The sequence below is a fragment of the Xyrauchen texanus genome, chromosome 9, assembly GCF_025860055.1.
Source record: "Xyrauchen texanus isolate HMW12.3.18 chromosome 9, RBS_HiC_50CHRs, whole genome shotgun sequence".
Classification (NCBI taxonomy): Eukaryota; Metazoa; Chordata; class Actinopteri; order Cypriniformes; family Catostomidae; genus Xyrauchen; species Xyrauchen texanus.
Genome location: NC_068284.1, coordinates 34481032 through 34608077, shown reverse-complemented (window position 1 = coordinate 34608077; position 127046 = coordinate 34481032). Strand labels below are relative to the sequence as shown.

General features: G+C 38.3%; 5 protein-coding genes across 6 annotated transcripts in view; 4 read left to right on the top strand and 1 right to left on the bottom strand.

The window, feature by feature from the left end:
- Positions 1 to 6571: 6571 nt before the first annotated feature.
- Positions 6572 to 31367, top strand: LOC127649003 (laminin subunit gamma-2-like). Its single transcript, XM_052133887.1, has 22 exons — positions 6572 to 6763; positions 12854 to 13030; positions 13332 to 13455; positions 14661 to 14803; positions 15213 to 15344; positions 15459 to 15648; positions 17097 to 17209; positions 17295 to 17510; positions 17602 to 17778; positions 19500 to 19733; positions 19825 to 19961; positions 20562 to 20718; positions 21629 to 21834; positions 22155 to 22234; positions 22369 to 22506; positions 22611 to 22755; positions 23373 to 23522; positions 25009 to 25123; positions 29334 to 29530; positions 29772 to 29930; positions 30032 to 30131; positions 30729 to 31367. Exons 1-22 carry the CDS (start codon positions 6688 to 6690, stop codon positions 30980 to 30982), a joined length of 3420 nt encoding a protein of 1139 aa, XP_051989847.1. The 5' UTR covers positions 6572 to 6687; the 3' UTR covers positions 30983 to 31367.
- Positions 31368 to 31502: 135 nt separating this feature from the next.
- LOC127649009 (nicotinamide/nicotinic acid mononucleotide adenylyltransferase 2-like) lies at positions 31503 to 50841 on the bottom strand. Its single transcript, XM_052133893.1, has 11 exons — positions 50654 to 50841; positions 45636 to 45724; positions 41674 to 41741; positions 41488 to 41566; positions 41264 to 41381; positions 41089 to 41169; positions 39561 to 39605; positions 39120 to 39196; positions 37449 to 37550; positions 35367 to 35434; positions 31503 to 35280 (listed from the first exon to the last, which is right to left on the bottom strand). The coding sequence occupies exons 1-11, from the start codon at positions 50736 to 50738 to the stop codon at positions 35178 to 35180; spliced, it is 915 nt and encodes a 304-aa protein (XP_051989853.1). The 5' UTR covers positions 50739 to 50841; the 3' UTR covers positions 31503 to 35177.
- Positions 50842 to 53500: 2659 nt separating this feature from the next.
- On the top strand, positions 53501 to 87132 carry LOC127649002 (nonsense-mediated mRNA decay factor SMG7). 2 transcript variants are annotated; one of them, XM_052133885.1, is made up of 23 exons: positions 53501 to 53619; positions 64581 to 64612; positions 65037 to 65154; positions 65339 to 65471; positions 65616 to 65787; positions 67374 to 67445; positions 67551 to 67701; positions 67940 to 68075; positions 68236 to 68398; positions 69294 to 69450; positions 69957 to 70027; positions 70143 to 70203; positions 70332 to 70451; positions 72834 to 73251; positions 73339 to 73480; positions 73761 to 74113; positions 80270 to 80614; positions 82125 to 82274; positions 82533 to 82610; positions 83252 to 83405; positions 84146 to 84316; positions 84431 to 84585; positions 85186 to 87132. In XM_052133885.1, the coding sequence occupies exons 1-23, from the start codon at positions 53594 to 53596 to the stop codon at positions 85297 to 85299; spliced, it is 3492 nt and encodes a 1163-aa protein (XP_051989845.1). In that variant the 5' UTR covers positions 53501 to 53593; the 3' UTR covers positions 85300 to 87132. The 2 variants fall into 2 exon arrangements, with proteins under 2 accessions (XP_051989845.1, XP_051989846.1); XM_052133886.1 differs by lacking the exon at positions 82125 to 82274.
- Positions 87133 to 101125: 13993 nt separating this feature from the next.
- LOC127649010 (inhibitor of growth protein 5-like) lies at positions 101126 to 103365 on the top strand. The gene is made up of 8 exons (XM_052133894.1): positions 101126 to 101235; positions 101601 to 101672; positions 101858 to 102024; positions 102103 to 102214; positions 102348 to 102441; positions 102637 to 102772; positions 102914 to 102975; positions 103078 to 103365. Exons 1-8 carry the CDS (start codon positions 101199 to 101201, stop codon positions 103115 to 103117), a joined length of 720 nt encoding a protein of 239 aa, XP_051989854.1. The 5' UTR covers positions 101126 to 101198; the 3' UTR covers positions 103118 to 103365.
- Positions 103366 to 119501: 16136 nt separating this feature from the next.
- The window catches only part of LOC127649005 (serine/threonine-protein kinase PAK 2-like), a 14133-nt gene continuing 6588 nt past the window's right edge, over positions 119502 to 127046 (top strand). Inside the window, exons 1-5 of the mRNA XM_052133890.1 lie at positions 119502 to 119641; positions 123299 to 123531; positions 125833 to 125936; positions 126222 to 126366; positions 126452 to 126573. Of these exons, the coding sequence (XP_051989850.1) occupies positions 123345 to 123531; positions 125833 to 125936; positions 126222 to 126366; positions 126452 to 126573 (558 nt within the window). The 5' untranslated portion in view covers positions 119502 to 119641; positions 123299 to 123344. The remainder of the gene's footprint in view (positions 119642 to 123298; positions 123532 to 125832; positions 125937 to 126221; positions 126367 to 126451; positions 126574 to 127046) is intronic.

The following is a 127046-nucleotide window of genomic DNA, read 5'->3' as shown; positions in this document are numbered from 1 at the left end:
GTTTTTAATTTTAAAATGTTTTACAATTTTCAATGTTATTGACAAATATATCATAAATTAAAAATGTTGTAAGAATCTCTTACACATTAGTCATGGGTGAAATACATTTTATAAGATGGTACAGAGGAGAAAAGAGAGACATCCCAAGAATTTGGCAGGGGCCCACTGACAACTCAGGCAACTGCTACTTCTGCATGATGGACCCTTCCATACATCAGACTGGCAAGAATGCACCTGCTATCATGTATCCGGACATGCCTTCATCCATCGCCCCAGTGCCACACTGCCATGAGCTCCCCGTACCCACTCCTCCGGAGAGAGAGCAGCCATCTTTAGAAGAGAGCAGCAAGTCAGAGAGCGAGGAAGATGTTGTAGATCCAGATGACAATTTCAGAGGTGGAGCTGAGGAGAGAAACCCATACTACCCCAACTAATAAGACCTCAACGACTTGATTACTAAGTCCAATGCCAAGCTTTTGACGTCTAGGCTCAAGCAGTGGAACATGTTGGACGAAAGTGTGCAAGTCACAGATCAGAGGAAGCGTCACCAACCTTTTGCCAGCTTCTTCACCTGTCAAGATGTGCTCTGCTTCTGCCACAATGTTACCAGTCTGTTCGAGGCAATCGGAATCGCCTGTAACCAGAATGAGTGGCGCCTCTTCATTGACAGCTCATACAGGAGCCTCAAAGCCATGCTGCTCCATAATGGTAACAAGTACCCGTCTATTTCCCTGGCTCACTCAGTGCACCTCAAAGGGGATTACAATAGCATCAAGACCATGCTGGATGCCTTGAAGTATGATGAGTATGGCTGGGAGGTCACAGGAGACTTCAAAATGGTGGCATACCTGAGGGGTCGCCAAGGCAGTTTTACCAAGTGTCCCTACTATCATTGCCTTTGGGACAGCAGGAACACCATGGTGCACCACCACAGGTGGGACTGGCCACAGCGGACTGAGTTCTCTGTGGGGAGGAACAATGTCAAGAGGGAGCCACTGGTGGACCCCTGGAAGGTGCACATCAAGACTTCTTCCCTAAGCTCACTAGTAAGGAGAAAGCAGCTTGGAACAGCTTTGTCGCAGTGATTCGGGGCTTCATGGGCAATCAAGGCCGAAAACTCTGTACATTTACATACATTACATTTGGCGGACACTTTTCTCCAAAATGACTTATAGTGCCCTTATTACAGGGACAATCCCCCCGGAGCAACCTAGAGTTAAGTGCCTTGCTCAAGGACACAATGGTGGTGGCTGTGGGGATCAAACAGTCAACCTTTTGCTTACCAGTTCTGTGCTTTAGCCCACTATGCCACCACACTGTAGGATGTACCTTAAAGTCCATATCCTTGATGCTCATCTTGATAAATTCTAGGAGAACATGGGAACGTACTCGGAGGAGCAAGGTGAGTGCTTCCACCAGGATATACTGGACTTTGAATGTCGCTACCAAGGACTGTATAACGAGAACATAATGGGAGACTACATTTGGGGGCTGATTCATGAAAGTTATTTACAGTATAATCATAAATCTCGGAAAACTACTCGCTTCTAAATCTACTGTAGTCATTTTTGTATTGCTTTAGTATAAATACATGTTAATTTGGATTCATATGTTGTTTTTTTCTGAATTTATGTGAACGAAAAAACACAAATCCACCCATTTTCTCATTGCAAATAGGTACATTTCAAAATATCACTGTCCTTGTCACAAAAGCAAAGTTGGTGGGGAATTAGGAAATAACATTTACTACCTAGGTACAAAAATTGTGTTACATAGTGATAAACCTTGAAGAAAATGCCCACACTTTTTCACAGAAATAAAAGAGAAACTGCATGACAGTTCCCCTTGTGTCTCAAGTCTTGTGACATTCAAAGTAAATATTTATCAAATTTATCTCCTTGTAGACCTAAAATTTGCTTTACGTGTCCCTAATTTTGGAGTCCAATTCAAGTCAATTGTCTACAAGACCAAGTTGAGTCTCATGTCAATATTTTGCAGCATAAGTGTGACTTAAATCACAGTTTTGGACTGTTTACAATTATAATGTCATTGTAACGAATTGGTGTCATATGACCACATAAAAAGAATATATCTATGACATGGTTCAAAATTATAGTGATTCATTGCCAAATTTAGGTTATCATTGACTGGACATTAAATGTTTTTCCTGAACAAATATTATTAATAAAATTGTGTCAAGAAAGGTGAATGGTTTCAGTTTTGAAAATAAATATTCAGGCCGTCTTCACCTATTCAGTATTCCTTAAGTTCACATTTGTTGCCGCTGATATATTAAATATTTTTCCAGGGTGTTTCCCATTGTTCTTCTTTAGCACCTTGCATGTGTCCAAACTTGAAACAGACAATGCTATCTCATTGTGGATCTGGAATATTTGCGGGCTGAATGATGTGCCTGTAGATGATTGTGTGGTAAAGAAAACTACGCTTTCAGGCTTCTAAGAACTGTTTTAGTTTACTACATTTCTATGTTTTTTTTTTGGTGGTTTGGCCTTCAGTTTGGGTGTGGTTCTTTGGCATGGCTCTTACCATTATGATGTTGTGGTGTAAACTTTTACAACTTCAGTGTCTTCCTTAAAAATGGGTAACACTTTATAATAAAGTTGTATTAGTTTGTTTCATTATTTAACATTAACTAAAAATGAACAATAATGTATAATACTTACAGCACTTACTAAAGGAATATTCCAGTTTTAATACATGTTAAGCTCAATCGACAGCATTTGTGGCATAATGTTGATTACAACAAAAATGTATTTAGATTTGTCCCTTCCTTTCTTTAAAGAAAGATCGACAGTGAGGCATTTACAATGGAAGTGAATGGGCCAATTTAAAAACATTATGTGTGTTATTATGATTTTAATGTGATGAAATCGCTTACAAGCCTATTCTGTGTAAAGTTTTAGCAAATATTACAACTTGACATGATGATGTAATGTCAACAAACCCTAAAATGACTGTAAAAATGACCATTTAAACTATTTTACAGCTCAAATAAGACACACGTTTTAACAGAAGAATGAATGAAAGTTGTTTTATAAAATTACAAGCTTCACATTCTGCCTTTAAACCCTCCAAAAATGGGCCCCATTCATAAGTAAGTGCTTCACTTTCACCTTGGTTTTTGTAAAGATAAGCAGGGATTAGACGAAATACATTTTTCATTGTGCCACAAATGCTTTCGATCAAGCTAAACTCACTTAATATTCCTTTAATCTTGGTTAATTTCAACATACTAACAGGATACAAAGGGGCTAAAGGCATCGTGGGGTATATAATTTTATTTTGTCCCAAAACATTTAAAAACAACAAAAAAATACTACAGCACTTTACTAAACACCTGTTTGTCACTATGCACAGCCAAATTGTTTGTTCAAGGTCATAAAATCAAATGTTTTTTATAAACTGTCCAATAAGTGAAAGGATGGTATTTGGGGTAAAAAATAAAAATAAAAAAAAAGACCCCCTGTTGCAGGGGCTAAAGGCTCCAAGTGGGGAGAATACATTTGTTCAGAAAAATGTTCATAGTGGGCTCACATTGAATGCTCCAGTCACAATGAAGATTAATTTGTAAAATGCCAAATGTGCTTGAAATTAACAGGTAATGATTCACCCATTTCTGAAGTAGTTATTTTCAGTAAGCATTATCTTAATTTGTTACTCAAAAAATCATCTTGCTTCCAGACCAGTCCTGTTTTGTTTATGTCAAGTCTTTAGTCGAGCCATTTAAAGTCTAGTCTAGAAATTCATGGTTATGTATTGTTTTGATTCACATTTTTAGTCAGGGTTTTTGGACATCACTTTTTGGAAATAAACTGCACTTGGGTTCATCACTTTACCATTGTCTCTTCGTCTGCCTGTCATTGCCTGCAGCATCTTTACAGAATACCAGACCGCCCATAATGAACCCAGCAGTTCGGCTCCTGCGCTGAACTACTGCTCTCTGGCCAGCGAGGTTGGCTTTAATGAGGTCGCCCTCAAAGACTGTTTCCATTTTGGATTGAGTGAGCCAGTCACATCTTTGATGCCTGGCAGTCGCAGTCCCCTCAATCTGGCTCAATATATCGACCTCGCCCTGCAGATAATTAGTTCCACGTTCATTGTGGGGGTGGCGGATGCTAAGCCAGAGTTCCATGACATGGCCACCGAGCCAGAGTTTCACGTCATGACTGCCAAGCCATAGTTTCACGTCATGGCCGCCGAGCAAGAGTCCCACATCATGGCTACCTAGCCAAGTCCACAGAGGTTGTTTCCAAGTCTCTGCCCATGTACATGACCATGGAGGTTGTTTCCAAGCCTCTGTCCTTGTTCACGACCACAGAGGTTGTTTCCAAGTCTCTGCCCATGTACACGACCAAGGAGGTAGTTTCCAAGTCTCTGCCCATGTATACAACCATGGAGGTCGTTTCCAAGTCTCTGTCTACGTCCCAGAGTTCATTCCCAAAACTCTGTTCATGTTCAAAACCACTGAGGTCTTTTCCCAGTCATATAGGACTCTTAGTTTTGAGCCTCCCACGGCTCCGCCTTCCACGACTTTGCCCCAAGTCATGGCAGCCACACCAGGGTCAGCTGCAGGCCATGTCACTGCCACGCCAGAGTCAGCTCCAGGCCATGTCACCGCCACGCCTCAGCCTGCTCTCTCCCATGTCTCAGCCGAACCCCAGACTGCTCCATGCCATGTCACAGCCGAACCCAAGACTGCTGCATGCCATGTCACAGCAGAACCTCAGTCTGCTCCATGCCATGTCACACCCGAACCTCAGACTGCTCCATGCCATGTCAAAGCCAAGTCTCAGTCTGCTCCATGTCACAGCCAAGTCCCAAACTGCTCCATGCCTTGTCACAAGCAAGCCTTTGCTCCACGGTCCAGGCCCCCCTCTGCTCCACGGTCCAGGCCCCCTCTGCTCTCACAGTCCAGGCCCACCTCTGCTCCACAGTCCAGGCCTGCCTCTGCTCCACGGTCCAGGCCTGCCTCTGCTCCACCGGAGACCTCCATCCCTACGGCTCTGCCTTGGTCCTCAGCCCCATCGGCTATGCCCTCTCTTGCCAGGCCATGCCCCACGCCATGTCTTGTCAGGCCACGTCTCAAGGTTGTTTTTGGGTGTTGGGAGCCATCCCTAGAGGGGGGATATGTCATGTGTATTCTGTTGGTTCATGTTTTTTATGTCTTTTATTTTGAAAATCTAGTTCCTGTTATCATGTTATTTACTGTTCCCTCATGTGACCTTGTCATGTGTTTCCCCTTTTCATGTGTATGGTTTTCATTGGTTCATTGTTTGATTACATTGTTATTAGTATTTTCTTTTCATTGGTTTCAGTTCATTTATTCTTGTTAAATTGTTTATGGTTTGTCTTGTCATTGGTCATTTTTGTCATGTGTTCTCCCATGTCCAAGCATTTAAGCCCTCATGTTTTCCATTGTCCTTCATCAGGTATTCTGTATGTAACTTTGTTGTATCTTGTGTAGTCAAGCCAAGTCATGTTCTTTTATGTCAAGTCTTTAGTCAGGTCATTTCAAGTCTAGTCTAGTTATTCATGGTTATGTTTTGTTTTGATTCACATTTTTAGTCAGGGTTTTTGGTCATCACGTTTTGGAAATAAACTGCACTTGGGTTCATCACTTTACCATCGTCTCTTTGTCTGCCTGTCATAGCCTGCCAGCATCGTTACAAGGTGTGCCTTTAGCCCTGGTTGTACCCTACATTTTTACATACATTTTACAGTATTAGTTGATACATTATGAATGAACATAAACAAACAATGAAAAATGGTAATTTTGTTAATTCACATTAACTAAAACTGCATGCTGTAATTATTGTTCCTTGTTAGTTCAATATGTCTAAAGCTTTTACTAATGTATTAACAATTAAAAAATGACTTACAGAAAATCTTAATACTTAAGTTTTGGACTGACTTTATATAACCAATTATTAGCATTAGGGTAAAAGAGTTTTGAAAAATCAAAATGTTGATGATGAGAATATCAATTCTTAACTCAATTTGTTTTTGGTGTAACCTAATGTAGTCAGGTTGTCAATTTGGCTTGAATAAAACCAGTTAATTTGGATGTTACCACCACAAAATTCACATTTTCTAGATTACCTGACAAACGTTCTTATTGTGACACTATTTGGCCTTGTCATTTGTATCTTTACTTACTAAAGAATTTTGAAACAAAATATAAATGGATGTTCTTATAAATGACTTAATTACTGCAAAGGCAAAACAATTAATGTAGAAGTTTGGCCATCTTGGAAATACGATTAAAATAAATCTAGACCCTAGATGCAATAGCCTAAAAATATGCACTTTCAGATACATAACTTTATCGAAATGCATAGAAGAACAAAGCATTCCATTGTTTTTGATTTGTATCCTGGTTGTTATAGGCATTTGATCAAACACGTCTTTATGTGAGGAATGGCATGATCCATTTCCTTTGAGTTGTATGCTTTCTGATTCACGCGTGAGTAAATGAAGAGTTGAGATTGCACTGAGTTTGACGTGCCCGCGCTTGTCAAGAGGGAAGTTTTTAAATGCGTGCACAGAGGGATCAGCTGGCACAACCGTCAGGTGGCCGTTTCATCGCATTTCAACGGACCCTGTATATCTCTTTATATCGACAGACATTAGAAGAGAGAAAACTCGGAGATACAACTTTCGCCGTGAATGTGGAAAATGAAGAACAGTTGGATCTTTCTGTGCGCAGTTTGCTTTTGGTCCCCAATTCAAGGAACATTTCGATGTAAGTGTAGTTCTGACTGATTTTGTGCGTAATTAGTCTATTTAATTAAATACTATAGAAATGTAGGCTATTGGAGATAGATTGATTTTAATCAACGACAGGTGAGATTTTTAATTTTTTTTTTAATGTTTAGCTTATGCAGATAAAAACAGATCTACAGGTTATTCGTAAATAATAATAATAATCATCATCATCATCATAATAATAATAATAAAACACTATTGGTAAGAAGCTGTAGCCTGATTTTATAATGCATCATAAAGGTCTTTGTAATCTATTATAATACACATCGTGATCCATTATATCTGTCCATTAAATGGCAGTTTTAAAACATCATAATAGTATTCATAATTAATTTTCATAACCGTTATAATAATATTCAATATTATTCATAATTACACAGTTAAAGAATGCAATACATTATAACACATGATACAAAACATGACATTTTGTTTTGTTGTAATAGTTAGGCTAACTATTAGGATGCATTTAATACGTAATGTGCGTCAATTATTTAGTAGAACATACTATTTATTTTATGGTGTATTATTATTCATTTTAGACTACTTGTATTGGTATAATATACATTGATTAATGATTTGTGACTTTATTTTTGACAGAAATTATTTTCTGTAGTTTTCATAGTAGAGGATTAGGGCCAAGCAATAATAAAAAAATAAAACCATCTCGAGAATAAAGTCATTATAATGCGAGATTAAACTCGTTAAATTTCGAGAAAAAAGTCGAAATACAATCTTTAGAATAAACTCATTAAATATCGAGATTAAACTCGTTAAATTTCGAGAAAAAAGTCGAAATACAATCTTGAGAATAAACTCATTATAATGCGAGATTAAATTTAACGAGTTTTTTCTCGAAACACAACAACTTTATTCTCGATATTTAATGAGATTATTCTCAAGATTGTATTTCGACTATTTTCTCGAAATTTAACGAGTTTAATCTCGCATTATAATGACTTTAATCTCGAGATGGCTTTATTATTTTTTTTTATTATTGCTTGGCCCTAATCCTCTTCCGTATAATAGAAATGCAAAGGGATTTCCAAATTAATTTCAGTCAGAAAAGTGCTTTAATTAGTTCATAATTACAGTGTTTAGTGTATAATTACAGGCACACAGAGACATTGCCTCATTCATCACATAACACTCAGATAATAATAATCATAACCACAATAATCCTAGTCATAATAATCTGCATAATAATAAATCTGGTTGCCAGATGGGAAAATGTTAGCATGATTTGATTTCGAATTGTTGACTTTGAAGATATAAACATGCATTATGCATGTATTAATGTAGAACCAAAATGTGGAAACCGAATAATTGCATTCATAATTATTTATTTTTATTCCAAGACAACATCTGAACAAACAGAAGGACTTTTGTATCACAGCTGAGAAAGTGTAGGCCATTTATCATGATGTCACAGTGCAGTCCATTAAGATTGAGAGTCTGTTGTTGCTCACATGTGAAAGAGTACTGATGTTAGGTTGAGTTAGGTTGAGGTTAAGTCAATAAAACAAATTTTTTAACCCCTCCACAAATTTAATATTAGCAAACTATAGTTTTGGCAAGTCATTTAGGACATCTACTTTGTGCATGACACAAGTAAGTTTTTGAACAATTGTTTACAGACAGAATGATTAACTTTCAATTAACTATATCACAATTCCAGTGTGTCAGAAGTTAACTGTGCCATTAAGCAGCTTGGAAAATTTCAGAAAATTATGTCAAGCTTTTAGACAATTAGCCAATTAGCTTCTGATAGGAGGTGTACTGAATTGGAGGTGTACCTGTGGATGTATTTTAAATCCTACCTTCAAACTCAGTGACTCTTTGCCATTCCATCTCATTGGTAAATCAAAAGAAATCAGCCAAGACCTCAGAAAGTCTGGTTCATCCTTGGGAGCAATTTCCAAATGGCTGAAGGTACCACGTTCATCTGTACAAACAATAGTACGCAAGTATAAACACCATGGGATCATGCAGCCAGCATACCGGTCAGAAAGGGGAAGCATTCCATCTCCTAGTGATGAACGTAGATTGGTGTTAAAAGTGCAAATCAATCCTAGAACAACAGCAAAGGACCTTGTGAGGATGCTGGAGGAAACAGGTAGACAAGTATCTATATCCACAGTAAAACCAGCCCTATATTGGCATTACCTGAAAGGCTGCTCTGCAAGGAAGAATCCACTGCTCCAAAACCACCATAAAAAAGCCAGACTACAGTTTGCAAGTGCATCTTGCAAACTGTAGTCTGGCTTTTTTATGGTGGTTTTGGAGCAGTGGCTTCTTCCTTGCAGAGCAAGGGGGACAAAGATCTTACTTTTTGGAGAAATGTCCACAATGAAACAAAAAATGTATCTGTTTGGCCATAATGACCATCATTATGCTATGGAGGAAAAAGGGTGATGCTTGCAAGCCAAACAACACCATCCCAACTGTGAAGCATGGGTGTGGCAGCATCATGTTGTAGAGGTGCTTTGCTGCAGGAGGGACTGGTGCAATTCACAAAATAGATAGCATCATGAGGAAGGAAAATGTTGTGGATGTACTGAAGCAAAATCTCAAGACATCAGCCAGGAAGTTAAAGCTTGGTCGCAATTGAGTCTTCCAAATGGACTATTACCCCAAGCAAACCTCCAAAGTTGTGGCAAAATGGCTTAAGGACAACAAATTCAAGGTATTGGAGTGGACATCACAAAGTCCTAACCTCAATACGATAGAAGATTTGTGGGCAGAAATGAAAAAGCTTGTGCAAGCAAGGAGGCCTACAAACTTGACTCAGTTACACCAGTTCTGTCTGGAGGAATGGGCCAAAATTCCAGCAACTAATTGTGAGAAGCTTGATGAAGGCTACCCAAAATGTTTGACCCAAGTTAAACAATTTAAAGGCACCGCCACCAAATACTAACAAATTGTATTTTAACTTCTGACCCAGTGTGAATGTGATGAAAGAAATAAAAGCTGAAATAAATAATTATCTGTACCATTATTCTGACATTTCACATTCTTAAAATAAAGTAGTGATCCTAACTGACCTAAGACAGGGAATGTTTTCTATGATTAAATGTCAGGAATTGTGAAAAACTGAGTTTAAATGTATTTGGCTAATGTATTTGTCTAATGTTCTTTTCTGAGTGGATGAGGGTTGCGTGTCCATTCATTACATCAGTTATAAATTACCTACAAGAGTGAACTTGTCCTGCACACAATGTGACTGCCTAATATACAACATCCATTATAGATTAACATACAGTAGGCCTGACTGAACGTTGACTAGGTTGTTTTATTACATATAATCCTGCATGATCTAATGTGGACACAGCTGTGGACATTTAATTTCCTTTCTTTTTTAAGTTGTCAGCCCCTTAATGTCTTTCAGATGTTTGCTGATCTTCAGACATTTGTGGTTTTGTCATTTTATACTCCAGTAGATAATGGTTTGTGGGTGTGAATAATAGTCAATATACTATAGCATTACTTATATGCTGAAGAATGTGTGAATATACCTGAGGGTGTGGGGATCATTTAATGCGTCTGCGGCAATGGTTAGAGGTTACTTTTCCATGCTCACGGGACCACTAAAATCTGGCTGGCGCCAGTGTACTTTGACAGTGAGATAACCAAATTAAATTTCAAAGACTGCAAAAATTCCACATATTCAGCAAATTCCTAACCTGCAAACGTTTTACATTTTGTCTTCACAGATTTCGCCTTCCTAAATACAAAATTGTATCAAAAGTTATGTTTTTATTACGTGTCTGTTAGCTTTGATATAGCACTATAGTAGCACTATATACACTCACCTAAAGGATTATTAGGAACACCATACTAATACTGTGTTTGACCCCCTTTCGCCTTCAGAACTGCCTTAATTCTACGTGGCATTGATTCAACAAGGTGCTGAAAGCATTCTTTAGAAATGTTGGCCCATATTGATAGGATAGCATCTTGCAGTTGATGGAGAATTGTGGGATGCACATCCAGGGCACGAAGCTCCCGTTCCACCACATCCCAAAGATGCTCTATTGGGTTGAGATCTGGTGACTGTGGGGGCCATTTTAGTACAGTGAACGCATTGTCATGTTCAAGAAACCAATTTGAAATGATTCGAGCTTTGTGACATGGTGCATTATCCTGCTGGAAGTAGCCATCAGAGGATGGGTACATGGTGGTCATAAAGGGATGGACATGGTCAGAAACAATGCTCAGGTAGGCCGTGGCATTTAAACGATGCCCAATTGGCACTAAGGGGCCTAAAGTGTGCCAAGAAAACATCCCCCACACCATTACACCACCACCACCAGCCTGCACAGTGGTAACAAGGCATGATGGATCCATGTTCTCATTCTGTTTACGCCAAATTCTGACTCTACCATCTGAATGTCTCAACAGAAATCGAGACTCATCAGACCAGGCAACATTTTTCCAGTCTTCAACTGTCCAATTTTGGTGAGCTCTTGCAACTTGTAGCCTCTTTTTCCTATTTGTAGTGGAGATGAGTGGTACCCGGTGGGGTCTTCTGCTGTTGTAGCCCATCCGCCTCAAGGTTGTGCGTGTTGTGGCTTCACAAATGCTTTGCTGCATACCTCGGTTGTAACGAGTGGTTATTTCAGGCAAAGTTGCTCTTCTATCAGCTTGAATCAGTCGGCCCATTCTCCTCTGACCTCTAGCATCAACAAGGCATTTTCAGCCCACAGGACTGCCGCATACTGGATGTTTTTCCCTTTTCACACCATTCTTTGTAAACCCTAGAAATGGTTGTGCGTGAAAATCCCAGTAACTGAGCAGATTGTGAAATACTCAGACCGGCCCGTCTGGCACAAACAACCATGCCATGCTCAAAATGGCTTAAATCACCTTTCTTTCCCATTCTGACATTCAGTTTGGAGTTCAGGAGATTGTCTTGACCAGGACCACACCCCTAAATGCATTGAAGCAACTGCCATGTGATTGGTTGATTAGATAATGGCATTAATGAGAAATTGAACAGGTGTTCCTAATAATCCTTTAGGTGAGTGTATATGTGTGCTATTAACCGATGACAAAATCCACTTTTAGCAAATATATGCCTTTAAAATATACTGCCCTTCTCATCTTATGAAAACAGAACAAAAAATATTGATGACTCATGGTGCACTATACAAGTTTTTTGTCAAATCAAATTCTCAATAGAATGAGAAAGTCCCTCCTCTTAAAGGGATTGTTTAACCAAAAATGAAAATGCTCTCGTCATTTATTCAGCGTCGTGCCATTCCAGATGTGTATGACTTTCTTTCTTCTGCAGAACACAAATAAAGCTCTGTATGTCCTTACAATGCAAGTGAATGGTGATCAGACCTTTGAAGCTCCAATAAGCACATAAAGACAGCATAAAAGTAATCCATGTGACTCCAGTTGTTTAATATATGTCTTCTGAAGCAATGCAATCACTTTGGGTGAGAAACAGATCAATATTTCTATCTTTATGATTATAAATCTCCACTTTCGCAGTCACTTTAGTGAAAATGAAAGTGAAGATTTAAATGGGAAAAGGGAATTAAATATTGATCTGTTTCTCACCCACACCTATTATATCGCTTCTAGATAGAACCACTGGAGTCGTATGGATTGCATTTATGCTGTCTTTGTTTGATTTTTGGAGCCTAAATTACACTTGCATTGTATGGACCTAAATAGCTGAAATATTCTTCAATAAATCTTCATTTGAGTTCTGCAGAAGAATGAAAGTCATACACATCTGGGATAGCATGAGGATGAGTAAATGATGAGAGAATTTTCAGTTTTAGGTGAAATTTTCCTTTAATACCACCTGCAAATAACAAGCAACACATTTTGGTTCATGGCTGTGATGTAACTAAAGCTTGTTGGCTATTTAAAAACAAAAGTGAAGAGCCTTTCAATAGGCTATATGCCGCCTAAACTTCTTGTTTCAATGGTAAATACGTCAACACAGGACAGAAACTGTGCTCGTCAAGTGATTTTTATGGTGTCTTTAACAGTTAAATGTTCCTGCCTAGTATCACACAGCCAAAGTCACCGATCTTGGTGTGCTTTCTTGCAGCCTCCTCTTCCTGTCAATGTTATGGTAAAGCACAGTACTGCAAATTGGATCATCTTGGACTGCACTGTGTAAACTGCCAGGGGAACACAGAAGGGCGGCAATGTGAAAGCTGCAAGGAAGGATATTACCACCAGAGGGCAGAAGACAGCTGTTTGCCCTGCAACTGCAACACTGCAGGTGAGTCTTCACAACTGTCTGGAAAATTACTAAAAAACATTAGTCAATCTTTCATTAACATTAATATTTTTTTTATCTAATGCAATGACAGGGACAGTTCACCTAAAAATGACAGCCTCAGTCACCTTCATTATCATTGCATATTTTGTCTGAACAATGAAAGTGGATGGTGACTGGAACGGTATGAGGGTGAGCAACTGATGACTGAATTTAAATTTTTTGGCGATCTTATCCTTTAAGTGTCCATATACCTTTGGGGCCACTGTATGAACAAACTGCATATATAAATTTTTTGAATTAGGTTCTCAAGGACCAGTCTGCAACAAGGATGGACGGTGTATGTGCAAACAGGGTATTCATGGGGACAAGTGTGACTGGTGCCATGATGGGTCTCCAGTCGCAGTCAATGGATGTGAACCTTTGAGGTGAGAACAGGGAGACCTATGTTTCCATATTTAAAGGTGAAATGTGTAATTTTTTTAATACTTTGCCTATCCCTATTTATCCCAGTAGTTACAACAAGAAGGAAGCCATTTGTATGTTGATTCCCCTGAAAAGTATAAACAATGTGTCGCTATAAAAACATTGCTCTATTTGTTAGAGTATCCTGCCCAACCTTGTGTTTAGGGTGGGACTATTTGTTTGTCTGACAAATGCCATGCGGGGGGAGTGTTTAGGAAACCTGTATTTAAAGAATGTTCCAGGTTCATTACATGTTAAGCTCAATCAACAGCATTTGTGACAATGTTGATTACCACAAAAATCAATTTAGACTCCTTTTCTTTAAATAAGCATAATTCAAGGTGTAAGGGGGTTAAGATGGGCAAGGAGGAGATGAGAACCGTCAAAATAAATAATAATTTAATGAAAACACACAAACATAAACACACACATGACGGACATGCCTGTAATGCTCTCTCTCGAAAAACCCGTCGTCACCGGCCGCCTTGGGGACCGGGCGTGCGGCCCGGCCCAGCCCCGCCCCCCTCCGCTCCACACAAGGTTACAGAGTGAGGCCCTTACAATAGAAGTGAATGGGGACAATGCAAGTGAAATTAGCAAATTTTTTGAAGGTTTAAACACAGAAATGTGAAGCTTAAAATTTGATAAAAGCACATACATTTATTCTTCTGTTAAAACTTGTTTATTATTTGAGCTGTAAAGTTAAACTGTCATTTTGCAGTTATTTTAGGGTTTGTTGACAATGCATCATCATGGTAACAAATTTGCAATAAATTTACACAGAAACGGTTTGCAAAATGATTTTATGACACTAAAATTATGTTAAAACATATTCTTTATGTCTTGTGGTTATACTTTTGAAAAAGTTAGTATTTTAAAAATTAACCCATTCAATTACATTGTAAGTGCCTCAGTGGAACCATGATTTCTTTTTACATTTACATTTTTGTTGTTACCAACATTATGCTTCAAATGCTGCCAATTGAGCTTAAGACAATCCTTTAACCTATATGACACTCAACATTCAGTGATGATAGAGCAGCAGAAATTACACACTTTTGTGTAAAGTTTGTCCCTGACTACAATCAAGAGTTAATCAAGCATTTTCAAACATTTTGACTCCTGGTTTGTTAGGTATGTTTGGCTTAATTTGCATCTTCTCTTACAGGCTAAGTTGTCGGTCACGTTATAATGGCCAGCTCACATATAATAAAGAAGAATGCCTGCCCTGCTTTTGTTATGGACATTCAAATGTGTGCACATCAGCTAAGGGATACTCCATTCACAACATCACTTCAACTTTTGATCATGGTGAGGTTGATGCATAAACTCTGATTCATTCATTCACTAAAAACTTAAAGGGACAGTTCACTCAAAAATGTAAATTCTGTTACCATTCACTGACCCTTGTGCTTTCTTTACACCATTGAACACAAAAGGATATGCTAGGCAAAGCGTTAGACTCAAGTCACCATTCACTTTCATAGCATTTTTGTTAAATACAATGAAAGTGAATGGTGACCGAGGATAACATTTTGCCAAGCATCACTTTTGTGTTCAAAATAGAAAGTAATGTGGATTTGGAATAGCATGAGGGTGAGTAATTGATGATAGCATTTACATTTCTTGTACTATCACTTGGTAGCGAACTATTCTCTAAATTCTTAATACCACGATTTTTGAACATCTTTGATAATTTGATTTTGATTGTCTCTTATAGGACCTGAGGGATGGCGAACTGCCACTGCTCAGGGTGTGAGTCCCTCACAAGTGGACTTCAGGTGGTCTCCCACCCATAAAGACCTAGAGGTTATCTCTAAGGAGATCTTTCCTGTTTATCTGTTTCCTCCAGGTATGCTGATTTAAGTTGTATCAGGAATTATTTTATTATTGGTGCTACCAGCGATATAGTGCCTGTGTTATATTGCCCGTGTCTACAACTCCTACTTCTCTGTGTTCAATAAAGCATCATACCTGGGGAATCAGGTTCTGAGCTACGGTCAGACGTTGACCTTCTCTCTTCGTCTGGACAGAGGTGTCCGTCGTCCCTCCACCTCTGATGTTATGCTAGAAGGAGCAGGTCTTAAGGTGACTGCTTCACTAGGGGACTTGAGAACTGTGTTACACTGTGGAAAGAAAATCACTTACACTTTTAGGTGAGTAACTTCATCAATAATATAAAAAATATTTTCTGAAGAATATATGAGTGGTACTTACGCAAGACCCACCCAAAATATGATGCTAGGATTGTGGATGGTTGCCACAGTGTTGCCCTTATGCTGCTAAGGTATTCTAAGCAAGTTGTTATGTAGCTGTTAGGTTGTTCTGGGTGGCTGCAAGATAGTTGCTAGAGTGCTCTTGGTGGTTACTTGATGGTTGCTAGGGTTTTCAGGGTGGTTGCTAGAATGTTCTGAGTGGTTGCTAGATAGTTGATAGAGTGTTTTTTGGTGATTTCTTAGTAGTTGCTAGGGTGTTTAGAGGGTTGCTATGTGGTTGCTAGAATGTTCTGGGTGGTTGCTTGGTAGTTGCTAAAGTGTTCTGGGTGGTTGCTAGTTAGATTCTGGTGTTTTTGGTGGTTGGTTGGTGGATGATTGTGTGTTCAGGGTGGCTGATATAGTGTTCTGAGTGGTTGCTAGTTAGATTCTGGTGTTTTTGGTGGTTGGTTGGTGGATGCTTGGGTGTTCATGGTGGCTGCTAGAGTGTTCTGGGTGGTTGCTTGGTGGTTCTTAAATAGTTTCTAGAGTGTTTTGTTGGTTGCTCAGGAGTTCAGGGTGGTTGCTAGAGTATTCTGGGTGGTTGCTTTGTGGTTGCTAGATAGTTTCTAGTATATTGGTGGTAGCTATGATGTTCAGAGTGGTTGCTAGAGTGTTCCTTTTGGTTGATAAGGTTTCTAGACAGTTTCTAGAGTGTTTTGATGGTTGCTGGGATGTTCTGAGTTGTTGCTAGAGTGTTCTTTTTTGTTGTGATGTGGTTGCTTGGGTGTTCAGGATGGTTGCTAGGTATTTACTATAGTAGTCTGGGTGGTTGATATGTTGTTGCTAGTTAGATTGTTCTGCATGATTGCTAGTTGTTTGCTAGTGTGTACAAGGTAGTTGCTCATGTGTTCTGGGTGTTTGCTAGCTAGAGTGTAGTGTGCTTGGTGGTTTCTAAAGTGTTCTTGGTGGTTGCTATGGTGTTCTGGGTGATTGCTAGGTGGCTGCTAGAGTGTTCTAGTGGTTGCTAAGTGGTTGCTAGGGTGTTCAGGGTGGTTGATAGAGTGTTATAGCTTAGCTCCCTCTATCAATGTTTATACGATTTTTTTACCTTTAAATATCCATCAGGCAAAAGTCTGATCATTTAGAAAAGTAATAGCACATCTCTCCTCAATCAGCAACATGATTTAAGGTCAATTTCAAGGCTGTTTCACACATGCAGATGTTTGATACTTAGGGTTAGGGGTTTTTCAAAATACCTAAACCCAAGAATGTGCAATAGTAATAGTGTAATAGTGGTGCTTGCTAATGTAATAACAGCGTACCTAAAGCCCCTTCCTGATGCACAGTTTTAATGGTCAATGGCTTAATCTAATAATAAAAATGTTATCATATTTTGCAATACTTTACAGATTGGATGAACAACCTGGAAGCAAATGGAGACCACAGCTCACATCCACAGAATTCCAAAGGCTTCTGAGCAATCTTACAGCCATTAAAATCAGGGGAACATTTGGTGAAAATGGTGAGTACCACTCCAACCAAGTATCACCACAAAAATAACATAACGCATAAAGTATGAAATAATATTGTAACTGCATTTACAACAGGACGTGGTTACCTAGATGACGTCTCACTTGTGTCAGCTAAACTGGGCCCTGGCACCCCTGCAGTCTGGGTCAAGAAGTGCAGCTGCCCTGTCGGTTATGATGGACTGTTTTGTGAGTACTGTGCCACAGGATACAAGAGGCGTTTCCCCGGCCAAGGCCCCCAAAGCCCCTGTGATCCATGTTCCTGTCAGGGTGGAACATGTGATCCAGAAACAGGTTTGTTATTTCAGTGTGTTTGATTTGTGTTTTAAATATGGTGTATGAGAATACGTCTGTGCTGAACAATGTGGATTTCTTGCATTTAAAGGAGGATGCTACTCCGCTGATGACATACCAAACCTGCAGATGTGCCCTAAAGGTTATTATGTCAACCGCCAGCAGTCTAGCTCCTGTCAGAAATGCCCATGTCCCGAGGGTGAGGCTTGCTATGTCATTCCCAGAACTCAGCAAGTGACATGTGTCCGTTGTCCTCGAGGGACTACAGGTGAGGAACAAAGAGTAAATGCAAAGGGAAACTTCAGAGGGATGACACTTAAAGGAATAATTCACCCGAAAATTTTAATTCAGTAATTATTTTCTCACCCCCATGTCATTCCAAACCCATATGACTTTCTTTCTTCCATAGAAAAAAAAAAAAAAACTGACCGGACAGTCAAGGTCCAAAATTAAAAATAAATAAATAAATAAACAGCATAAAATTCTAATAAAAATGGTCAATATGACTTGTGTGCTATATTCCAAGTCATACAAAACTTTGTGAGGAACAGACCAAAATATAAGTTGTTATTTACTAATAATTACCCCCAGTGTGCTGTTAGCCTGAGTGAGTCAGTGAGTTGAAATCAAGAAGTGAATCAGTCTGATTTGTGAAAGAATCATTCAAGACCAGTTTTGTGAACTGTATCAACTGATTCCATGAAAAGATTTGATTTGTTCACGAATCACACATTGAACTCATTAAGGAGTGCTACAGTGGATGTCAATTATTTCAGTGAATCACTTTAATTTTCACCTGTTCCTCACACAAAGATATCATATGGTTTCAGAATTTTTGGAATTAGTCATATGGGTTTAAAGCGACATGAGACTGATAAAATTTTGATTTTCACTTTTGTGTAAACTATTGCCTTACATTTGGTATGAAACAGAAGTTGTGACCGACTTTACTTCCGTATTGTGATGTATTTCTATAGAAACATCTTATTGAACGTGAAAAAAATTTAGGGTGGGGATTTTATCCATCGGCTGTTGATTGGATAGTGAAAAGTGGGCTGTTGATTGGATAGTGAAAAGTGGGCATTGCATACCGGAGTGGAGGCAGATTTAAATGCAAGTTTACAGTCATCACACAGACACAAACACATTCATTCCACCATGCTCCTTGAGTCAGAGCCGGTTACAGGGGAAATTTAGCAGCGATCTCAGCACACTGATAATAGCACATTTTCTTACGAATAGGCTGTAGCCGTTGAGAAACGAGCGAGTAAAATATCACAAACAATATTTCAAAGTTTTTAATAACAAAACACTAAACATAAAGGGGAAAAACTCTTACTCGTGCTGCACAAGATATCTGCATTTAGAAATATGAATAATCTCCAGAAGGATCCGACTCGCGTTGTATTCAGTAGTCACTTCAGCAATTCAAGAATGAAATGTATAGAACAGAACCGCAAATTCACCATTATTTCTCCTTCTTCGAAATGTAAATTCAAGCCAGCGGGACTGTAACCAATGATGTTTGGGGTAAGGAATATGAGTTTTGAGGGGAAACAGCCGAAAATACACCTTTTCATCTCTGCGTTAGCTGCTTTGATGGCAGGTTTGTTTACAAGACCCTTGTAGGGGCGGGATTAAAACTGGCTTCCACTTGTATACGTCAGCCGAGAAGAGTCAGTCAATTCATCGGAAGTTATGATATTTTGATTAAAGATTACGAGGTAAAAATTTATTTTTTATAAAATAACAAATATGCACGGATGAATCCTTCACAATGAGACCAGTAACAGGCATCATTAAAAATAAATAGGGTACATTTTGATTTCATGCAGACTTTAAAAAGAAACTGCATGAATCTCAGTTTATCAATGATAATTCTAGGCCTCCTTGTTATGTTGAGTCTGTTTTCTGCGTTTGCTTAGATTCTATGTTGTACAAGTGTAACCTAAAATAACATTTTCATTCAAACCTTGATGCACACAACAGGCTCTCGTTGTGAAATCTGTGATGAGGGTTTCTATGGAGACCCCCTGGGAGAGTATGGCCCTCCCAAACAGTGCCAGCCTTGCCATTGTAATGGCCACGTGGATCAGAACGCTGTAGGCAACTGTGACCGCCAAACAGGAGAGTGTCTGAAGTGTTTGAATCACAGCACTGGCACTAAGTGTGAGGACTGTGAAGAGGGATACCACCACAATTACCCCACAGAGTCATGCCAGGGTATGCAAACTCTCACAAGTCTGAATATAACAGGACCAGTGCAGTCAAAAACTGAAAATTACCAGATTCTTGTTTTCTTTTGTTCTTGTAGCTTGTAACTGCAACAGACAGGGATCTGTGTCAAATTCATGCCATGATAAAGGCCAGTGTGAGTGTAAGGAAGGCTTTGAGGGACTGAAGTGTGACATATCAATGTGTCCATCCTGCTTCAATCCAGTCAAGAGCAAGGTAAGGGAATTTGAGAAACTGAAAACTAAGAAATATGAAAATATATTATCAGAGAAGTGGCATCATAGTTCAACAAACAACCTTTTCTACTACTGTATAGATGGATGGATGGATGGATGGATGGATAGATAGATAGCTTTTCTAAGTCTTTATGTAAGGATTGGAAAGTCATATATATTATTTAACTATGGGAAAAATGTCTGTGAAATTTGCCATTTTGTCAAAACAATACTTTAAAAACTGAATATAAAAAAAGATGAGAGAATCTTGCTGGGTTTGATCGGTGCAGCTTGCTTGTTTACTTTCAGGAGAGTGATATGACGGTATGTTGTTTTGAAGCTGATCTTAAACGCAAAATGTGTGGGTGGAATTAAATATGCAGTTTGTCCAGGGACCAGCGCACATATTTACCTTCTCAATCTCTCTCTCCTCCATGCGTAACTGGAGTCTATTTACTTAATCTCTTAAAAATCCTAGTTTAAAAATGATTGAAAACATGAAAAGATATTTTGCTTTGGATCCAGTCCCTGCACAGTATTTAATGAGAGGTATATGAATAAATATTGGCAAATATGTTGATCATTGTTTGTTTTATATCAGATCGAGGCTTATGCACGACAGCTGCAGGAAATGGAGGATTTATTCAAAGGAATTGGAAGTGGTGATGTTTCAGTCAACGATGCTGAGATGGAACGATCCATAAGAGCTGCAGAGGTCATTTTGCAATCCCTGGAGACCAGAGCAAATGAACTTACAAGTACGAAAATCCCTATTACTTCACATCTTTGTTAATTTCCTTCTCAACCATATACATTTGTTTACTCAGTCACAGCAAAAAGTATTTGGACACTTTAGTCACACTTAAAGGTCTGAATGTCACTGTTTAGATATTAAACCATGGCATCTGCAAACAACTGATGCTAAACCTTTTCTCAGAACTAACCTTGCTTTTCTTGGCCAATTATTTTTAACAGCTGCTCTTAAAGGGATAGATCACCCAGAAATGAAAATTCTCTCATCATTTGCTGAGCACAAATTAAGATTTTTAGAAGAATACCTCTGTTTTATAGGTCCATACAAAGCAATTGAATGGTGGCCAGACCTTTCAAGCTCCAGAAATCACATAAAGGCAGCATAAATGTTACCCATATGACTCCAGTTGTTAAACCTATGTCTTCATAAGCAATATGATAGGTGTGGGTGTGAAACAGATCAATATTTAAGTCTTTTGTTACTATAAAGAAGCGCTTTGATCACTTTAGAAGACATAAATTAAACCAATGGAATCATATGGATTACTGTTATGCTGCCTTTATATGATTTTTGTGCTTCAAAGGTCTGGCCACCATTCACTTGCATTGTATGGACCTATAAAACAGAGGTATTCTTCTAAAAGTCTTCATTTGTGTTCAGCAGAAGAAAAAAGTCATACACATTTGGGATGGCATGAGGGAGATTAAATGATGAGAGAATATTCATATTTGGGTGAACTATCCCTTTAAGGTCAGCTTTAAAGAATGAATTAAATCGACTCCCCTCTTGTTCACAGAGGTGAACAATAAGAAGGTTTCTATCTATTTTTAACAGTGACTTAATTGCCCAAATACTTTTTTGGTGTACTGTATTTAACAATTACTTTAATAAAACTTGTTGTTTATACTATATAGATACAGAGAAACAACTTCAGAATAAGCTGGCAAGCATTAGCAAAACCCAGCTGAGTGAGGACAGAAGCATAGAGGTTCTGTTAAAAACAGTTGATTCTATTAGAAGCAAAGATCAGCGGTATAAGACAGAAGTTTCTGAAATCCAGAAACTCATCAGTGACATCAGGACACAACTGCAACAGGCCAAACAGGACATCCAGCAGGCTGTGAGTATTTCATGTTTTGGAACTTGACATATGATATGTTGATGTATATAACATGCTACACTTCATGGCCAAAAGTATGTGGACACTTCCTTTCTTATTAATAGGTTTGACTATTTCAGCTACACCCATTACTAACAGTAGCATAAAATCAAGCATATAACCATGCACTCTCTGTAGACAATCATTATTATTAGAATGAGCTATTATAGCAGCAAAAGGGAGGACCGCATACTTTTGGCCATGAAGTTTAGATGTAGGGTACAACATTCTAAAATAAAAAGATACAAATTCTCTAAGTTGCTTTCATATTTCTATTTCAGGAGTTTCCCTCAGGTGATGCGGAGGCAGGCATTGACACCTTGTCTTCTTTGGTTCAGAGAGCTGCTGATCTTGCCGAGCAGTACGTAACATGTTGTTACTCAAAAGCATGAAACTGTGAAACAAAACAACATGATGATTGATCCATTACTGGATGTGCACTAACGGAGACATGAAAATATGTGTGAGACTTACTTAAGGTTGTTTTGTCACCAGGCACCAAGGTGAGGCAGTGACTGTAGAGACTATCGCAGCCAATTCTCTGTCAGAGTCTGAGAAAGCCCTGGATCTCATACGTGGTGTCATTGGCAGAGAAAATAAGGTCAAAGACGAAGTCAAGGGCCTCAAGAGACAGTAAGTTGTTCAGACTTTGTTTATTTTTTACTGGAAACACACCATTGTTCAAATGTAATTTTCTCTTAAAAACTGACTTTTACTTCTAATGATGATGTTTTAAGGTATGAAGCAGATGTAACTAAAGTGAATGACATAGAGAGAAAGGCCATTCAGCTGAATGATGCAGCTGAAAAAGAGAGCAGACTGGCACAGAACATGTTGAAACAGTTATCTGACCTGGAGAAGAACATTCCAAAGCCTCTGAAGGTAGTGAACATGGGTTAGAGATTTCTTTTTGTTTCTTTATTGGAGTGACTATTGGCACTAGGTGTAACTAGCACCTGCCACACATCGTGCACTTCAATAGTCTGGTGGAAACATAAATTGGAGACAAACTGTGCCCCCGGTGTCACTACAGTGGCGTGGGGTGTAGCAATGGTGTGGATGTGTTTTTCTTGTGCGGACAACCTGGGCTCAATTTCGCCATTTGTCCCACTTTTCCCCATTCTGTTTCCTGTTTCAACTCATAACATTTCCTTTAATACTACTTAAAATAATAAATAACTAAATTAATATAGATTTATTTACTCATTGATTTGGTCAAGGGGAGTTTAGGGAGTTGAGAATTCATTTTGATCGGTACATTTTTAGCATGATTGTAGGACAAGAAATGTAGAGACGTTATTGAGATATTAAAGACAAGATGGAGAAGATGAGAAAAAAAGAGAAATTTCAGTCACAGAGTGAGAAATCTGGACAAGGGCTCTCTGTAAATGTCTGTTTGGGCATAAGTATGTGTTTGTGTCTCTGCACATGCTTTGTGTAAGACTCTATTGTGTTTGTGGAGATGTTAGCCGTTTACTTATGTTACTTTGTTTCTGCAGAAGGACATTGCTGGTGTGGTTTCCAAGTTTGATCAGCTAAAGGATATGGTGGCAGAGAATTTAACAGCATATCAAGACTTTCAGAAATACATGCTTACTGACCAGAAAGAGACAGCTGATCTGTTTAACCAGACCAAGTATTTCCAACAGGTAATAAACAAGATCCTCTGTTCAACTTTCTCTGAAAATTATACACTGTTTGGAAATGAATGATTACACTTAAAGAAATAGTTTGCCAAAAATGAAAATCCTCTCATCATTTACTCACGTTCATACCATCCCAGATGCGTATGACTTTCTTTTTTCTGCAGAACTCAAACTTTTTAGAAGATTTTTAGAAGAATATTACGGCTCTGTAGTTCCACACGGTGCAAGTGAAGGGGGAACAACACTTTTAAGCTCAAAGATCACAGACAGTAGGGGTCAAATTAATACATATGACTGGTTTAATATGTCTTCTGAAGCAATGCAATTTGGGTAAGAAACATATAAATATTTCAATAACGTTTTTACTATAAATTTATACTTCTTTCACAATGTGGAAGTTAAGTAAAAGTGGCAATTTATAGTAAAAAAGGACTTAAATATTGATTTTCTCACACACCTATTGTATTACTTCTGAATACATAAATGTAACAACTGAAGTCATATGGACCCATAGGCGGAAATCGCGGGGGGTCGGGGGGTCAGGACCCCCTATCTGAGGGTTGTCCCCCCCCCTAAAATATCATTAAAATATGTGTTTTGTAAATAATATAATGATATATTCTTAAAATAATTGTTTAAGAAATAAAATAATACAAATGCAAACGGGGCAACAACAAAAAAAACCCTTGGTGTCCCCTTCAAAAATTGCTCTTGAGAATTGTTATGTTTATTGTCCCCCCCAACATTTTGATGAAATTTTCGCCCCTGCATATGGATTACTTTTATGCTACCTATATATGTTTTTTGGTGCCTGAAAGGTCTGATCACCATTTACTTGCATTGTACAGACCTACAGACCAGAGATGGTCTTCTAAAAATCTTTGTTTTTAGCAGAAGAAAGAATGTCACAAAAATCTGGGATGAGGGGGAGTAAATGATGAGAGAATTTTCATTTTTGGGTGAACTATCCCTTTTAGAATGTGCCTGATTTGCATTTCAAACAATGCGATAAAAAGAAAAGCATTAAAGCTTTCTCTTTCATTTAAATCTTTTTTTGTTGTTGTTCTAACTAGCGAAAACCATTACAAGCAATGAGTGACAAGACATTGTATTGCTCAATTGGTTTCTATTTTACAGTGAAATCTCATGGATCCAAAATCCCTCTAATAACTACATGAATTATCAAAGGCTCTCATTTTAGGCTGTGATATCATATAACATTCAGTGTAGCTAGACAAATTGCTTGTCATTGGAAATTTGTTGCATCACGCCTGGTTAGGACACAGTGTAATGTGTAAATGCACGCAAGAATGAACTGGAAATAATCGTCATGAACATCCTTGGGCTTAATTCCTATAGTTGTCTGATGCCTTGTTGAGAGGAGGCCATTGACATTACTTAAATATCTCTGGCCAAACATTTGCTTTTAGAGATTCCTGGGCGTCTTGACCCCCATTTTTTTCTTTTTCTTTTTTTTACTTGTTTTAAGGTTCAAGACCAGCTTCTTGCCAGGGCAAATGCTGCTGAAGACCTAAAAAATTCTTCTCTGGACATCTATGCAAACAACATAGACAGTTTGGAAAAAACACTTGAGAAACTCAAAGGTGAGGACAAACATTGGACAATATAATTTAAAAGCTGTTACCATATAATTATTATTATATTCAAATTTGTTAAGAGGTCCCTGTTAGTAATGTACTGTAACTTGCCATTTAGCAGATTTCATATCAAACACATATGCAGTGGCAAGAAAAAGTATGTGAACTCTGGAATAAGCTGGTTTTATGCATTAATTGGTCAAAAAATTTGATCTCATCTTCATCAAATTCACAAGTATAGACAAACAGAATGTAGCTAACAACACACAAACAATTATAATCTTTCATGACTTTATTGAACATATCCCATTAAACATTAACAGTGCTGTGGAATATGTAAATGAACCCTTGGATTTAATAACTAGCCATTCCTCCTTTGGATACAATAATCTCAATGTTTCCGGTAGTTGCGGATTAGACCTAGCACGATATTCAGAAGGAATTTTGGATAATTCTTCTTTATAGAACTGCTGCATCTCAGCTATATTCGTAGGATGTCTGGTCTGAACTGCTCGCATGAGGTCATTCCACAGCATCTATATTGGGTTAAGATCTGGGCTCTGACTGGATCACTCGAAAATGTGGATTCTGTAGTGGATTTACTTCGATGTTTAGGGTCATTGTCCTGCTGCATCACCCAACTTCTACTGAGCTTCAGTTGGCATACAGCCACCCTGACATAATCCTGTAGGATATCTTGATAAACTTGGGAATTCATTTTTCCTTTGATGATGGCAATTGAACCAGGCCCCCAAAGCAGCCCCAAATCATGATGCTCCCTCCAATGTACTTCACCTCTGGAATAATGTTTTCATGTTGGTATGCTGTGCTCTTTTTACGCCATATGTAGTGCTGCGAGTACTTCCCAACCAATTAAATCTTAGAATCATCTGTCCACAAAACATTTTCCCAGTAGCGTTGTTGAGTGTCAAGGTGGTCTTCGGCAAATTTCAGGCATGCAGCAATGTATTTGTTGGAAAGCAGCAGTTTCCTTAGTGGTGTCCTGACATGGACGATTCATTCATGTCTTTAGCTGTCTCTCTTTTTTACCACATTGAGCGTTCTGCGGTGTGTCATTGGAGTTGTTTTGGCTGGAAGGAAGTTCTAGTGAGAGTAGCCACAGTACTAAATCGTCTCAATTTATTGACTATTTAACTGTGGACAGATGAATATCTAAGCTTTTCGAGATACATTTGTAACCCTTTCCAGCTTTATGCAAAGCAACAGTTCTTGATCTTAGGTCTTCTGAGATCTCTTTTTTGCAAGGCATCGTCCATGTCAGAAAATGCTTCTTGTGAATAGCAAACTTAAAAGTTCTCTTAAAACTCAAAAGTAGCTCTAACCCACATCTCGAATCTCGTTTCAATAATTGGATGCCAGGTTTGCCAACTCCTGACTCTCATTAGCTTTTATTAACGTAATTAGCCTAGTTGCGCAGTATACTGTTAATAACAAAATATTGTAATACCAAAAAATTTTAAATGGTATGAAATCATCTTGTTGTTCATTTCGGTACTATTTTAAAGTATGCGGCCATTAGCTAAATGTAATATAATGTGAGAGTTTTTAGAAGAAATCAAATACCATTTGAAAATAATAATAAAAAAGTCTCGATGTGGCCAAGTGTAATCATTAAACAGCAGAATATATATATATATATATATATATATATATATATATATATATATATATTTATTGTTGAAATGTTATTATTGGCTCTATATTGTTGAAAAAAATAAAATTTTTGGAAATGGAATTCAGAAAATGTTTAAAAGAAAAGGCACAATTTGTATCTATAAGACTTTATGCAGTTCTTTTAGTCAAGTAATTTTCTGTGTTTTTAAGACAGATTTTAAGACACATTTATACATAAATGCAGGCAATTCCAAAGAGATAACATTTTCTTTCCACTGTACATAAACATGAGCAAGTTTCTAAAAGGAATAGTTCCCCAAAAATACAAATTCTGTCATTATTAACGTGCCCTCGAGTTGTTCCATATCCATGTTACTTTTTTTCTTCTGTGGAACCCAAAAGGAGATGTTTTGCAGAATGTACTGGTCACTCTTTTCCATGCAAATAATCTGGACTGGAGCATTCATGCTTCAAAAAGGACAAGAAAACACTAATATCTTAAAAGAGTGACTAGTCCATCCCTTAAAACAGTTTCTTTTGTGTTCCATGGAAGAAAGCAGTGTTGTGGTCGAGACCAGCTCATCTGAGTCCATGTAACCTGAGTTGGTCAAGTTCGATTCAAGACCAAGACCAGTAAAGGCCGAGTCTAAGACAATAGTTTTTTATGAATGTGTTAAATGTATAGTTTAAAGAACTTTTGAATCTAGGCACATATATCAAATAGACCTAATTTATTATTTTCGTAAGTTTATTTTGGTTATACAATATTACTAGTTGAGAATAAAAATGTAACAAATGAAACATCCTAGGTTAAGTGAACAAATTGGTATTACAATTACAAAGTGCCTGTGTGGCTTAGCATGGCAATACAAACTACCAGCTTTTGTATACTATTATATTCCATTCAAGTCAAGAAAACATTTCTGCTTTACATAATACAGTATTACTGTACTATAACGGGCCTAAAAACCTTACAGTAATGTGTTAAATATGACAATGTTTATGCAGAATGTGAATATAAACATTTACGTTCAGTTTGTTAACAATTTCACTACTATATTTCATTAATTGTAAGTCAAGTAAGCATTTCTGCTTACTTTTGCCTGCAAGATTTCATCTCGGGATATGCACATATACAGTGCATCTGGAAAGTATTCACAGCGCTTCACTTTTTCCACATTTTGTTATGTTACAGCCTTATTCCAAAAATTTGCAAAGATTTCAAACAAACTTCTTTCACATTGTCATTATGGGGTATTGTTTGTAGAATTTTTAGGAAAATGATGAATTTAATAAATTTTGGAATAAGGCTGTAATAAGGCTGAAAAGTGAAGTGCTGTGAAGAATTTCCGGATGCACTGTATATATTATGTTTTTCAGAAACTATTAAATTCTGATGTCTTGTTTCTACAGTATGTGTAGCATTCATATAACTAATGGCTAAAGCATTTCTAAAAGACTAGAGGCCATTCAGACCAATACAGGTCTCTGAGGTGTCTGTTTTAGATCTTTTCATCTGGAAAGCATCTAATATCAGCTAAACATATTAAAAAGATCAGATTTAGAATCTTTCTAAATCATAAATGTCTCAAAGACATCCGAGATGTACTTATTGACATACGTCTTATAGACATGTTGCAGATGAGCAAACAAAGTAAAATAGAAGTCTTCCAGATGTAAACACATACATCAAATAGATGTCTGGGCGTTAGACGTGTTCTATCAGGGAAAAGAGTATAGCACAGTTGCCTCGAGACACATTTTAACAGTTGATGTTCTTTTTAACTTGACAAATTAACTTAGAAAAGATTGTGGTGCTCCTGCACGAGTTGCCAAAAACACAGTGATGCTTTATGCAAAACTGAAAAACAGCATGGATGGACGCAACAATGCGTTTGGTGTGAACAGCCCCTTATTAACAAGACACAGCACCATTAACAATTTTATAACAAGACTATTGGTACAGTAAATAGTCAATCAAATGATTGGTTTGTTTTCCATTTTCTAAAATATCCCATGCTGTTTTAATGAGTGAGAAGCTGCAATAAATTATTCAGTGAGATAACAGTCTGAATGAATCAGATTGAATAACCAATCGATTCAGACCTTTTTGCTAACCTGTTTGGCAAATTCTCTGAAAAGAACCAACACAGTAGAATGATTTATATGTGAACTGGGCCTCACTAGTTCTGATTCTATGCAGCAAATTGAAATGCGGAACAAACGTCAAGATCTCTGATATTGTCTGTCAAAAATGTTTGTCAGATAAGTCGAAGCTTTCACTGTATATTTTTTTAAAAGGGACTCAACTGGTCCACACTTGTTCGAATCCGAGTCAAGACAGAGTCAAATTGCTCACCAGTCCATGAGAAGACCAACGATGAAAATATGGTCTTGGATTCGGACTCGAGTCCGGTCTCGAGTACTACAACACTAGAAGAAAGTATAATGTGTTTGAAACAACATGAGGATAAATGTAAAAGATGTGGTGTGAATGATGAAGGGTAAATGATGTCTGATTTTTTGGGCAGTAAACTATTCCTTTAAGAACACTCAAAAACTTTTTCTGTTATTTATTCAGGATTTGATGGCCAAGTCAATAGTAATAAGGATCTGGCAGATGCAGCCATTAGAAAACTGCCTACTATCAACGCTACCATTCAAAAAGCCATAGCTGACAACACTAAGACTCAGGACATTCTGGATGCAATGTCTGGTGACTACAGAGATGCTCAGGATACTATCGATGCTCTTACAAATACTGCATCCAAATTGGAGGTATGAAGCACCTTGACATTTTAACGCATTTCATTTGTTAAAATAATATTTGTGCCAATGCTGTTAAAGTTAAAAGTCTTAGCCTCGATCCTTTTACAGAGACCAGTTGAATATCTCACAATGTCTGTCACAAGCTTTATTAAATAACTCTAAACTGAAACACATCCTTGAATTGGTCTATTTAAATCGTATACATAAACTTTTGAATTTGCTCACAGTGTGCTTGTATTTATTTCCACAGGAAATGTCCGGCTCCCTTCCATCCTCTTCTGATGTTTTGGAAACTGCTACTAAACTGAAAAAGGACTTGGATGGACTGAAGACGGAGGTATCTGCTACTAGCGACAGACTCAATGAAGAGAAAAACAATGCAAAGACACAGAAAACTCAAGCAAATGAAGTAAGTATTCCTGCCTACATAAAACTATTTGAGAAAACATAGACTGGATATAGATTCACAAGATACATAATTACTGTTCTTTTTATTTTTTGTTAAACCAGGCTGTCATGAAAGCTACGGGAGCACTTGACAATGCAAAGAATGCCAGGGATGCTGTTAGTGATACTTTAAAAACAGTTAATGATATTATGGGTTCACTGGGTAAGTTTATAATCATTTACTAATGTACAAAGTACAAATTGAAAGGTGACAGTGTGCAATTGTTATAAGGATATTTCCACCTGATCTGACTCTTAAAATTGATTTTGTGGGTGAAGCATAATGTATTCAGGTTGATTCAGTCTTATAAATCAATGCTTTTGACTTAAATGTTAGAACATGATGAACATTTTTAGGTTTCTTGACTAAACATTTTTACAGTGTATACAAAGTAAAGAGCAAGAGGCTTTGACAGGGAATCTTAGACAGACTCACAAGAGTAATTCCCTGTAAATGAAAATGTTTTACATTCCCAGATAGAAAAATTGCATGTGGTGGACACACTGTAAAAAATCATTTAGGCAACCTAAAAATGTGCTTCATGTGCTAAAATCTAAATTTACGTCTTGGATTTTAGATTCAATTCAACCTAAATCAACCTGATTTAATTTGGTTCCACTAGCAGAAGTCATCTTTAAGGGCCAAATCGGGCAGAAATATCTTCATAAGGGAACAGCTGCATGTTAGCACTTTTAACACATGACTGTCATGTGCAAAATAAATCTAGAGCAAATGGTTATCCTCTTTTTTTTTTTACAGGATCACCTGGCATAGTTGATGAAAAACGAGTGACTGACCTAGAAGGTGTTGTAGCCAGAAGCCGCAGTCGTGTGGAGAAGGAATTGAGGCCCAGACTCAAGGAGCTGGAGGAGAAAGAAGCCCAACAGAGAGCCACCATCGCGAACATGATCAACGACATTGACACCATCCTGGCAGACATCGCCAACTTAGAGGATATCCGTAATCGCATTCCTGAGGGCTGTTATAACATACCACCTATTGAAAGGCCTTAATGGCTTACTGTAATGCAGAATCAAAGCACAAAGTTACACAGTTTAAAGTAGCAAATGTGCTATGAATATTGACACTACTCAACTTTTAAAGTAGTGTTTTTTTCCGGCCATAAAAGATTTTGTACTGATGTGTAAGAGAGTTTTAGTATTTATTTTTTTGCTTGTGTAGAAAGGTTTGTTTTTTTAATTAAAAAAATATTACTGTGAAGTTTGAAATGACGTAAATGAGTAGTTGCATTTGGGTAATTAATATATACTATAGCCTACCACATAGTTAATTTGATTGTCCCAAATAAAAAGTTACATCCAGTCACTACTATTTCTACTTCAGCATCTAGTAAAATAATGCTTTTAAGTCAGAAATAAACAATTCCATTATTGTGTATTCTGTTTTGTTTTAATTAAATTCATTAAGGGCATGAATTGTTGTCATGGCAGTATACTGTTTCAGTGTTTGAATGCTTATTGAGTAGCCACTATAAAGTAGAAATATATTCATATATATTCTGATTATGCAGACACACTTATACATGCTTTTCATTATACACTTAAAAATAAATAAATAATGAAAAGAATAAAATTAAGATCTACAGTTTTAGCATCTTAAAAACAGAGGCCTAACTTACAATCTTCACACGTGTTTTTTTAAGTATACAATGAGGTTAAAATAATTCAATCTCAATATTAAAAATACAACAGAAAACAATATCATCAACAACATCCATTTTGTTGCAAATCATTTTGAATGAAGGCATGAAGATTGCAGGGAAGCAAGAAAGATTGTGATGAAGTAGAAAAGAATACCTAACCTACGAAAAAACATAAATTATATGTGGTTTCTTTCACACATTCCTTTTATTTTTGAATTTATATAGAGAGTAAAACTAACCAGTCTTGAGGGTAAGAATCCTAGTGATTCCTGACTCATCGGTTGCTATGGTTACATAATGCTTATGTGAAATACAAATAATTCAGTTCATTTTATACAAACAGTGAGGTATTAATGTGCATTTAACAATTGTCTCTATATGTTAGAGGAGTATAATCCATTCAAAAATGAGTTATAATGGAGTTATTATATTTCTTGCTTTTTCTTTGACAATGTCCACAACCAACAACAAATCAGCTACAATAAACCTAGTCTTCTTAGTGTACAGTTTTATTTGAATCTCAGAATTTTAGTATGTTTTGTTTTTGTAAAGATCAATATTTTAAAAATATATATTTTTTCCATTAATTAAAGTCTCAGGGTTCAAACCTCTCAGAGTGAATATAATTAAGCCATGTTTCACAAGAGGCTTCATTCATATATGAACTCTTTATAACATGAAGCAATTCTGTGCAAGATATTCAAAGTGAATTATGTAAAATAAACGTAATTATTGCATGCCAGTTATTACTTGTCATCAAATAACACCAAAATATTGTAGAAAATGAACTCTTTTGTTTGTAAAGTTTGTGGTAGATGTGCAATAGATTTAACTTTTATCTGACAGTTTGACTCATTCTTTATTTTAGATTATACAGCATGGGTCCAGTCTTTGAGTTTGATTGGCTATCACAGCAATGGGACGCTTTACTATTTGTATCAGTTCACTTGTCTGCGTCCGTGGCTTTTCAGGTAGTGTGGGGATTATAATTAATTGCTAATTTGTTTATTTTTTTCAGTGACTAATTCAGTGACCAGTTCTGCAAATTAGATATTTTCACCAGTAGCTGATGACAAATTAGTGTCTTTGGTAATGCAAGTTAGGCATTGAATCAACACCAAATTGTTCAACACCGAAATGATGGATGTGAACAAGAATGATTCATTTATGTAGAAGAGTATTTCAAAACACAGATTCGGCCACGAACGAAACACCACTAGTAGTTCTGAGACCAGTGCAGAGACAGGAGTTATTTGTGATGCTTTGGCTCCATTTGGAACTATTTTTGCTGGCGGAAAAGAAACGTATGAACTACCTGGTCAAGTTTTGTTTGAAACATAAGTTATGTACAATTATGTACTGTTTGTTAACAGTTCTAATAAAGCTAAAATCGTGCTATTGGTCTGATGATCAACATGGCTGTGATTTAGCTGTATGTGGTCAAGTGGCCCAGGTATTTATTCAGAACAATGTTTGCACTCTTCCCAGATAGCACCCTTAAATCTGTTTTAGGGCATTTCAGCATGACATCACATTCTAATTAACATCTGCTTAACATCTTAAAAAAGATCCGATTTACAAACGTTCTAAATCCTAACATATGCTGAATGTATTATTGACATCCAAGATGAAACGTCTTACTGACGTATTGTAGATGAGCAAACAACCCTGATAGCACACATACATAACCAAGATGTCTATTTGATATGTTATGTTTACATCTGGAAGAAGATGTATTTTTTACATTGTTTTTTCATCTGCAATACGTCTATAAGATGTTTCCTCTCGGATGCCAATACAACATTCAGCAGATGTCTTTGAGACGTTTATGATTTAGAATGTTTGTAAATAAGATCTTTTTAAGATGTTTAGCAGATATTTATTAGAAATCGATGCTTTCCAGATGAAAAGATAAAAAACAGACATCTTGGAGGCATATGTGTGCTATCTCGGTGGCTGTCTTTTCTCTAGCTTTTTCTTTACGAAACACCCAAAAGTGAAAATAATCTCAGCTGCAACAAATGGTTATGATGCAGAGGCAGTGACTGTCCTGATAGCACAAGTACATCACCCAGACATCTATTTGATGTGTGTGTGTTTGCATTTGGAAGACTTTTTTTTTTACGTGTTTGCTCCCCTGCAATAAGTTTATAAGATGTATGTAAGTACGTGTTTCTTGGATGTCAATAAGACATTCAGAAGATGTTTTTGAGACATTTATGAGCTAGAATGTTTGTAAATCTGATCTTTTTAAGATGTTTAGCAGATGTTAATTAGATTGTGATGCTTTCAAGATTAAAATATCTAAAACAGACATCTTGGAAAAGTACGTGTGCTATCTGGGTGGCTTTTCTTGAAATAATGTCTATGGCGTTTTAGCATGCCAAGCAAAAGGAGCTCTGTGAGAAGTAAATGTTCCCTAAGAAATAAAAAAAAAAAAAGAAAATGGCATTCTTTAATGTGCAACCAAATACTCCACGTATACATGAATGCACATTGAAGACAAAACATTGAGGCATAATACAGGATATGAGACTGCAGAAATACAGAAACCAAACTTTTCAGGACACACAGTAGATTGATGAGTAGAAAGTGTATGTAGAGATGAGATGAGTCTAAGCACAGTTTTTATGCAAACACCATAACCACAGACTACAGTCTACCTGGTAAGTTTAAACACTCATGCGCTAAAAGAAAACTCCTCAGCATGCAACTACCAGAACAAAGAGTATCAAATCAACAGCAAAGGCAACATTATAGTAGGCAATGATTTAAACTACCAGTCAAACATTTGGACAAACGTGACTGAATTTATGCTTCTCTTTACCTTAAAAACCTTTTGATATAAAGGCTTATGCTTAAATGGTTGAAAGTTGTTTTGTAGACAAATATAAACCATGCCTATGTTTGAATGCCTTCTTAAAACTAAAATGTATATGTAATAAATACATAAAATAAAATGGGAGAGTTGGACTGGACAGTGATGGAAAAACCGCCAACAAGTGCCCAGCCTCTACTCGTTCAGCAGTGTTTAAAAAGCATTCCTGGTGAATAACTTGTGAACGTGTGCAGATCTCTATGGCTATTTTTTAACCTTTTTGATTACTACATAATTGCCAGATTTTTATTTTTGTTTTTCATAGTGAGGTTTGATGCCTTTAATACTATTCTATGTCTAAATGTGGGTAATTGTAATACAAATAATGTATTGTGCCCAAACATTCGACTGGTAGTGTATCTAATTCATTCAAAATCTCATTTTCTCTTTAGTGGCAGCAAGTCTCTCTCTCCACTTTCTCATATTGGGCACCTACACCCACACGACCCAGTCTTTTAAAACTGATTGGTGATGCAAGTCTTTAAGAACATATCCCTCAGGCACAGTACTTTACATCCGTCAGTCCAATGAGACACAAGTAAGAAGGGAGGACAGATTAATGCTCCTCTACATGGAAAAGCAGTGTTAGCACAGGAGGAGTATATTATAAATGACACACAGAGAGACAGATGGGGATGACTAATGGGAAGGACTGGACTTCCCCACCCTATCCAGAAGCGTTGATGTAGAGCTGACTCTGCAGGATGTAGTCAATGACAGGCTGGCTCAAGTAATCCACAACATGACCATCACCATGCTGAAGAGCCAGTCTGATGAGAAGAAAAGAAAATAGTTATGGCTTAGAATGGACAGATTAAGAGAATATGACAATTAATGATGAAGAATGAGTGAGGACCTGCTCTTAGTTGAACTGACAATGGACATCGGTTGGTCGAGCTCGTCCTTTACCACGATAATACTGTCCTGTGAGAGGAAAAGTAAATCATATAACCATTAACAAAACATCCAATATCATTTACATTCTTAAAACAGTGCATTTACTTGCATTGACAGTGGATGAAGAAAATGCTTCTATTTTGCTTTGTTCTAATCTATTTAAATAGGGGAACAAATTAAAATGATTTTAAAACCATAACAATTTCAGTGAAACTTTGAATAAAAATAAAAAAATAGGACACTTTCTATGAAGCCCATATTTATAATGCATTGTAAAGGCATTATAATGCATTAGTAATGTCTATTAATATACCTTATAATATGTTTAACTTCTCATAAATAATTGTAACAACAATTATAATACATTATAACACTTTCCTACTCATAGTTATACCTCAGAGTATAATGCATTATAACACAAGCAACATCCAATTTCACCTGCAGACATTATAATGTATTATATGTGCTTTAAGTAAAGTGACAAAAGCAATGTCTTCTTATAAACATCCAGAAGGTATTTTTCATTGGTTGTAAGACATTACAAGTCATGCTGGAAGTTATATACATTACATATGCACAAAATACAAAACACACATTCAATGTACATTTCAAGATATTGCAAAAAACACTTGTAAAGCTACAAGGTTAAAATATATCAGAATAAAAAATATGTATGTTGATTACACATGTAGCCAATCTTCTTGGGTGTAAACAAAAATCAAACTGATTCTATAATGGACAATATTCACTAAACTTTCATTTTGTGCATCTAATTTGAAGACTTATTTTATAAATAACTTCCATTATAAGTTTGACTTTTAATGTATTGTATGTTAAATGTTTATGTTATGGCTGTTTATAAGAAGATATTCCTTTTGTAACTTTACTTAAAGCTGGTCAATACCACTTACAATATGATCACATCATAATGCCTTTTGACTGTTTACACCAGGGGTGCCCAATACGTCGATCGCGATCTACCATTCGATCGCAAAGGCAATGCTGGTAGATCGCACAAAATTTAAATGTACTTTCGTTAAATTTTTATAAAAATAAATATAATGTCTTTCCTTCTTTTAGTTTCTGTCTGACTTGCACTTGACGAGTAAATATTGACCAGGCGAGGTTTTGTTTATTCAGTTGCCATGACAACTAGGTTTGCGCATAAGCGCCTTCCAAGGACTTCTGAGAACAGAAATTGCGATGCTACTGCCCGGATTAGGCAAAACTGTCTGATTTCATTCAGTGCAAGTCATCAGAATAAGGTAAATGCCCTGGCTATTGTAATCTATTGTGCTGTAGGTTTTTTGGGTTTAGTTTTAAAACTGATTGATATAAACATTGAACATTATTATATATTTTTTTATTAATTAGAAGATTAATTCCATTTAGGGATACATGCAGTAGTCCCAACAAGCATTTTCTTATTTTAAATGAAACTGTTTTTAGTTGGTAGATCTTATTGAGTTGGTCATTTAAAAGTAGATCATCACACAAAAAAGTGTGGGCACCCCTGGTTTACACTATACAGCACTTGTACGATTATCTTTATTAACATCTGCTGCGCTAAAATCGGATGTTGCCTGTGTTATATAATGCATTATCCTCTAAAGTATAACTATGAATAGGGGAAGTCTTATAATGTATTATAACTGTTGTTATAATAATTGATGTGATGTTACAACTTATTATATGGTGTATTATGAGACATTATGAATGCAGTATAATGCATATACAAAGCCATATACAATGTATTATATATATGGGCTTCAAAGAAAGTGTTTCCAAAAATTAACATGAATTTCAGGATGTCCCCCTTTTGCTTCAATGACAGCAATCAATAGAGTTGGCATGGACTCTTGCATGTTTGTGCAAAACCTGATGATCCCAGTATGATTTGAAAATGTTCCAAATAACATCTTGTGTTTTTCAATGGAAGCAAGAAAATTCCTTTTTTTAAAGGAATTAACATGGTCGATGTTGGAAATGCCATCACATGTCAAATATAATAGTTGGCCACCTAATGGCTTGATGCTGATACCTTATGCTTTCGGAGCATGGATGAATGGTTCATTATCCTCTCTGTGTCAGCTCCATCTCGAGGAACCACCACTATCCCAAAATCCCCCACTATCACTTCCATCTAAAAGAAAATTGAGATTCTATTCAAGAGCTCATAAAGGCTTGATAATTATATTTTTAGTTTAGTTTAACAACACATTACTGAATTTGTAAAATGCTTACAACCTAAAGTCAACATCAAATCAAAATTGATCTGATTTACTTGCTCTGCTCCTGAAACAACTTGCCTTTTCGGCAGACCTTACCAAGCCCTCTCATTTTTTTCACGCAATTGTTACTAATTTTTTAACCAAGCTCTCTCACTTTTCAGAATCCAATAAATTACAGATGGATAAAGTCAAGTCTTTGCATTATATTTTGTGAACAAATATGTTCCTGGGATTTAAGATCAATTACATGCAATATTAATGTCTAACATATTATCTTTATTCATTATTTTATATGAACAAATAAAATATACTGTATGCATGCATAATATTGTGACAGGGCGGAGGACATGCTAATCAGGCTAATCAAGCCTCAGAGAGTGATAAAGGATGACTGGAGACTGCAGTGCGAGAGAGAGAGAGATTTACGGACAGCTGTCTGACACCTTTGTGTGTTTGTCTTTTTGGTTCAGTTTTATATTAAAATATTATTTATATTCTCAAGCCGGTTCTCGCCTCCTCCTTTCACATTAATCCATTTACACTGGTGCCGAAACCCAGGAAGGAGGAGGGATGTGCCGTAGTGGAGTTCTCACCACTACCATCCACCCCAATGGAGCAGCCGTGGCCATCCGCTGGAGGATGGAGGAGCACGGCCGCCTGAAAGCGGAGGAACGGCCACCGAATGTGAGGGGAGGAGGGGCTCCCAACCAACCACCTGGAACGGCTACCGCTGCCAAGGGTGGGGTAGAACCCTACCGTCCACCAAAAACACTGCGGGGCATTCCGTTCTGGAGGACTGCCTCCGATCCATCTGGGCAGGTGCGGCTGTTGTCCATTAGAGGGTGGAGGAGTCGCCGAGGACCAAGCTACGGCGTATCGGAGTACCGGCGAGTAAGTGTTTTTTTTCTCTCTCTCCTCTCTCTCTTCAACTGCCGCTCCATGTTGCCCTTTCCCTCTCTTTTTAAAAAGTTTTGTTAATTTGGTACGATCACTGTTACGGCGTGTAGGTGCCACAGTGTTTATTATGTTTCCCTCCCCTTGTCCCCTCCCTCATCCAGGTAGACGGGGATGACCTGCTGGCAGATGGTGCGGAAGGCACGCCCCTACCAAGGGAAAGGGGGTGTACGTCATGCCAGGGGCTCTCCGGCCTAAGAGAACGAGAGAAGAATGTGGCAGGGCAGAGGGCAGGCCGGGTCTCGATTCTGCACACCCGGCCCCTACTCAGACTAGTCAAGCCTCAAAGAGGGATAAAGGCCGGCTGGAAGCTGCAGTGCGACAGAGAGATTTATGGATAGCTGTCTGACACCTGTGCATTTGTTTATCTTTTGGTTCAGTTCTTCATTAAAATATTATTTTTACTGTCAAGCCGGTTCTTACCTACTCCTTTCCCTTTTATCCCTTTACATATATATATTTTTATAAAATGTGTTCATGATTGTGAGTGAGAAAGATAGGGAAAGAAAGAAGGAAACATATCTTACATCACTTTCGTTCCACAAGCCTGGGATGCAGAAAGATTCCAGGAGATCGCTGCCACACAGGAGCAGGATACGCAACTCTGAACAAACAATCACAGTTACACATCACACATCACAAAACACAACACACATATTGTGTTAATAACATGTTTTTTCCGTGATATTTTATTTATTTTAGAAGGCACTATATTCCTCTTATTGTCACTCTTAACAGTATATAGATGAGCACAACTACACAAAGACTGTAATTGTCTCATTTAGTTCTCTGACAACTGTTTGGCTGTCTTTTTTATTTTATGTTATTTTTGTTTTACTGAGGGAGAATACACTGTGAGTTTGTTCTCTCCCTGGGCAAACTGAGTGTTTCTGATATTGACTTAAAGTGACAAGCTAAAACTGATTTGAAAACCAAAAACCGAGGCATGGAAAATGTAATCGTCTCACCAATTTCCTCGTAGCGCATTGCAGTGCCAAGGTTGGCATTTTCGTCTGTTGAGAAACAAAAAAATATATCATAGTCATGTAAAATGTATGCACATCCTCTGAGATACGTATGAATAATACAAAATAATTACGTAGTTTTTATATGAGCCCAACCACAAGGCCGTAGAAATATCACTGCATTCTAGAGCTCTTTTTGTTCACTTATCTATTATGACACAATTCAAAATGGATTCAACAGGTCATATTCTTCAGCTTAAATCCTTATCGGTGGCAAGGGCATGATTGAATGTACAGCATTTACAGTATGTTTATTTTGAATATGAGGCACTTTACAAATTGTATATATGACTCTTTCTTTTTCAACAAATGGTCAGTGAAAGGAGGTGCTAAACCTTCAGAAAATGTTGATTGTTAAACTAAGAAAGCCTAACAAAACATATGAGCAATTTAAAACCCATATTTATGATTTTGCTAAATTCTTGCATTAAACATTAATAAACATCCAGATTAAACAGACGAAATGTATAAAATGTAATAAAATCACAAATATGGATAACAGAGTTGCCTCTTTAGCCTAAATTAAGCAATCACTCATGTGGGATAGCTAGTTTGAATGTTGTCACAAAGCGGAGATACACCTTGTGTGTGCATTATTTTTCAATAATTTAACGGGCCGGAGTAAATTATTCCGCAATCGTGGGTTGGATTACCTTTGTTTACTGTGGCTCTCGTCAGCAGTAATACCAAGACATTAGTTTAAGTATACTTCTCAGCAGCAGCGTAGCTTTTCTATTGCTAAACAACTGTTTATTGCAGGGGTTCATTGACGTCAAGGCTTTATGCGAGTGTCTATGTGTGTGCGTATGTATGTGTGTTTGTGTGTGTGTGAGAGTGTATGGATGAGAGTGAAAGAGAGAGGAAGGGGGAGCGCGAGGGTGCTTTCCACAGATATTGAAAGTTATTTTGGATAGTATAGGAACTGCTGTATTGATCAAGTCGCAGGGGTGCATTGACATCAAGGCTCTGTCTGTTGCGAGTCACTATGTGTGTGTGTATGTATATGTGTCAGTTTGTGTGAGTGTGGGTAAGATCGAGAGCGAAAGGGGGTGCTATGGTCTTTCCACAGAAAATTAAATACATTTACTTTACATTTACCATTTACTAATATTTTTATTCTATGTACTTAGCCAATTTCTTTGTTTAATTTTGTTATCTTGCTGTGGAAGCCTGTATGACTCTTTGAATAACTGAAATAAGTTAGCAAAGTGATATAGAACTGTTATGTGGACAAGAACTGGAACTACTACATAGCCATGCGTTTACTGAAAAATTATTATACACTCTAGAAAATCTGTCAATCAATCAGAATCTACCATTCAACAGACCCGTGGTATAAATTCAAATATTTGTCAAATGCAGTCAACACTATAATACTTGTATGAATTGAGAACTTGTCTTCCCGCCATGCTGTAGAAAGGATCCAAAAGTGTTTTAAGCTAACTATGGAAAGTGTATATCCAAAACTTACCAACAAAGGTAAAATGCTCCATGTGTGGGCGAACACAGCAAATTTTACCCAGGCTCTCACTCATCTTTCCCCACATCTTAACTGGGGGGAAAAAACACATATCAGTCAATCATTAAATGTTTGTTCACAACAGTGATCAAACACCAAATATCTGAACATTAAAATGGTCACTTACTTGCCACAGATTTGTTAACTGAGTTTTGGTAAATAGGAGGCGTCCCGTTTTGGGGCTGACCAATCACAGGGGTTGTGGAGGGTGTGTTTACATTGGACAGAATGCATCCTGTCACCCGCTGCAAAGGAATTGCCCAGTTCACTACTTCACCAATGTGTTAACAATGTGTGTAGCACTAAGTATAAGTTGAATTCCTGGCATGCTACCAAAAGCTTGTGACTTACTTTCATTAAGTCTCGGTGATGCTCCAGAACACTGCAAGTGGTCTGCCAGGTCTCCTGGTAGCACTCCCAAGGATCCACTCTGCAAAAAAACATTAATCCATCAAACATATTATGTCTGCTTAACAATATATTTCCATTACAATTATAACCCAAGAATGCTGAGGTACTCAAATAATTGACAATTACCTGATCCAATCAGAAGACTGAACTGCTAACTGACACATGGTAAGACGATGTCTGCTAGGGACAAGGCCCTAGAAAAACATATAAAAAACCAAAATGAAAAGTGACTCTTATGACAAATATTGTAAAACAATAAGCATCCAACTACAAATGATTAGCATTTTTCAACTTAAATTAAAATACAAATGAAATATGCAATTAACATAAGAGCTGATAATCAATATGTTTTAGATTATCAGGGTGCAAAACAAATTGATTCTTCTTATTATTATTAAAAATAAATGTTTTGCCTCTCCCATCTCAAAGGAATTAAGTAGGATTGACTGAATCCTGTTTAAAAGCATTTATTATCCATAGCTTTATTGATAAGAGAGAAGAAAATTAGGCTAAACTTCTTATTAATTCCAGTTATGTGAAGAAGTTTGTCTGATATTATTAGAGCTGGTTCATATAATTCAGATTCAACCTCAACTTCACATGCAATATGAGTTTACTTCTGTTTACACTAGACCTTATTCAGGGTAGACGCCATATTGAATTGTTTGTGGATGCAATCGAGGCTGTGAGGTATAGATATATCATCATATACATCAAGGTTAGTGTAGTTAACTGAAACAAAAACTAAAACTGAAACAAAATTCCAAAAAATAACCTAGAACAACTAAAACTACACTGAAACATCATGCATTGCTTCAAAACTAACTAAATAAATACATAGAAAAGATCATTAAATATTTAATTTTAATTTTAATACTTTGACTTGTGCACAGGGCCGTAGCTATTAGGGTGAACAATTTTAGGGGTGCACAGGGAGGCCCACAACAAATTGTAAACTGTATTTTCTAATATGAAAGGCCCCGACCAATATACATGAGGCCCAGAATTCCTAGCTACGGCCCTGCTGTTACAAAATAGTTTTTGTGTCTTGTAATGTCTCCATCTATTGCGTCGCAAAAATGTCATCTACTGGCCATGGGTTTCACGTGTGTGTGTGCCCACATATATTTATGCGCTCAATGTTTCAGATAAATGGATTAGTTTGTTTAATCACATCATCCATTGCTGTTAAAAAAATAAAGGGGATAAGTCCTTGGTTGTTTTTACCATGTTACATATCAACCTATCTATACTGTACACTATGTAGACCTATGTGTAATCTGGACTGGATAGGAAACATTACACAAAGTTGTCCCCTGGCAAGTCATTTACTCATCTGTGTTAACTGAAATAGAAATATTTTTTTTTTATAAAATTAAATACAATTTATTGATAGACTAAAATAAAAACTAAAACTAAAATTAATTGAAAAACTAAACTAAAACTAACAAACACATTTGGTAAAATAACTGAAACTAAATGAAATAATACTTTCATATTGAAAACAAAATAAAATTAAAACTAAATTAAAAACCCAAAACTATAATAACCTTGATTATACAGTCTGTTTAGCAGTACAGTAGTTTAACTGTCATATGGTCATATGTAACATCTTATTTTCACAACCAATGTTGTCCATAGTTTTCTGTCCATTGGAATTATTTTGAAAAGACACACTTTTTATGTTGCATCGGTTAAATGATCGACACCATGGTACACAACATTATATCTTATTGAATAGATGTGTATGTCTATTAGGGGTTGCACGACTACTGATTTTTAATAGTCGACTAGTTGAGCCCATTTGTCGAGTCGATTTCGACTAGTCGTGACGTCATTGCACCCCAAAACCACGGCACAACCGAAACCCTCCCGCAGAAATCCCACTACACGTACAATCCTAAAGTACACAATAGACATATACACTCACCTAAAGGATTATTAGGAACACCTGTTCAATTTCTCATTAATGCAATTATCTAATCAACCAATCACATGGCAGTTGCTTCAATGCATTTAGGGGTGTGGTCCTGGTCAAGACAATCTCCTGAACTCCAAACTGAATGTCAGAATGGGAAAGAAAGGTGATTTAAGCAATTTTGAGCGTGGCATGGTTGTTGGTGCCAGACGGGCCGGTCTGAGTATTTCACAATCCGCTCAGTTACTGGGATTTTCACGCACAACCATTTCTAGGGTTTACAAAGAATGGTGTGAAAAGGAAAAACATCCAGTATGCGGCAGTCCTGTGGGCTGAAAATGCCTTGTTGATGCTAGAGGTCAGAGGAGAATGGGCCGACTGATTCAAGCTGATAGAAGAGCAACTTTGCCTGAAATAACCACTCGTTACAACCGAGGTATGCAGCAAAGCATTTGTGAAGCCACAACACGCACAACCTTGAGGCGGAAGGGCTACAACAGCAGAAGACCCCACCGGGTACCACTCATCTCCACTACAAATAGGAAAAAGAGGCTACAATTTGCAAGAGCTCACCAAAATTGGACAGTTGAAGACTGGAAAAATGTTGCCTGGTCTGATGAGTCTCGATTTCTGTTGAGACATTCAGATGGTAGAGTCAGAATTTGGCGTAAACAGAATGAGAACATGGATCCATCATGCCTTGTTACCAATGTGCAGGCTGGTGGTGGTGGTGTAATGGTGTGGGGGATGTTTTCTTGGCACACTTTAGGCCCCTTAGTGCCAATTGGGCATCGTTTAAATGCCACAGCCTACCTGAGCATTGTTTCTGACCATGTCCATCCCTTTATGGCCACCATGTACCCATCCTCTGATGGCTACTTCCAGCAGGATAATGCACCATGTCACAAAGCTTGAATCATTTCAAATTGGTTTCTTGAACATGACAATGAGTTCACTGTACTAAAATGGCCCCCACAGTCACCAGATCTCAATCCAATAGAGCATCTTTGGGATGTGGTGGAACGGGAGCTTCGTGCCCTGGATGTGCATCCCACAAATCTCCATCAACTGCAAGATGCTATCCTATCAATAGGGGCCAACATTTCTAAAGAATGCTTTCAGCACCTTGTTGAATCAATGCCACGTAGAATTAAGGCAGTTCTGAAGGCGAAAGGGGGTCAAACACAGTATTAGTATGGTGTTCCTAATTATCCTTTAGGTGAGTGTATATGTTCACTAACGTGTAATGAGCTAATTATACTTATTTACAAACATAGTAGGAGCTATATGTCATCAGGCATTAGATAGCTAGATAGACTATGCCTGGGGTCCTATAGCTAGGTTGCCATGAAAACGAACAACGTATTTTGCCACCGAGGGGAAAATAATGACCAATGGTCTGAATGTTGTTTTGTATTTGTACGGATCGGATTGCATGACATAAACCTCAACCATAACGTTATCTCCTTGAAAGAACCTTTTTATAAGAAGTGTGCCACAATAGGTATACATTGAGCTGTAACGTAGCTTAAAGTTAACATAAGTATCTGAACATATTTAGCTTAGCCTGGACTTCCTTCCTTCCTTCCTCTTGCAGCCGTATGTTCGAATGGTTTCGGCTGCCACGGGATCTAGCATGTAGATGACAATGGAGATGCATACTGACAGAAGTCCAAACACATAAAGTTGACTATGTATTCCGTCAGGTCATCGGACTCCAACTTGAACTTCTTTTCTAACTATCGCCAAATTGATCATTATCTAGGTTAGCATTACAAAAGTATTTTGGTTATATTTTAAGGCCAATTTGCATATATTAGAGGTTACTGCAGCTTTTGTGCCATCTTTATTAGAGTAGCCTATGGAATATTCTGAACATTATTAGGGTTGATACAATGCTATGCGAATGTGTAATACAGATACAGAGAATGCGTAAGATTTTTGTTGTTGATACATTGATGCATTGTGTTGTTGAGCCAAGTGGCACAGAAAACAACCTTCAAACCCACCGTATTTCCTACAGACACTTTTTATAAATCACGTGGTGAGCAACTAGCCGACTTCAGGCTGACGGTGTCGACTACATTAGTTGTAGTCGACTAGTCTGTGCAACCCCTAATGCATCCCTCCCAGCCTCTTCACAGACTGCCACAAAAATAGATTATCTTACCGGTTTGCCATAGGAATCATGTACAGGTGAGATGATACCCCCAATCACAATGAATCGTCCAGTCTTGTGTAAGTACTCTCTGGCTTTTTCTGCAAACCACATAGGGTTACCTGATTATCTCATGGGCATCATTTTTCTTTCGTAATACACCATGCCAGGTTATAAAGCTATCTTAGATTAAAGAAATACACTAAGAGACATGATCGAGGCCTCTTATTTGCTGCAAGAGGGAAAACAAAAGCATGAATAGCAGCACATTACTCTATTTTTCTCTAAGCTCATCAAATCTATGTCAGCGAAAACCTGTGTTTTAACTTGATAACTGAGATCTGATTCTCTCATAGGGTGAGCACAATGCATAATTAGCTCCAATAATGCATCATGCTTCATCTTTCTAATACAGCCACAGACCCCAACCCCATCAAAATATTAACAGAGGCTGATGGCAGAAATAACGAGGAATGAGGCAGGCAAATAAACAAATCTACAAAGGATATAATACATGTACTGCAAAGAAGAAACTTAGAAAAAGTTAAAATTAGGTTATAGAAAATACAGGGAAACAATAAAAAAACATATTCATTACTTAATGAATAAAATGGTAGCATGTAAATGTTTTTTATGTGCGTATTTTCATCGGTTTCTAATCATTTAGCAGCATAGCCTACATGGCACTACAGAACAGAAGCACTGCTCACAATGAGCCACAAGCTCCATCTAATTTTTGTACCTCAATATATGCAAAGGCATGCAGAAGGAGAGGAAGGCTTGAAAATTAGGTCACAGACACTGGTGCTTTCTGTTTTAGGGGGGAAAAAAGCAGCAGAGCTGTACTGATCTAACTGGTGGTATTCATGTTGCTTAGGCTTGGGGTAATAAAATACAACTGACTGGCTTAAGGATAGGATAAAGCTTCCATTTTTTTTCTTTTATGTTTATTGGCATATTGAATAATGGCGATGGACAAGCCAATCGAATAAATCTCCCTTCTCACTCAAGTCCCTATCAAATATAATGCTATAATTTTATATTATCAGTGCAATCACAACTGAGCTTTAACCTTCATATTCTGTTCAGATTTACTTTATTTTCTGTTTGGGGTATGACCAGAGACCCCAGTGCTATGTATATGTGTAAAAATAATAAAAGTCATTTGAAAATTATGGTTAAAAATATTAATTTGCTGCTGTATTAATTCACATACAAATTATTGTTATATTGTTCCTCTGATCTAATCCATTCCCCATAGGAAAATATTACTGAAGCTTTAACCCTTTGTTTTACCACAACGAAGGCGTGCACTTTTCAGAAATGTAACTTTTATCCAGTAAAGAAAACCTTTCTCTTTTTGGGGTCAATTTGACATTTAATCCATTTAATCTCAATTTAAATACTTCAAGTAGAGGGAACCTAACTAGCTAGATCTATCTTGTGCAGCTATCAGGAATTTGCATTTGAAAATGTAATACATGTGAAATCTAATATATTTATTTTTCTAGAGGATCTGAAGCACGTTCTTATTTTTAAGATATTTAGTTCAATTCTCATAAGATTAGCAAAAGTCATGTAGAACATGTTGACTTTCATAATGGTCATTTTCTTGTCATTTTCTTGTCATCAAACAATTGCAAACACAATACAAATTATATAAAAAAAACTAATATTTTGGTCAAATATATGTGTGGCACAATTATTGGCAACCTTTTTTTCAATACTTTGTGCAATCTCCCCTTTGCCAAGATAACAGCTTGAGTCTTCTCTTATAATGCACAATGAGGTTGGAGAACACATGGCAAGGGATCTGAGACCATTCCTCCATACAGAATCTCTCCAGATCCTTCAAATTCTGAGTTCCACGCTGGTGGACTCTCCTCTTCATTTCACCACACTGGCTTTCTATGGGGTTCAGGTCAGAGGACTGGGATGGCCATGGCAGAACCTTGATTTTGTTATCAGTGAACCATTTTTGTGTTGATTTTGTTGTGTGTTTTGGATCATTGTCCTGCTGGAAGATACAAACACTGCCCATTTTAAGCTTTCTGGATGAGGCAGTCAGGTTTTGATTTTTTTATCTGTTAGTATATGATAGAGTCCATGATGCCATGTATCCGAACAAGATGTCCAGGACCTTTGGCATAAAAACAGCCCTACAACATTAAAGATCCAGCACCATATTTAACTGAGGCCATCAGGTACTTTTCCATATGGCTACCTCTCTGTGTGCGCCAAACCCATCTCTGGTGTTTGCTGCCAAAAAGCTCTATTTTTGTTTTATTTGACCAAAGAACCTGGTCCCATTTGAAGCTCCAGTAGTGTCAGGCAAACTGTAGAAGCTTGGGTATGTTGTTGGATGAGAGCAGAGACTTTTTTCTTGAAACACTCCCAAACAACTTGTTGTGATGTAGGTGATGTCTGATTGTAATTTTGGAGACTTTCTAAATCTCCAGCTGTAATCCTTGGAGAATTTCTGGCAACTCAAAACATCCTCCTCACCGTGCTTGGAAACAATATAGACACCCGTCCTCTTCCAGGCCGATTCTTAACATGTTGATTGGAACTTCTTAATTAGTGCCCTGATGGTGGAAATGGGCATTTTCAATGCTTTAGCTATTTTCTTATAGCCACTTCCCATTTTGTGAAGCTCAACATCCTTTTGCCGCTCATCAAAACTTTATTCTTTGGTCTTACCCATTGTGATCGGTGACTTAGGCCCTGTCCCAAATGGCGCACTTCATGCGGACTTTCGGTCTCGTGGACTTAAATTGCGCGTGCTCGCTGAGTCTACGAGCCGTAGGCCGTCCCATTTAGCATTTTAACGCTCTGAAGTGTGCTCAGCAGCGCCCCCTTTGTACCCTTGAAGCGGTCTTCTGTGAAGCCCGCATAGATCCAGGCTTCACGCACTTCAAGTACTCAGGAGTCCTTGCGAAAGGCCAATCAGACAACTGGTGTGAAGAGCGCTTTCGCTCATGGACACAGACAATTGATAACATGGCTGAGAAGAAAATATTTAAGTGTAAGTATCATTATGGTTTTTATGACTGTGTACATTTTACCAGTTGTTACCTACAGTTTATACAAACATTATGGTCATCGACCAGTGGTTGATGTCTCAAACATAGTAATAGCGCTGAATAATAGGCTGATCGCATAACGATTCATTATATAGAACCGAATGGCAGGGCTTTACTGAGTCACATGTAAGTGAAGTATGGATATTTAAACCTGTAAATTAAAAACGACATAAAAAAACAAGGTACACATAAAAATATAAAATACATATATATATATATATATATATATATATATATATATATATATATATATATATATATATATATATAAGAAAAAGAAAATTAAACAGTAAATCAAATAATAATGACTTAATGCATTAACGACTTTTGACAAGTTATATGTTTATCTACAAAGTCAATAACATTTACTTGCTTACCCTTTCCTCTGTGCATAACATCAGCATTTGTATGCATGAAAAATAATCTTGTCTTCTACGACGTCGGAGCGTATAAATGTGATTTCTCTGCATGGCAAGCCATCTCGCAAACACAATAGTAAAAACAACAACAATAGGCAGCATATTTCCCCGAACCGAACCTGCAGCTCCTGTCCAACAATAACCACGCTTCACGATCGAGTCTGTCCCAAAAATACTTCTCAATGCGCCCTTGTGGACTTGCGCGAGGGGCCCTATAAGTCTGCACTACATGACGTCACCGAAGTGTGGACTCTGAGGAAGTCCACAAGTCCGGAGTGTGCCATTTGGGACAGGGCCTAAGGGAATTTGGATTGTGTTACTTCATTTTATACCCCTCTGAAAAAGGAAGTCGTGGCAGAACAATTTCATGTTCCTAGTCACCCAGGTGCACTAAAATATTTAAAATATGAATGGGAATATACTTCAGATATATTTTACTCATAAGAATATCTAGGGGTGCCAATAATTGTGCCACACATATATTTAATAAAAATATTTGCTTTTTGATCAAACTTGTGTTGTGTTTGCATTTGTTTTATATCATTAGAGGACATATTTTTGTGAATATTTTAAATGAAAGATTTAGGATAAACAAAAGGATAAACAATAAAGACATACTTTTTACAGACTTCTTTGCTCAAATTTACCAAGGGTGCCAATATTTTTGGCCACAACTTTATATAATATTAGTATGCCAATATAGTCACTGATGAGCGGTTGGTTGGTTTAAATTTGTTTTGTTCATAAATAATATTGTCTGTGTTCTTGCTGTGACAGAAATCATCTGCAACTTCACATCCACTCATTGTAGCCTAATAAGAAAGTTAGGAAATAGTTTGATCATAATTTAAACCTGTGCATTTCAGACTCGCTAGAGTATTCCCTCCAAGTTAAATATTAAATTACATAAATAAAAATAATGCCTTAAATCTAGCGCACAATTTACTTGCCAAAGTTTTAGGTTTTTATTCTATAGACCATAATATATTTATCATACTATAATTTCACAAATTTGACGAAGAGGATAATTCATAAATCATTTTCTTAATGACGCAGGAATGTCGGTCTGTAAACTCTCAAAAGTGGACAATAACCGAATAATTTAAATGTTTATTTACAACAGGTGTTAAACGTAGATGGTTATTAGGGTCTTGCCTCTGATATAGGTGCACCAGCATATACTAACTATCCTTCGAAAAGTCTAATAACGCTTAGTGAAATATCATAAATCAAAGTTAAAGATTGTGAATGAACATAGCTGTTTTTACGAAAGCTGTGGTTGCGCAACGCAACCTCATTGTCTCAACTATTTTGATAATTCTAGGCACCGAGGCCGTCGCCCATTTCAGCACCTTGCTGTGGACAGCGAACAGCAATAAGAATACATGACAGATATATCTTAACCGATCATCGAACGTGACGTCATAATGTCTATTATCATCACACACACACACACACACACACACACCTATCTGAATTAAAAATCTCCTCTGGGGCATCCACTTCCTTCTTTAGGCGAAATACTTACCGAACATATGAATATGCCCCTTGGTGATGGGGTTGAAACTTCCACATGACAGCAAAATGACACGCGTTTTAGTAGTCTCCGTCATGATAGTTGTGGCGACCTGTCTTTCTTTACATATGTCGCGGATTTTAAGGCCTTTTGTTTTGTTGTGCGTCCGCAGCAAAGGCGAGGTTCATTAGGCTGCAGCAGGCGCGAGAGGCAAAGCATCACAGTGATACGTTCTTGCGCAGTTAAAGGAACATGCCCGTCTTAAGGAACACACAACTCGTGAATCTTGGAATATGGATGGAATCTGCGCTTTAGCACATCTTTTCATTTGCCTTTAATCATCATTTAGGGTGCACCGGTGTGAAATACGTGTGAAATACATTTCTTATACCGTAGGCTGCTATGTGAGATGGTGGTGGTGGTGGGTGTGTGTGTGTGTGTGTGTGTGTGTGTGTGTGTGTTTTATATTTTATGTAGGTACTTACAGTATACTGCTGTGCCTAATTAAAAAAATAATAATTCTATACTTTCTAGTGTTGAAATGTCTCACAGTTTTCCAAGAGAACCAAGTAAACATGAAAATTATTTAGGCAATCTCTTGGGAGGCTGAAATAGTTTTGATCATATTATCCAGATGAATGGACCTTAATAAAATTAAACCACGTGGTCAAATGTGATGTGCTCCATTATTCCTTAAAACAAAACAAGGATACATTTTCAAATGTTATGGCAATTCCAAACAAGGGTTTTTTTTTCTTAGAAGATACTGTTTTTTACTTGGTGACATAGCATAACACAAAAGTTTACAAAGTTTTGTAAAAACTATTTTTACATGTCAGTACAGTATCCTCTGTGGGTAAATTGCATTTGCACCTAGAATGTTTATAAAAACATAAAATATATTTGCTATTGTAGGTTGTACAGACAAGTTCAGACAAGAAAGTCAAGTCAAGCAATGGGATACTGCAGATATTGTAGGCTTTTGTATGACAAATTGCTTATGTTCCTCATTTTGTAAGTCGTTTTGGATAAAAGCATCTGCTAAATGACTAAATGTAAATGTAAGCCAGTAGGCCTAATTAACACTGGTTACCCCTGTCTCAGACAAAGATCCTATGGCTGTATCAAATAGTGTGAGTCATGGATCAATTTGAAGAAGGCACCACTAAATGTGCCTTTAGAACTAGCCATCAATAGACATTGTGGCAATCTAATTAAAACAAGTCCAATTTATATAAATGTAATATAAATGTCATGAACCCTGTTCAACTGCAAGTATAGAAGCACACTGATAGGGCTTACTCTTCGTTCAGGTTTTTTTCCCCATTTGGTCTCTATTGAAGAAACATGTTTAAAATTTTAACTAAAATGTTATGAAATTATAATAGTGATTTGTTTATCTGCACAACTAAAACTGTCCTTGATGACAGGCATTTGATTCACCACAGTGTGACGCATCAAGAGCAAAAAATATCTCTAAAGCTCTCAAACATGACTCTTTCAAATGTGGAAAACAAATAACTCAGCTTAACAAATTGATTCATACCCCATAAGCAAGCTTCCCTCTTCGTAAGAAAATACAATATTAGTGATTTGAAGTAGTGTAAAATGTGTGGCTAAAGGCCCCCAGGGTAAAATACACCTTTGATTTTATCTTCTCCCGAAACACTAAATAGCAACAAAAACTACCACAGCACTTTCCTAAACACCTGTTTGTCACTATGTACTGCTAAACGTTCCTGATCCAAGAGGTTATCATGTGCACTGTCTAAAGGTTGAGGTAACTTTATCTTACATTTTTATAACTTTTACTGTAAAATGTTGCAAATGTACATAGCTAATGTGAATCCATTAAATTATTACATTTATTCTGAGAAAAAATTCTTCTTTATAATTTTCAGTTTTGTTCAATGTGATTAAATAAAAAGTAGGAAAGTATTTGGGGGTAAAAAAAAAAAAAAAAAGCCCAACTGTTGAACAACAACAAACTTAAAGTAATTGTTTAGCCATATATGAAACTTCTCTAATCATTCACACACCCTCATGCCATCCCAGATGTGTATGAGTTTCTTTCTTCTGCAGAACACAAATGAAGATTTTTAGAAGAATATCTCAGCTCTGTAGGTCCATAAAATGCACATTAATGGTGACTCTTTGAAGCTACAATAAATGAAGCAAATAAATACAGCATAAAATAATCCATAAAACTCCAGTGGTTTAATCCATGTCTTCGAAAATGATCCAGTTGTTTTTTGGTGAGAACAAACCAAAATAAAACACCTTTTCCACTATAAATATTGACATCAGCAGTCTCCTACCACCATCTAGCGCTCCGAACATGTGTAGAAAGTGTAATCAAGCTTGAAATCAGGATTGTGCCTTGAGACTGCAGTGCCAAGATGTGCAGTAAAAAAGGAGTTATATTTTGTTTTGTTCTCACTCAAACTAGATTTGATTGCTTCAGAAGACATTCATTAAACCATTGAAGACAAATGGGTTACTTTTATGCTGCCTTTATGTGTTTTTTGTAGCTTCAAAGTTTTGGTCACCATTCACTTGTATTGTATGGACCTACAGAGCTGAGATATTCTTCTTTTGTGTTCTGCAGAAGAAAGAAAGACACATCTGGGTAGTAAATGATGAGATAATTTACATTTTTGGGTTAACAATTCCTATAAGGGGGGCATTATTGGATAGGCATTATTTAATTTGTTACTTTAAAAAAAGCATATAGTTGCTAAGTTGAAATATTTTGCCCTATTAAACCTATAACTACACGTTATTATTATTATAATATGTAATGACTGTGATTTAAGAGGGCGGGGTCTGTGACGTAGACCAGCGCTCTTCTGTGTATACGTCTGCACCATGACGATGTGATGGACAATATGGCGCCGGGAGTAGATTTAGCTTGTGAGCCTGTCGTTGTTTAAAGGCCGGCGATCCGACAGGATGAACCTCTGCGCCCAATACTTACGGTAGGTAAAATTCTGATATACCCAGATTTGAATTAGCGACTGAGTCCGTGTTTTTACCTTTGAGGCCACATCTAGTTTATCGGAATGTTGCTTGGTTAGCACTGGCTGTCAGTGCTAGACGCTAGGCTAGTTAACATGCTAGTCTCTTAACGAAACAGCGAAACTTAAAGCAGACACAAATAGCTGACTTTTGCCATAAATGTCGTCAGATGAAATTGATTGGCATATTTAATTAATTTAATTTGGATATTTAATTGATAGAAGCTAGGAACTTGTATCTACACCAGTGCTACTGGATGTTAGCCCGCGTTAAATACAAACATACCACTGGATGAAGTCAGAAAACAAACCACTCACACATGATCGCTGTTAAACAGGCTACATTAGTTACTTACGTCTTCGGGTCACTAAATAGTGTTCTTCGAACTTTACAAGGAAAACCGATTACATTAGTGTCAGAGTATAAATACCTGGGCATTATAATTGATGACACATTAAAATTCATTTCACACATTAATTACTTGAAACAAAAATTAAAGAAGAAGTTGGGATTTTATTTTAGAAATAGGTCTTGCTTCTCGCTTATTGCAAGGAAGAAGCTTGTGTTTGCGACTTTCTTGCCAGTTCTTGATTATGGGGATGTAGTGTATCGGCATGCTCCTTCTCATATTCTTGCCTCCCTAGATGCTGTGTACCATGGTGCCTTAAGATTTATCACGAATTGCACATTTTCTACACATCATTGTGCATTATATAATAGAGTTTGTTTGTCTTCTCTTGCTGTATGAAGGAAAATGCACTGGTACTTATTGATATATAAAGCAATTTTGGGGGTCTTACCATCTTATCTTTGTTGTATGCTTAAGAAAAAAGTATTAGGTAACTATTCACTGCGCTCACGGTTTTTTTACAATCTGCATGTACCTCGAGTCAGAACTAATATAGGCAAAACTGCTTTTAACTATGCTGCACCTTCAGAATGGAACTCTCTACAGATGACATTGAGGCTGAATCGTTTGGTGCCTTTCAGCAATTTCAGAACACTTATACAAGCGCTAGAGAAAGATTTAATGATTTGCAACTGCTTCTGAGGTTGTACTTTTAATCCTACATTATTGTGTGTTGTAGTGTTTTATTTTTATATGTGTGTATATGTGTTTGAATAATTTGGCTGCGTATCTTGGCCAGGACACTCCTGTAAAAGAGATTTTAATCTCAGTGAGGTTTTTCTCCTGGTTAAATAAAGGTTTAAAAAAAAATAAAAAATATCTTTAAAATATTGTCCTCGAAAATGAGACCTTTATATTTCCCCATTGGAAATAATGTAGCATAGCTGCTGTGAACTGGCTTCCTTTTTCCTTTAATTTCAGGCTGAATAATATATTATGATTTGCATTTCCTAAATGCTGTTTTAAAAGCTATATATTTTATGTTATGCTGATGACTGTTGTGGTTGGTCTTGTTTTAATCGTGTTGCTTGTGTTATTGACTGTATTTCCAATAGCGCGCACCGACTTGGACACTTTCAATTACAAATCAACACGTATTTCATGTTAAGTGCTTTCTTTAGATCAAATAAAGACTTCCCTCCTTAAAGACTGTGTGTGAATGTCTGATTTGTATGTCTCCGGCTTAGTAGATCGATGTTTTTGTTGCCGACTTGCTTCAGTAACCTTGAAGTGGAAATCAAAACAATGTGAGGCGAAACGACCGAGGGAGATTTGACGTGAATGGGGGTCTATTAATTTGACTGCTGGTAATTACCAATTCAAAATATTTTTTTACATTTCACCTCATTTTAATGCGAAATTGTGATAAGCAGCATGAGGGAAGGAGATGTTTAGCTGGGGAGTGTTGGCAAGGCATGATGGTGCTGTGATGACAGCCATACACCTCGTTTCATCTCCATAGTGATGGTGAGCGAAGGCAGTGGCTGGTACATGACTGACTTAGTATAATGGTTTTGTACTTGAAAAAGGGAAAAGAAAAAGTATAAGATCAAAATCCCGTCAAATGTATTACGGTCACTGATTAATAAATATAAGCATGAATCAAAAGCGCAGATATATAAAAAATAAGCGCTAAAATATATAGGCCTATAAAGTGCAGATCAAAATAATTATCGCAGATCAAAAAATAACAAGCAGGAATCAAAAGTATACAAACACATTTTAAATATGCTGCAAAAAAAACAACAGCAGAAAAATTAAAGCAAAGTCATCAAAATTGCAAACAAAATCATGTTTTCCTTGGTTATATTACGTTTTTTTGTGCTCTGACAATTTTTCTAATTTAAATTGTTTTGTACGCTTGCGCTGTATTTTTCTTTGCTTTTGCTTTTTTTTTTTTAAGCCAGTCATTCGAAAAGGGGAGGTGACATCACTCCAATGGATGCTGCTCAATATTATATTATTTGTGGTTGATTGATGCGCCAGTGTTGCCAACTTAGCGACTTTGTAGCTAGATTTAGCGACTTTTCAGACCCTTTAGCAACTTTTTTCCTAAAAAGCACCTAGGTACCAATCTAGTGACTTTTGGTTGAATCTTAGCTACTTTCTGTAGAAGAGTCACCAGTACTGCCGTGTGAGCGCAAGGTCTTGCTTTCCCTCTGCAGGCATTCTGTGTCTGCTCTGTTCAGTGAGTGTCAGACAGAGGAGCATCACATTCAGTTCACCGCACGGCATCTGACACAGATGTGAATGAACTGCACATGTGCAAACAGAGTTGCCAAGGACCAATCAATAATTTGCATGGTTTGCTCCTATGTTTTAATTTAAACAATTTAATTTGACCATTATTTTCTTGCTTATCACTCACACACACTGTTACACAGACGGAGGCTGTAAGCTGTGTGAGAGAAAAAAATAAGACATTCTATCACTTCTAACTTTCTTTCTGAGTGATAATTTTACATGTAAATATAGCCGAATTTGTTGGCACGGCTACATGTAGTTTCTTTTTCCACGATACTGCAGTGAAATCAGAAAAAAGTGACTCAAGCATCCCCATATCAATAAATAATGCAATAAAATTGGCTTGAAGTTGGACGTTCTTTACACACAAATTGTCACAAATTTAGGGACTGTCTCTAAAGATACAGGCAACATTGGAGCATACGTATCCAAAACAATTACACATTTTTCGATAGCATAGAGTATACAACTTCAGTAACATTAGAAGCAAATTACTTAAAGGCATACAACCAACTCCAAAGTGTGCATAGGTGTCAGCAATAATGCACAGCTTTTATATTTTTTATATAGTAAAAAAAAAGAATGTCCAATTATATTGTAAGCATTTCTATATTCATCAGTATTGTAACAGGCCTTGGTGTTGGGATCTGGATTTTATTTCATGGAATAGCAGATCAAGTTGGGTTCTGAACCCGCAACTGTTGATACAGCTACTAAAAAAACATGCATCAAACATCCACACCAACCCAGCCTTGTGTTTTTTTTTTTTTTTTTTTAAGATATACAGCCAATAACCTACAAACAAGGACGTTTAAATAATGCCTAAACTAAAGACTCTGCTAAATAAATTCAGCTGACTCAATACATGTGTTAATGGACTATGATAATGGCCTCCTCGAACAACACTTTGTTGCCTAGAGCTGGCAGAAAACACTCAAAACAGACACAAGCAGTGTATCTATCAAACACAAATAATAGATAAAAAACTAGTGGACAAAAAAACTCTAAGTTTTGGAAAACCAAGCGTAAGCATACCATTTTTTTTTTTAAATATGAGTGAAATTGTCAGAGCACAAAAAACAGTAATATGACCAAGGAAAACATGATTTTGTTTGCAGTTCTGATGACATGGCTTTCATTTTTCTGTTGTTTTTTGCAGCATATTTTAAACGTTTATATATTTTTAATTCATGCTTTTTAATTTTTGATCTGTGCTTTTTATTTTGATCTGCGCTTTTTTTTTTTTTTTTTTTATCTGCGCTTATTATATTTTTATTCACACTTATTTTGATTCACACTTATTATTTTTGGATCCATGACCACAATACTTTTGACAAGATTTTGATCCCATACAGAAGAGCGTAAACTCGTTTTTATCTAAAAAAATTCATGCCATCTGAACTTGTATTTATATAAAATGGTTCAACCACTGACATGCCAACACATTCAGCCTGTTCTGATGGGATGGGGGAAATGTTTATTGTATGCAGTCCCACATATGGAAGAAAGTTTGTTTTGACCAGACATTGGGCACTAGTGATCCAATGATGGCGGGCAACGTCATTCATTTTGACCATTTATCAGCAAAGATGTGAGCGTTTAAGGCCTGTAAAAGCTACTTATTTTCTTTTTGGAGGAAATGAAAGAAAGCTATGCTGAGGTGTGCTTTTTAGAGTATCTAATTGTTCATATTAGATCCCCTTGGAAACAAACATAGCTTTAGCATTGTTTATGTCAAGTAATTGGGACTTTTCTTCAGTCAATTCTCTATCTGAAAGCTCTTATTTCAGTGTTATTACCTCTCCCTCTGTTTTACCAAGTCTCTCCTATCATTCCTTGGTATGAGCAGTGAAAAGACCAAAGTAATTACGAGGAATATTATGGAATTCATGGCCCTGGATGACCAGCTGTTCTCCATAGTTGAGGACAGAGGGTTCAGAAATCTGATACATTTCCTCGATACAGAGTAGGTGGTTGTTTTCCGACGTCGCGTTGCCCGAGTTGTTTAATCTCGTGTCATGTAACACACTGCTGTTATCTGTCAACATTTGGGTACACAAATCCGGGAGAGGGGAAGTGGGGTGCTGGATGGCAGAGGCAGGCTAAATACATACAAATTGTGCCTTTGTGATTTAATGTGCTGAGTAACGTAATTTTTCCCACCGTGTCCGATATTAAAATCAGTGCAAAAGGCGTGGGCATTGTCGATATTAGCTGTTGTTAAATGTACATGTATATTTATTTTTTTTCACCGGAGCACCAGCTGAGTCTTCTCCTCCCATCTACCAGTGATGCTTGATTTAACATCCTTCGTCTACTACCTGCGCGGATATCAACAGCGCAAATGGGTTGTAGGTTGCCAGGTTGAGGTCATAAATTATTTGTAATTTGTATGATGTGTCGATTGTGTGAGTAGGATGCGTTTCATTCAAGATCTGGCAACTGGGCCACCTTGGAATTATTGATGTGATTATTCATATAACGTGGTTTGGGCCATACAAATTATGGGAGTTTTTTTTGGGAGAAATAACAAAACGGGAGACTCCCGGGAAAAACGGGAGTGTTGACAGTTATGGTTACAAGCAGATCCCGAAGCAGCAATCAGTTTTACAACTGATATTTGGACATCTAACGTAAGTTGAGCGTATTGGACACTTCAGTTTTTCAGATCTTTGGAATTGTTTGTTAGACGAGTAATAAAGAGAAAAGGTCCATTTATAAAAATAGTGGAAAATAACTCATTTGCAGTTAATTGTTAATTCTACCTCTTTCCAGTCACAGAGCACTTTATTTTGATAGTTGTTTAAGTGAGAGAAGATCCTGTAACTTAGTGCAGTTTGGGGGAAATTGTAATGTTTAATAATTTGTTTGATTATGAAAATAAAATGTTGCATTGAAGAAAGGTAGATTTTGTTTGTATATGTGGTCAATAATAGTTCTTCGAAAGAAAATCGGAATCGGAAAAATCTGTATCGGCAGGACACACTTGCAAGAAATCGGAATCGGCCAAGAAAATTGCAATCGGTGCATCTCTACATTTTTCTATACCGATATCTGAAATCTCAGTATCAGCCGATCTTGATCTGATACGTTTTATTTGCATAATCGGTTTAGAATGTATTTACATTGTGTGGAACTAATTGGGGGTACTCTGTAATATGTAAAGAAACACAAACCTCTAACTACACATTATTTCAATATAAATGAATAGCTTATGAAGGAAAACTTTATTGTTGTCTAGTATACTGGATAATGTAGCTGCAAAATTAACAGTAATTTCAGTCTAAATGTTCCTTAGAAAAGAAGTGTTTTTTTTTTGTTTTTTTTTGCAAAAAATTTTGTATCTGGATTTTAAAGAATTCAGATCTATTTTTTGTTCAAATTAGTTGTAAGATCAGTCCACTTCATTCAGTTATTTTTTGGAACCCATTCAACTTTTTAGAATTTGTAAACAATTAATAATAAAAATAATACATTATTATTATTGTTTTTTAGAATTTTAATTATAAATATTTTTTATAATATTATAATATTTCTCAATCATGCACCTTTAACTTTAAAACCAATTTGTTTTTTGTTTTTTGACATTCTGAACTCTCCAGGAAGTCCTGTATGTGTCTGCTTATAGGCAAGTTTGCAGTAGTTTAATTAGCTTATTGTTCAAATTCTGGTAAAATTCTAAATGCATAAAAGTGAACTGAAGTATTGAGCATGTACATCTGAGATGTTCGTGAGTATTGCTCAAATATAGGCTAAAAATAGCCGCGTGTGTGTGTGTGTGTGTGTGTGTGTGTCAGAGCAGTGCCATTCACTAACGCGCTGCACGTGAATTTGATATAATTATAAAACAGACTTTTGTGATTCACAGAGCTATCACAAATATTCAGTTGGCTTTGAATAAAATGCATGAGTCATATGAACTGCTTGAATGGTGTTTGGTTCTTTTATGTCATTTTTGGAGCTTGACAGTAACAAAAATGACTAACACACAATTTCGGATTTGGATCGGGCTTGACGGACCGATACCAGATCCATCTAAAATGTCAGTATCGGAGCCGATACTGATCCAGGTATCAGATTGGTGCCTTCCAGTAAAGGGATTAATGGAAAGGAGGCGGCGAGAACCGGCTTGACAAGGGCTAATTAGCCTGAATCACGACCTGGCCCCTCCCTCCGCCCTGCCACATTCCTCCCTCGTTCTCTCAGGCCGAGGAGCTCCCGGCATGACGTACAGGTCATCCCCGTCTACCTGGATGATGGAGGGACAAGGGGAGGAAAAAAAAAAGTGTGGCACCTGCACGCCGTAACGGCGATCATGCCAAATTAAAACATTTTTAAAAAGAGAGGGAAAGGCCAACACAGAGCGGTAGTAGGAGAGAGAGAGAGAGAGAAAAAACACTTAATCGCCAGTTCTCCGATATGCCGTAGCTTGGTCCTCGGCCACTTCACCCTCTAATGGACGACAGCCAGACCTCCCCGGGCGGATTGGAGGTAGTTCTCTGGTGGACAGAACGCCCCGCCGTGTTTTTGGTGGACGTTAGGGGTCTCCCCTGCCCCTGGCAGCGGTAACCGCTCCAGGTGGTTGGTTGGGAGCCCCTCCTCCCTTCGCAGTTGGCGGCCGTTCCTCCGCTTCCAGGTGGCCGGGCTCCTCTGTCTACCGGCAGATTGCTGCGGCTGCTCCTTTGGGGTGGATGGTAGCGGCGAGGAGTCTACTACGGCGCATCCCTCCTGCTTCCCAGGTTTCGGAACCAGTGTAAAGGGATTAATGGAAAAGAGGAGGCAAGAACTGATTTGACAATATAAATAACAGTGAACCAAAAAGACAAGCACACACACACACACACACACACACACACACACACAGGTGTCTGACAGCTGCCCGTAAATATCTCTCTCTCTCTCTCGCACTGCAGTCTCCAGTCTTCCTTTATCCCTCTCAGGCTTGATTAGCCTGATTAGGTGCCGGGTGTGCGGAATCACGACCCGGACCCGCCCTGCAACACTTCCCTAATAGCATACGCATCTGATCGTTGTTATCATAACATGATTATATTTTGCATTTGTGTTGTTGCACTTAAGTGGCTATGAAGAGAGGTCACACCAAAGTGTTTTTCCCCCACACGTTTTTGCTTCACCAATAATGACTTTGAGAGTAGCTACTAAACAACAATAAAGATTTAAAAACTGTCCAAATTTGTGAAGACATTGTCTCATAATTTCTTTTAATTAAATATTACCTTATTATTTACAAATATCAGAGACCCCAGTTATTGAGCTAATTTAAATTCACCAAGAAAACACTTAGACCTAAACAAACAAGTCATTTTACTGCTTTCTGCTATCAAAGCAACTACAAGCTTTTTTTGCTCTTTTCCAAATACATGTTTTCAAAGTTTATTGTGCACACCTCCCGCTTTTTTACGTGGCAAACTCGTAAAATCGCCCCTCTGTGTGACGTTTTCTGCAACTCTTGTCATGTGGAGGGAAATGCACGATAAGTCGTCTGTCCGAGGCAAAGACGCAAAATCTAATGACAATTACCTCAGCATCAGTCTCCTTTGATGCGTTTGAGTACGCACAGGCGAGTTTAAGTCGATGCTGACCAGGAGGATGGTTTGAGTTGTCGATTGAGGTCTGTTCAGTTAATATTTTAATCGTATTTGTTTTTTGTTTGCGCTGTTAATGTGTCGTGTTTTAGTGGCCTCCGCTGTCACTGCGGGGGGGGAAAAACATTAATTTGCTTCATGTGGTGTCTTTTTTGTTCATCTGTTCTCTTCATAAATAAATAAATGCATAATCTGCTATATGCTTGTACTGTAAATTCGTGATTAAAACTGAAATGTGAATGAAAATAAAAGCTATTAAATGTCTTGCTATAATTAAAATGACGGGTAATAATAGATTATGACGGAATGTTTACACACTGTCCGTCAAAATAACGGACGATGAGAAAGTCTAACGCAAGCACTGTTTGTGACTTTTTTTCATAGCCAAATTTCAAACATTACATGTAAACACGCTACTAAGATGGACAGAAAACATCTTGAAAAGGAAAAATTTGGAATGGATTTTCAAGAGTTTTGAATGAGTTAAAGTGCTGATTAACAAAGACAAAACAAAGACAAGTTTTGACCATTCGTGCATGAGTTATGAGTGTGCGATACCTTGATGTGACTGCCCCAACGACTGCCAAAGCTTGTGCACACAATTCTTTTAGCCTGGGTAGCTCAACGATTAAAGATGCTGACAACAGCCCCTGGAGTTCACAAGTTCGAATCCCTGAGTGACTCCAGCCAGGTCTCCTACCTAGGCAACCAAATAGGCCCGGGTAGAATCACATGGGGTAACCGCCTCTTTGTCGCTATAATGTGGTTCGCTCTCGGTGGGGCGGAGACATATCCAGCTGCAGACCCGCAGCACCACCAGTTTCAGAACCCCAGTTTCAGAACCCCAGCGCCAGAACCTGAAGTGAGGGGCGGAGTTATTGACAATGAGACAAGCATGGCGGAGAGCATGGTGAGTTGTGTAACGTTTTTGACATCATGTTGTGAAAAATTATCGCATATATTAAGTTCAGCGTTTATCTGCTAAATATTTAATTTGTGCATAACTTTATCATCTTAATGAAGCTTGAATATGTTGTCATACTTTACTGTATTAAAAAACAAATTCTACGGATGGTTCAATACATTTTTGCGTGTTGTAAATGGGCCTTGCGGTGACGTTTTGAAGACATCTTGTGAAGGTGTTAAAGTGTTTGTTCCACGTTCCTCTGTTATATGCATTGTTTGTGAGTTAATGTTACCTTATATTTGAGGGGTTTTTTTACGTTGAGATTATTGTGTGGTGCTTTCATCTCTTGTAGAGACATTTCGAATGAATGAAGACCACAAGGAAAAGGCCCGCAACAATCTCCTGGAACAGTCAGAAGCTTCCAGAGAGCCCTTTCTATTTCATTTTGTGTTCAGGGATGACATGGAAGTTATTTTAGCAAGAATGTAAGGACAAAATGGGCCTGAGAGTGAATTCCTCATTTGATACATTTTAAGTTTAATTTATACAGGATTGTCATGATAAAATGGGCTTAGGGGTGAATTGGTCATTTGTTGTATATATTTTTATTGTATCTTTTAAAATGATGCTGAATTTTCTCTCTTTTTTAGTTTTTTGACATGTTTTATTTTACATAAAGAAAAATGCATGCAGCACATGTTCTTGTGAAATAAAGTATATTTTATATAAAATGCCCATAAGTTTCAAGCATTTTTTTTCACCATCATGATCAGGAAGAAACTCTCATAATACAATGAAACGGATAACTATATACAATTATATTACACAAGATTAGTGTTTTAAAGTGCTTATTGTACTGTACCTTAAAGAATCATTATAACATACGTATAAAGTATGATGTGTCGTTTGTAATAAAAGCAAAGTACTCTCCAAAACGTTAGGTGGCGCTACTCGGTTTCGAACGTAAGCTCCGCCCCTCACTTCAGGTTCTGGCGCTGGGGTTCTGAAACTGGTGGTGTAGCCTACTCTCCAAAACGTTAGGTGCCGCTACTCGGTTTAGAACGTAAGCTCCGCCCCTCACTTCAGGTTCTGGCGCTGGTGTTCTGAAACTGGGGTTCTGAAACTGGTGGTGCTGCGGGTCTGCAGCTGGATACTATTGGTGGGGCGCGTAGTGCTATGTCTCCGAAGGAACGCGCTCAACAAACCACGTGATAAGATGCATGGGTTGACGCAACTGAGATTCGTCCTCCACCCGGAGTGAGGCGAGTCACTACGCTACCTCGAGGACTTGGAGCAAGTTGGGCATTCCAAATTGGGCAAAACATTATGATGGAAACCCAGCTAGTGGGTTTGCATATTGGCACGCAATGTGCACACTAACAAGTATGTTATTTACAATGGCTTTTGACATAATTCTGAAATTCTGGTGTATTTCCAGTAGGACCGTAAAAATTTTGATTTTCCGATGTATCTGTAGAAATACTCAACTCTAATTTCCAGTTGTATAAACTACTATTGATATTTTGCCTTCAGTTTCCTTCTGTGTTATCATTTGACCTTTTTGCTTATTGGTGCAATAGGTCAAATTAAAATTGTCCCCGAGTTTGTCAGTATAACAATGGGTAACCTGAACCGCAATAGTCCGCACACGTTCCAGAGATGTGTTCAGCAGACCTTGCCCAATGTCTCTCTTCCAAAGCGTTTCCTCATTTACTGTGCAATCTTATTAACATATTCATTTCTTCTCTGGAGCAGGCAGGCAGAGGCCCTGAAGGCTGACATGACAGGTATGTACAGTTTCATCTTTCATTTTTTTTATTCATCATCAGATATAAATGTTTATATATATATATATATACACATACATATTATCTGTTAATATGCTATTTTAAATTATTGTCTTAACCTGTCCTATTTAAAATAATCACACAAGAACAATGAAGTTTAAGTTAAATGATTTCAGAGTAATTAATAATAGGCTTTTTATCAGAATTGTTGATGTTATTTATGAGCTTGCTTGGAATCTTTGGCTATGTTTCATATTTGTCATCCTAAAATCCTGTCACTCTGGTAACCATGGCATTGAATGTGGTTACTAAGACATGCAGATCTTTCCACAAATGAACCAAAAGGCGCTGTTAGACGCAGTCAGATTTCCAGTGTGGCTGCAGAATTTGCTGTTTAAAATGTTCCATTCTCTGTGTCGTACAGATTCCAAGCTTGGTGCAGCGGAGGTCTGGACATCACGACAGGCACTTCAGGACTTATACCAGAAAATGCTGGTAACAGACCTGGAGTATGCCCTGGACAAGAAAGTGGAACAAGATCTGTAAGAATACCTATAATGCGTAATACTTTGATTCATGTAATTTACTTGTATCAAGTGATGCATGCAACTTGCAAATTAAGTTGTTTTGAGCATTTATATATCTGCCTAGTCACTTGATTTTGTGCATCATGTTGAACATATCTGGTTGACTGTCATTTTATGCCCCAAACACTTTCGTTTCCAGCTGGAACCATGCGTTTAAGAATCAAATAACAACACTACAGAGTCAAGCTAAGAACAGGGCCAACCCCAATCGAAGTGAAGTGCAGGCCAATCTCTCCCTGTTTCTTGAGGCAGCTAGTGGATTCTATACACAAGTAAGTTCCAGAATTATATAAGTCACATTGTTAAGCAGATTTTGGTAACTTCAGACAGGCCATGTGTCACACAACCAATTGTAATATATTCTGGTTTTAAAAAGAAGACCTCAATTGTAATTCTATTTTCATTGGTCCCTTCAGTTATTGCAAGAACTGTGCACAGTGTTTAATGTGGACTTGCCTTGCCGAGTGAAATCATCTCAGCTTGGCATCATCAGCAATAAACAGAGCAGCACCAGTGCCATTGTGAAGCCCCAGCCCAGCTCATGTTCTTACATCTGCCAGCACTGTCTCGTCCATCTTGGAGACATTGGTGAGCCTGCACAGGATGCAATGAATAAAGTTGATTTGTCGAGATATATTATTATCTGTTGGGTTGTTAAAGGTTAAGTTCACCTTAAAATTCTTTCATTTACTCAGCCTCATGTTGTTCCAAACCTGTATGACTTTAGATCTTCTGTAGAATGTTAGAGATTGACAGCCTTAGTCACATTCACTTATTGTTATACATTAATGAGCTAAAACATTGTGACCACTCACAGGTGAAGCGAATAATGTTTATCACCTCCTAACAAGGTCACATGTCAAGTTCTGGGTAGATTAGATGGTAAGCTAACAAATAGTTCTAGTAGTCAACGTGTGGAATGCAGGAGAAATGGGCAGGAGTAAAGACCTGAGCGACTTTGACAAGGGCCAAATTGTTATGGCCTGATGACTGAATTGACAAGGCTTGTGGGGTGCTCCTGGTCAGCAGTGGTGAGTACCTACTGACAGTGGTCCGAGGAGTGACAAACCACAAACCGGCGACAGAGTGTTGGGTGCCCAAGGCTCATTGATGCACGAGCGCAACAAAGGCTATCCCGTCTGGTCTGAACCAACAGAAGGTCAACTGTGGCACAAGTCACAGAAAATTTTAATGATGATGCTTATGGGGCTGCGTAGCCACAGACCAGTCAGAGTGCCCATGATGACTCCTGTCCATCATCAAAGGCACCCACAATTGGCACGCGAGCTTCGGAAATGGACCTTGGAGCAGTGGAAGAAGGTCGTCTGCTCCAATGAATCCCATTTTTTTTTTACATCACATGGATGGCCTTTCACATGTGTGCCGTCTACCTTGGGAAGTGATGGCGCCAGGATGCACTGTGGGAAGCTGGCAAGCCAGTGGAGGGAGTGTGTGCTCTGGACCATGTTCTGCTGGGAAACCCTGGGTCCGGCCATTCATGTGGATGTCAATTTGACACGTGCCACCTACCTAAACATCGTTTCAGACCAGGTAAACCCCTTCATGGCAATGGTATACCCTGATGGCAGTGGCCTCTTTCAGCAGGATAATTTGCTCTGCCTCACTGCACACATTGTTCGGGAATGGTTTGAGAAGCATGATGAGTTCAAGGTGTTGCCCTGGCCTCAATCTGATTTGATGTGGGATGTGCTGGACCAACAAGTCTGATGCATGGCAGCTCCCCCTGCAACTTACAGGACTTGAAGGATCTGCTGCTAATGTCTTGGTGCCAGATACCACAGGACACCTTCAGGGTTCTTGTAGAGTCCATGCCTTTGCGGGTCGGAGCTGTTTTGGCTGCACGCGGAGGACCAATGTTTTGGCTCATTGGTGTGTAAAAAAAAAAAAAAAAGATAAAGTGAATGGTGACTGCAACTGTTAGTACTTGTTGCCTTATACACATTATACTGGTTTGGAACAATATCAGATTGAGTAAATGACAGATTTTCATTTTTTTCATCTCCCAACCCAATATCTAATTTGGAAACTTCTTAGATTCTATGAAATATGTTGCATATTTATATTGTATTTAGAACCATGTAAAATGGGAAAACATTTATGCATGGGATGATTTCATTGATTAAGGTTTATTTGTTCCTTTATACAATTTACAGCGCGTTATCGCAACCAAACCAGCCAAGCTGAGTCATACTACAGACATGCAGCTCAACTCGTTCCCTCAAATGGTCAGTCTCTTTTTGTGCATGACACACATTTTCAGACACATTACCTTTTAAATCTAAAAACACCTAAACTGGACTTTTTTATTATTTTATCCCCCTATATTCCAGGTCAACCTTACAATCAACTTGCCATACTGGCCTCCTCTAAAGGAGACCACCTCACAACAATCTTCTACTACTGCAGGAGCATTGCAGTAAAATTCCCCTTCCCTGCTGCCTCTACCAATCTACAAAAAGCTCTTTCCAAAGCTCTTGAGAGGTCCGATCATGTTTTTGAAGGACTTCTAGGCAATATGTAAATTAATAAATTAAATACAAGGTTATCTAATTTTGCACACATTAGAATTTCTAGTTATTTAAAGTCCATTGATCTTTAGATAAAATGTAGGTAAGGTAGATTTTTCATATTATACCATCACTATAGAAAATAAAGTCATTCTGTGCTTGTTATTATGAAAGATTAATTAAACTTGTTCACGTGTCTCGTTTACCCACAGCCGTGATGAGATCAAAACAAAATGGAGTGTGTCTGATTTCATTAAGGCCTTTATCAAGTTCCACGGCCATGTTTATCTCAGCAAAAGCCTGGACAAGCTCAATACCCTGAGAGAGAAACTTGAGGAGCAGTTCCAGGTACAGCCAAAAACACCAGCCATAGCGCTGAATTTCACTAAGACCATAGTTTGAACCAGCAACTTAGATGTTGGAATAGTACTTTGGCAGATCTCCCTTTTAGTCTTTCTTTGTTATGGCGTGCACACTTAAATATTCTCATTACTGAATTGTTCCACAGAGACTGATTCTCCAAAAAGCCTTCAGCTCTCAGCAACTGGTCCACATCACAGTGATAAACCTGTTTGAACTGCACCACCTCAGAGACTACAGCAATGAGGCAGATGAGCACAGCTACAGCTCGGACGAGCAGATCAGCTGGATTCAACTCCTCGGACTCTTCAGTATGTCCTACTCTGTTTTACTGATATGTAGGCAGTACAGGCGGGCATGAAAATGGCTGTATAGGATAGTATAGATTTTATTAATCTAAACATTAGTTCATTAACAAATGTATATACAGTATACTACCTTTTTTGTAAATTCTTACCACAACATTGTGAAAAAAAGTTGTATACTCTAATATTTAGTTGGACTGCCTTTAGCTTTGATCATGGCATGCATTCGTCATGGCATTGTTTTGACAGCTTTAAGCAACATCACAACATTTATTTCTATCCAGAGTTGCATACATTTTTGGCGGAGAGCTTGTATTGATGACAGGAGAGTTGAATTACTCTGTAAAATCTTCTTCAGCACATCCCAAAGACTTTCAATGGGGTTAATTGGGGTTAAAACGCTTTCCAAGCGTTTTAGTGATCTCTGATCACGATCATTCAAGACTGTTCACCACTATCCTTCCAGGTTTTTATAATGCGTTGGACAGTTCTTAACCCAATTTCAGTGATTTCAGCAATCTTCTTAGTTGTTTTCATTGCTTGATGCAGGTCAATAATTTGCCACTTCTGAAACACCGTAACATCTTTTCCATGACCACGGGATACGTTTTCCGACTTGGTAGTTTAAGAAATGAGAAGCTACACACTGCATCGTTTAGGGTTAAAATAATTGTTGCCAACTGATTAACATTAATCAACGTGTTAATCACTGCAATAATGATCCAATCATAGGCTCTTAAATATATGCTTATTTAAATCCAATTGGCGACTTTTTGTTTTTTTTGTCATCAAAAAATATTTTGTAATATTTGTATGATAAAAGAATGAGGATAAAGCCTCCAAATGGGAAAAGTAGGTATAGTTTGTGACAGTTTAATAATGTAGTTGTGTCTTCCTCTAGTGTCTTTCCTGGGTGTGATGTTAAGCCGAGCATTACTCAATAAGAACCGTGAGGAGATCATGGGGGAGTGCCCTCTTCCTGCCATTAAAGTGTCACTGGACTGGCTGAGGCTTCGACCCAGTGTGTTTAATGAAAGCGCTGTGGACAAGCGACAGTAGTAAGAAAGGCTTCCTACATTTTCCTCCACAATAATGCTAAGTGGTATACCAAAATTAAAGTTTTATTTCAGTGGTAAATCTGTTTTATTAAAATTGCATTGACAGAGTTTGCATTGTCAGAGTGCATGCATTTGAAAATTTACTTATAACTAGTGCACAATTTTCTAAAATATTTGCATCTAAAAATAATGTTAAAAGTTATATATAAAAAGGCTCATTCAATCTCATTTATGAGCAACAGCAACAATTAGCGTACCACAATCCATTGAATATAAATTGTTAAGAGGCAGACAGAAATACACCAGTTTCTAGAACAATGATCTATGACATAGAAAGTATTTTTTTTAGTAAGTTTTGTTTATATCAAAAACTGAAACTGTAAAAGCACAAGCCCTTTAGCATGACACCATTAGTGTAAAAAAAATCCCCCCCCATTATAATGCATCAGGCTGCCTGAGTCTTGATTTTGATTTGATATTAATGACACATATTTGGTATTTCACAGCATCTGGCCATGGCTGGTGTCCATTTTGAACAGCTTTCAGCCTAAAGAGGAGGATGTGTCAAATGCCTCAGGTAGTAAATGCTGCATCTCAAGCTTGCGTTTCCTCATGAAAATACATTTTTAGTTTAATCACTCTATGCATAATATATAAAAGACAATGGTCATTGTTTTCTGTATGTTTCACAGTGATTCCACTTCCTGAGGAGTTTGAGCTGCAAGGCTTTTTGGCCCTCCGGCCTGCTTTACGGTAATCTTTCATGATAAAATTGTTGCTATATCATTGGGTTTTTAGCTTTTGTTTATCTTAATTGACTGTTTAAACTGTAATTGGTTGTTTAAGGCTGTTGTTCTATTGCTGTTGCAATGTTGTTCTAGGATGCTAGATTTCTCTAAAGGGCACCAGGGTGTCGTGGTTGGCAAAGAGAGCCTATTAGTTCATGCCAGACACCAGAGACTCATCAGCCTGGGCAAGTTGGTGGCTGACAACGAACCGCGGTGAGTCTTTGTTTTACTTTCATATTCTTATTAGGGATGGGCATTTTGTCTACTCGAGTATTCAAGGGGCAATTAAATGTTCATAACTGTATATATAATAACTTGTCTGACAAACGTCTATTGCTGCTGCATTGCGTCTTGTTGTTCCAGTGAATCATCTATTCATTATTATAGGTTGTTATAAAATAGTATGTTACAAAAGATTGCATAATCAAAATATAATGCATCATATTTTGCCATTATGTGAAGATTCGCTGTCCAACTCTGAAAGAATGTGCACAACGTACATCTGTCTGTTCTTCTTTCAGGTTACCGTAGTAACCTTAAGTGCGCACCAGTTTTTTTTAGTGACCGTCTGAACCATCTATTTTCAAATAACAGGAGATGCCATAACCATTGTGTTTTAATGTGCGTGTTAAGTTGAAGTTCAGTTTTGAATATGCTGCATTGTGTTTCATTTAACTGTGTCTGTCTAGCTGTTTGAAACACTTGACTACTGTACACTGCCACACAATCCGTGCGTGCTTGCGTCCAAATTTTCTTGTGAGGAAAGCTGCGATGCTCTGTGTTAGGGATGCACCGACCACCAAAATGTTTTGTTTTGGCCGAAAGAAAAAAGGTTGAAAATATGAGCCGAAAATATATGCCTCCACACCCCTCATTGCTCAGGTTTCGCTCTCGATCGATTTAGCCATTATCACCAAGCAAAGGCTGATGTCAGCGGTGTGGAAATACTTCAAAAGCAGTACTGCCGCTCCCTATACACATACTACGCAGTCTGCGTAGGGCACCAATGCACCAACTCCCTAGGGGGGAACCAGAAAGTCCTCCGGCTGCCCTTACTTGCACGTTATATGTTATCCAAGGACCCGAAAGCAGTTGTGGAACACAGACGATCGCTTCACGTGAACGCAACAATCCTCTTGACTACTGTTACATGAACAAAGATCACGGACTACACGCATGCATTTATCTGCCCCAAACACCAGCACAGAGAGTGAGGAACCATCTATCCTGCCAGAAACCTGACATTTTTACTTAAAGAGAAAGCAGTCCAATTTGCTATGTGTATAGCAATTACATTAAAATTGGATTAGCCCTGCAAAACTTGTGTTCTTTACTTGAGGCTACATCTGTCGTTTACAGTTGAGGTTTGTTTAAGTTCTATCACTGTTGTTTTGCACAATAATTTTATATTAAATAATTATACGTGGAAATTTTTGTATACGTGCCCATTCCTAATTCTTATCTTACGGCTCTTGTCATCTTTCTTTCAGTTTTGTGATTACAGTTTACTTAAAGGATATTAAAAAATTACAATTCTCATACCATTTATTCACGCTCATGCCATCCCATCTGCAGAACACAAAGATTTAAGAACATCACAGCTTTTTATGGCCATCCACTGCAAGTGAATGGTTACCAAAACTTTAAAGCTCCAAAAAAACAGCAGACCCCAGTGTTTTAATCCATGTCTTTTGAAGCCATTCAATAATTTTTGGGTGAGAACAGACCAAAACATATCTCCTTTTTCACTGCAAGTCTTTCAAAGTCGAATACACTTCGTAGTGCTTGACCCATTTGCAAAGTATTAGATCATGCTAGGAAGTGTAATCGCTGAGGTCAACATTTATTGTAAAAAAGTTATGAGTTAAGTTTTTGTTTGTTCTCACCCAAAACCAATTGAAATGTTTCAAAAGACATTGATTAAATTACTGGAATCTCTTAAGAATACTTGGATTTATTTTTATTTTTTATTGCAGCCTTTTTGTTTTTTGGAGATACAAAGTTTGGTCCCCATTCATTTGCATTGTGTGGACCTACACACTTTGTGTTCTGCAGAAGAAAGAATGTCATGCATATCTGGAATGGCATGAGGGTAAATAAATGATTAGTGAATTTTCATTTTTGGGTAAACTATTCCTTTAAAGGCTAATTGATATGTATAATTTTTCAATGTTAAAATATTTTCTTCTATTCCATTGAAATAAGCTGAGATAAAAATAAGTAAGCCATTTGTAGGTTGTTTCCCCCCAAAACGTGTGAACACTGGTGCTTTAAAAAAACGAAATTGGCTCAACCAGCAGCATGATTTCACAGAAATTACACATCACCTTGAAGTCATTCAGGAACGTTGTCATCGTTGTAACTAGTGGTTTGACTGGTATGGTTTTTGTGAATGACCTAAAGGAATATCTAAAGAGCAGGGTCACCGATGGACATTATAAAATCTCTCTCTTAGAGATATATATATATATATATATCTCATAAAAATAAGTACACAAATTTAACACTTACCCTATATTTACTCAGATTTCACTCATTTGCAGTTCAACCTGGAAGATTTCTTTCTTTTACTGAAATGTTATTTCACTTCTCCAGGTTGATCCAGTGTCGCATTAGTGATGGGCTTGTGCTTTTCATTACTGATATCCCTGAGATGGTGGTGGAAGAGCCTCAAGAAAAGGACACGCCTGTCCTCCAGGAGTCATCCAACGGAGAGCAGACACCTAACGACAGCGCCCAGGGCCTGAAGTCAGTCCTGTCGGTTGGAAAGAACCAGAACAGCGGGCTGGATGGCAGCGAGAGGCCTGTGGTCACCTTCAAAGAGAATATCAAACCTCGTGAGCAGAGCAGAGAACAGAACCGAAACCAGCACCAGAGAGATGCAGGGAAGGACAGAGCTGGATTTAATAAAGGAAATGGAATTCAAGGGAAGAATGAGCAGAAGAAAGAAGGAAAGAGGAAGAGTGATGTGAAGAAGAACAGTCATGATAAAGCAATAGATGCTGGGAAACAGGTTAGAGAGAATCACAGGAATGTATCTAATTTCGCTGTAATACAGATGTGTGAGCATTTAAACTCCACTGTCTTTTTTTGCATTAAGGTGAAGACTCAAAATGAGATAAGGAAGACTCCAGTTTCTGAAGCGAGGAAGACTCCGGTCACACAGACTCAAACCACATGCTCTTCTCAGTTTATCCCCATACACCAGCCAGGAGCTTTTCCCCCTCTGCCCAGCAGACCAGGTAAACATTCTCACACACTCATACATATACTCCAAGCATTATTATCTCAAGGTTTGTATAGTCCATTCTTTTTTCCTTGTTTTTCCCATTGGGTGGCAAATGCTGTCTTATCATTTTTTACATATTAGACAAAAAATACCAAAGAGTTCAGCATTTTTATTTAAACTCACCATATCTGACCAATAAGGGTTAATGTCTGGGCTGCTGCTCTTCACATTTTCAGGTCTTTCTGTTTTATGGCGATTACAATTCTATCCTTATTTCTGTTTTCCTCATCCAGGTTTCCCCCCACCTGCATATGTGATCCCTCCTCCTGTGGCATTCTCCATGAGCCCAGGCTTTACCTTCCCTACAGGTGTATCCGTACCTGCACCCTTCCTCCAGACCTCCCACCCTCAGTCTGCCAATCAGGTGCAGACTGGAAAACCCTCACACATTCCTTACAGCCAGCAGAGGCCCTCGGGCCCAGGGGCCCTAAATCAAGGCCCTCCCCAATCTCAGCAGACACAGCCTCCCCATCCACAGCCATCTCAGCAGGCCTTGCAACAGTCTGTGCAGCTCCAGCAGCAGTCGCCAACTAAACAGAGCTCTCAGCTCAGTAAGAGTCCGCCACATCATCACGGCATGCAGCAGGTAATGTTTGATATACAATATTTTACTGTTGGCCCAGTTGGATAAATTGATTTTTTTTGTAGCAACATTATAAGGGGTTCAAGCACAAAGTGCTAGAAACCCTATTGTTTTTACTCAGAATGTTTTTATTATTTTTCTGCCTTTGACCTGATCGTGCAGTCCAAACTGTAAGGCGTAGAGACATGAAACTTCTTCAGAAGGTAGTACTGTCGCTACTCCGATCAGTCAGATGGTGGCGTTATAGTGCGCAAATCAAAAAAGAATAATGGCCATAACTTTTTAACTGTTTGTTACTCAAGTGCCTTATATCAATGGAATCTGTGGCTCAAGACTAACAAAATTAATGTCTGCAATTACATTTCCGCCTTGAAATTAGTTTTGGCATCTTTGATTTTTTGCAAAATCTACTTTTGCGAACAAGTCTGATCGGGACCAAACCAATGCCAAGTGATTCTATTCAAAAGTTTGAATTTCGATTTACATTAGCTACGATGCTGAAAAAAAACACAGGAAGTACGTAAATGGCTATAACTCTTGAACGAAGTGAGATATCTTCACTAAACTTGACATATGTATGGGCTCTTGAGGATGCACAAACAAAATCTGTGCAGTTTTGCCACTTGGTGGCACTATAAAAGGGGAAAACATGAAAATGGCTGTAACTATGGAACCGTTGGTCCGATTGACTTCAAACTTTGCATCAAAGACCTTAGGCACATGTGCGTATGTTTAAAAACATGGCCACCATCGGTAAATCAGCATTCAGCAGTTATTAGACAAGGTTAACAAAGGTCGTTCGGAATTAAGCTCAGATGTGTATCTGTTATCCGCTTGTTGAAGTTGTTTACCTGCTATAATGCTTGGATATGTTTTCTGGTAGGGTTGTTTAAGTTAAAATTGCTTGTCATGCTTTTATGAAACGAACATTACCCGTGTGTTAACCGATCACGTGGTATCTATGTTGTCCGGTGAAGTTACTGTGACATTATTAATATACTTCTGAAATGTACCTCTTGTAATTTTTATATTGCATATTTAAGCAAATCATTTTTGTTTAATAAAGTATATTATATTCCCATCGTTATTGAATCCTCGTTTTATGTTTTTAGTTTACGGTGCTATTGAGTGCATTGCATAGACATTACCTATGTGCCCAAAGCCGAATTAATACCTTATTCGGAATGGCACGAATAATGAATTCAAAATGAATAAGTAATTAATCTGAATGATAGAAATGATCGTCCAATGAGCACAGGTATGAAGCGATATTTTAAGTAAACATGGAGTAAATCACAAAGCAATGATGAGTCTGTGAAATTAATATCACTACAGTCCCTTATGAATGAAAATGTGCACAATGTGATTTAAAGTTCAGATTGGACGGCTGCATTCTCGACTCAGTTTGCAGACAGTCTACATTAATTGTGCGCGTCTCAGAAATCTAAGCTTGTCAAGACTCGTATTAACTATATCATACACATTTTCCACTTCTTGAAATGTCTGATCTGTAACACATTAACTCCAAATGTTTCACACAATTCACCCATAAGGATTTAGTAACCAGCTTGAGCGATATTGAATACCTGACCAGAGAAGTGATCATTTTATTTTATTTTTTTGCCAACATCTTATTCAACAGATGTCTTGCTTGTGATACTTTTAATTAATATTATTATAGAGAATATTACATTTTACTATAAGGTTGTAATATATTTTATTCAATTTCAGGCATCTAGATTTTATTTTGAATCGTGCTTTTATTATGACGTGTTTTTTGCCGTATGCTTCACTTTTCTGGATAAACATTTTGCGACACTGCGCAGTGTGATCATTCAAGACTTAAGTCACGTCTGAAATCTCTTCTCTGGCCTTTAAGTCTGACGTATGAAATGTTGGACACGGTTTTGGAGTGTTTTTATTTTAAATTACTGGTGTTCGTGTATGTGGTCATTTTTAAATGTTGTTATCTTTTAAATTGTATTACTGTACCGCACTCTGGTTAACTAATGTTATAAATAAGCTGAGCTGATAGCGCAGATGCTGTGATTTTTATTTTATAAATACATATTTTACATGATTCACAATGGATAAGTACTCTGTCATTTCATACAACATGAATGATTCTCAATGTTTGTGGAGTTTCTAGTGGATGAGAGGTTGGATTTATTAAACGTACACATCTCTTCCACAGTAGGCCTAAGATTGCAGCCTTTATCGGTTTAATAAATAATTCTAGGGCATGTCACGATTTTAATATGATTAATTGTCCGTTTCAGTGTACAAGTAGTAACAGAGCCCGCATTCAAAATAAGCCTGTGAGCATTTTAAAGCTGTCATGTGTCAGTCATACTGTGCGCTTCACATAATCTTATCATGGATGTTATGGAAATGCTGGAACGCTATCTCGAGCAACAAGCGGCTATTTCGGCAGCCCTCTTGAGCACAGAGGTGCACAAAAATGCCCGTCAACTCGATACTCTGGATAGAGCCGATATAAGTGATGCCGAAGAAATAGTAAACCACATTAAACCGCTAAAAACATCCACCACTGTCCTGTCTAATGAAAAGAGCGCCACCCTGTCACTCATTGTGCCCTTGAAATCCATGATCGAACAGAGCATGACGAGAAATTCACTACAACTAGCTAACATGAAGACAGCCATCCTGCAAAACCTCAAGCATATACACAGAGGAACAGAAATTATCTGCTGATAGTACTGCCTTGGACCCCAGATTTTGATCGTTGCCCCACTTACTCCCTGAACAATGTGACGAGGTTTTCCTCCAGTTGAAGAACAAATCGAACCAGTTACAGAATGAGAACCTGTGTATTTGTGTGTGTGTGTTTGTCACTCCATTTGCATGTTGGTGTACTGTAACTAAGTAACCTAAATAAACCCACAATCTGTTTTTATTGAGTTGAACTTGAACAGAACACTGTTTTAATGTTTTGTTTTTTTATTTTTGCACTTTTACTGCTTTAAGAATTTCTCTCTTAGGTTTCAGCTATCTTCTAATTTCATGTTAAAATTAAGTTATATTGTTCAGTTACACACCTAGTCAATTGTGAATTTACATACAGAATGTTAAAATACAACAAAAAAGTTATTAATGCTTTGCGAAGAGTCAATATTTACAGTGTTGACCCTTGTTCTTCATAACCTCAGCAATTCACTATGGCATGCTGGATATCAGCTTCTGGGCTAAATCCTGACTAATGACGATCCATTCTTGCCTTATTAGTGCTCGGAGTTGATCACAATTTGTGGGCTTCTGTTTGTCCACTCGCCTTTAGAGGATTGATCACAGGTTCTCAATGGGATTAAGATCCGGGAAGTTGCCTGGCATGGATCCAATATTTCAATGTAATGATCTCCCAGCCACTTCATTATCACTCTTGCCTTGTGACATGGTGCTCCATCGTGCTGGAAAATGCACGGATCATCACCAAATTGCTCCTGGATCTTTGGGAGAAGTTGCTCTTGCTGGACGTTTTGATACCATTCTTTATTCATGGCAGTGTTTTTGGGCAGATGTTTCACTGTTGGCACGACACAGGACTCATGGTAGCGTTCACCTTTTCTTCTCTGGACTATCAATTTTTCAGATGTCCCAAACAGTCAGAAGAGGGATTCATCGGAGCAAATATCTTTGCACCAGTCTTCTGCTGTCCAATCCTTGTACTTCCTGAAAAATTTCAGTCTGTCCTTGAAGTGGCTTCTTTGCTGCCCTTCTTGACACCAGGCCATTGTCCAACAGTCTTCACCTCCACTGAGCGTGCAGATGCACTCACACCAACCTGCTGCCAATATTGAGCAAGCTCTGCACTGGAGGTGACACGATTACGTAGCTGTCTCCTAAGGAGGAGATGGTCTTGACTGTCCTGAAGCCTTCTTCACTGCAGTTGAACCTCTCTCTCCTTGAGGTTCTTGATGATCCGGTAAATGGTTATTTCAGGTGCAAAATTCTTTCCAGCAATTTCCTTGCATGTGAGGCCATTTTGATGCAACGCAATGATGACTGAATGTCTTTCTTTAGAGGTAACCATTGCAAACAAGAACACAATGATTGGAAGCACTTCCCTCATTTTATAGCAATCAGTCTGCTCTTATAATCCAATCAGAATGATAGAGTGATTTCACCTGACTAGTACTCGTTCACACTTTCCCAGGTGCTGCTGATATGATTAGTAAAATTATGTTAGCTGGTCATATTGTGCCAGGGCCAAAAAACTGAGAATTGTTTTTTTTTGTGATAGTTAATTTTTTTTTTTTTTGGCCAATTAAGCTTTTTGCAATTATTTTAAATGCATCTGATCACTCTGCACAATAATCTAGAAACATTGTGAATCAACACCAAAACAACTGAAGCAGAAAACTTTGCGAAACAGAATGTATGTCACTGCCAATACTTTTGGCAATGGCTGTACATATTCAGCTTCATCTGGTGAGAAAAAAAATAAGAATATATCAATAACAATAATAATAATAATTATTACTAATAATATTTAAATAGGCCTATCCAAGTCATACTTTATATACAGAAGCTATAGCCTAAATGTAAGTGTTACATTTTTAAATAAGTTTGACGCACGTCCGGTTCTATCCGAACACAGATACAGATAATTGGACAATATAGTATAAAGTAATAGTATTTTATTGAACTCGTATTAGCCATATCATGAGTTTAACCTTTTAAATTGAAAATTGTAGTACAATTCAAACATTAATAGTAGATAAACCACCTGAATAATAATATTAAGATACAGTGTACTGGTGGTGGCTGAGGAGAGTCCCCTTTGCTTTAAAAATGCTTTGAGTGTAGTGTCAGAAAATAGATTTTAGTGTAAAATTCATTCAAATATGTAACTAAGAGTGTTGTTTATCTTCATCAAAGCAAGTATTTCCGTTTCAAATGTTTAATTGTACAACATAATATCAACATGAAAATAGCACGTTATGACTCCGGCTCCAGTCATGATCACACACAAGTGATGTCCAGTTAAGCTCAAATTGAGAGATTCATCTGCCAGAAGAGCAGTGCCAGAACACCACTGACGTAATGTATTCTTCTGCAAATCACTTGCAATTTAAAGTTTCAACCACATATGTCACTTGAGAGCGCAAAGTTACGTAGTGCAGCTTTAATCACAGATTTTGAAAGTGCTGAAATTTGACTATATATTTTCCTAGGAAGGAAAACGGACCAATATGTGACATACAGCACTGGCTCAATAGGCGCAATCATGTCCGCCCACTTTTTCAGCTGTCGTTTCTGGAAATATTTTTCCCATTGACTTTTCTAAATTCCGTCATTAAAGAGTTCTAAACTATGAACCAAATCAACCAGCTCCAAAAAGTTTTTGATAATCAGATAAAAAGACAAAGGTACAACACTGTTCTTAGTATTTGTCCCAAGGGCATGAATTACAATCCCATGATCAATCACCTCTACTGCGAATGATGTAATTGGATAAAAAATGATTTAAATATAAAACTATTTATTTTAGGTTGTTGAATTGAAGTATAGAAACTATATATTTTACGTCTATTGCAAAATATTCTGATATATACCAATAAATAAGTAGTTTGAGGTTGAAGGAAGACCGACACTAATGCGTCACTCCGAGTGCGTCATGAAAGTGGCCGGTCTCTTCCAGCATTTTTCGCAGGCATGCTTGGCCGCAGTTCTCTGATTGGTGGATCTTTCATGCTGTACCACTGTTATTGTGCAGTTGTTTACCAGGAATCCCACTATTAAACACAGTTTTTAAACAACGAAGTTGAAATTATGCTGACTGGTGGGTTTAACAGATGTATTTAGTACCATGGATTAACAACATTGGAGCTCATGGTCTTTAAAGGTTTATAAGTTATGGTTACAAATCAATTAAGTCTACGGAAAGTTAATGGTATATTTACTTCCGGAACCTGACTGTTGCGTGCGGTCTGTTGGGAAAGTAACTGTTCTATCACTTTTGACTATCCTTATTGTTGAGCTCTGAAATGGCATATTATGAACAACATAACCAGCCTATTTTACTCGCTCGAGGTACTGAGGTTCAATATGTGCTCTCCTGTTTCCTTGACCAGAAAAGTGGGTGCCCCAAATGACTTTGTCAAACTCTTACACATTATTTCTTTCTATTGTTTGCAGCCTTACATGCAGGTGCCTGAACAGGGTGGTCAAATGTGGAGCCAGCACCAAACTCCGGCCGTCATGCAGAAAATGCCCATGCAGATACCAGTCAAACAGCCTTTCTTCATGCCCACCCAAGACCCAATGAAGCTCTTTGAACACCCCATGAGCATGCAGCCCTCTCAACCCAGCATGGACAAGAAGATGAAGTTTCCAGAGGTGAAAGTTCAGGATTTCTACTGGGAGCCATCATACCACATGGGAGGAGAGGGCAGAGCCGGAATGGGGGACAGGATGGGCAAACGACAGCCTGGAGTCTTCTGCCCCGACCAGGAGAACATGCCTAGAGGCCCGCCATATGAAGTTAGCATCCTTAGCCTTCCATATGTAGACGGTTGAAGTACATATTACATGCTTTCAGATTCATTCTCAGTCAGTTGGGTTTTCACTTTGCTTGTCTTTCGTTTACACAGGTTTAGCCTCTGTAAGATATCTTGCATATATAACGTGATTTTCGGCATAAGCTGGAGATCATTTACAGCCACTTTGGATTTTCTTGAAACTTGATCTTGGCACTAGCTGACATGTGCATGCATTCTAATTTTTCATCTGTTATTCTTTCACGTTTCCACCTCTGACTGTCTAACTCTGTCATGGTGAAGTACGGTGGCCCCTAAATGTTTTGGGATTCTTAATTGTATGTGTCTTTGCATTATATAACAGTCCCATCAGGAATTTGTAATCCTACAAATTATTGCAAATTCAACCAGTTTCCGCATGTGGTAGCTTGCAATTTTACACAAATTTTTAATCTGAAGCGCCATATTGGCTGCAGCAAAACAAGTGCTCAAAGCTTGAAGCAGGTGAGAGATGACCAGATGCACAGCCACTATTGTGTATCTTCACAGTAACAGAGGAAGCATGTCCTCTGTGTCATCACATGTCATTAACCCTGCGTATATGAACCTGTGAACGACAAAGAACATTTGCTCTTACACAAATGTTACATTGAAACCGGAACATTTAGTGTTCTTTATCGAGAGCCTTGTCAAAACGTTTAAATGGCACGTACATCACATGAAGTTTAACCTTCATGTGCTCTTTAGGAGCTGCCCTAAAGGGCCCGAGATCCTGGTCGGTGACATCCTCAGTTCATTTGGAGTGCACGTATACTGTCGTTGACAAATCACACAAGTATACAATGATTTTGTGCAAAGCCGCAGTAAAAAGTCATTTTGGACTGCAATAATCAGAAGTTCTGCGAAATCCTGTTGGAACTGATTTAACAAAATATCAAACCAAGTGGAATTTATTTTTCAAATAAATATATCACAAACGGTTTCCAAGCCACACTTGTGAAAAAAGTTTTGGTTTCAAATTATATTAAATATTTTGACACTTATTGGTTGCCAAACGTTGTGGAACATATCCTTAATTATTGTTTTGAACTATATACCTACTTGAGGGGCTCTGAATTCATGCATAAGTGAACTTGGTTCTGAGAAAAGGACTTTTGTTTGCATATGTCGCTAGGTTTGTTTAATTTCTAAAGCAATGACATACATTTTTCATGTCAAATGTTTTTGGAGCCACGGTATATTGTTATTTTAAGTTCAGAAGGATGGTGAATTTTTTTTGTTTCAGGCAATACAGCCTTTTACATCAGTAAACTCATTCATCTGTGATGCCCACAGAATTTACATTTCAAACAGTCAGTTATAGTGCTTTATCACTTTCCGTGACTAGAAATGATCTTCAGAAGCTGCTACTCTGACAGGCTTCCTATTTTCTTACATCATGTATCTCTTATCTATCTCTCTCTCTCTCTCTCTCTTCCCCTTTCCTTCCTTCCCCTTTGTGCTTCATCTCTTAGGACAACAAGAGCTCCCCTCTTCTGCCCCCAGACCTGTTAAAGACTCTGGTGGACTTTGAGGAGGAGGAGGAGCTACTCTTTACTAAACCTCATGATTTCTACCAGGCTTTGGCTGGCCCTCTTAGCTCTGCTCCTGGAAGGAACATCTTTGTATGTAGTTCTCCTCCTATCATGTCGTCATGCAGGAGCTGAATTTTCTTTTATTTATTTATTACAAATGCTGCCTTTTATATGTATATCTTAATACATGCATAACTTTGTTATAAATAATTAATGGATATTCGAAAAACAGAATTTTGCCAATACGGTGTAAATATTATCTGATTGATTTCTTGATGGGAGATTTTACTTTTGGAACAAGGCTAAAGTGGTTTTACTCATTTGTTTTGTTGTTCTCTTCATCTTTAGTTGCCGAATCAGTCAAGGCTGGACAGTGGCACTGATGTGATTGGTCAGTCCTCTCTTCTCCCACGATTTTCCATTCCGGTAAGCTGCTCTGCACTTTCTCTCCCATGCACAAATTGTAGGGCTCCACCATGTTATGGATAAAAAATATCACCAGGTGGCAGTGTTTTTTTTTTAAAAATGTTTGTGTATATGGGACTAGCAGTTGCTTTATTTTTTTACTTGCAGACCATGAAGTCACTAAAAATGCTATGAGGTTTACCATCTCTGTATATTTTTGTGTAAAAGAGCCATGTTCAGACCGTCCCAACATCCTTGAAGCTGACTCCCTCTTTGTCTTCAAAAAAATGTCTGACGACACATCTTTCCATGAGAACTTGACCATACATTCATGATATTTTTAACTATATTGTTTCTGTACTCTAATCTCTGTCTTGGGTTGTATTTTTCTGATGCAATTGAAACTTTGTAATGCAGCATTTTTCGTACTACTGTCTCCTAAAGATGAATCACTCGTGTTGTGTTCTTCCTCTTTTGTAAGTTGTTTTGAATATAAGCTTCTGCCAAATTAGTAAATGTTCAGACACATTGAGCCACGGTTATGTGGGCAACACCAAGTTCCGATCCTGTTCCCACTTTGTCATATCAATAAAGGTGGCACAAAGCATGATTAAAATAAATAGCAATATTTAAATTGCTGTTTATTTATTTTTTTTACACAGGAGAGCTATCAGAACAACAGCATTTTTAGCGAGGCCTATGGTAAAAATATGGCCCCTGCTTCTAAACCAGATACCCCCATGATGCACCAGGAGCCCTCCCTCTACTCCTTGTTCGAAGGAACTCCATGGTCCCCTTCCCTGCCTGCTAGCTCAGGTGCTTTATCATGATTTGTTTTTCAGAATCAGAATGAGCTTTATTGCCAAGTATGCTTACAAGGAATTTGTTATGGTGACAGAAGCTTCCTGTGCAAGAGAATGCAATGTATATACTTACAAACTCATGCATTTAAACACATATACATTTAGCGACAGAAAACCGATTAAAAAAAAAAAAAGATAAATAAATAATAGCTGTTAGAATATTTTATATACAGATACAGTTATGTGCAGGTGATGTTATGAATTGAAGAAGAGGTAGGATATGTTAAAGAATATAACTGGGATATGGATACATGGAGAGCTCCACACAGAGCGGCACCATCTTTGCAGAATACTTTTTGGTTGTTTTACTGATGTTTCTGAGCATTAAAAGGGCAGTTCACTCAATTTTAATTCTGTAATTTACTCACACTGATGTTGTTCCAAACCCATTTGAGTTTTTCTTACGGGAACACAAAAGATGATTTCAGCCTCGGTCACATTTCTCTTTCATTGTATGGAAAAAAGATGCAGTGAAAGTGAATAGTGACTGAGGCTGTCATTCTGCTTAACACCTCTTTTTGTGTTGCATGGAAGAAAGTCGTACGGGTTTGTTACAACATCGGGGTGACTGGGCAGCTTGCTTTGACAATTCATAGTCATTATTTTATAGTTGTTCAACAAGCAGTGTCATTTTCAGGTATTTGAATACTTCATGAATGATCTGTTCATAACTATGATGTATTGTTTTGTTAGATCACTCGACACCAGCCAGTCAGTCACCTCACTCTTCCAACCCCAGCAGCCTACCTTCATCCCCTCCAACCCACAGCCACGCCTCCCTACCCTTCTCTAACTTTGGCCCCATTGGGACGCCTGACAGCAGAGACCGCAGAGGACCTGACCGCTGGAAAGCAGAGAAGACTGGTAATACTAGTAATTAGCTTGAGTGCTTGCTTATGAGGCAGTTTGTAAGTCAGTGTTAAGGGGTTTATCGTATTGGGAAATGTAAATGATTGGTATGAATTCACTGACTTTTAGGTATAAGTGGCTTTGGGTTGGACTACCTGCCTTCTGCTTCATCCTCTGCTATGCCAGAGACAAACAGCTGGCACCAGGGGGTGCCAACCAGCAGCTGGGCAGCCCAGGACATGCCAATGGAAGATTCCTCCTCTGTCCTCCTCGACAGTTTCAAGGTAGCATGGGATTTTCCACATAGTGTTTAAATGTTTTTAATTCATTTATTTATTTTACGTCTTTCAAAATTGTTGAATTCCTGGAAACTTGCTGGTAGCTGGTTAGGACATGGTGTAAAGCAGGGGATCAAACATTTTGATTCCAAGGACCCTCAAATTTGATGATACACTTTGAGGGACCCCCTGTGTGATTACAGTAGTAAACATGATATTGTAAATATATCTTATTTGCACAACTGAATAATTGGCTTTTAAATTGTTATACTAAAGCCAAAATAAATTATAACCCTTATTTCTTAAATAATTAAATAATATGCCATTTATTTGTATTTCTTACTATGGCTGCTAATACAATAAAGTATTCATTATTAATCAACAGTAATGGTTATAATGTCAAAATATTTTCGCAATTTTCTTCTCTGAAGTTTTTGTAAACACCTGCCCCCCTGCGTGTCCCCAGTTTGAAAACCCCTGGTTTAAGGGACATGTTCAGTGATGTTTTTCTCTCGACATTGCTTATCTTTACTCTGTTTTTTACTTCCTCTCTTTTTCCACTTAATTTCCTTCACATTTTTATTTATTTTTTTGCTGTTTCCTCAGTCAATCTGGTCAAGCTCTATGATGCAGCCTGGCCCATCTGCGCTGGAGCAGCTCCTGATGCAGCAGAAACAGAAGCAGCAGCGCGGCCATGGCAACATGAACCCGCCACACTGAAAGTCCACAGGGGAAAAGCACTTGTGTGAAACATGATTCAACTGAAGAGGTGAAACACCACAAGCTCCAATCGGAAATTTCCGGCATTACCTGCGTGCGGAGGCTGGAGACGGCGAACGATGTGAAGCGACAGGCTCAAGACGAACCGCTCGCCTAACCGACAAGGGACGTGTAGCCCTCTCCTCTCCTCTCTCTCTCTCACTCACTCTGTCTCTCTCCCTGTGCCTCTATGGCAACGAGGGCGTGCAAGCACCTGACCTGCCACGCTGCTCAGCACGTAGCCGCTGCAGAACACAGACTCTAGAGGGAAACTTTTAGAGAATTCCTCTGATTGCCACCTCGCTCTCTCTGGGAGTCCATAAAAAAGGCCATTCTCCCGTCTCATCTGGACTCCTTGACTTAAGACTCTGGATTTGACTCCCTCATGCCACCTGCTTAAATCACTCTGTGTGACTGACACACCAAACATGGAGGAGGTGTTTATGTGAGATTGTGTGTGTCAGAAAGGGATGTTTTTTGATGGGCAGAAGTGGTAGAATGAGGAACAAAAGGAAAGAAGGACTGCTTTTGTGTTTTATTTTCAGTCTGGATTCATTTTCTTGGAGGATGGATTCATGTTACTGTGTTTAGATGAAAAAATACAAGAAAAAAATGGATGAATGAAGGGGGATGCAGTCAGTGTAAACGTGTGCTGCTATAGAATGCACATGGATCTTAGAGCTTAGATTGATTGACACAGGCATGGATCATGGTGTTGTCATGTACAGTCTGTTGATTTGTAAGATGTGTTTGAAAAACGAGACAGGGAAAGTCTCGGGGGCGCTGCCTCTAACATTCAAACCATTATGAAGCTCATAGAAACATTTATAGCTCAATCAGTATCAGAGCTGGAGGTTAGATTGTAGATGTAGTATGTAGTATCATTAGCTGCACTAGAGACTGCAATTGTTAACAATACTGTATTTTGTGATTGTTCTGTAGCAGTTTTAGCTCTCTAAAATATTATTCATTAAATATGTTCAATAGTTTACTGCTAACAGGGGGAGTTCATTGAATATAAATGTACCTCCCCCTCTTCTCTCCTCTCTTTGTTTCTTTAAGCTAATCTTTACTCTGGCTTACACGAATAACAGCTCCTTTTGTTCATGTTCTGCTTTTTTAATAGTTTTAAGCTTTATCAGCTCTCTTTGTGCCTGGTCTGTGATTTCTCTTTTCCTTTTGTTGTGTTTTCTCTTGTTTTTTGTTGGTTTTTAAAATTGTTAGCTTCACTATCATGGGCTCTGTTGGTAAGATCAAAACTAGGCAAACGGGTCCAGCTGCAATGCTGTTTAGGTTAGCAGAAATGAACCCAAGCCAGGGAAGACTTTTTTCCTACAGCAGCCTCACAGCCACTGAATTTACCATTTTTACAGCTCCGTTCTCCAATCAGTTCATAAGCCACTGAATGAGAAGTCTAAATAGCCGCTGACTGTGCTTAGACTGAAGAAAGCTCTCTGATTTGTCTGTTAGAATTATAAACCAACAAGTTGCGCTAGCTTCAGATATAGCTCTCGTTGTTTGGCACTAAGAATTCAGAGAGAGCATCAGCCTGACTATTGCTTCATTCAGAAATGTTCTTGTAACATATATTGTTGGTTTCCTCAGGTTAGTGTTGTGTGGCCCTATTTCTATAGGGGCCCTGGCTTTGCTAGTGCTTAAGTGATTGATTGTGTACTGGAAAATGGTCCCATTATCATGGACGCTCTTGGAGTCTCTTTTTTTTTTTTTATTTAAATGTTTTTATTTCCAAGGTCAAAATCAAATATTGTTTTGAAACCGAAAGGTTCTAAAATACTCTAAACTGATTTTCAGTAGAGGATATAGCACTGAATAGGCCTTTCAAAGGATTTCTGCAAGAACTTGCAGGGGTGTCACTGATTGTTAGAGATGTTCTGGGGCCAGAGGTTAGTGTTGGATATGCTGAAATATCTATAACAGAAATGTCAACATCTGTTATTTCTTCCTGGTTAAAAAGCAATGGCATTTTTGGTCAGCGAAGGTTATATGAAAGACATAATCTCTTGTATGATGGGAATAAAGCGTGTTTTATTTTTGAGCAGAGATCATTTTATTAAAGACAAACTTTAAATGATGTGTCTATTTGCAGTGTGATTGTGATTTTCTTATTGCATTTAAAATTGTATTAAAAATAAAGGAATAAATAAATAACCTTTAGAGGTTGATTTAGGTCGAAGCATCATTCGGGGGGAAAAAACTGACCAAAAAAAGCAAGATTTTAATGGGAGTTTTGTGCCCTATTTAGTTAATCTTCCCCTCTTTTAGAATCATTCAACAAGGAGTTTCAGAAGTCTGTGCTCTGACTGGTTGCTGTGGACATCTAACATTCTTTTATTTTGGATGGACTTGAGGTTCACAGTCTTGTGTGAATGTTCTTTTTTGGGTACTTTGTATCTCACTGCATTGTAAATGTGGATTTCCCTGTTGTCCAGTATCCATCTTTTAACTGTGGCTTCTGTAGTTTTGTACATTACAATGCTGATCACAAGGACAACAGCCTTGCGCCTTTGGGCCATAATATAACATTCCAATAGAAAAGCTAAAGGAAAAAAAAAAAGAAAAGAAAAAATAACAGCCAGCTTTGGACAGCTACTGCACAGGAAAATTTACCACTAAGCAACTGTCTCAACCCTAAATTCAGTCTGCCATTTCTAAAATTCTGCATGAATACATCTTTCAGAATGCCTTGTATTTTTGATGGAGATATCCTGTTTTTTTTTTTTGTTTTTTTTGAGGATTTTGTCAGGGAATTGTTGGGGTTGAGGATATCTCCTCCTATAATAGGCTTGATTTATTGTGTTCTTGTCTCTTTGTGGACACTAATAAACCCTGAAATCAGCTATGCCTTTAATTAAATAAACCATGTCCTCATATACATTGCTGGAGTCTGTTCTTTACCACTCTTCATAGCCCATGTGTATTTAATTTCTCTACACATCTACATGATATAAACTCACTGAGCACTTTATTAGGAACACCTGCACACCTACTTATTCATACAAATATCTAATCAGCCAGTTGTATGGCAGCAATGCATAAAATCATGCTGATTGGGGTCAGGAGCTTTAGTTAATGTTCTCATCAACCATCAGGATGGGGAAAATTGTTATCATGATTTCATGAATCTCCTGGGATTTTCATGCAAAACAAGTCTTTAGAGTTCACTCACAATGGTGCTATAAAAATAAAAAAACATCCAGTGAGCAGAAGTTCTGTGGATGGAAACACCTTGTTGATTAAAGAGGTCAACAGAGAATGGCCAGACTGGTTTGTAGGCTACAGTAACTCTGTTAACCGCTAGTACAATTGTAATGAGCAGAATAGCATCTCAGAATGCACAACACATCGAACCTTGAGGTGGATGGGCTGCAACAGCAGAAGACCATGTCTGGAACATTATTAGGACCATATTGTTTCTAAAAAAGTTATCCGTGAGTAGTATTTTATTCTTGATTTGTAGTTGGAAAAGAGTTGTTGCAGAAGGGACCAATTATTAAAGAGGAACTAATTGGACTTTACTGTAAATCACAGACGACAAAACAAAAACATTGTGAGCCTGATGCTTTCTAGAAAGTGAAGGGAATGGGTTGTTTTAGAATACCCCTCAGCTCACTTCCTGAGAGGAAACCAGAGTGGTTTATGATCAACTTTCCATATATGCCAGCTGCCTTGTCACATTTTTCCTTAAATCAATCTCTATTGAACTGTTTTTGCCACTAAATATTTCAGTGTGCTTGGGTCAATCTTTGATCTCAAGTACTTAACTGCATATACAGTTTTTGGCATTCTAGTAGTACCAATGCTATAACGGTTTTTTAGGCACTGCAGTAATTGTGCCTTTTAATTTTAGCTGTTTTTTTGTCCCCCCTGCATGTGTATTTGTTACTCCAAAACATAATACAGTATGCAGTAGTGGTTGCAGTGGTCAGGAAAATTGGCCAAGGCTATTACATTTAACCAGGGACATTGCAAGGGGAGGGGCTTTGGGGGCTAAAGCCTCCGATCAATTTTCCAAGCCCCTAATCTTTTTTGAAGATTCACACATTTCACTTCACAAATAAATGTTTTATTGCTTTGATTTTGTTCACCCAGTAGTTTATCTGTGGGAGATTACGCTTGCCCATTCATTCAGTTTACAGAAGAAGCAACTGGTTGGCAGACCCTGGTATTTACATAGTCAGCTGTTGAATGCTACCTGGTCTGGCAGGTAGTGGGACATTTCTCAGGTTTTTAAAAAATCATAATTGTTTCAAAGAGCTGATGAGGTAATAATATGCGTAACTGTTCAGTGAAATTGGGAATTGATGTCTAGCTTCAATGCATTGTAATTGTTTAGTGCTTACAACGCCGCGGTATTTTAATGTGAAATTTGAAGCCACCGTATTTAAAAAAAGAAATAAAAAATTATGTTGCTAGAAAAGGACTACAAATACCTCAAGTATGTGAGTGAACGTGCCTGACAAAATGGAATATGCTGTAGTTCGTATCTGCAACTTGTTAGCAACATACTTAAAAAAAAATAGAAAAAAAAAAGTAATTGGCTTGTGTATTTAACCACATTTCACCAAACTTGTGGAAAGGTCAGATTAAAAACAAATCAGTGATTTATTAGACTTGCCTTTAAAAATATATGTATGTATTTATTTATTATCATTTATTTATTATGTGGTGAAAAGCATTATACATATAAAAAAAATACAACAGCAGCGTTGACCTACAGCCAATGAGAGAGAGCAAGAAATGGGGCACGTGACGTTTCTGTGGGAGGAATTCTGATATACCTGCAACAGAACATCAACAAGCATGGCTGCGGTATCAAGAAAGTAGCGGGGTAAAGTTAGTTTGATAGACATTCGTTTTTCGTAGATGTAAGGAACCATCTGAAAACTCCACTCACTACGCTAAAACAAATAAGATATGTCCACTCATTCATTCAATTCACGTGCAAGTTACACACAAAAAAAAGAAGTAAAATATATTTTCACCAAAAATAAACCCACCAGTACTTTCAGGTAGTGTTAAGTGGAGTCAAGATGGTCTAAAAGCTTTAGGAGTTTTTAGGGACTAAAACATTTATGATGAAAAATTGGTATGGAATGGTGGAGAAGATGTGTATCCGGTTGTCTAAATGGTCGTGGGTGCTACCACAGCTTTCCTATAGGGGAAGAGTTTTGGTTGCAAATAATCTAGCAGCTTCGGCACTGTGGCACAAAATGAATGTCCTGGATCCTCCAAATGATATTGTTCATGAACTACAGAAAAGATTAGTGGATTTATTTTGGATTGGACTAAAGCTGCCATTCTTTTCTTACCAGTAAATGAAGGTGGACAAGGATTAATAATAGACATCAAAAGCAGAATTAAGACTTTCAGGCTGCAGGCAGCACAAAAATTGCTGTATTCAAATGGAAGGTGTTGGACTGACACTGCAAAATCCCTGTTACATAAAGTTGATGTTTTTAAATATGATTTGCATTTATTTCGAATTAATCTAACAGAAATGGACTTAAAAGACACGGCTGCTTTTTATAAAACAATTTTAAGAACATGGACTCGATTCACTTTCACGTGACGCTTGTCTCGCTCTGAACCCTGTAAAAACAAATGAACCTCTTTTTAATAATCCTTTACTTCAAGCAAAGGCTCGTAATACTAAAAGCCTTCAGAAAAAAAATGGCAAGATCTGGATGCACAAGGATAATGGACTTAATGATGATGAGTGGAAAAGCCCTCAGGAGATGTGCAGTCTGACAGGAATTAAGCCCGTCAGATTTATGAAACATGTAATGGATGAGATTTTTTCTTTTTTTCCTTCTGTCTATTGACAAAAGTCAGGAGAAGAGGACTTGAATAAAGAAGAGAATGAGATACAGGAGGAGAATTTTCCTGAACTCAATATTTCAGCTTTGGTGGAAGTGGAGCCACAAGAGGAATCAATCCTTTCTTTCTGGACCTTCGAGTTACATGGCTTCAAAGAGGCTTCACAGAAAGCATTGTATCTGATGTGTGTAAAAGTTGCTCATCAATCAGTTTTGAAAGAAGGTAGAGAAACAAAGTGGTCAGATTTGCTAAACTTTTACATTTACATTTATGCATTTGGCAGATGCTTTTATCCAAAGCGACTTACAGAGCCCTTATTACAGGGAAAATCCCCCCCGGAGCAACCTGGAGTTAAGTGCCTTGATCAAGGACACAATGGTGGTGGCTGTGGGGATCGAACCAGCAACATTCTGATTAATAGATTACCAGTTATGTGCTTTGTTGCCTGAAACCGAGGGTCAGAGGTGTCTGCAGCACTGTGATCGAACACCTATATACACTAAATACAAAGGTTCTCCATGAATATACTTTCTATACATTTACATTTATAAATTTATGCATTTGGCAGACACTTTTATCCAAAGCAACTTACAGTGCAATTATTACAGGGACAATCCCCCCAGAGCAACCTGGAGTTAAGTGCCTTGCTCAAGGACACAATGGTGGTGGCCATGGGGTTAGAACCTGTGACCTTCTGATTAACAGCCCTGTGCTTTAGCCACTACACCACCACCACTCCCGCTATACCAGTAGAGTAGAACATCATTACTGCTTGCACTATATGTTAAGCTCAGTTTTACAGTTTCTCTTTCTTTTGTAATGATTTCTGTCTCTTTATCTGGCTGAATATTGTCCCCTGCCACCAAGCCTGCAAACATAATAATGTAGCGAATCAGCTCTATATTCTTCCACCATTAGGAAGCGAATCAGATCTATGAAATATTAATAATCAATCATAACTTGTTATAATCGATTATGAATATTTGGATCAGTTAATCGGGTTAACTTGATGTAGCTACATTAACATTACAACCAAATACTCGGTTCATCCCGTGAACACTCAATTTTGGTTATTAATTAATTAATTAATAGAAATGTACATTTCCGGGCAAGGGAAATGTCTTTCTTACTAAGTATTAAGAGCAAGTAGTCAAAATCTATGATTAGTGACTTTAGATATGAGCTTGAGACACAGACAACTTTACATGTGACATGAACAAGACTTTATTAACTAGACTAAACATTTAAACTACTCTAACATACATATACATACATTCATACAGTTTACCAAGGGAAAGAGGGCTGAAGCAGAATACAGGAAGGCAAGAAGTTATAGCATTGTTTGAAGTTCAGCAGATCAACAGCCTGAGCAAACCATCATATTAGTTCTGACACGCCTTTTTAGAAAGGGGTTAAGGATACTTAATGTATCAAATAATGAGACTAAGTTTGATACTTGCATGTCCCATTTGAATTAAACTGTCCTGATGCAATTTGTTGAGGCTCCAGTTGATCTTTGATGATGTTGTCTTGATGAGAGAGAACCAGTGAGAGTCAGAGGATCTTGGTGAATGGGCAGTCGAGGCCGTAGCCTGGCACATGCTTGGGAGTCCTTGGGGCCTTTAGTTTGGCATCATTCAGCGAGAGAGTGAGAGAGCACGAGGCTCAGAGAACCAGAAAGGCAGGAAGCCGGAGGAGCATAACAGAGCGAAGAGATAAGAGAGAGGATAGAGCAGAAGAGTTGGTAAGATAAGAGTTGAGAGGAAGTGGGCGCAGCAATTTTATACCCTCGGGAAACAGGTCCCACCTCTCATTGGCTCGACCAATGAGAAGGGTTTGGGTTCCAGGCGGGAATTTGGTTTATTGCTCTTTGTTGTAAAATTGCCCATTGCATGTGCAAGAAAGAAAATAGGAAATATACTGGTAATACTAATATGTTGTTGTTATCGACATATCATGTACACAGTCATTTCAATCTTCAAAATACCAAGTTATAGAGACCAAATATGCCACACATATGATTTTGGTTAACCATAGTATGCAAAGTCTGAAACATTAACCCATTAGTTTGCAAGAAAACATAGATCAAGCACATTTAAGGGAAAATGTGAGATGGCACATTAGATACATGTCAATATTTATCACATGGATATATAGAATATATATATAGGATTAACAGGGTTCATTTCTCTTTCTCAGTAAGAGAATGAAGGGAGGGTCAGCACTTCTCTGAACATTCCTTTGGAGGTCGTAAAGGCCTCCATTACTCTGGGCAGGAGAATGATTCCTTTGTTCCGTCACGGCTCATTTGCATGTTTCTGGCTGGGTTTATGACGGTAAGAGATTTTGGGCTGAATGACTCAAAAGATGGCAAAACATAACGTAATATCATTCTACTGAAGATCTTATATTCGAATTTAGCTAGGCCAAATCGTAAGGTTTAATTTGATACTAAGAAAAGTATATTTAGTACACTTAGAAAGGGAATATACACTGAGGCTATTAAATATGAGGCCTCAGAGTTTAAAACACACAACGAAACAGTTCTAACGAGTTTGATATACCTCAGAAATACACAACATACAGGGATTACACGTATTTCATTAGCAATATGCAGTTCTGTGTTTAACTGAAAAACACACACACACACACACATTTTTACGCTCAAAGTTTCCCTTCCTGTCCACACGATAAGCACGTGGTGAGCATGCGGATGTCACATGCGGTTCTCTGTCAATAGTTCATTGTCTCTTTGTCAATACATTTATTGTGCTTGTGGAGGCTGGTTGGCTTATTTCAGTAATTAGGGGTTTTTAACAGTAAGTTCTTGTTTGTTCGTGAATCTGTTAAGGCCACTGATCCTCCGCCATACCTTACAATAAATACATTTTTGATTTGTGTTACCATGTACAAAATACTATATCATATATATATATAATAATAATATCACAAAACATTAGGGTTTGTATGTTTTATAAACAAATTACATTCATTGTATTCATACATGTACAGACTTTCATCTATGACCCAATAAATAACTTAGGCTACCTGTTCCCATAACGAGAATAATTAGAAGGCATCTGTCCATGTTGAATAACTCACATCTCTCCATTGAGGTTTTCGGTGCTCTGAGACACTTAAGTCACTGAAGCTCAGAAAGACACCCAGAAACTACCTGCACTCTGTCACATGATGCTGTGTAGTCATCCATGAGAGTAAAACTGATTCCATTGTCAACGTTAGTAGCCATTACATTAGTAGCCATAACATGTTACAATATCTGAAATATATCTAATACATGAAAGTTATAAATTATTGCCTCTGTTTAAGATATTAAAGGAATAGTTCACCCAAAAATACTTTATTCACTCTGGTGTTATTTCAAACCTGTATGACTTTCTTTTTTCCATGGAAAAATAAAACAAAAACAAGCATTTATTTTAACAAGCCGACTACTGCAAATGGCACTGTAATTGTGTGTCTCCATCTACTGGTTTGCTACTGCTGATGCAATATAAACTTTTCTAATAATACAAATAAATACATAAACAAATAAATACTGACCTTTTAAGATAGAAAAAAAAAAAAAAGAATTGACTTGGGACATTAAGGCAACTCTAAGACTGATAAATGTATGTATATTGTCAACACATAACAATGGTGATCAGTGACAGTCTAACCATATTATATATTAATTTATATAACTTTTAAAATTCCCAGATGTTGACATCATTAAAACAAAGCAATGATCAAATGACATAAAACAGAAAATAGTTTTAATAATAATTTAAAAAAATCTGGATTGAAATCTGGTATTCTTTTGGATGCTATCCTGTGTTCCTAATCCTGTAGAATAGAATTTTGAACAATATTTTAACATTTCAAAGGTAATTTAACATGTCATTCATTTAACGTCAAGCTCAAAAATATATGAAGACAATGGCAATTGGCTTTATCCAGTGTATGTTCATGTTTCTTGTTAAATAACTAAAAATACATTTATTATCATCAAAAATCCAGATCACATTTCCACCCCCTCCTCAAATTTTTGAAAGAGAGATTGTTAATAATCCAATGAAAAACAGCACTTAAAAAAGAATCTCTGGTTAAAGAGTTTTCTTGACTCCTCCCTCGGCTACAGAATTATCATATATTTCTACTCCTGTAGTAGATCTTAATGATAACAGTACCATTTTTTTATTATAATTTTTTCTTTCTTTCAGTATTTGTAAATGTTTAGATTTTTTTTTCTACACATTCAACAGTACAGTTGGATTTTGATACATTTTTAGATATTAAATAAAGATATAAAAATGTAAAAACAATTAAATTAAATAACAAGTAAAAAATAAATCAAATTCACGAGAAAGAAAATCGTAGGAATTTCTTGATCTTTATTACGTTATTCATAGTTGTTGAACATTTTCAAGAATCGTTTTATTCAGCAATAAGATATCTAAATATCTCTCATTGACATTATTCATAAGATATGATGTAAAACTTTAAATCTATAGTATTGATGAGTTGTTTCAATAAAATGTAGATTATAATAGATTCAACTTTATCCACATTATGCAGAGTACAAGGACCTAGTAGGCGTTGAAGTTTATTTAGCATCTAACCAGAAGTGTAAATAGTTATACAATATTTAATGTTAAATTGCACATTTGCAATTAGGTGCTAATGTCCGTGTAATTCAATGTTCATTGTGGACCAGAAGACATTAAGAAGACATAGAATAATCATAATAGTGTAAAATGTGCAAGCAGATAATATAAAATGAAAATTGTATTCTTATATAGCCTATTTGTTGTAACACTCAGATTCTCAGATTCTTTAAATGGCTCCTGCAGTCTTGAAAATATTTTTACAGTCTTAGAATGTAATGTTCACACATTACAATAACTGAACCTCTTCATGTCAACACACTATCAACCTCTAGTGGAAAAGTAGAAGCATCACATTCAATCTTCTTAGATTTAATATGCCAACAGCACACAGAAAGGCCCAGGTTAGGTCGAGACTCAAACTGGTGACCTTCTTGTTATGAGGCGCAGTGCTACCCACTGCCACCTCTGATCGTATATAGCAATGCATAATACATAGAAATTTACTTAGCAAAAGTTTTACTCCCATTCACTTCCACTGTAAATTCAAAATGCAGCAGCCAGTGTGTTAACTCTGAATTTCGATTATTTAAAAAAATTCTGTTAACTACATACAAAGCTTTGAATGGTCTAGCTACGCAGTACTTAAGTGACCTTCTACCACACCATATTTCATCATGTTCATTACGATCTCAACATTCTGGCATATCTAGAATATCAAAATCCACAAAAGGAGGTAAATTCTTTTCCTATTTGGCTCCTAAACTATGGAATAGTCTCCCTAACACAGTTCGAGATGCAGACACACTCCCTCAGTTTAAGTCTAGACTAAAGACTCATCTATTTAGCCAGGCATACACCTAATTTATCCTCCAACACACAATTAGGCTGCTTTAGTTAGGTCTGCTGGAACCAGAAACATTGATCATGATTTATAACTCTGCAATAAATTGAATGGCATCTATGCTTCCATCTTTTTATTTGTTTCCCTGTCTCAACCTCGGGACTCCTATCCTGAGGTCACCAGAACCGGCTGGATCCAGCTCCATTCCTGCTTTGTGTTGTACTCCACTGCTACGTGTCTCTGAGCGATGATGACTAAATGCAGCCGGTGCCAGCCATACATCACTTCAGTCGATTATGATGGACTTCAGAGGATGAACTGATGCCAACTCCAGCCATAAGACATGGGATACTTCATATCCCATTGTCTGAACCTTGGATTTAGGATGGACCACAAAGAAATTACCGGCCAGGTTGAACTGCGATGCACCTCACTGATCTCTGCCTGCATCACCTCGGTCTATTGATGGAATACACTCTTGAAATGGAATACATAGACTATCAATTGCCAACAAAACCCTTCATTAGTCAAATAACAAAAGACAATTACATCTATGTGAACTTCTGCAGTTAATATAGGATGGACTTCAAAGACATTAGTCATTAATCTTACAGTTCATACAAAATCTTTGTTTAAACACTGTCCATTAACACTGGCTTAGTTTAATCATTTTAAACCATGACTTGCACTATACATAAGTAATATTGGCATTATATTAATGATGTTAGTCAGAGGGGAACTGGCCACTACAGTGAGCCTGGTTTCTCCCAAGGTTATTTTTCTCCATTAACCAACATTTTCTGTAGTTTTGTGTTCCTTGCCACAGACGCCTTGTCTTGCTCACTGGGGTTATAAATACAATTATTATTTAATTACATATATTTAAACACAATTCACAATCGTATTTGAAGTAATTACACAATGATGTGTGTTCGCTTTGTTCATTGCACTGCAATATGTAAAATGACAATAACACGAACTAAAGCAGCTCAGTTAACAGTTAGGCCTATTCTACTAAAATAACTGAGAATTATCATAATGTTTGCGTTTAGATTAAATGCAAGTATAGCCAGGGAGAATTGGCAGAAACGGTGCCCCGCGCTTTCTTTTTGTTCTACACTTTTTGCGCTTAATCATGCAGTAAACAATAAATCATATTAGCACAACATAACATTTATTTATATTATTATGCATTATTTAGCATAAAATCTATTTCCTCCTCAATTTTGGCATCTAGCAGATAATGGATTTATAATGGATGATCAAAAAGTTGTTCGCTGTCCTTTTCTGAATATCGCGCCGCCATTTTGTGGTCCGTTCTGCAAAATGCAGTGGCTCATTTCTGAGCCTTTTCCTGTTTCTCCATCTCTGTGATACATCAGAACTCGAACAGGAGGAGCTTAATTTATAGAGGTTGTCCTCAGCATATTTATAATTAGAAAAGACTACTACAAATTGCACCTGTATGTTGCAATTCTACACATTTTCAAATGTATTTATTATGTCTTGCTTGTCCCATAAAGTTGTGGAATCTAGACATGTTATTTAATTGTGTATTGGCTTAATATAAAGCAATTTACTCATGTATCCCCCTTCCCTTTTTATATCTGCATCATTACAGGTATATTAATTGATCTAAATTTGAAAGGAATAGTAGATCTGAAGAAATGACACTAATAAATAATTATTGTATTTTGATTGTTATCAAAGATTGTATCTGTTTTACTACATTAATGTTCCATTTGTCATGATCTTTTAAAATATATATATATATATATATGGGTTTGTTAGTAAATGAGCTGTTGTGCTATTTGTTTTACACATGTATTCATCTAAATCCATCTATGTATCTATTTCTACTTATCTGTTTACGGTCTGGTGCCCCCTTTTGTAAGTGCTCTGTGTTTGCATTCCTTGGCCCTTTGAAAGTTGTTAAGTACAAGGTCTACATCGTGCTTAAAAAGGAAAAATTCACCACACAAAAATGACATTTCATCAATCATTTACTCACCCTCATGCCATCCTGGATGTGTATGAATTTCTTTCTTCTGCAGAACACAAATTAAGGTTTTTAGAAGTATATCTCAGCTCTTTAGGTCCATACAATGAAAGTGAATCGGTGCTAAATTATTGAAGCTCCACAAATCACATAAATCAGCATACAAGTAGTCTAATCCATGTGCCTCCAGTGGTTTAATCCATGTCTTCAGAAGCGATATGAAAGATGTGGTGAGAAACATATCAATATTGAATTCCCTTTTTCTAATTCTCCTCCCTGTTCAGTAGACCTCCACTTTAACTTTTACTTTCTTCATGTGTTTTTTGTGATTCACATTCTTCATGCATATCGCCACCTACTGGGCAGAGCGAAGACTTTCAAGCAAAAATTGATTTAAATATTGATCTGTTTCTCACCCACACCTGTCATATAATTTCTGAAGTCATGGATTAAACCACTGGAGTTGTATGTATTACTTTTATGCTGCTTTTTTGTGCTTTTTGGTGTGTCAAAATGTTGGCACCCCTTCACTTACTTTGTATGGATCTACAGAGCTGAAATATTCTTCTAAAATTCTTAATTTGTGTTCTGAAGAAAGAAAGTCATAGACAGATGGCATGAGGGTGAGTAAATGATACGAGAATTGTCAATTTTGTGTAAATTATTTCTTTAAGTAGCACATGGGGGGGCCACATTGTCCTCCTTTTGAGATACAATGTTCCACAATAATTTAGTTCTTGTATCTTTTAAGCCCAGAAATAGTTGTATTCTCATTCTCATAAATGATGCACAGTTGTCTGAAGTTTGTGTCTGGTGGAATGTTCTACCTAAAGAATTGCTCTGCAAATGTTGATCTTTAAAAAGGCTAAGCATAATTATACATTATTTTATCATCTCTAATTTCCCTGTTATTGATTATACCAATTAACACACTTTTTTATTATTAAAAAATTATATTTTTTCAAAAAAAATTATTCATTTGTGGTATGGCTCTTTTGAAACAATGCATCAAAAAACCCACAGTAAGATTTTTTTAAAAAATGTCTTTTGCCCTTACTACAATATATAGATCACCCAGGCCTTACTCTAGTTTCCTTGGTGAATTTGCACATTTTCTATCAGATCTAGATCTATGTAGATAGAGCTTTATTTGTTGGTGACTTAGTCACATTGATAATGAAAATTACACATAGCATTTATTTAAATCCTTGGTTTGTCTCTTGGAGTCAGACAAAATGTGACAGGACCAACTCATTGTCATAATCAGATTTAATTCAGTCATATGGATTTGATGTTGATACTATAGAAATTCCACCGCAGAGTGATGAAATCTTAGAACATTACCTCATCTCTTGTTTGTTGTGATCAGCTAATGTTACTCAATCTACACAATATCGTTCAGGTAGAAAATAAATTTCGATCTCTAAAGATAGCTTCACTAATAATCTTTCAGAATTGTCTCACATAATCAGTAAGCCAAAAAGTCTAGAAGAACTTGATGTAATAACAGAAATTATAATACAGTGTTCTCTAGCACTCTTGATAGTGAATTAAAGAAAATAGCCTTGCACCATGGTACAATGATCACACTTATGCTCTCAAGAGAGCAGCTTGGAAAATTGAGAGAAAGTGGAAGAAAACTAAATTAGAGGTTTTTCACAGTGTCTGTAACTAAACACAGGCACTAAAAGCTGCCAGATCAGCATATTTTAGCAAACTCATAGACAATAACCACAACAATTCTAGGTGTTTAATCAGTAATGTTGCCCAATTGGTTAGGAATAAAGCGTCGACTGAAACAGATATTCTGTTGCAGACAGCAGACTTTCTAAAGCTATTTAATTATGGTGGTCCACAAAGTCTGAATTGGTTCATTTCTAATGTTTATATATATATATATATATATATATAAACAGATTACAAACCAAGAAACCATGCTATAAGAGTGGGTAAAACCATGTTCCAGTCAGCCATTATGAAATTATACCAAGTGGAATGTTGAGGTATGGGCCTATACAAACAATATTATTAAACTGAAATTTAAACTGCTGAAATTGTTTCCTGCTGTCAATGCCATCACCTCCAAACCATCATTTGGTTTCACACATGAATGGCAGCATTCAATTGTATTCGTTTAAAATGGGCAAAAGGTGAAGTAAATAGTTTGTCTTGTCACATTAAATGTAAATGTTATAGATATGTGTAATGCTCCAATTGAAAACCTACTATTCCTATCGATAAATTATACTTTAAAAAATGTATAATACATACCAAAATTCGTATCCAGCGCTTCCATAGAAGACGAAGAAGCTACTAAAACCCAAACAAAAATAGACACCATTGCAGCAGATGGCGATGTAGAGCAAGTTGTCAATACATTTACCAAAGATGAAGATGTAACAGGATACACATGATATATAAACCATATTGGTAGTCTTACGTCTTGACTTTAGAGTTTTTAGGTTGGTCATTTTACATAAAGATCCTATAACTTGATCAGGGAAATCCGGCGCGGGCTAAATAAATCTCACCATCGTGCACGTTTGCAGTAAAAAAAGCCCATACCACTAAAATGGCTAAAGGAATTTATTTAGAACATTATCTAGACAGTAAGTTATTTTAACTACACTCTTTTAAACCTGATGTTGGATCAATTTGATCGCTGTCAGGTTGTATATGTGATCAATTCCTCTAGCACTTGAAAGTTGAGCAGTAATTTATAAACTACATTGATAAGTTTATGTTCACGATGGGGTTGGATACTTATTCGCGCTATATGTGTAAAAGGTACGATACAAATCTGAGCTGTAAATGAATGAGTGCCTGTATCATGTTTTTATATCTTAAAACGCCTTTGCCAGTTGGCTTCCTGCAGTAGATTTATGTGGTGGTGGTGGTGTTGTTGTCGTCCAGCCATCGAAGTAATGAGCGTTTGAAAGGTTATTTATTACCAAATATAACCAATACCCTCCAGGTATTGAGGGACTTCCCTTCGAGTTGCAGAGAAACTTTTCATTGATGGGCGATTTGGATAATAGGACTGAAGGTATGTGTGTTTAGATAAATATCACAAAAACATTGTGGCACTGTAGATTTTAAGAGTTATTACAATGCATTTGTAAATATGATTTGTAAACTGCTGTGCCATTATTGTATTATCTCCACATCTGCTCCAAATAGCTGGCATATCTTTTCAATCACCTACCGTTACATTTTTGCTGTTATTCACAGAGAAAAAAGCAGAGATCGGTGAACTAGCTTCTGAGTATATTGAAAAAGTAAAGAGTCTGGAATCTGAAGAACGTGTCCAGCATTTGAAGAAGATTGAAAATGCCTACAACAAATGCAAAGAGTACAGCGATGACAAAGTTCAGCTTGCAATGCAGATATATGAAATGGTGAGTGGCAGAGTCCTAAAGTTTTTGAGTTGCTTTTATGGTAATACATAAAGTAAAACATTCTGCTTGTATCTCCAGGTGGATAAACATATTCGGCAGTTGGATGCTGATCTAGCGCGCTTTGAGAATGACCTGAAAGAGAAACTGGATCCAATTAGCCTGGACAGCTCTGATGAAAAGCTGTCTCAAAGTAAGTGTTGATCAGAGCACACAAGTGTGCTTGTGTATTCACATGTGAATAAAATAATCACCCAATGAATCATTTTTGCTGTATTTGTGTTTCAAGCCACATACGATAAGAACCAACTAAATTGTTGTTTCAGAGGAAAAGAATACCAAAGACAAGAAGGGATCCCATGGGCGAGACAAGAAAGAATCCGATCAAGACTCACCCAAACACAAAAAACAGAAGCACAGGTATTGGGATTAAATGGTTAAATTTAACAGATGTTTTATATATATATATATATAAAACAAACTATTTACATTTCACTCTATTCATAATTTTAACATATCGCAATAACATGGTCTACCATATGATTAGCCATTAAATCAGGACATCTTTCCACATGGCTTTGTCTTTTTCTTTTCTCTCTTACGCACTCTTCATAGTCCCAGCATAAGTGAAGCTCTCCTTTCCATGCACCCATCAGATGTCCTGGATATGCCTGTGGACCCTAACGAACCCACATACTGCTTGTGTAGTCAAGTTTCTTATGGAGAAATGATTGGATGTGACAATGCAGATGTGAGTAATATATTTATCTGTCCAATTCACTGTACTGTCAGTCCATTTGGAATGACTTGACACTGTGATACATAATAGGGAAAGTCATGTTACATGATATTGTTATGTTAAAGAATTAATGGGGTTATTCTCTTCTTACAGTGTCCAATAGAATGGTTTCACTTTGCTTGTGTCGGCCTAACAACTAAACCAAAGGGAAAGTGGTAAGACAACTCCCCTCACTGTGTCCTCTTATGTATATACCCCCCAGACTTGCTTTTGTATAAAAGACTGCATTTGTTAAGTTTCATGTTCTCCATTAATAGGTACTGCCCACGATGCACCCAAGATATGAGAAAAAAATAAAGTCTACTCCCACAGTGCATCCTGAATCAAAGATACAGCTGCTTTCTGGAATTTCAACCTGTTCTATGTATCTTGTGTTTGGTAAAATCAATAATCTTTGTGTATCAGTGGAATTGCTATGCATATAGTAGATGACTGGGAATGTCACGACAAGGAAGAATGTTAAATATTTTTTATTTTTTTGGTTCCTGCAGAGAGCTCAGATCTCTTTACATTTGAATTCAAAATAAAGTTTATTTATAATGATGCACACTTGGATCTTTATTACACGTCTGACAAATTACGTTGTTGAAACGTCTATTTATAAGTTTTAGCTAAATAATTAACGTCTGACTTAAAGAACTTTAAACCCGTTAGCACGCCTCTCAGCCCGGTTAGGAATGAAAGGTGTTTTGGCAAAGTTGGACTCCGAGGTAGGGAAATGTAGTTTTTAGAGCATTTCATCTCAACTTCCTTTGCTGAAGTCTGGACTACGTTTCCCGTCATGCAACAGAGCCGCCAGGGCTCATGGAACCTATTTGCAGATCCAGAGTAGTAGTCTGAGTTTGCAGAAAACGTCCAAGGACAATTGACATTTCGCTTTATATGTGAATACACCTGCAAGTTCTTAAATGAACAGCATACTAGACAAAAACGGCAATTTTAAAAGTCAACGCTTGGTGAAGTCCAAAGATTGGGCTGGGTCGGCAGTTCCGCTTCCCCCCCCCGTATGCATAGCACACAGATCCCGGGTTCAAGAGAAGTTACTCCACAGAACCTACAGGCACGTCGACACGACTTCCCAAACCATACTCTCCAGGGAGTTATCCTTGTTATACTTGCAGAAAAATCTGTTTAGCAGGGTGAAAAGGCGGAGCTAAAAGTTTGAAGAGATCTGCGGAAGTTCTGGTGAGTTGAACATGCTAAACTAGTTTAACCTGAAATGTGCTCGGCCAGGTTAGATGTTTATTGAGCTTTCGTGTTTTATAACACGTGGACCTTGTTTTGATAATGCAGAGCTGTTTTGATATGAAACGCATCTCCGATTAAATGTTTGCTGGATGTTTTAAATTTTTGATTCTTCTTTAAAAGAATGGGAAATAATCTCCGTTGATCTGTCTTGAGAATACCAAACCCTATGGGTAATATTTAGTAGTAAGGTCACTACTTACAACTGCATAGATGCAACATTGCAAAGTGTTAATCTTAGTTTCCATTAAGAATGGCTTAATGTGTACATTAACTGTAGTTTCAGTATCTTTTTTCTTATATTAGGCTATTGCTTTTATAAATGCTTGTGAAATACCTCATGAACAACTCTGTCAAAATGTGTGAGTGTCTCATTTCTACTTTGCTGTAAATTGAAGTGTAGAATTTCAAGTAAATGATATATAGATGGCATATCTATCTTGAATATGCAATATATAAAGCGTGGGCCTTTAACAAAATCTAGTTTCTCTACTTACTATGTACAACATAGTCTGCATACTTGCTACGTTTTCCTTATAATGAGTTATAGCCACAAGTCCGTTATTGTTTAATATGACGTGATATGCCCTGCTCAAAGTCACTTGGATGTTGTACTAGTGTTATGAATGACGAGCAGGAATTGGGTGGTTAGGAAGCTATCGCTGCTCATCTCTGGACAAACACATGCCTAGATTGTCCAATAGCATAGAAAGAGGAGGGCAGCTAGACTAGTGCAGGAAGCCTTGCTCAGTATTTCCTTTTATAGAAACTGCAAATACAAAAGGCCAGTGGTCTGTCTTCCTGTATATAGTTCCGCTAAACCAGTGTTTCCCAACCACTCTGCCGCGGCACAGAAAGATTGTCTGGTGTGCCGCGGAAAATGATAAATTCCACAAAAGAAATAAATGCATGAAAACAGATTTTTTTCAGGGATCCAAACTCCTTAACTTTTGGAGAAATTCGCCGTTTTGAAAGCATATAATCGGTCACTTTTGTGATTGTGAAGAGCAATGGTTAATGTGCAAAAGTGACTGATATGAATACACGTTAAGAGTCTTTCACGTGACTCGCGTCAGCGCTGCAGAATACGTTGAAGTCTATGAAGTGACGTCACACCAAAGTGTTTTTCACACACGTTTTTACTTCACCAATAATGTCTTTGAGAGTACTAAACAACTATAAATATTTAAAAACTGTCCAAATTTGTAAAGAAACATTGAATGTATCGTAATTTATTTTAATTAAATATTACCTTATCGTTTACGAATATCAGAGACCCCAGTTATTGAACTAATTTAAATTCACCATGAAAACGCATAGAAACATAAACGAGGCCTTTTATGACTTTCTGCTATAAATGCAACTGCTAGCTTTTTCCCCCCTCTCTTCCAAATACATGTTTTCAATGTTTATCGTGCGCACCTCCCGCTTTTTTATGTGGCAAACTTGTCAAATCACGCCTTTGTGACGCTTTCTGCAACTCTGGAGGGCGAATCGGCGCTTGACGACTCAACTCATGTAAAATGCCCTTTACATTGATTACGTGTATTTACGTGTACTTTTCTGATAAAAGCCATGCTCAGCAGTTTAAATAGGCGACTGTAGGAAAATGATACTGCTTTGTGTTTATAATTCTTACGCCCGTTTCACACATACTCCGTATGCAGTGCGTATGCGGTACAGGAGCAGCACGCGCTATAGTGCTTTCACATATGCTGCGTTTGCAGTGCGCTACTGATCCGCAGTTTCTGTGTGCCACAAAATCAAAAATGTATAAGGAATTTTGATTTTAAACCCAAACGTTAACTTTGAGATTGTTTAAGGCATTGAAACAGTATGACAATTCATTTTAATCATTGTGATTCTTTGTTTTACATGTAGTTCGAAGAAAAGCTATCGCGCTATATCTGTTGCTAATAAGGAGAAGAATGAGACGCATTTGGGTTCACTTTGTCTTTTTTTTTAGGGTAAAAAAATCATATATGATGGCATTTTACAACTTTTGGGACTATAATCATACTTTTTGTTTTTCTTGACCCTGTAATTTAGTAACTGTAGAACACATTAACTGTAATTATGCGTATATGATGAAATTATTACATTTTCTTGACAATATATGTCTATTTTAATGTGAACAATGCGCTACCACTTCAATTCAGTGCGGTGCAGCACAGCAAAAATAGACTCGGTCCGTAAACCATCGCTGCACTGCTGTATATGCACCGCAACTGGAACGGATCGACGGACTGCATCTGCGTGCAGTGTAAAAGCTCTAACCTGTTAACATGGGTACGGAAAAAAATATGCACCGCATACGCAATGCAAACTGAGTATGTGTGAAACGAGCTTACGCTACGGGAAAGATTAATCTTTTCTGAGATATTGAAGCCAAAAAAATTATCCTTAATTTTGTATCATTTGTCAACGCAGTGCAGCAACTGCAGACCTTGAGCGGGCTAGCTAGCGAGCTCATTGGTTGCTCTGCGGCAACTGCTGCAGCCTATAGATGAACTTGGGCGAACTCGCGTCCAATGAGAGGCGTCCGCACGACTTACTGCATCAAAGCCCGCCAAAATGGGCGTGGCTAGAGTGCATATAAGCGTAGTTCAGTAGGCTGGAACCCTGATTTTCATCTCTTCAGCGAAGCTCTTCGCGATCTCTGAACTGGAAGCCGCAACGCCGTTCGAGGGGCATCTAGCAAGCTTGGACAGCGCCGAAGAAGCCGGCCGTCTCCGCCACCTTCAGCCATCCTGCGAGCTACGCCATCCGGCGACGTATCCTTTTTAGAGCAAGCTAGTTCTTAACGAACTTCACAAAAGAGTAACGAGCGTCTTTTTAAGATGCCTCGCACCACTTGGCGCTTCATGCGCGCCCCTCTCAGCGCGGAGACCGCCACATCATCTGGCGCTCTCTGCCTGGGACTGGGGCATGCAGAGCTCGCCCTCACTGAAGGTGGATGCGACTTCTGCGAGGAGCTTCCGATGTCGACCATGCGGGCTCGACTCGGCGCTCAGAACCGAAGCCGCCGCGCGCCTTCCGTTCGCCAGCGCAGGAAAAGCGCCGCTCCCAAAGGCTGCCAGAACCGGTGATAGAAGCGACTGCCTCGCCGAGCCTCTCCTCGAGCATCGCTCTCACCCTCCCGCCCCGGGACGCGCAGTTGCCGCCCAGCGGCCATACTGCTGCCATCTCGGAGGACGAGGCGGAGGATAAGGGCTGTTCCATCATGGCTTCGGACAGCGAGGAGTGGTCAGGCTCCCACGCCTCCTCCTCGGCCCAGGAATCCAGCAGGACCCGCGCCGGAGTCGAAGGGGAACTAAGACGCCTCCTCACACAGGCCGTCGACCGCCTCGGGCTCGAGTGGTCACCGCCCCCTGAGCAGGCTCCCAACAGACTCGACGGCTGCTTTCTTCAGAGCTGTTGCCGCGCAACACCCGCGGCCCGGGCCGCTCCCTTCCTGCCGGAACTCCACACTGAGCTTGCAAAGTCGTGGAACGCGCCTTTCTCGGCCAGGATCTAAGAAGCGTGACAGACCTCGCCCTTCGCGCCACCAAAGCTGCAGCCCAAGCTCTAGGGAAGTGCATGGCCTCGCTGACTGTGACCGAGAGACACCTGTGGCTAACGCTAGCCGACATGGGAGAAGTAGGGCTTTGACTACGAACTTTGTTATTCGAATATATATATAAAAAAAGATATTCGAACGAATAATAGGCAGCCTTTAATATTCGAATATGTTATGTGCATTTATTTATTTTTGTAAATGGGTTTGCTTAAAACATTGTTTTCAATTAAAATTCCGAGGCTTTTTCACGCCTGGTGAAGTTGTGAATCGCCAGTTCATTAACAAGGCTATTATTGGACATCTGGGCCGTTAGCATAGCGTCGTCATAGGTGACGTTAGCGTCATGGTTACTAAGTGCGCCTATTCTGTAAACAAAAACAATGGCAGCGCCAGCGCCTACAAACATGCCTGAGGAGTTCAAAATATACACTCCTGAAAATCTAAAAAGCAACGTGTGGTGCTACTTTGGGTTCCAAAAAAAGGGAAACATCACGAGCAAAGACAAAGTGGTGTGTAAAGTGTGTAGGACCAAACTAACCTACCACGCAACAACCAGCAATATGAGAGCCCACCTGTTAACACTACATCCTGGGAAGCTGGAAGAGGAGTCGGGATCGGGGGCGAGGCAGGTCAGAATCGACTCCATGCTATCTCCTTCACGAGGCCTCCCATATGCCCGTCAAAATAGAGCGACAGATTTGAATTTGTGGATACAGATTGCAAAAACTGAAGGCACGGTTTCCAAATCTGAGAGCGCGGATTAGAAACTCGTGAGTACGGTTTAGATTCTGTGGGCACGATTTGTTAAACCGAGGGAACAGTTTGAGAATTCGTGAGTACAGTTTATATACGGGCGGACGGATAGCAAAACCGTTGCCACAGATTGTTTTTTTGTTTCTCCCACGGCCAGCCAGAAAGCCCATAATGGCGAGTTCTAATTTAGCCTAGGCTAAATGTTTGATTGTTGGGGATAGTGCTGCATCTCGAAGTGTTCTAATCTACATGATTGATCGAGATTGGGGAGGAGAATGCATCCCGAGTGTTCGATTTACATCTCAAAGTGCCTTGTTCTATTGGTAATTGCTGTCAGATCGCTAAACAATGTGTCAGTAATGGCTGGCTGATAGAACATGTAAACGAAACAATCTGTTACGCTCACATATTGCTGTGCATACTGTTTGTGATTCCAGGGTCTGATGATAAATTATAATAAAAAATAAAATAAAAACAATCGTGACAGTTTGTTTTTTCTTGTGAAAACATCATTGCTTGCCTATTGACATTGAGTGATACACTGCCCTCTGGTGGACAGAACATATACAACTTAAATTTGATACCAAAATAGGTTTTACTGAAGGCATTAAATGGTCAAAATATTATTAATAAATATTCGAATATATACGAATATTAATATTAAAAAACAAACGAACTTCGAATATGATTTTTGGGCAAAAGTCAAAGCCCTAGGGAGAAGCAGAGCGCTCCACGTTCCTCAACGCACCGCTCTCTCCGACCGGTCTCTTCGGCTCCGCGGTGAGTGGCATTGTTGACCGCTTTTCAGAAGTCCAGAAAGCCACCCAAGCCATGAACCTCTTCCTGCCACGTCGCGCTAGCTCCTCTGCAGGCCGCCCACGTGACCAGCCTCCTGCACGAGCCTCTTCACAGCGCCCAGCTCAACAAAGTCAGACTTCTCAGCGTCAACAGGGCGGCCACCATCGATCGCGCTCAGACAGCCGCCGCAGACCGCCGCCCCCCGCAAGCCTAAGGTTGCGCTGAAACCTGAGCAACCGAAGTCCTCCTAGCCTTGTTGAAAAAAACGACGGCTCAGTCCCGCCGCGGCCGGACCACCGTCAAAGCTTCGCCCCCTGTCAGTCCCCCTCTCTCAGGCTGCTACAGTGGTGGATTCAGCAGCCAACAAGCCGGTGATACTGCCCGCTTGCCTGCACTCAAACACCGTTTTCACGGCGACCCAAAGAAATCTTGTAAAGAGCAAACATGCCTTATGTGTAGAAAATGTGCCCACAATCCAGTGTTCACCCCTACACACAAGCATTACACTTCCCGTGTTCCTATCAGAGCCCACTCACATAAAGCGGACACAGCCCGCTCGAGTGTTAGAGTCAATAAACGCTCCATCGAATACGTCGCGGCGCCCTTCTCTGGCCGCTCTGTCACACGACCAGCCTTATGTGTAGAAAATGTGCCAACAATCCAGTGTTCACCTCTACACACAAGCATTACACTTCCGTGTCCCGATCAGAGCCCACTCACATAAAGCGGACACAAACCGCTCGAGTGTTAGAGTCAATAAACGCGCTCACGAATACGCGCGTGCGCCCATTCTCTGCCAGCTCTGTCACACGGCCAGCAAACACTTCTCTGTGTGTAAGTCCCGTGCTCGTGACTATGCTCGCGCATCACTTAACAGATGCGACTCTTTCCCCATTCACCTCAATCGGAAGTCACTCACAGAACAGCCTGTCCCTGCTGTCTGCGAGCAGTCATGCATAAGCACAGTAAGCGGCTCACACATTCTGTTCAGCCGCTGTGTGCGGCAATCAGGGCGATTTGGCCATTCACCCTCTAGCGTTACGCTTCAAAGCGTGGGAAGCTATCCAAATGGGTGTTAAGCACAATAAAACAGGGCTATTTGCTACAGTTCGATCGCCGCCCTCCCGCTTCAGAGCGTGCTCGAAACTATTGTGAACACGGAAGCAGCCTGCATGCTTTGTTCAGAAATAGCAAACCTTCTGTGCAAAAGGGCCATAGAGAAAGTGCCGCCTTAGCTGAGCTGAGTCGGGTTTTACAGCCGTTATTTTCTTGTTCCCAAGAAAGACGGCGGCCTCAGACCAATATTAGATCTCAGGGGTTTGAACAAGGTGCTTGCAAAAGACCGCTCAAAATGCTTACAATCAGGAAACTCCTCGCTCATACGTGCCAGGGGACTGGTTTATCTCTCTCGATCTGAAAGATGCCTACTTTCAGATTCAGATAAATCCCGTCACAGGCCATTCTTGAGATTCGCCCGACGGCCAGGTTTATCAATACACCGTCCTTCCGTTCGGCCTGTCTTTAGCACCTCGTACTTTCACGAAGTGCATGGATGCGGCGCTCGCACTCCCTGCGGAGTCAGGGCTTGCGAATTCTGAACTATTTGGACGACTGGCTGATTATGGCACAGTCACATACGGAGCTTCTGTCTCACAGAACAGTACTCCTCAGCCATCTGAACAGTTTGGGTCTTGCAGTCAATTGGACCAAGAGCTCACTACAGCCCAGTCAGGCAATTTCCTTCCTTGGAATAGAACTAGACTCCGTGGCTATGACAGCTCGCTTATCTACACAGCGCAGCGCCGTGTTCAGCTGACTAGCCGCGTCCTTTCAGATGAACAGCCTCACGCCTCTGAAAAAATTTCAGAGAGTGCTAGGTTACATGGCCTCAGCCGCAGCAGTACTTCAGCTGGGTTTACTGCGCATGCGCCCGCTTCAGCATTGGCTAAACACCCGCACGTCTCGCCGGGCTTGGGCCACAGGCCGCCAGCCGATCAAGGTGACTCAGACCTGTATTTCAGCTCTGCAGCCCTGGACAGTGGCCAAATGGTATCAGCGGGGAGTGACGATGGGAGCTGTATCTCGCCGAAAAGGCATCTCGACAGACGCGTCCAACACGGGTTGGGGCGCGGTCTGCGAGGACTCTCCGGTTTTTGGCCTATGGTCAGTTCAGGAAAAGCTCCTTCACATAAATTGTCTGGAAATGATAGCGGTCGAGTACGCGCTTGTGCGCTTTCTCCCGGTCATTCAGAAAAAGCGAGGACGCGCTGGCCCAGGACTGGCCCAACCGCCCGCTTTACGCCTTCCCTCCCGTCTCGCTATTGCCACAGGTAATGCAGAGGATCAGGGAAACGCGTCACTCGGTGCTCCTCATAGCCCCGCGTTGGGAGAATCAGACATGGTTCCCGGAGCTTACGCAGCTGTCACTGACAGCGCCGTGGCCCATCCCAGTGAGAGCAGATCTCCTTTCTCAAGCTTGCGGCACGATCTGGCATCCACACCCAGAGCGCTGGGCGCTGCATGCGTGGGTGATCAACGACTACCCGTCGCTCTGCCAGAAGGGGTAATAAACACCATCATACACGCTAGAGCCCCTTCCACGAGAAGACTCTATGCGTCAAAATGGTCTGTGTTTTCAAAATGGTGCACCGACAGAGACTTGGACCCACGGACATGTGGGGTGTCGTCGCTGCTCGTGTTTTTACAAGAGCTGCTGGATAAGGGCAGATCCCCATCCACGCTCAAAGTGTATGTGGCGGCCGTCGCGGCGTTCGCTGAACCCCTGCACGGCCAGTCACTGGGAAAAAACGAGCTGGTCATCCGCTTCCTCAAGGGAGCTAGAAGGATGAACCCCCATCGGTTCCTATCTGGGATCTTTCTATAGTTCTCGAAACTATGAAAGCCCCCCCTTTCGAACCGCTTCAATCTGTTTTTCTGACTGCCCTGTCATCAGTCAAACGTGTGGGAGACCTTCACGCGCTGTCTGTCAGTGCTGCGTGTCTTGAGTTTGGACCAAGTGACTCCAAGGTCATTTTAAAGCCTAGACACGGCTATGTTCCCAAGGTGATCGGTACTCCTTTCAGAGCACAGGTCATTTCCCTATCGGCGCTGCCAGCATCCGATAGCGAACGCGACGCCAATCTCCTTTGCCCAGTCAGAGCACTGAGATTGTATACTGCGCGCTCCGCCTCTTTCAGACGCTCTGAGCAGCTTTTCGTTTCGTTCGGAGGGCGCACCAAAGGTCTCGCCGCCTCGGAAACAGACACTGTCTAGATGGATAGTGGACGCTATTGCTGCTGCATACGCGTCAAAAGACCTGCCATGCCCGTTGGGCATTAGGGCTCACTCCACTAGAGGCATGGCCTCATCGTGGGCATGGTCCAGCGGGATTTCCATTCACGACATATGTGTGGCAGCGGGCTGGGCTTCCCCTTCCACCTTTGTCAGATTTTACAATCTGGAAGTGCCCGCCCTGCAGGCAAAACTACTAGCGGTTTAATACACTACAGCTCCCCTGGTGAGCTGCACTGATGGGACTCATTCCACACAGACTGGCACCGCCGCTCTGTCATTCCCTTCCCACTATGTGAACTACGCTTATATGCACTCTAGCCACGCCCATTTTGGCAGGCTTTGATGCAGTAAGCGCGTGGACGCCTCTCATTGGACGCGAGTTCGCCCAAGTTCGTCTATAGGCTGCAGCAGTTGCCGCAGAGCAACCAATGAGCTCGCTAGCTAGCCCGCTCAAGGTCTGCAGTTGCTGCACTGCGTTGACAAATGATACAAAATTAAGGATAATTTTTTGGCTTCAATATCTCAGAAAAGATTAATCTTTCCCGTAGCGTAAGCTAGCTTACGCAATACTCGTTCCCTCATCTAGAGAGAACCGAGGTTACGTTAGGTAACCGATTCGTTATACTGAAGTCAGTAGATTTGTAGCCATGCAAGTTTTAATAAAGGAGAAGGTTAGGCCGTTATTGAAACTCACTATTATTGTTGTCTTTTTGGATGAAAAATAATGCTCAGACTAAAGGAAGACTCTAGATCTGCTTTGTTCTTTTAATGCTTAAAAACTATAAAGTCTCTTGGTAGATTTCGGTCATGAACGACTCAAAATGATTCACTGACTCACTCTTAGCACATAATGCAGAGTTTACAATAAACGATTTTAAGCCAGATTTTTGCTTGCCGACAAAAGCCTGAAATCGTAGGCAAATCAGAGCTCGCTCCCGTGAGCGTCGAACGCAATGTATGAATTATCAAAGACGCAATTTTAGAGAATCATCGCCGATGTCAGCGAGATATCTAGAATGTTAAATATCTGGACCTGATTCCAAATCGCGCAATGTGAAATATGTTTTGACTGAATACAACCGCAGCATTGAAACGGGGCACGGGATGTTTCAGTGGGAGGAGTCTTGATGTACCTGCAACAGAACATCAACTAGCATGGCTGCGGTATCAAGAAAGTCTCATTGGACCAAAGAAATGGAGGACAAATTTGTGGAACATTGGCAGGAGCACAGTGCCTATTTTATGTTTCATCAGAACTACCACAACCGGGTGGAGAAAGAGAGGAATTTGAGAGAAATTGCTAATTATCTTGGACAGTCAGGTAAGAAAATAGGTAGATTAACATATATGATCATGCATTTGTTTTTGGATCTCGTATCGCGTGTACTTTGTTGTGAAACGTAATTTGTTTTCCAGGCAGAGTCGTCAAGGATTCGTCAATAGTGAAATGTTTTGTAACGTGTTCACCCCTGTCGCCGATTCGTCGTGTAATTTGAAAACGCTACGACTTCCATGACAAGACGGACCCATTACCCATTTAGCGCTCTTGCCACCTGACCTCACACAGCATAACCTACCTATATGACTTGTTTTTTTTGTTTTGCATAGCCGAATTTCAATCATTAAAAGCAAACACACAACTAAGACATACAGAAAACATGGACAAGTTCTTGAAAAGGAAAAATATTGATGATGGTTAGCCTATGTGGTATAGTGGTGTGCCGTATAATTTTGTAGTCATAAAAAGTGTGCAGTGGCAGAAAAAAGGTAGAGAAACACTGCTCTACACAACCACACATCTGTAAAACCAACGCATGCTCACATAGCCTTGTTTTGGTCCAGTTGGTGAGATTAAGTGCAAGTGTGTGACGTATAATGGCCGTGTTACCATATATATATATATATATATATATATATATATATATATATATATATACACTAACAGTCGGTTACAGATTTGAATTGCATAATTTTTTGTAGTTAATTGTGATTGATCACAAATATTTTCCTAGTGGACTAGTAGGCATTAGTTGAAGCCATTAGTCGACTAGTTGTCACACTTTTATGATATTAATTTAATTACTTAAATATATATTTTTGGGGGGCATCAGAAAATGGTTTGAGTTCCAGGGCTGAGAAAGAATGTTATAATTAACATCGCTAACACTGTTCTACATTACAGAGAAATACTAAACCGTAATGGAGAGCCTTTAAAAATATACATTTTGCAAGTGCACAAGCGAAGCGAGCCGCAGCGACACCGGCAAAAGCGGTAATTATTCTGAATGTGTAGAGAAAACCAGCAAGGAGACTGTCTGAACATTTTGCTAATTTATAGAGAGAAATGCACATTAGGATTTTGCAGACAGACGATGATCTCGGGGATCGACGATAGTCAGAGTGATCATCTCAGCTCAGGAGGTTCTCTGAGTTCAGTTCACTTTATTTCCACAGAGCAGATCATTGTGACCACAACTCTGCAGCCTATATACATCTGGGATTAAAAAATACAAAACATTTTCACCTTGAACCCTGATTTTATATTTCAGTGATTATTATCGTTATTATTATTATTTTTACATTTATAATTGTTTTTATGTCTTCATTTGTGTAAGTAATTTTATGCCTGAATGTTTTAGACTGAATGGTAAATGGAATGTAACTTTTAGATATATACTTTTTTTGATATCTTCATTATTTTAATTGCTTTTTTGTTTCGTTTGGAGTGCAATTTGAATTTAGAAATATATTTGATTTTAAGTCTTTCGTTTTTTAAATACATTTATTTAAATTTCAATGCAAAATCACTTAATTAAGAATATTCACCAATCCTTCAAACAAAGCCAGGGGGTTGCTGATGTAATTGAATATTGTGATATATATATATCGTCACCTTCCTAAAATAAAAGTCATTTTTCCGATTTTTCAGAAATTTTACCAGAGGTGGCCAGCATCATGAGGAGATGGTTTAGGCAAAAAATGACTTGGGACATTTATTTTAGGAAGGTGACGATATATCTTGTGAAGAATTTATTCACATTATGTTGTCCTTCACAACTGTTGTAAAGCCATCTTTCAAAAAGTTGAACAACACACATTTTAATTACACTTAATTTTTTTCCAGTTTCATTTGAATTTTTTGTTAAAATAAAAAATGGTTGAAGTTTGAAATCAAGGTGTCTCGCTTTATTGTGTAGGCTTAACCCTAACCCTGCTTAATGAAAATTACCCCATAGTACCACTTAGTGTCCAACCAGCAGGTGTTCGTCGGTTTCCTCTGGAGTTTTTTTTTCTGTGACCAACCAACTAATCAAAACTTGGTCGACCAAGATTATTCTCATTCACTAATGTTTGGTCAACTATTAGGGGGCAGCCCTAGAGTTTGACTAATTGAAAGATTTAGTTCCCACATAGGCTGCATATTCATTACAATGGGCATTAAATCCCTTAAACTCTCATCCTCTACAATATTGCCGGTAATACTGCCGGTAGACTGTGTCTATCTGCTTTGTTACAGCATTTGTGAAGCTGCATTCAGGATTTGGGTCAGAGCATCTGGGGCGGACACATTAGAAAAGTTCTACCCTTCACACCAGTGTTTATGCTGTATTACCAGTCAGTGTGTTAAGCGTGATTAAGAAAAAGTAATGCATTAAACCTTTTTAAATAATCGCAGTAGTAATATTGTACAGATTTCACTGTTTCAGAAGGAACTTTAATTCACCGAAGTGGTATTCAACTGATCACAAAGTATAGTCAGGACATGTAAAAAACAGCACCATCACTATTTGAAAAAAGTAATTTTTTGATCAAATCTAGTCAGGCCCCATTTCCAGCAGTCATCACTCCAACACCTTATCTTTGAGTAATCATGCTAAATTGCTAATTTGGTACTAGAAAATCACTTGACATTATATCAAACACAGTTGAAAGCTATTTGATTCATTAAATGATGCTTAACATTGTCTTTGTGTTTGTTTTTGTGTTGCCACAGTATGCAATAGACTGGCATGTCTTAAGGTCAATATTAGGTAAAGAAAATGGCTAAAAAAAGACACAGATTTCTCTAGAAACCTGTCAGTCAAGGAATGAAGCTATACAATGCTCGAAATTGCCAAAACAAAACTGAAGATTTCATACAAAGGTGTACACTACAGTCTTCAAAGACAAAGGACAACTGGCTCTAACATGGACAGAAATAGATGTGGAAGGCCCAGATACGACTAAACAAGTGGATAAGCACACCAGAGTCTCTAGTTTGAGAAATAGACGCCTCACATGTCCTCAGCTGACAGCTTCATTGAATTCTACCCGCTCAATGCCAGTTTCATTTACAAAAGTAAAGAGAAGACACGGGTGCAGGCCTTATAGGAAGAATTGAAAGAAAATGCCACTTTTGAACCAGAAAAACAAAAAGAAAAGGTTATAGTGGGCAAAGAAACACCAACATTGGACAACAGATAATTGGAAAAGAGTGTTATGGATCTTAACCCCATTGAGTTTTGTTGGATCAGCTAGACTGTAAGGTGCGTGAGAAGTGCCTGACAAGACAGCCACATCTATGGTAAGTGCTACAGGAAGCGTGGGGTGAAATATCACTTGTGTATCTTGACAAACTGACAGCTAGAATGCCAAGGATCTGCAAAGCTGTTATTGCTGCGCATGTAGGCTTTTTTGATGAGAACTCTTTGAAGTAGTTTAAGTTCTGAAATTTTTTCAAATTGTAATAGTCATTTTTCACGTTATTAATGTCCTGACTATATATTGTGATCAGTTGAAGGCCACTTTAGTGAATAAAAGTAAGAATTTCTTTCCATAAGAACAAAATCTGTAGATTATTCCAAAGTTTTGGCCGTCAGTGTATATTGAAGTCAGACATTTATGTACAAACAAGTCATTAAAACTAATTAAATAAAATTAATTGAACCACTCCACAGATTTCATATTAGCAAACTATGAAAAAGTTTTGACAAGTCGTTTAGGACATCTACTTTGTACATGACATGAGTAATTTTTCCAACAATTGTTTACAGACAGATTGTTTCACATTTAATTGACTATATCACAATTCCGGTTTACATACACTTAAGTGAACTGTGCCTTTAAGGAGCTTGGAAAATTCAAGAAAAGAATATCAAGCCTTTAGACAAATAAACATCTGGATGTATTTTAAGGCCTACCTTCAAACTCAGTGCCTCTTTAATTGAAGTCATGATAAAATCTAAAGAAATCAGCCAAGACCTCAGAAAAATAAAATGTGTGGACCTCCACAAGTCTGGTTCATCCTTGGGAGCAATTTCCAAATGCCTGAAGGTACCACATTCATCTGTAAAAACAATAGTACGAAGTATAAACAACATGGGACCATGCAGCAATCATACCACTCAGGAACGATACAAATTCTGTCTCCTAGAGATGAACGTAGTTTGGTGCGAAAAGTGCAAATCAATCTCAGAACAACAGCAAAGTACCTTGTGAAGATACTGGAAGAAACAGGTAGACAAATATCTATATCCACAGTAAAATGAGTCCTATATTGACATAACCTGAAAGGCTGCTCAGCAAGGAGGAAGCCACTGCTCCAAAACCGCCATAAAAAAGCCAGACTACAGATCTTACTTTTTGGAGAAATGTCCTCTGACCTGATGAAACAAAAATGTAACTGTTTGGCCATAATGACCATCGTTATGTTTGGAGGAAAAAGGGTGATGCTTGCAAGCTGAAGAACACCACCCCAACCATGAAGCATTCGGAGATGCTATTCTTCTCACCACAATTGTACAGAGCAGTTATCTGAGTTACCATAGACTTAGTCAGTTCGAACCAATCTGGCCATTCTCTGTGGACCTCTCTCATCAACAAGGCATTTTCATCCACAGAACTGCCAACCACTGGGTGATTTTTGCTTTTGGCATCATTCGGAGTAAATTCTAGAGACTTTTGTGCTTGAAAATCCCAGGAGATCAGCAGTTACAGAAATACTCAAACCATTCCGTCTGATTCAAACAATCATGCCATAGTCCAAATCAGTGAGATAAAATGTTTCCCCATTCTGATAGTTGATGTGAACATTAACTGAAGCTCTTTACTCATATCTGCATGATTTTATGCATTGCTTCCTCATGATTGGCTGATCAGATAAACGCATGATTAGGTAGGTAAGCAGTTATACATAATAAAGTGGTCTGTGAGTGTATACATGCCTATGTTTTGTTTTTGTTTTTTTTCAATTGGAGTAGACCTCTATGAAATGCTATTTTTCACGATTGTGGCAGCTGTAATTGTAATCTTGATTATTCTATTGTGCAGCCTTTTGTCAAAGTTTGTTTGCATTCATGTTACGTGCAGTTTGCTTCTTTTGCTCAGTCAAAATTGCTCAATCTTTTGCTCAGTCACTGTGAGGTTATGCATGGCTTGTCAGAAAAGGTTTTTGAATCAATTGCTTGAGGTTTTAGGAGTTGTGATAGGCCAGGCCAACTGTTTTTGATGGAGAAACCGGAAACATTGTGCTGTAAGTGGAAAAATCCTCATGAAATGGAATATGCTTAAGTGTGTTTGAGCCTATAAAACACTGTGTGCAGGGGAGCCACACCCATCTCAAAATAACTGTGATTATGGGAAAAGCAAGTTAAAACCTGATCCCAAATAACATTCCTTAGGGGGAAAATTGGAGAAAATCTTCATAGAGATTTCCAAAGATCTTGAATTTTGTGTAGTGTTAGGCCTATTAAAAAAAACAGATCCTTATTTTCTTCTAGATCTTCATGTTTTCATAGTCTTGAGACCATGCTGTCTAACCAAGACCCTATAAAAGCTCCTATAATCCAGATTTATATGCTTTTCATTTCCGGTTGTGTAGTGGTATCTGTAATGGTGGGGGTAGCTCTTCAAAACGAGAGGCAGTGATGTGTAAAGGTATGTCCAGCCTAGTGTCTCTGCTGTATTGCCTTGCATCAAGCCTGAGGGCTGGTACATCGCCATAGCAATGTGCAGCACAAAGGCATGACTGCACTTGCTGCATTTCATCTGCTGTGGAATGAAGCATGCCTGCATCAACACGCCTCCCTCACAGTTCACTTTAGTGGAAGCACAGGGAGACGGTCGACACACCATAGGGAAAACACTCCATGTCCCGGGACGTCAACTGGATGTCTACATCAGGGTTCCTCAGGGTGAGATAGTGATGCACCGCCACTGTGCTTTGATTTCAACCGCTTCCATGTTTTGAATTTTTTAAGTTTAAGTGTTGTCTCGCATTAAGATGTCCCAATTTTCTCAAGCTTAAGTGCATTGCGTGGTATCAGGATTTTAAACTAAACAGGCTCCAGTAGTGGTTAATTTGTGTAGACCTTTCCTTGAAACTTCTAGATGTATTGATGGTATCATTGATATCTTTGATGTTTGAAAAGCATCTTGAAAGTCACAGGTTTTGCTTTGTTGGGATTCAGTCTTTGTATTATTAATAGTGTGTATTTTTCAGACAGTACTAACAGCAAAAACTGTTTTTTTTTTTTATTGACTGCACTGGCTTTATTCTGGCCATGTTTGTTCTCTTTAAGGAAACAGGAACTGGCTTATCATGACTGGTGTTCTGAGATCATGCAAGACGTTTGCAATAGATTTACTTTTGCATTTAAGTATTCATGGTAAAAGCATTTTACCAGAATATATCTATCTAAGCAACATTCAAAAAAAGCTGAAATTTTCCATCACTGTTAGTAATTTTCATTCAAACATATTTTGCTAATTAAATGTTCTTTTGCTCAGATAGACCATTGCATCTCATATGTTAATTTAGTTCCAAGAGTGTAAGCCTGGGATGCATGAAGCAATTACTGATTTTAACATCAAAATGTGTTGTGTGCAACCTGATATATCCGAAAAGATTCATCATGCAAGACTCTTATTCTTCTCTCTTTGCAGTTTAAATCACACCAGTTTTTAGGTTCTTTGTTGTATGAATACTAGTGCTGGGATACAGTAGAGCTGTGCTGTCAAACAGGAAGACATTGTGGTCACGTCGAGGTTGTGCTGAATATGATTTATTTACTGAATTTACCTCACAGAGGTGAGACAGGATTTTACCTTATTTGGACATGTTGATGACAAGGGTGGAGAGAATGCAGTCAGCCACATGACAGCACTGATTACTAACATGACTTGACAGACTGTCGCCGAGTACACCTTTGTACGAATTGAGGCCACATGTTTAGTATTTAACTACTAAACTGAAATGTATATATTCAGATTAGAAATCGCCACATGAGTACCATAACCTCCTCTAGCTGCATGTCTCACAGCCAGACATCCTGTTGTGCAGATTTGCACACTGACCTGACCTCAACACTTTGAGATGAATCAGTTATCTCCTTGCACTGTTACTGTCAGAGGACAGTTATGCAAACTAAATCCCTCTTGAGGCAAGTCAGTTATGGTGGATAGATTGGTCATGCCCCTGATGGCCATTTTCTATATAGTCAAAAAGATTATGTGAGTGGAGAAAAACCAAAATCTTCAAATCTGTTTGTCAAGATGAGATTTTAATAGCCCATTTCAATTTGGTAATTAAATCTGGCAACAATTGTGTCATAAATGATTCTTCTTTAGCTCAAATCACGCTGGCCCAGTGAATGCATGTTCTAGAGTAAATAAACTGTACTTCCATTTAAGCATGTGATGTTATTCACTAATACGGTATATCACAGTATTTAACATTGTTATTGTGGGGACTTCAGAATACCATAAATAATTCTAGATAAACTTTTTGCCAAATTGTTTAAATTTTGTCTGATCGTACAGTAGGTTTTTTCCATCAACGAATCAAGATTCATAAAACTGTGTGTATGCGGCATAAATGACACATGCACACTCTGATGTAAACAAAACCAACGTGGACAAGAAGAATGGTTGAATGAGGAATGCATCCAAACCTTTTATCTGCCATCTAAAAGGGTTAAGTCGGAAGTGTGGGAGTACTGTAAAAATGCAGTGGGATTGTTGGTTGAAGTTGGTTTCCCTATGTGTATAACAAGTGGCAGCAAAACATAGGAACACCTCCAACATGTTTGCTCATCTGCAGGACAATCATCCCGTGCAATCCTGTCCTACCAATCCTGTGACAGTAAGAGTGGTTTACTAAAGCTACGCTAGCTGCACATTAACGTTTGTGTCTTGTAGTAACAACTAAAATACAGTTATAATCACCTTATATTAAGTGCTGTAATTAATAATGGCAATGTAGCAAAATGATGATTTTAATATTAAGTTCAAATTGAATCACAACGCAATCGTATGTTGCCATACAGTGTGAGTGAACTTGTGGTTATTAAATTTGCAGCCAGCACTTAGCTATATATTATAAACTGGCTTTCTATCCAGAAAAAATACATGCATTCATGTTCCAAACATGCAAAATTGTGAAGATCCGAAAACAAATTTATCAGTGCATCATGTCTTGTTGGTTTAAAGCTTATTTGTGTGATGTACTTGTATTCTAATCAATGTAACCATAGCAGGATAAACTTCTGTAGCGGTGAATGAGAGTAGAGGTCGATCGATTTTGGATTTTGCCAATAGCAATAACCAAGGCATTGGAAAAAGCAGAAAATTATTAGTCAAGGGATTCGTTTTTATTATCGATTTATTAAATGTGTTTTCTATAAAAAAAAAATCTGAATCTTGCCTTACTATGACAAACATAGAGGTACATTAAATCCTAAATGCAGTTTATTGTACAGCTGAAATCTCAATAAAATCAGAAAATCAATTTTGAAAATCTGATTATTGTTTATATAGAGTATTTTACCTCCATACTCTGGATCCCTCCAATGTCACCTATGGAAATAAAAACTATAGGCCTTAATTTCTGCCGTTAACTGATTGCTCCAATACCGTAGCTATTTGCACCGACAATTGGCAAAACCAATAATCGGTCAACCTCTCAATGGAGACCACAGTTAATATTATTTTTGTATTCCCATTTGCTTCAACAGCAAAAGAAAAACTATTTTGTTTTCACAACTTTCCAAAAGAGGACAAAGAGAGGGAGCAGTAGATTACAGCTTTCAGAATAAAGAAATATGAAATTTACTGACTCCCTTAGAAGCTTGAGTGTTATGATTTGTCCTTTTTCAGTCATCTGTCTCCTCCCCTTATACTGTCTCTGGCTAAGTTCACTCTCAGTTCTCTGTGTTATTGTGTGGCAGTGAATGCCCAAAATTATCAGTGGCTTTCACACAGGGGAAGACATTGTTGCTGTATCTTTGGTAGAACACAGGCAGCTATGTCTCTCTCTGTTCATGCTAACTTTTTGATTGCCTGTTTCTAGCTCACAGTAGCAGCTGTTGGTTAGTGGTTAGTTTGCATTTAACTATTTTTGCAGACACTTGGTGTGGCTATCATAGTGGTTGGAAAGCTTTTATAAAAGGTACATCTGTACAATCAAATTATGAAATCATTCCACTAAGATTTTACTGAAATAGTTACATAGTTTTATAATTGGTTGACTGGTCTTGGCTGCTAATTTGTTTCGTGCTTTGTAAGCAGCCAGCAACAGTTATAGATAAAACTGGTATGGTCTGAAGAAGTCTCTTGCCAATATGGTTCCTTGGCACTGGGGTTTACGGTGCACTCAGTAATTGTTTTGTTTATGTTGCCCTTGTCAATATAGCAGTTGTGTTGGACTGACACCTAGCAGTGTGGATTCTGCATCACAAGTCAGCCATGCTTTTTTCAGTGAGCGAAGTGGTCCAATACCATGTAGCTTGATAGTCATTAGTGCATAAATTCCTACTCAGCAATCATGTCCGTTTCTCTACCGCCCCCTGCAGGTTGATCTCTGAAACCCTATAACCCTTCTGCGTGTGTTTCCCTGTCATGTCCGACAACGGAGAGCTGGAGGACAAACCCCCTGCCCCACCGGTCAGAATGAGCAGCGCTTTTAACACTGGCAACAAGGACAACATGTCAACAGGCCCCAGCTCTAAACCCTTACCCTCTCTCCCAGAGGAAAAGAAGGACAAACACCGTAACAGGATCATATCCATGCTTGCAGGAGACAAAGGTAAGACTAGTGGACTGAGAAGGGATAGTTTGAAAGCCATAATTTTCTCACCTTAATGTTGTTCCTAAAACAAATTCTTTCCTCTGTTAAATACAAAAGGTGATACTAGGCAGAATGTTAGCCTGAGTCACTATTCACTTCCATTGTATTGAAAAAAAAGTTGCTATTAAAATGTATGGCGACTGGAGCTAACATTCTGCCTAACATCTTTTATGTTCCTGGAACACGGGCGTTACATGCGTTCATGGTTAAACTATGAAACTAAAGCAATTCTGTCTGGGGCTAATGATGCAGAAATTACACATTTCACCTTTAATGTTTATTCCACTGTCTCGTTTTCTTCCATTTTAAGTGCCTTACTGTTACCATAGTTTTTACTTAAAAAAAAGATGGAGAAGTCTATTGTCTGTGACAGCATACCATGAATGCAAATGATGCGTAAATTGTATCCAAACTGGGTATCTGTCAGACGAGACTGATCAATATGATAAATACATGTTCTGCGTACAGGGTTTGAAATTAACACCATCAACCGGCAGGTGACTTTTTCAGTATTTTTCCAGCATTGAAAATTCTGAGAATGTCAGGTGACTGGGAGCTGCTGACGAAGCAAATTCAATTGTATTCATCTCACGTTCAGTGCTTTATAAGCACTCAATATGTCTCTCATAGCTTACATGTGCATCTGTGCTGGGGGAATGAAGTGTGCTTATGTTCAGTTGTGGATCCATCCATGATCTTACCTGTGGTAATGGCCTTATCATTACAAATGCCACTATTAAACAATAGTAGAACAATGGCAACCTTTCATAGGGAAGTTCAATTTAGAATGAATGGGTTAAAACTTCCATAAATGATTGACATTTTCCTCCTGTTCTATCCTACTTCTGTTCTAACTGGCCATGTTTGCTTTCAGATATTATAAAAGATGACTTAAATCATTATGCCTTTGTCCTGCTAAACTAATATCATTCTCGTTCAAATAAAATGTCCAGACAAATGAATGCAGTACAGTCTCCAGTTATCTCTATCACTTTTTGTGAGAGTTTGGGATTGGAAGAGGTCTTCATGAACCATGTGATCAATCAATGCCCGCAGAGAATGTGGAGACTGAAAGATGGTAACTGGAGGAGACCTGCGATATCTGGTGTATGCGGACGACATCGTTCTTGTGGAGGAAAATGAAGAGGAGCTGACGCAGGCCTTGGAAGAGTGGGCGCATGCATTCAAGGCCCACGGCATGACTATCAATGCTATGAAGTCCAAGATTATGCAGTTCACCAAAGGAGAGCCAGCAGCCCTCTACATCATTTGGGAGAACGAACCAATCGAACAAGTCGACCAGTTCGAATATCTTAGAACCATCTTCAAGTCAGACGGCATGTTGGATGCTCAACAACAGGATCCACAAAGCCAGCCAGATCTACTAGAGCATCAACACCATAGCAGGCAAACGAGATATCTGCCAGAAGACCAAGATGCAGGCTTACTAAGCCGTCTTCTTGCCCACACTCATATATGGAGCGGAAAGCTTGACTATGTAGAAGAGTCTAGAGAGCCAAGTCACAGCCTCCGAGATGAGATATCTTCGAGAAGTGGTGGGGAAGACCAGGAGAGATTGTTTCCACAACACAGCCATCAGGGAGGAGGTGAAGCAGGTGCCAATCAGCGACATCATCTTGCAACGAGAGTTGGGTAGGACACATCCCCCACGTGACAGAGGGTCACAAGCCCAGGCAGATATGGCAAGCCAGACCGGAAGGCAAGAGGACACGGGGACGTCCCAGGATTGAGTTGGAGGAGTACATCGCAAGGAGACGAGGGAAGACTCTCTTCGAGATCCTGGCTCAAGAAGCCAGACGCCTACCGGCACATATCGGAAAAGCTAAAGAAGAAGAAGGAAATGCTGAGTGGCTAGTGACCTTGGAACACTACTAGCCACCATGGTCAGTGAGCCAAAAAGTTAATTTCAAACCCTGACTGCGCACTGCGCTGGTCTGTCCTGTCATTACCCAGAGCACGCACGGGATTCATGACACATTTCTTTAAACATTAAACTAATCGAGAAAAAACAGAACACTGGTATTAGATCGTTATCAGTATCCGCCAATACCGCAATCGGGAATGAAAAAGTAGTATTCCTATCTGTAATGACTTTTTGTTCTAACTTTTTGCCTTTTCTTTCTCAAACCTGAAATAAGCCTTGGAAAACTTTTTTTATCATTGAGAAATTGTCCATAGAAATCTGTCATTTTGCCAAGAACCAGAATCATCTAACCTTAATTATTCTTTCTGTTCAAGGAAGAAAAAAAGACAAGGATAAAGATCGTCCAGAGATTTCTAGCCCTTCAGACTTTGAGCACACCATACACGTTGGCTTTGATTCTGTCACAGGGGAGTTCACTGTAAGTGACACCTACTTTCTTCATTTCCTCTGGTGTAATTTTCCCATGCTGTCCCTGATCTGTGTCTTAATCCATCAAATACTGCAGAGGATCTTCAATTCAGTTGTTAGCATACAGATTCTGTATCTTTTCTATCATATTGTACTGATTTGATTGACCTAAAGGAGTTTAATTAGTCAGATTATTAGATGGGTCCTAACTCTTTCTAACTCTCACACTTTGTTCTCTATCCCATTCCATATTTCTCCATCTCTACCCATTTTTCCTCTTTCTTTACTCGCTCAGGGCATGCCAGAGCAGTGGGCTCGGCTGCTGCAGACCTCCAATATCACAAAATCAGAGCAGAAGAAAAACCCTCAGGCTGTGCTGGATGTGCTCAAATTCTATGACTCCACAGGCAACGGCATTCAGAAATACCTCAGCTTTACAGGTATGAATACATAAACACACCCCTTCTCAATCTGTATTTCTATTCAACCCATAATATCCTTCTATGCTTTTCCTCTTTATTTCAGATAAAGATGCACCACCAGCAAAAAAAGGCTCAGAGCAATCACCAGTCAAAGACCCTGATGATGATGATGACGATGAAGCCCCTCCCCCCATTGTTGCACCACGTCCACAGCATACCGTGTCTGTGAGTGGACAACAGAGTCAGAAACTTTGTTTATTAAGGGATAATATGAGTTTAATATCAAGTCCATCAATTGAATCAATTAAAATAAACTCTCTTTTTGAGTAATAATGGTTAACTTTAAAAGCAAATCAATTTCAAAGTAGCTGTAAATAAATTAAAAGATACGATAACACAATGCATAATACATTTAGAAGAATTAGCCTGTCCCTGTGTTAGATTATACAGCTCTCTATTGTATAATCTATTGTAGAATTGTACAGCTCTCATCATGACATAATCAAAGTTTCAAATATTTTAGTTTTCTCATCAAAGTCCTTTCAACAACAACAACCCATTCAACAACACTTGAATTCTTCAAGGAATATTCTGGGTTCAATACAAGTTAAGGTCAGTTGACAGCATTTATGGCATAAAAGTGATTACTTAAAAAAAGAAATAAATGCAATCTGTGTTCCAGTGAGGCACCTAATGTG

What these genes read in the sequence shown, in the direction of transcription:
- LOC127649010 (XM_052133894.1), top strand. Translation starts at nt 101,199, where the DNA reads ATGGCTAAAGGAATTTATTTAGAACATTATCTAGACA. An exon ending in TTTAGAACATTATCTAGACA is followed by an intron (nt 101,236 to 101,600) that starts GTAAGTTATTTT and finishes AATACCCTCCAG; the next exon opens with GTATTGAGGGACTTCCCTTC. An exon ending in TTGGATGTGACAATGCAGAT is followed by an intron (nt 102,773 to 102,913) that starts GTGAGTAATATA and finishes CTCTTCTTACAG; the next exon opens with TGTCCAATAGAATGGTTTCA.
- LOC127649009 (XM_052133893.1), bottom strand. Translation starts at nt 50,738, where the DNA reads ATGACGGAGACTACTAAAACGCGTGTCATTTTGCTGTCATGTGGAAGT. An exon ending in ATCACCGAGACTTAATGAAA is followed by an intron (nt 41,382 to 41,487) that starts GTAAGTCACAAG and finishes ATTCCTTTGCAG; the next exon opens with CGGGTGACAGGATGCATTCT. An exon ending in GGAGCATTTTACCTTTGTTG is followed by an intron (nt 39,606 to 41,088) that starts GTAAGTTTTGGA and finishes GTTTCTCAACAG; the next exon opens with ACGAAAATGCCAACCTTGGC.
- LOC127649003 (XM_052133887.1), top strand. Translation starts at nt 6,688, where the DNA reads ATGTGGAAAATGAAGAACAGTTGGATCTTTCTGTGCGCAGTTTGCTTT. An exon ending in TTGTCCTCGAGGGACTACAG is followed by an intron (nt 17,779 to 19,499) that starts GTGAGGAACAAA and finishes TGCACACAACAG; the next exon opens with GCTCTCGTTGTGAAATCTGT. An exon ending in GTCAAGGGCCTCAAGAGACA is followed by an intron (nt 22,507 to 22,610) that starts GTAAGTTGTTCA and finishes TGATGTTTTAAG; the next exon opens with GTATGAAGCAGATGTAACTA.
- LOC127649002 (XM_052133885.1), top strand. Translation starts at nt 53,594, where the DNA reads ATGAACCTCTGCGCCCAATACTTACG. An exon ending in CTAGTGGATTCTATACACAA is followed by an intron (nt 65,472 to 65,615) that starts GTAAGTTCCAGA and finishes TGGTCCCTTCAG; the next exon opens with TTATTGCAAGAACTGTGCAC. An exon ending in TCAACTCGTTCCCTCAAATG is followed by an intron (nt 67,446 to 67,550) that starts GTCAGTCTCTTT and finishes CCTATATTCCAG; the next exon opens with GTCAACCTTACAATCAACTT.